The sequence below is a fragment of the Canis lupus genome, chromosome 3 (genome assembly GCF_011100685.1).
Source record: "Canis lupus familiaris isolate Mischka breed German Shepherd chromosome 3, alternate assembly UU_Cfam_GSD_1.0, whole genome shotgun sequence".
In the NCBI taxonomy this organism is placed as follows: domain Eukaryota; kingdom Metazoa; phylum Chordata; class Mammalia; order Carnivora; family Canidae; genus Canis; species Canis lupus.
In genome coordinates, this window is record NC_049224.1 from 24088054 (window position 1) to 24209949 (window position 121896).

The 121896-nt window shown below is 39.0% G+C and overlaps 1 protein-coding gene and 1 long non-coding RNA gene across 4 annotated transcripts; one reads left to right on the top strand and one right to left on the bottom strand.

Annotated features, from left to right (window-relative positions):
- Nucleotides 1-27835: 27835 nt before the first annotated feature.
- Nucleotides 27836-104301, top strand: HAPLN1 (hyaluronan and proteoglycan link protein 1). Of its 3 annotated transcripts, XM_038532404.1 has the most exons (6): nucleotides 27836-27982; nucleotides 28407-28603; nucleotides 71304-71429; nucleotides 91733-92104; nucleotides 100072-100374; nucleotides 102426-104301. In XM_038532404.1, exons 3-6 carry the CDS (start codon nucleotides 71330-71332, stop codon nucleotides 102713-102715), a joined length of 1065 nt encoding a protein of 354 aa, XP_038388332.1. In that variant the 5' UTR covers nucleotides 27836-27982; nucleotides 28407-28603; nucleotides 71304-71329; the 3' UTR covers nucleotides 102716-104301. The 3 variants fall into 3 exon arrangements, with proteins under 3 accessions (XP_038388332.1, XP_038388333.1, XP_038388334.1); XM_038532405.1 differs by lacking the exon at nucleotides 27836-27982 and having other exon boundaries at nucleotides 28310-28603; XM_038532406.1 differs by lacking the exons at nucleotides 27836-27982; nucleotides 28407-28603 and adding an exon at nucleotides 60883-61060.
- LOC119871155 lies at nucleotides 30143-117197 on the bottom strand. Its single transcript, XR_005356784.1, has 4 exons — nucleotides 115185-117197; nucleotides 65960-66098; nucleotides 48374-48507; nucleotides 30143-30466 (listed from the first exon to the last, which is right to left on the bottom strand). It is a non-coding gene; the product is annotated as an uncharacterized LOC119871155 (long non-coding RNA).
- Nucleotides 117198-121896: the final 4699 nt, after the last annotated feature.

The window sequence follows — 121896 nt, forward strand, 5'->3', positions numbered from 1 at the left end:
TTCCTAGTGCCAAAATATCATTCAGAAAGGTTATAACAAATTCTAACTTCACCAGCAGCCTATAACAACAGTACCCTTTTGCCAACACATGCCCTTGACAAAATTGAGTATTATCATTTCCTCAATTATTTGACAGGTGAAAACGTTTTCTGGTCATTTTAATTTGTATTTCTTTGGTCATAAGCGACCTTGAACAACTTTTGTGAATACTAACCACTCACGCTTATTCTCTTGCAAATTGTCCTGATACCATCGTCATTTGTTTGAGGCTGGATTGAGAAAATTGTAGGAGAACACTTTACATATTCTAAGATGCTCTATAAATATGAGAGGCTTTTAGAGTCTGGTTAATAGTAAGAATGTCTTCCCTTTCTTCTTTTGGGATTATTGTTCAGATCAAGAAAAATATTACATGTCACAATGCTTAAAGCATTTACACGTAGAATACGCTTGGATACACTCAATAGTTCCTTAGCTTGTTGATCAACTGGCACAGATGGAAGGTGCAGGAAAGGAATGTGTGCCATTTTTCCCATGGGCATCACTTTACTCATGACCTATCTGTACAGTGATATGAAAAAAAAGTATGTTTTCCAGTAGATTCCCTTCCAAAATCAGCATTAACAGGAGAGAAGTCAGATTTGGGGAGGGGGAGAAAAGCACTAAAATTTGAAAAAGAAATGAGACTACTTTCCAGACTTCTAAGAAGGAATTATCACTATGGGTTTGAAACTGACCACACCTTTCTTTTAAGAGCAAATAGAAGCAGGAATGATACAGGAATTACCTTAAAATCCCTCCCCTCTAGTTAAGTTACCAAAATCTACACCCATCATTGTTTGCTTGCCTTAGGATCAGAGATGCTCCTCTACACATTCTCCACACAAACTCATTTATGGCCAAGGCTGCAAATAATCTGTATATTTTTGTCTCTCAAATAGAAACTTCCAGCTAAGTCTCTCTCACCACCAGCCAGCTAACCCACATTCACTTCAAACAAAAACTAAATTCATCAATATATTTTTGCATTCTGTGTCCCTAAGCAAACACATTACTAACACTTTGCCAAATTCAAAACATCTTTTCTATGCATGACAATAAACATTTCAAATGCATATAATTTATGTTAATAGGATATGCAGATCTGGGACACAAAGAATAGCAGTGATGGCAATATTATCTTTCTCTACCTTATTTATAAGTTTTTATATATTCTGATTATGCTGCTTATTTCAAGGCAGTAGATGATTTTATCAGAATTTATTCAACTTATGCTATTATTTTTATGCGTGTTTTACTTTTTTGTATTACTTGTCATGGTTGGCAGTTATTTTGAGGGTTTGGTAAGATACTAATGCAAAAAAATTAGAGGAAAAAAAAGATATTTTTTAAATAATCCCAATACTAAATATGCTTCACAGGAAATAAGATGAAGGTTTCCAAAAATGAATATTCTTAAATAAATCATCATTATTTTTCTGGAAAAGAGTCAAACATAACTATGCCCTGGCTACTGAAAATCATGTCTCCGTCAAGGAGCAACGAAGTGTTTCCTGAATGGCAAAGTATTGTAACTGCGTGAAAGATGGCTCTTTATGCAGTTGGGGAAAATGAGCATAAAGATTCAAGTGCCATCTATAGGAAATGTTAAAATATGGTAAGAAAGCTTGCAGAGTTGATTGATAGGTAACCTTTAGATAATAAATCTCTTATGCAAAATAAGTTAAGCCTGTAGGCCTTAATTCTGAAATGATTAAAACTTTCTCATGCAAGGCAAGCTCTGGACTTCAGTTTTGACCTCTCCTGCTATTAGTGTTGGCTTTGTCTCGATTGTCTCCACTCTGGGTCTATCTCAGTGACTGAGTGTGGCTCAATGTCTGATGCATCAGTTGCAATCTTTTCACGCTGAGGATGGGTTATGAGTGCTGCCGTTAACAGCTGTGATTGTTGTTTGTAATTATCTCTATTTTCCTCATAGGTGGTCTCTTGCTGCGACAGCTCCTAGGCAATCATCTGCAGTGCTGACTTCTCAAAGCTGTGCTACTCAGGACATAACTGCATCCCACTTTACACATCCCCATTAGAAAAAAAAAAAACCCAAATGCTTAATGACTACAAATGTCAAATGTGTATTGCCTGAAGCTGCTGCCATGCACTCTGTGAAATGGGGACTTTCGGTTATTACCTAGAAATTTATTATTTATTTATTTATTTATTTATTTATTTATTTATTACCTAGAAATTTAAATAAAACCAATGTTTGATATTAAACTAATATTGGAAGACTAGCATGACAAATTTTATTGACTGAAAATGTTGGGTAGGGACTGACCCTGCTGCTGAAGAATATGACTCTGTATCTAACCCTAGCAGAAAACTGTTACTTATTAGTAGTGTCTGCCTTCTGTGCATGGGTGGTGATTCCAATCTATTCATTTGAGAGAAGGGATTCCAGACTAGTCTGACTGTCATCAAGAGTTATTTTGGGGCACCGAGGTGTCTCAGTGGTTGAGTGGGGCTGCCTTTGGCTTTAGGAGGTCATGATCCCAGGGTCCAGGGATGGAGTCCTGCATCAGGCTCCCTACAGGGAGCCTGCTTCTTTCTCTGCCTACATCTCTGTCTTTCATGAATAATTAAGTAGAATCTTAAAAAAAAAAATTGTTATCTGTGCAGAAAATTGCTTTTAAAACTCCATCAGTAAGTAGGTATTGTAGGCAGGTATAGGTTAGCTTTAATACTCAAGACAGGGGCATTCAGTTAGCATCTGAAATAGATTAAAGAGGCATCCACACTCAGGAAGCACACTTAAGCACTTCAGATATCTTATCAAAATCTTTATAAGTTTGACTAATCGCAAAGAAATCTTAGCAGTAAATTTTCATTGCTACAATGAATGGTTCCTGAAATATATGACAGGCTAGAGAATATATGAGACTAAAGGAAGACGTCATAAAACTTGTACAAACCCAAATTGGGAATCATTTGAGATCCAAGACACTGAAGTCCAGGCTCACTCCATTTCAGGGACAGCTCTGTCATTTGACCCCAGTAAGTATTGGCTGACACTGTCATCAAAATATTCTTACAAAGGCCTCAGGTTAAATCTTTCATGTAAGCTACCTGTCAAAGTAGCTGAACACAGAGAGATGAATGTTCCAGAGGAAACAAGAACAGATTTTATGACTGTTTGTTCCCATTGAGTAATAAGTGTTTGTACATTAGGCAGAAATGGGGGGGGGGGTTAAGCTAAGGCTTGCTTTCATCATAAAATATCACCCAGTAACATGAAGGTAGCCTCCCACATATCTTTATTTGACACGACATTGCTTACTAGCCAGATTAGTTTAGATTAGTTCACAAACGTGGTTACTCTTTGAGCCAGTTATCCCAGCTCCCTGCTTTTCTTCATTCCTTTTTCTCAGATACATTTTATGTGTAATGTTTTGTTGAAAATTATCTTCTCTTCCACCATCCATTTCCATACTTATTCCTTGTTACTTTTTATCCATTGCATTTAATGAGGCATTTCGGTAGAATATAAATTTCAAATGGAATAACAAATTCTCTCACAAGTTTAAACTCACAGAATTTGCAGTTATCAAAGTCTGCGTAAGTATCTCCATACTCTAATGGCATAGCCATTCTTTTTTTGCAGGCTGAAAGACCAGTCATCTTCTATTTGTTGCGTATCTAAGCCACTTAAAGAAGCACCAAACACAACCCGGGTTCTAGAGCAAGGTTTTGCAAGACCCATTTCGAGCCACTACCAACTCCAGAACACCACCGGTCACAGCAATGAAATGGCAGTCTTCCTTGAGTTTCGCTAGCAAGTCAAGAGCATTTCAAACCTTTTCCTTTTTCAGCATGACCCAAAATACGTATGAATTCTGCACTTAAATCTTCCACCTTTGCCTATGAAAGATGACATTATTTGCTGTTGGGTAATTTTCTGTGATGACTATTTGCTCAGCCTTCTCCTTATAGTTATCAAGAGCTTCGAGTCCAAAAGGTCCCGTTCAAGTAATAAAAAAAGAAGTTGGTATCAGACTATCCCTCTCACATAAACCGATTAAAACTTTGAACAAATCATTAAAAAACAACTTCTCCAAAGCAATGGAAGAGAATCAAAAACAGGCAGAAACTGAAGAAAGGAATTGCACTGAGAGATATCGGTATTTACATGGCTTTCTCTCTAAAGGAGAGTCTCACCAGCATGTGACAACCAAGTAGAACCCAAGAAGAAAGCTGCAGACTTTTGAGGATGAAGTGACACAGGACAGTGTTCAATTAAAGTTACCCTATCTGGTGTCATTAATAAGAAAATTGAGGGGATCCTCAATTTGGGAGGCTCAGTGGTTTAGTGCCTGCCTTTGGCCCGGGGTGTGATCCTGGAGACCCGGGATCGAGTCCCACATTGGACTCCCTGCATGGAGCCTACTTCTTCCTCTGCCTGTGCCTGTGCCTCTCTTTATGTCTCTCATGAATGAATAAATAAAATCTTAAAAAAAAAAAATTGAAGGTATTTATAGGTGTGTCATATTTGTTAGAAATATTTATACTATGGAGAAAGATGATTTTTTTTACTTGGGACATACCTTTCCTTCTGGACAATTGAAATGTTTAAGAAGAATATTGAACATAGAGTATTTAATCTATAAATTCAGCTATGTATATTTGAAGGTGTTAATTAACAAGTTTGAAATGGTGCAAAATATTATTCCAAAAACATTTTTAAATGATGATTGAAAGTTACTTGACTTAAAAATTATACTAGTAAGATTTGTAAGCTAAATATAAAAACTCACTCTTAAGTACTGTTAGAACTCATAACTTTAATGAATTTGGAATTCTAATTAGTGGAAGCAAAAGTTATCCTCTAGGTAGTTATTTAGGAAAAAAGAAGAATCCTCAAAATCCTGAAGATATTACAGTCAGAGACAGGAGCAGAACTACTACAGGAAGGTGCCAATGGAGGTTCAAAGTTCAAGCAAACGGGCAACACAGAGGATCTAAAGGAGCTGTGGAGCCAGAGGGAAGAATGCAGGAAGACACCAAATATAGCAAAAACAGGAAGGCTCTTGATGAATACCGAAGTCACCCTTTGTTTTAGCCAGGAAACGTGTGTGTATGTATTAGATAGAGATACTTAAAAAAAAAAAAAAAAAAAAAAAAATCCTGGCCAGCCCTTTCTTCCTTTTTATGAAGCCACAACATGTGGGATACTGCAATCACCCGGCAGTAGGGGCACATTAAGGGCCACAAGGAAAAGCTGCATCCGAGGAAATGGATGAACCCTCCAGATCCATCATTATTTATTCTTAGAAGTCAACTATTTCTGCTCTACAGCACAATGTTAAGCAGAGTTTGGACAATAAAATGTACTGCAAGGTGATAAAGTGAGTTATACCATCAAGGAGATCTGTGCAAGCTATTAGATCATATTTGCCTTAAAACACCAAGACTCAAAAAAAAAAAAAAAAAAAAAAAAAACACACCAAGACTCCCAGAGCCAATTCAACATGCACTTGTACAGACCATCTTATCCCTGATGAGAACAGCTCCTTTTCCTTTACCATGCGATTTCTGGCTTCATTTTTTATCCTTAATGCTCCCACACACAGGAATATACACAAGAACCTATCATAGTTATGGACCCGTTTTAATGCCCACCTTAAATTATTTTGGTGAGAGTAAAATTTCTTTTTTAAAATAAAATACTACAACAGAGTCCTGCCTTAAACTATTCCCTGCTCAACTTTGAAATATAGTTTCTTCATATTAACATTTTTTTTTCCTCCAAGGCATATTAGGCTTTTCTCACCAAGTATGATGGAAACTCAATGAAAACAGATTTTCATTTACTTTTGCTGATTTGCTCACACGTGTAGGTACTTTGGATATCCAAAAACATTGCTGTTGTTAAAGGAATTATGTTTGTGCATATTCTACTGCATGTGTCATCAAGTAAGCAGAACTTCTGGGCTAGAGATTCATTCAGGCCCAACATTATCAAGAAAAAAAATCTAATGATCTTAACCAGTGGTTCTCAGATGTTTTCCTCCCTGCACTCCCGGGATATGTGAGACATCCCTATCACAGTAGCAGAGGCTCGCTGTGGCTACACTAAGGGTAGAGGTCAAGAGGGATGAATTTTTTATTTATTTTTATTTTTTATTTTTTATTTTAGGATGAATTTTTTAAAAAGCCTAGATGAATTTTTAATATCACCCTTCACCCGCATTCCCCTGGGAACAATTTGTAAAAAGAGTAGCTTTGTTGTCAAAGCGTCATGCATTTAGGAAAATAAAACTTTAAAGGAACACAAAATTATCCTATTTCACATATTGTTCTCATAACATAATGAGGAAGATCTTGGCCTCTTGAGTCAGAAGGATGGGTTCAAAGACCCTTCCACTAACTTGCTCAGTAGCACTGAGCAAATTCCTAAAACTCTTGTGCCTCCATTTCCTCATTTTGCAACACAGGACAAACTGGAATGGGATTACCACCTTAATAGCCCTGAGAATTAAATGGGTTGATACTAGCAGAGAAACAGAGGAGACCATGCCTAAAAAAAAAAAAAAGATGAAGCAGCAGCAGCAGCAGCTGCCTCTAAGTGGAGGCTGTTACTGTTTTGATAATGGTGGAAAAAAAAAAAACATTTGGCCTGTTTTTAATTATTTTATGTGCCTAAAAGTACTAAAATGCATCATTTTATAATATACAAATATTAATCTGCTCAGGCTGCCCTAACACCTCAAATTGGGTGGCTTAACCAACAGGAATTTATTGTCTCACAGTTCTGGCATTGCCAAGTCCAAGATCAAGGCATGATAAACTGGGCTCTGGTGAGGACTCTTGGAGCTTTCTTCTGTGCACACAGCAGGATGGGGGGCGAGGGCGGGGGGAGGTGGATATCCTCTTCTAAGGAAACCAGTTCCATTCATTGGGGGCCCTTCCTTATGACCTCATTTAACCTTGATTACCACCTTCAAGGCCCTAGTCTCCAATACAGGCACACAGGGGGTTAAGGCTTCAAGTGGTAATGAGGAGGGAAACACAATTCAGTCCTTAACATATAATCTAGATATTTCCCATTTTTAACCAATCTCACCAAAATATTCCTCCCTACTAATTAGCCCACATTAGTTTAGCTGAATTACTCAGTAGAAGAACGATTTAATGATGCTTTGTAAAATTAAATTCCCAGTTCCTAACTTCCCCTAAAAATAGCATTTTCAGGTAGAACTGAATTAATCATAACTCGAATCCAGTATTTGCCTATGTCGTACCTAAATACTTCCTAAAGGAGGGGGGATTGAGCAGAGAAATGGGGAGCAGCCCACAGATGGTATTATAATAGTTAAGTCAGAATTATCTTGTGGAACTTCCTCAAAATATACCTGTCTTTCTCACTAGCCTCTCCAACTCTAGAAGGTTTTATGTGGCTATCTTTAGATACTGGTATAAGATCTCCCCAGATTTCTCCCATGCCTTTCCTCTCTTTAGAAAATTATACAACAAATACTTCCCTGCCAGACCCATTGGCTGCCAGAGCACATCTGCCTCCACTTCTCAGTGAATATCAAGCACAGTTATTTAGAGTTTTCTAGCAATTGAGCCAGATACCTCTTATCCTCCAAGTCTATGAACCAAATTATTTTTCAAAAAAGAAATTTTTCAAAAGGAATCAGATGGTATCTGATATATTGATGCCATTTAGTTTTACAGATACTTTTAAAAAATAAGTTTAACTTCCTCTAGTAGTCATTGTTAGTTTTTCATCATTATTGTAAAGTCTCTTTGTTCCTTTTCAAAGCACATTGAAGATGTAGAATTATAGAAAAGCAATTTAAATGAAAAGTGTACTTGGCTGTGTTAACTTATCAAAATCATAATGATACAAAAAGAGCAGCAAAAGGGGGGAAAATGCATGGGTCTATGTATATGTGCTGCCGAAGTGAGCACACAAAAAAAATGCGTGGGTATATGAATGTTGGCCGGGACGCAGAGAAGAAACTACATACTGTCCAATATAATAAAAGAAGTTACAAGGTTAACTTTGAAATTACAGTTATAAATATAGTAATTTACATATAAAATCAGTGGAATGGCTAATATTGGTTCATAAGAACTTAGGACTTAATAAACTTTTAGGAACTTTGCTAGAGGTTATTGATTCTTTGATAACTTGAAAGTGATGGACATGCAGGACTCCTGGGTGGCTCAGCAATTGAGCCTCTGCCTTTGGCTCAGGGCATGATCCCGGGGTCCAGGGATCAAGTCCCACATTGGGCTCCCTCCCGGGAGCCTGCATTTCCCTCTGCCTGTGTCCCTGCCTCTTTCTGTGTGTCTCTCATGAATGAATAAATAAATAAAACCTTAAAAAAATTGATGAACATGCAAGTATTTACGCCAAAAAAGTCAGCAAATTCTACAAATCAGGACTTTTTCCCCAAAAAGCTAGTGGTTCTACATTTATAGCATACCACCATAATATTCAGTACAATTTATTTATGTACATTTATCACTTTAATTATGGGCAGGCTACTACATAAATATCAGTTTGTTTTCCCCTTCTTTCTCATCTACTCTTATCCTGAAATAGCAATATATTTCTGTAGTCTTCTCATAATGAGTTATCTGCTTACCATGAATATCTACATCTTAAAGTCTATATCCGGGGGATCCCTGGGTGGCTCAGTGATTTAGCGCCTGCCTTTGGCCCAGGGCGCGATCCTGGAGTCCCGGCATCAAGTCCCACTTCGGGCTCCCTGCATGGAGCCTGCTTCTCCCTCCTCCTGTGTCTCTGCCTCTCTCTCTAGGTCTATCACAAATTAATTAATTAATTAATTAATTAATTAAAAAGTCTATATCTGTAGCTTCTTTGTGAAGACAGATCCTAAGTGTTCTCTCAGTACAATGCAGAGTACACAGTATCTTTAAGCCAATGATTTCTTAAGTGCTAATAGACCTGGGGATTACTTGGGGTCATTACAAGAATAGTCAGATTCTCCAGTTTCACTCCCAGAGATACCAAAGCTGTAAATCTGGGGTAGGATCTAGTAACAAGACATTTTACAGAACCCCAGGCATGCAGCCCATTGTGCTACAAGTGGCCTGTACCCATGAAGCACTGCCGTTAGGTGGTGTAGAGGGTGGTAGGAGAGGGTCTGCAGGATTTTGGTCACATGCCAAAAATTACTTTGAACCGGCCTACTCTAAGAGGCAATATTTGTTCAATCTCTCTAGGTCATTCTTATAGGTCAATAACCACCTCTTCCAGGAGACTTGATCAAACTATCTCATCCTCCAATTTGTCCAGATAATTCTATCCGAGCACATTTCTTCTCTGAAATGTATATCTTACTTGCCAATTGATTGCTGCTGAACAGCTACTGCTGGGTTTCTTGGCTAAGGATCAGACTTTTGTGTCCAACTTTTGAGTTAAAAAAGACTTTGCTGGGTTGGGACTTCCCAAAGATCACACAACTCCTTTTCAAAGTCATGCTTCCCAGCTTGCAACCTTTTCCTTGGAGCTCCTTAGAGATACCTAGTAAGAAATTTAAAGGCTCCAACTCAGGATCCCGAGATCAAAATTCACATGCTCTACTGACTGAGTCAGCCAGGTGCCCCAAAGGTTTTGAATACTCTTAAGGCCCCTCTTGACTCATTCAAGGAGTAGAACAGCAATTTAAACTACTATCAATCCTTTATTATCTATGGGGTTAATATTTGCCTAACAACTTCAAAGATTAAGCCTGACCAAGCTTATCTCTTTGCTGATTGTAGTTCTGATATTCTCTGGCACACTGTTCCTTACGAGTACTTTAGACCGATTTCTCAGAGACTCAGTTTAATTGAATGAAGAGTTCAGATAGAACAGGTGACTCTATGGACTGGCCACCATCCTAAGGATTTCCAAAACGTTATTTTGTAAGTGATTTCCAGCATACACAAACATGGTAATAGAGTATTTCCAAATTTTAACCTGTTTTTCCCTATATCCACATCTTCTCTGAACTTTTCCAGTTGTTTCCCCTGAAGACCTCTTCCCTGCTGCATCAGGTCAGGTAGAAGTGAATTACCCATTGAAGAAACCTCAACAAAGCCTGAGAACAAAGGAAGACAGAGCAATGCCACAGGAAGTTTTCTACTGGCAGTCTCTAAAGCAACCCAATGGGAGGAAGGCATGCACCACGTAGAAAGGAGAAGAAAGTGGGAAAGCCACGAGTCCCTGGAAGCTAACTGTTCTGGAAACTAACTGTGCAGCTGTTACCTTTTGAGAACCACTCCCTCGAGTGGTCAGCCAGTTGCCTACGTTTCCTTCAGTTGGTACTGACTTTGATCTAGACCACAGAGAGACAGCCCAGACTGCAGACCTACCCTCTCCATCCACTTCTCAATCTGCTAGCCCTTGGCCACCCACAGGCAGAAGGCTCAGGATACTTGGAAGCTTCCAGAAAACAGAGTAAGGGATGTTAGATGCTTGGACAACATGTTAGAGAGGATATGAAGAGAAGCCCCTTGCCCTCTGATCAACAGTGCAAGGCTAAAAGGACAGTCCCATTATAAATTGCATAATTTATAGGAATAGTTTGTATAAATGTGTAAGAGCCCTTTCTAAGTGAATAAATACAAGAAGGAACCATTCTCAATAGCTAGCTCACAGAAAGGTGCCTCCTCTAGGTCGATGAATTCCAGAACACTCTAAGAGAGCAAGTCTGAACATCACAGGCTAGACTTAAACACAAGCCTGCACAACTGCACTCACCATACCATCCACGGTGGTACTTGATCAAACCAGGCTGAAATTACTCCCTTGTCCCAGCTGCAAGGACCACCCTCTAGGACTAGCTTTTATCTTGAAAAAAGGAGTTCCAGCACTACCATACCTTTCCAGACAGGGTCAATCCTTAAAATAATTTGTAGTGTTTCTGCCTAAATACTAATTTCAAACAATTGTATTGAGAGGACCTGTCTATGGTCCGTTTCTCCCTCTCAACTATAAACTCATCAGAGATGGAAACCACACAACATTGATCTTGGGGCCTCTGGCAACTAGTGTAGTGCTCGCGACGTAGTAGGATCTTAAGACATGTTTAATGGTCTATCCTTGGCAAAGTCGTAGCATATTTACAATAGCATTTGCCTCTCTGTTGAACACTTCTAAACAGAAGAGGAAAGCTAATGGTGCAGAGACTTTAGTAACACAGACACTCCACTCCACTCGACAGATTCAGTGAAGAGCTTTTTTTAATTAGGCAAGTATAAACGGTAGCATTTTGAATTATTAATGCACTTGGTCTCTCCTTTAACCTAAGCACATATTCAGGTAGATTCTTAAAAATAAACTCCTCTAACCTTAACCCATTCTGTGAAGTCATGTGTTTCAGTATAATTCTTGGAAATATTATGAAAGGTACCAATTAGCTAAAAATGATTTTAATGTCTATATTTATATTATACATGCAGAGCCTCTGACAAGTTTTTTTTTTTTTAATCAGGTACACAAAATGCCATCACTATAATGGGTGGGATTGTACTACGATTACAGGAACAAAATGTGCATATTAAATTTTCAGGTTTATAATTTATAATACAATAGTCAGTAAACGAAATATTTGAAAAAGTCATTACCAGGTACTGTTTCAAAAAGGTATGTGTTAGGAATTCCTAATAATAGCATACTTTGAAACCTCACGATCTGCTAGAGTCTATGAAGCCAGGGATGTGTAGAACCCAGGACTGTTCTGACATTTTCATAGTGTTTTTGGTTTTTGTAAGTAGTCATTTACGTCAAAAAGTAATAAAGCACAAAAGCAGTACTGTGGTGGCAGTGGTTTCATAAACCTGCCTCAACAATGAAATTAGTAATATACTGCACTGTTTGATAGCATATCTTTTTCAGATTTTATCTAAATGCTACTTTCAAAACCCTGGGGTAAAAGGCATTTACATTTTAATTTTATGGGTGAACTATGGCAGGTTTAGTATATGTTAATTGAAATTCCTGTATGCTTGGTCAACATGATAGCCAATGATTACCCAGACTTCGATTTTTAACTTTATGAAGAAAGAAACAAAAGCTAGAAGAAGGATGAAAAAAATTATGTGAGCAAAATTTTCTAAGAGTAATCAGAATATTGCTTATCTAAGAAAAATAGAAGATACCATACATGTCCTACGATAGGACATAGGTTATATCAGTTGTGGTACAGCAATGGAATATATTATGCTTCTGTAGAACAAATGCAAAAAAATATTTATTATCTTAAAAGGATGTAGATATTATATTGCTCAGTTTAAAAGGCCAGTTTAAGAATGTGTATACTATAGACTCTGAATATGTTAAAAGTAGGAATATCAGCAGCCTGACAAAAGTCAGAAGTTGTTTGATAAGAAGTAGCAAAATGTGTGTGCAATTGATTTCCTAATGGTTTACAGCAGGTATTTAATTGATCCTGTCTAAAGGTAACATTTTCTGAATGCCATTGTTTAAAAGATACTCACTTTTATTTTGGAAGCCATGGGCAAAATTAATGCAATAGCAAACCGCACAAAAGTCCCTTTTATAAATCCCTCTTTGAAATAGTGTCTATTTTTATACTCAAACCTTTTAAAATTGTATTTTTTTGATGTTTTCAACATTGCACTGATATGCTAATACAGAGGCCTTGCCAAAGCTTTGGTCATAATGCAATCAAACAGACCAAAGATCACGTAGTTAAATAAATTGATTGCAATCACGTGCAAAAATTGACTGAGCTTCAAACTGGGCATGAAGGAGATTAAAAGGAAATGGGGGAATCTGCGGTCCTGAAAAGGTATAGGATTAATACAGAGACAGGTTTGAAGGCTGTATAAATAAGGGGTAGGGGACTCAAACAGTTCTGCTAGCAGGGACCAAATTCTTTCACTTTTCACTCAAGTAAGTGTAATGTCTTGATTCATTGATTCTGCTGTGGTTTGGGAAGGGGGGGGTGGAATACTCAGCAGGGTACCAGTGAGAGAGCAGAGATAAAGCACAAGCAAATCCACAAAATAAACATAAATAGCTGAAAAAAATCTCCACTCCTAGGCAATCCAAGGACAATAGAATGAAACAGGTTGGCTGGAGACAAACATTAATGTCAGAGTATAGAGAGGACTATAAATGGAAACATGAATTGAGATACAAACACGAAAGGCAATGAGAGATAAGCAGAATAGTTTTTAACAAGTATGAATAATAATAACTTCTGGTTTTTAAGTTAGACTTTGGGAAGATTTAAATAGTTAAAATGAACTAGAACTACAAAAGAGGGGGGAGAGAAACAACCTCTCAACACCCTACTGCAGTCTAGGCACAGCGGTCAGTAACTTCTCTTTTAGTACCTCCAACAACCCGATGAGGCTTAGGTTACAGTTTTCACATTACAGATGGGAAATTAGGGCTCACTGATGTTAAATAACATGCTTGTTCAAGGTTGGGAAGAAAGGAGACTATTAAGATATTGTTTAGGAGCTAGATTTCTTGAACGGTGGGTTAAGGATCTCCTCCGTAAAAGTAATGGAAACACTGACAAAACCAATGTAATCAGAACTCAGAAAATTAACTAATGCTTGCTAGTATCCAAGGAGAGTTTATTCAAGAGAAATAGGGAAGTTTTGGTATGGACAGTGAGCTTTGTGGCTAATTACACAGAACATTTAAAGAAGAATCAATACCCATTCTTCTCAAACTATTCCAAAAAATAGAAAAGGAAAGAAAACTTCCAAATTCGTTCTATGACGCCAGCATTATCCTGATACCAAAACCAGATAAAGACACCACTAAAAAAAGAGAATAGGCCAATATTCCTGATGAACATGTAAGCAAAAGTCTTCAATAAAATACTAGTAAACCGAATTTAACAATACATTAAAAAAAATCATTCACCACAATCAAGTGGGATATATTCCTGGTTTTCAAGAGTGGTTCAATATTTGCAAATCAATTAGTGTGCTAAACCACATTAACAACAACAAAAAAAGGATAAGAGCCATATGATCCTCTCGATAGATGCAGAAAGAGCATTTGACACAGTCCAACATCTATTCATGATTGAAAAAAACCCTGAACAAAGTAGATTCAGTTTACCTTTTCTATTTGTTGCTTTCTCTTCATTAAAGGTGATAACGTCTTCTGCAGTGGCTACCAGCAAAATAGAAAAGGAAAAGGGAAAGTAACAGATTATTCCCAAAATAAATATTCAGCCTCCTGAATCATAATGATTTTGAGTCAATGTTTACTTGTTTTCTTCAGCCAAATTTTTTCTCCACTGAATAAATGAATGATATACCTGTAGAGGAGAAGCCAAAGAATGAACTAACCAGAGTGTATAGATTCTACTTATATTCAAATCTGAGCATGCCCTCTCCCTGGCAGTCCTCCCAACAGGTTATTTAACTTTTGTAAATAGATGGGAATTAAGGAACACACGTGTTGTGATGAGCGCCAGGTGTTGTATTTAAGTGTTGAATCACTATATTGTACACCTGAAACTAGTATTACACTGCCTGTTACCTAAATGTATTTTAAGTAAAATCTAAACACTCAGTAATGAACAGCAGAAAGAGAAATTAAAGAATGCATCCTATTTGCAATGGCACCAAAAACACAAAGATGCCTAGGAATAAACCTAACCAAAAAGGTGAAAAACCTGTAATCTGAAAACTATAAAACAGTGTTGAAAAACATTGAAGGTGACACATAGAAATGGAAAACACATTCTATGTTCATGGATTGGAAGAACAAATATTACTACTACCCAAAGCAATCTACACACTTAATGCAATCCCTATCAAATACCAACAGCATTTTTCACAGAGCTAGAACAAGCAATCCTAAAATGTGTATGAAACCGCGAAAGGCCCCAAGTAGCCAAAGCAATCTTAAAAAAGAAAAGCAAAGCCAAAGGTGTCGCAATTCCAGATTTCAAGTTACAGAGCTGTAGAGATCAAGACGGTACAATACTGGCACAAATATAGACACATAGATCAATGTGGATAGAAATGCAACAGATTTCCATATGTTGACTTTATATCCTGAGACTTTGCTGAATTCATGTATCAGTTCTATCGATTTTTTTGGTGGAGTCTTCTAGGTTTTCTATATTGAATATCATGCCATCTGCAAATAGTGAGATTTGACCTCTCCCTTGTCAATTTCGATGCCTGTTATTTCTTTTTGTTGTTTCTGATTGCTGTGGCTAGGACTTCCAGTGCTACGTTAAATAGTAATGGGGAGAGTAGACATCCCTGTCTTGTTCCTGATGGTACAGAGGAAAACAAACAAACAAAGGGTAAACTCAAAACAAGGAAGTCGGTAAATAGGAAAACCTCAGTTCAGTCTATGGGTGGAAGGAAAAACCCAGTCCTTCCTGTTTCCTTTGTTCTCACATTGCTACCAGACGCATACAGTGCACTTCACTCCTAGCCACCCAATGTGTGAAGGTTTTCCCCATACCACCAAATAGCACTCAATTCCAATATGGGGGGTGGGGGCTGAGGTTCCCCCCAAAGCACCAAGCAATGCTCAGGAGACCAACTGACTGTCCTTCAATTGAACTCGATTCTGACATTTTCTACCTGGGGAGAGCATTCGATCTCACAGGCTTAAGAGTTCACCAATGGCCCCCTGTTTAACCCCCAACTTCAGACAAGAGTCAAGTGTAGGTTGGTGCCTGTGCTCTGACCAACTGTACCAACCATCTACAAATCAGAGGGTCTCCCATTTCCCTCCTTGGGTTTGATTAATTTTCTAGAGCAGCTCACAGAATTGAGAAAGTTTACTTAACTGATCACCTGCTTCTTTTAAATTTGGGGGGTGGTGGTATTTGAATTCCAATTAACATATAGTATGTTATTAGTTTCCAGTGTACCATATAGTGATTCACACTTCTAGACAACACCTGGTTCACATCACAGCACGCGCCCTCCTTAATCCCCATCACCTATTTCTTTTTTTAAGATTTTATTTATTTATTCATGAGAGACAGAGAGGCAGAGACACAGGCAGAGGGAGAAGCAGACCCCATGCAGGGAGCCCTATGTGGGACTCGATCCCTGGTCTCCAGGATCATGCCCTGGGCTGAAGGCGGCACTAAACCGCTGAGCCACCCGGGCTGCCCCCCATCACCTATTTCAACTATCTTCCCACCACCTTCTCTCTGGTAACCAGCAGTTTTGTTTTCTATAGGTAAGAGTCTGTAGCTTGATTTGCCTCCCTCTCTTTTTTCTCCTGTTTGTTTCTTAAATTCCACATATGCAGGAAATCATACAATATTTGTCTTTCTCTGACTTATTTCACTTAGTAGTATCCTCTCTAGTTCCAACCACATCACTGAAAATGGCAAGATTTCATGGCCCTGTCATCCTGCTCATCCCAGAAGCCAAATACATGAATAATACATTGAATTTCCACATTTCAAGGTCCTTCCATACCTCAAGACTATTCTCAGTGGTTTTTTTTTTCTAAAATTTTGCATTAATAATCCTGTACCCAATATTGTTTAATCTCTTATCCGTTTACCCTCCTTAGAGGAATACCTTCTAAGCCTTCCCTGAAGCTTACCAGGTCATTTTAGAGGTTTTGGGTTTGTTTGTTTGTTTGTTTGTTTGTTTTTTCCAAATTTTCAGGTGAAAAATCTCTGTGTATTCAGCAAAACGATAGCACATATGATGTCATTTTACTGATCAAAAAGCTACCTTTCCAAATAAAGGAGGTAGTATGTCCTTCTGTTTGCACAATAAGCAGAATAAGTAAGTTTAAAATGGGCTGAGTGGAGACACTTTAACGACAACAACACACAACTCCAATGATGGAGATTCCAAATACTGTGGTAGCCAGGTGGGGGCTATTTTTAAACAGACAGACCGTTTGCTGTCCCTCAAATTATACCACTGGCATTGCCTCCCACTCTGTTTATAAGTGGGATCACCCTAGCTCCAATGATTTCAATACTGTTTCTTATTAATAGATCTGGAAAAAGATTTGTAATGAGGAACAAGTAAATTAGAGTAGGAAAACATTTTTCTCTCAACTGTCAATGTCATTCAAAGATTCAGTTGAGGACACTCTGGACATGAAATCTAATTTTAGTTATGGAGTTTTAGTCTTTTTTTTATTTTTTGCTTTTAAAATAAACTTCATTTTTAAAACATTTGTCAAATATTTGTCAATAACTTGCCACATGCTGGTCACTGAAGATAAAGTGGTGAACAAAATGCACTTAGTTGCTGCCCTAGGGTAGCTCAAACCAAGGAAGATAAATATCAAATAAGCCATAAAATTATGCTGTAAAGGGGTTCAGGAAGCTAAGGAAGTCTATGACAGGGAAGCTGAAACTATCCTGCTTTGTGTGTGTGTGTATGCATGTGTGTGTTTTGGTTCCAAAATTTATTGGTATCCACTGCATCACAGTGTCCCATTCAAATGAAAGTTATCTAAGCCACTATATCTACAGAAATATTAATAAGCATTATAATTCTAGATAGTGAAGCTATAATTTTTTTAAAGATTTTTATTTATCTATTCATGAGAGTCACACAGAGAGAGTCAGAGACACAGGCAGAGGGAGAAGCAGGCTCCACGCAGGGAGCCCAATGCAGGACTCCATCCCAGGACCCTGGGATCATGACCTGAGCCAAAGGCAGACGCTCAGCCACTGAGCCACCCAGGTGCCCCTGAAGCTATAATTCTTAAGAAGAAAAATCAAGATATCATTTACTTCCAAATCTATTACAGTTTCCATAGTTTATCTTTCCTCATGTGAAAAATACCGTAAGAAAATAAATGAGAGCAAAACAGAACTTAATTGAGGTCCTTTTTGGATTCCCATTCCTATATAACTGCTCTCTAAATTTCTAAATATGGTTAGAACTTGGTAGGTAGTGAGCTTATATATTCTAACTACAACAATTTAATGCAGTTTAAAGCAAAATTTTACAGAGATTGAAATTCAAAGAGAGCAGAAGCAGAAGTCTTCCAGTTTTCTGACACATCGAGTGGGTGGTTTTTCCCAAAAGCTATTCCTCAAGTACAAATAAAAATAGAAGTGATTACAGTCCTTTCTACCAATGTGCCTGTAAACAGAAAAATCATACAATGTCTCCGAGAAAAACCAACAGAAATTTATCTGGCAAGGCATTGGGGTTCTAAAATTATGGCTCATTACAACTTTTCCAGACATCAAATATTCACAGGTAAAAACCCTTCCTTGACCGAACATGTGTTCTGTTGCATAGGTGAACACAAAGGCTTCCATAGAGAATGATTTTACCAATATACAAAGTAGAAGTCCCCTCTAGGCATGTGGCCTCAAAACTATATGAAGGTACTGTAACACTCACTTGTCTGACATACATATATTTATATGTATTTTATTCTACAAATTATTGTTTTCATTGTATGAATAATCCAAACAGCCTCAACAATTGCTGATGAATATTTTGACACAAGAACACAAGCTAGATGACTCAATGCATAAAGAACAGATCATAGTCATTTTATTTTATTGATCAGTCAATTAAGGTCATCGACCAATCCACGGTTTGGAGTAAAAATCTGTTTCCACTTCAGAATGAAAACAACAAAAATCTTTTTTTTTTTTTTTAAGATTTTATTTATTTATTCACGAGAGATACAGAGAGAGAGAGGCAGAGACACAGGCAGAGGGAGAATCAGGCTGCCCAGGAGGAGCTCAATGAGGGACTTGATCCCAGGTCCCCAGAATCATGACCTGAGCCAAAGGCAGACACAACCCCTGAGCCACCCAGGCACCCCAAAAACACAAAAATCTTGACCACAAAAATCTTGCAATAGTCACTGCATCAAAACAACAAAGATGGATTGTATCAAATAACCCCCTTTTTAGAAATCAAGTAAAGCATAGAAATTACAGCCGTGGGTCTATTGTTTTTCTTATTATTTGATAATACCAGAATACATAATATCAGAAAGATTATAGGCATTAAATTTAAGTGTTTTATTATTTAAGAGTCATCTTTTTTCTCTAAACCCTAAGGAAAAAAAGATATCTTCTGACAGCCAGAACTTTGAAGAATCAGTGAGACAAAATATGCTTCAAATTCAATTATTTTGAAAAATGGTAGAAAGAAATCATTTTCACAGTTAACTTTTAAAAGAGTAGTCACAAAATGACATGCATATCTTGCATTGAAATGAAAATAAGGCTATGAACTTTTATTTTACTTTCAATTATGTGGTTGATAAAAAATAATTCATGATTTTTTAAATTCATGATTTTTAATAGTAAAATTATAAAACAGAAAATAATACCGCCATGAATAAAGAGTCAAAGGTTAATTATTGAATTAATTATCAGGAGTAGTGAAGCAAACTTCATGACAACCCACCAGGTAGAAAGAAACTTTACTCTTATTAAAGGGTCAGGAATATACTCGTACTGCCTGTTTTTACCTAAAAGCTTTTATTTACCCTCTCCTATATAGAAGCGGGGCAATAGTAGGATGTATTTTGAAATAAATACCATGTATTTTAAGCTCCCAAATTTGTTCTTTATTGTACTTTCTAAGTAGTTGGTAGGACTATACATTTTAATTCAGGATGGGATCTCATGGAAGCTCACTGTTAGCTCCTTCAATTATCTGGGAGCATCAAAAATGGAAACTCAGTCAGTGACTGCCAGGGGTTAGGTGGAAGGTGGGATGAATAAGTGGACCACAGAGGATTTTTAAGGCAGTGAAAATATTTTGTATGATACTGTACTAGTGGATACATGTCATTGTACTTTGATCCAAACCCACAGAACATACACCAGCAACAGTGACTGAAGACTTTGGAGGATAAGTATGTGCCAACGTAGTTAAGTTCATCATTTGTAATAAATGAATCACTCCAGTGGGGTGTTGATAATGGGAGAGGCTATGCATGTGTGTGGGAAAGGAGTATTTGGCGAATCTCTACAATCTTCCTCTTAATTTTTCTGTGAACCTAAAACTGCTCTAAAAAAGTTACTATTATTATTTTTTAAATAGAGACTCATTAAGGTAATATAGTTTTGCTTTTACTTCTTACAGATATTCCATTTGAGGGTAGTAGCTTCTGGACTCCCTGCACACACAATTCTAATAGTGGGACTCAAGTAATAAGTAATACTCAAATAGCTCAAGCCTATCAAGTCACAAGAAATTCCACAAAGGGATCAAACCATAATATAAAATGATCAAGTCTTTTTGGTTTACAATTTTTCTTGATTGTTTTGAGTATAGTGACTATCTATGAAATTGGAGTACAAAATTCTGTTCAGCAGTGACCTATTTGTTTAAGTTTCATGTATGGTAATTTAGATAATCAAAAACTATATTTGGAGTTGCCAGAGTCTGATGAACAATTACATTTACTAGACTTTATCCAAAGATAGTTCCTACATCCTCCAAACAACTTAATTAATTCAAAGAGTAAAGAATGCCACACTCAGGCCAAGTATAGTAAAGCAACATAGATTTTAACATCTAGGTCGCAAAATCAAATATGCATTTCAGGTTTTCAGAGTTTAATTATCCAGGAGGCTTTGTCAAAAAGGTTTTGATGAAGGAAGTGCTATAGTCAGAGCTATGAGAGAAGGAAATAGTGTTATGGACATGTAGAAATGGGCTCCTGAAGAGAACTAAGAGTCAGGGAGGCAACCAAGATGCTACTACAAGAGTGGGGTTCAAATAAGAAAGGGATATTCAAAATGAAAAAGAGGTGACAGGTGTGGGAAACACTTCAGACCTCCTCGGAGGGGCAACAGAATCCTGACTTGGTAATTTTCAACTTGTAAGAATGATCAAACGTTGGTGTGGCAAGGCACTCAGATGCCACAGGGAGAAACTAAGAGGGACAAGGCCAACAAATAAGCCGGGTTGAATCCCAAATCAAACCATATTGTTATTTTTTTATAGAAAATAAACCTAAAAGTTCAAGCAGAAATCACTTTCCAATTTCTTCCTGCTAACATACTTCCTCTGTGCCTTTGATGTGACTCAATCCAGCAAACTTTTCTTTATCCCTACATGGACAAGGCATTGTGCTTGGGATGGGTTCCCAGATAACACTGAAAGATTTAAAAATAAATTTGACATAAACAGTCCACGTGCTAATAGTAGAGAGACATAGGTTTATGCCTAACTAATGCGTTGAACTATGCAAAATTCTGTAATAGAGATTTAAGGTAAGGAACGGAGAGGAAGAAATAATTAATTCCTAGCTCCGTTCTAGAAGAAATACATTAATTACAACCGTATTCTAAGTACTTGGATTTACAGAAATAGGTGGCTGGCAATATTCAAGATTACTGGGGTGATTTGGGGACAAATCTTTAATCTCAGGAGATTTGGTTTACATATCCAGAAAGCAAAGGTTTGAGTTAAATCATTTTCACTTACTTTTAATTATAAAACTTTCTACTTCTATTTAAGTGTTACTGGAGCGGGGGGTGGGGGATAAGGCAGGCTTATAGTAAAGGAAAAACGTTCTAGAGATCACCAGATTCTTCAGTTACTAATAAGCCTTTCCATGTACAAGCTGAGAGATAGTCACCTCACCTTTGCCGATGTTCAAAGTTTTCATGTTCCCAAATTACCTGCCTTTAAGCTCAGAAGAGATCTGACCCTGGGTATTTGCACCAGCAAGCATTTTCTAGTTGACATTTAGGGCAGGATTACTGAAGAATTACGGCATATTCGGCAACAAGGCTAGTAAGCAATTAGACACAAAATGGAAAAATACTTCCTCTTTTTCTTTTCTTCATTTACTCATAGGGTCTTTCTTCCAGTTTAACCTTTTCTGCCTTAATTGAACCATATGCTGGAACAACTAGATTATGCTTAAGAAAGAAGCTCAGATTTCCTATTTACAGTAGAATGAAGTCACTGAGCTAGTGTGTGAAAGGAAATATTGAAGATAAATGCATGTAAAGCTAGTTCTACTTGCACTGTTCAAAGGCTCCTTCTAAAATCCTTTTACCTCCTCAGTGCTGAAAATAAACCACAAAGTGAGCTTTCTAATGACCTAATGCAAAAAAAGTATATATACACATATATGTGTGTATGTGTGTGTGTGTGTGTGTGTGTGTGTGTATGTATATATGTTAAGTCTTAGCTCTTCTTTTAAACACTGCCTAGTGCCTGCCTCAAACTTGAATGTTAGGAGAGAATTGATTCTGTGTTTCTGGTGATATTAGAAAAAAAAATTAGATTTTACCTATCAAAGTCAGCATACACTTATACATAAAATTTCAAAACATTTCGATGTTTATTCCAAACCAAGCTTAACTCAAAATTTACTAAGAGGTGTGTGGTTCTAAGGACTCATGCTAATATTCTCTTCTAGCCTTCTGGTGGAAATATCCCTAAACTTAGAATTTGACTAATCTCTCTTTTTGAAATTGTTCATAGGCTTTTGATACAATATAATTCTTTCTTTCCTTCTTTATGACAACTGTAGACCATTTCCTTCACTTTCAAATCAACAAAACCCCACAATTCAGTCTCTCTTGAGCAGTTTTCTCTATACCAACCTTGGTGCATGAGCTAATTCACCCATTTTACCCTAAGAATCACCACCCTGATTAGACTTGAAGGTAATAAGAAGAAAATAGAATGAAGACTACATTTACTGGTACTTACAATTGGTTCAAATTTAAAATAGCTATGTAAATGCAAGGGAAGAAATCAATATTCAAGGGGCTGATATTGTCATTCTAAGACAATAACCTTATTTGTCACTAACCTTAACCTAGTTTCTTGAACGAGTTAAGATAGTTTATTTATTATCGTTTATACAATCACTCATCAGCCAGGCATGGAAGAAAAATACGTATTATATTTCTTTCAATTTCTTGAGATCAACAACAATGACACAAATTATTAATCAACCTTTGGTGATTTATTATTTATGCCGTTGGCTACTAGACACAAAATACTCTGAATTAGCTTGCTCAATAACTAGCTCCCCTCATTTGTTTTTACTTTCTCTCCTGAATATAGAGAATCTCCTCATTATCTTCAACAATAGCAATAAACATTCTTTGATCAGCTTCTAACAGCAAGGCTGTATGCTAGAAACTGAACATGCAAAGATATAATATTGTCTCTCAGGAAGTTTACAATATAGCTGATTAAAAAAAAAACTGTATGAAAATACAAATAAAACACAAGGCAGCATAAAAGTGGCATGTGGGTGCTCTTAACAGTAATGTGGGATTTGAAGGAGGAAGAAGTCTCTGATGCTAGGGCAATCAAAGACAACATGACAAAGGTCATGGGATCGAATCTGGTTAATGATGACATAGACAGCAATTTATTGTAAAAAATGACGGTAAGGTTTGGGCATCCTGGACAAAAGAAACACACTGAGAGAACAATAGGTCACAAAAAAGTGCTATGAAACCAAAACCAGACCAATAGGCAAGCAGGGGAACATGTAGGCGCTAACTTCTCAAGATATTTATCACTTGATATGATATTCATATGGGCTCACTAGCTTCTGGAACAGCTCTGCTCTTAACATTTGAACAATTTATTGCCTAATTATTTCGTTTGCCCTTTTGAAGAGTCTCTCTGCAGGACACTTTCTGAGAGTGAGAGCACAAAAAGTGGGCCCTTGGAAAGTTATCCTCCCCCCATTGCATTAAAAGCAAAATAACCTTTTATCAAATGCTTTGTGACCATTTCGAATATTGAATTTGTATTTTAATCATGGAGTTCAACAGGAATATAGCCAGTGGGAAGGACTTAATTACAAATGATGTCTTTCTCATGGTTATGCCCGCAATCCCAAGGGATGCTTTAATGAAGTTCTGAGCCCTCAGACAGGAAAGGTCAAATGGCTTTCCTCCCCGGGTACCTCAAAGTGCATATTAGCTGCACCTTTATCCTCACAGATGTTCAACCAGGTATAATGTTGGCCTGAGGCGAAAATTCCTGGAAACATGAACTCACAGGGTAGGAGGTCTTTGGAATTCAGTGGATAATAGAGCAGCCTCTTTAAGAGTCTGAAGAGCAGATGAATTCAGATAATCACTGCTTGACTATAAATGCATATTTCATCGGAGGTGTAATATGCCAGGAGGCATACCATTGGCTCGCAAATGTATCACATATTAAAGATTCATGATATTTTAGATTGATATTTTTTAAATGTTGAGAATGTTTCTGCTGTGTTTATACTATGCACATATTGAAGTTTGTATTAGGTTAAGCCGGATGAAATTGCCTCTGTGGGTAGGTCAGAAATGGTTGAGTATTCCATTTTACCTGGTTCAACCCGACTACTCACGTTTTCTTACAATTAGCAAAAGGACGGAAAGTTCTATTTTATAACACCATCCTGACCTGATTTTCATTAAGAAATATTTTTGCATTATGCCAAACAAAGATCTTTTCAAAATGTGCTGATATGTATATATCTATACGTAGCTATAGAGACACCCATTCGCTCTAAATTTGTGTTCATTTTTCCTTGCACTGGTCTTGATTTTCAACTTTGATTTTTAGATTTTGTATCACTAGCACTTAGCAACGTAACTGGCTAAGGTAGAACTTGCCGTACATTTTAAGCACAGAAGTTGTTTTAAAAACTAATGTTGAAGAAAATATTTGTTTTTTCTGAAAACTTAAAAAAGCTGGTTGCCCTGCCTTCCCCAAAACAAAACCAAAAATACCTCATATGCCATGAAAGACCTGAGCGTCCATGTGCATTACCATATTAAGAATTGGAATCTTCATATACAAAATATAGATATTTGGGTCTTCTAATTTTTTTTTTTTACAAATGTACACATTTGTAAAATATTTGGTCATGAAATAGGTTTGTATTTATTTAGTGACTTGATTTTTTTAACCAAAGCTTATTAATATGACTTTGCCCTGATAGATAATTGTAATAACCCATCAAAGTCACATCTATCTCTATAAAGCATTATTTAGGTGAACGTTAATTAATTTAGACAAAACAAAAAAATATTAAGACTCTTGAAGGGATTCCAATGTAAACTTTAAATAATTACTAAAAGATGTGAAACTAAAACTGACAGTTTGGAAATGTATATATATAATGTCAATTAAATTATTCCGAATGACACTTAAAGCACACACTATTGGTAGGTTAAGTACTTTTGATTAAAAATACTAGATATCTTTTTTTTTTTTCAAACTAGATATCTTTTGATAGAAACTAGTAACTTTTTGATAGAAACTAGTAACTAGGTACCTGGGAAAGGGAGCTAGGAAATAGGGGTAGGAAAGGACTGACCAGATAACTCTTGTCTGGAATGGCAGTGGTAAGTAGCTGCCATTATTTCTGGAAGTTTATCTCCATTGCTAGGGTTATACCTGAAATTGAAACAAACAAAAATCCGAGAGTAACTCATCGTGGTCCGAAAAAATTGCAAAACAGATGGTCTTGTGTAGCTAACAATTTCTGAAGAGAACCCAGTACATTGTCCTAATGCTCCGCTGGAATAAAATGTATGGAGCAGAGCACAAAATACAGGCAACAAGTGCCATCCATGGGCCTATTGATCCGACTACTCCCCAGGCAGCTCCCAGAAATTAGGTTTTTAAGCTGCAAGAACGAGATTAGCGTTTAACCTATCTTTTTATGATTTCATAACCAACAGACACCACCAGCCTCACCATCTTTATGAAGCTTTGATATAAAAATTGTAGTATATTTGTTTTTAAGCCTAATTCCTTTATGCTCCTCCAAACACATACCATCCTCAACGTTTACAAGAAATAGCAAAAACACCCCTCATAGCCGAAAAGCAGAGATGTATCTTCTTTTTATTGGCAGTTACTGCGGGGGCCTACGGTACAACAGCTGCCTCAATAGCCATTAAATTAACGGCATAACATTGCGAAAGCTTTAGCTGCCTGTTTTCTGCGGGGAGAAATAGAAAAAATGACTAACGAGGCGTCCTGCCCAGGTTTCGGGATGACTGCACGACAAAGGTGTTGAGCTGTTGGGGGATTCGCTTCTAAGTGCTGCCGTTTGAATAGAACTGTCTTCATTTAGTGAGGATTTGTGGGTGTCTGCTGTGTCTTCCTAACAACAGCTTTCCAAGAGGCACGTGACCATTCACCCACCCCCGGGATGGCAGGGACCGGGGGTCTGGGGCAAGAGCCGGTGAAATGCGTCAAGGAAAAGCTAGGAAGGAGGGTTTTTTTTGTTGTTGTTGTTTTGTTTTGTTTTGTTTTGTTTTTTTTTAAATTTATTTTAAGATTCCTTTCCCGCCTCTCGCGGAAGGAGAAGCCACCCCCGGGCGCAGGCTTAGGCTCCATCCCTAGGACAATAGCGCCTCTCGCCGCCCGCCCGTCCCCGCCTGCTGCCTCCTGGCCGCGGCCCCCGTCCCCACCCACGGCACCGCCGCGCGGGTCCCCGGGACACCTGCGCCTCCGCTCCCCTGACGCCACTGCTCACCCGCTCGCCCGCCCGCGGTCCCCGCTCTGCGCATCAGCCCCCGCCCCGGGGGACCCGCCCCAGCCCATCAGCCCCCGCCCCGGGGGACCCCTGCCCCAGCCCGTCAGCCCCCTGCCCCGGGGGTCCCCTGCCGCAGCCCATCAGTCCCCGCTCTGCCCATCAGCCCCCTGCCCCGGGGCCCCCCTGCCCCAGCCCATCCCATTAGCCCCCTGACCCGGGGTCCCCCTGCCCCAGCCCATCAGCCCCCTGCCCCGGGGTCCCACTGCCCCAGCCCATCAGCCCCCTGACTCGGGGTCCCCCCGCCCCAGCCCATCAGCCCCCTGCCCCGGGGCCCCCCTGCCCCAGCCCATCCCATTAGCCCCCTGACCCGGGGTCCCCCTGCCCCAGCCCATCAGCCCCCTGCCCCGGGGCCCCCCAGCCCCAGCCCATCAGCTCCTTGCCCCGGGGTCCCACTGCCCCAGCCCATCAGCTCCCCGACCCGGGGTCCCCCTGCCCCAGCCCATCAGCCCCCTGCCCCGGGGCCCCCCTGCCCCAGCCCATCCCATTAGCCCCCTGACCCGGGGTCCCCCTGCCCCAGCCCATCAGCTCCTTGCCCCGGGGTCCCCCTGCCCCAGCCCATCAGCCCCCTGCTCCGGGGGCTCCCCTGCCCCGGGGCCTCCCCTGTCCCGGGGTCCCCCCGCCCCAGCAGCGCCCCCGCGGAGCCCGCAGTCCCGCCTGCCCCCCACCGCGACCCCCAGGCCTCGGGGGCCCACGGGAGCGCTGCCGCGAGCCCCTGGACGCCGCCCAGCGCCCCGCGCCCCCGGCGCCCGGCACCCCGGCTCCCAGGCCGCCCAGCCCGCGCTCGCCTCCTCCTGGCTCGGCGCCCCGGGGCTTGTTTGCTTGTCCTCGCCCCGGGCCGGCCCCGCTCCCTCCCGGCCGCCCCAACAGCCGTTCGCTTCCTGCGGTGTGTTTCTTTTTTCCCCTCCTGGGCTCCATCAAAGGTGGCTCTGTTATTGAAATATGAAGCCGTTTCCTCTCCAAAACCCTTGGTTACTCAAGGCGGGAATCAATGGGCCCGTATACTCTCCCAGGAGTTATAAATACACGTCTGTTTGTTCAGGAGGCGTTTTCCCGCGCGTCCCAGCATCTCCCCGGGGGTTATTTTCGTGTGCGTGTGTGTGCGTGTGTGCATGTGCGCGCGCGCGCGTGCATGTGTGTGCGTGTGTGCATGTGTGTGTGCGCGCGCGTGTGCATGTGTGCGCGCGTGCGTGTGCATGCGTGCGCGTGTGCATGCGTGTGTGCATGCGTGTGCATGCGTGTGCGTGTGTGTGCGCCCCGCGCCCATCTGGTTCTCATCCCGGGTCGGGATCCAGAAGCCAACCCCACCCACCTCGGCTGCCCCGCGCATTCCTCGCTCTATAAATAACTCCAGGGTCTTGGGGCTCCGCACCCTGGGACACAACAGCAGCGCAGATTCAAACCCAATCCCGGCACCGGGTCCAGTACACAAGAAAGCACACGCCTCGCAAGGTGGGTGGAAGGGCGCCTCCAGCTCAGGGAGCTTTGCCCCAATTGCCTCTCCCCCCAGTCACCCTGGGTCGACTGGGGGAGGGACCCGGGGAAGCTAGGACATCTCCCACCTTTGGACCTTCCCCGGCAGAGGCTAGCAGGCGACCGTCCCGCCCGGGAGCGAGGGCGAGGGCGAGGGCGAGGGCGCAGGGCCCGGCTCCTGCTCCCCGCGCCCCGGACGGATGCCCGCGCCCTGCGCATTGGGGGAGTCATCTGAGGAGCCGCTGTTTCCCCAGATCTGGGCACAGAGCGGCCCCTCCCTTCCTCCCTGAAGTTTGCATGAAGTGCACGTTGGGCTGTAATTAGGGGATCTGGGAGGAGAACTTTCCTGGTGACGCTTTGCTTTTCTTCTGCTCTTGGTGAGAAAGTGCCTCCTTCTTCCCAGGACCAGGACCTCTGCCATCCAGCGCCACAAAGAGACATTCTGCACACACACTCACACACACTCACACACGCACACACACACACACTTGCCCAGAGACAAACTTAAGGTGAGGAGAGAGAGCGCTCGCTTCACTTGATCTCCAGGCTCCAACCTCAGCAGCACTTGAGAGCATCTGAACTTCTGGATTTCAGGACAAGGTAAAACTTCCCTACATTTTTCACTCTTCCTCTCAAACCTTAGGGCCTTTAAGATCTCATACATATTATGATGTATATATCTATACATGAAAACACATTTTCTTATTTTCTTTAATTTTCCTCTGAGTTTAACAAGACATCTCAACTTTTTTTTTTTTTTTTTTTAAGAGTCATATTGTCAGATAAAATACTAGATTGGGGTAAGGATTAACCCTAGTAGCCTGGCTTTTGCTAGTGCTGCTGTAAATCTGGTAGGCGCGTGGTTTCCAAGTGGTGGCTTTTCCATCTGTATTTCAACAAGTATTTTTATAGCACCTGAGATGGAAAAAAAAAAGATTGTATACGTTGAAGGAAATGCTGAGAAATGGGAATGTCCATTCCAGATTTATGAGTTTTATTCTCGGGAATATATAGGTTTGTGTGGAAAAGAAAGTCGCTGTAATCATAGGTAATGCCTGTGAGATTGATAGTCTTGAAGATGTTACCAAGTTTGGTCCCAGCTCCGCCAGTTAATTGTGAAATTAAGATCATAGAATTATGATGTGTTTCATACACTGAATGATGTTGATGGATAATTAATTTTAAGGTAATGAAAAATATTTTATAGTCGCAGTTGTTAAGATTACTGTTAAAAGTTGCTTAAAGGATTTACGTGTTCACACTGTTGACCACTCTAAGCAGATCTGAGCATTTGGACTCAAATGAAGTTGTTTTCTTCCACTGAATTTGACTGTTGTGTTCAAAATGAGATGGCTTATTATTTTGAAAATAAGTTATTTTATTTTCATTTATCACTGGAAAAATACACAGAGTGACCGGTACATTTGGGAATTTTTAGGATGGAAAGTGTTCCTGTACATGTTCCAGCGTGATGTCATAAAATCAAACATTCTGGCTGGCTTCTGGAAGCTAACGGTTCTTAAGAAATAAAGCCTGTGAATTAATTCCTAAGTGAAATGTAGTATCTATTCATTACAAATGTAGTTTCTGGTAATCATTCTATTTGATCATTTCAGTGTACTAAATTCGCGGTAATTTTATACATACTTCCAAGACCTCGATATTTTAATGGGATCATAAAATGGGAATACTGTTCTACCAAAAATACATCCTAGTAGTTCTCTTTGGGTAACTTTTAATTCTTACATCTGTGTTTAACTTCAGTTCTATTTATTTCCACTACTAAAGAAGTTTTCGATTCCATTCAGGAAAACAGAATGCATGCCAGAGGTCTATTGAGCATTCACGAGTCTTTAGTCATTTAGGGGCTGTCCGTTCTCAATAATTTAATTGTTTAAGCTGAGACAATGATGTTACATTTCTGGTAACCTCTTCACAAAGTTGGAAATGGCTTTTAAAATGGAAAAACTAGATAAGTAGCAGTCATTTTCCTTAAACTTAATTAAATGAGCCAGAGAAAACCAACAGCCTCAAAAGATCACCGGGCTCCAGGGGAGAATGTACCCAGAGGCCAATATTCCAGAAGTGTCCTGCGGATCTGGGCTTTCTATGAGAAATAAGACAGCGGAGACCATCATGTTCTTATAAAGTGAACCACTTATTTATTGTCAGCAGGCCCTGTCTCTCAGAGGAATGACTGACACTGTAATTTAGAAGTGCTGAAGAGACTTTCACAGAGAAGAATCAATTCATTATATCCCTAGTGGTTTCACTTCCCCTTCCTTCCTTTGGGAGCAAGTAACACATCCAGGATAAATACTTTTGGCAGTATTCGCAGAAAGATACTTTATGAGTAGATGGTTTACCAAAGTCCTGCTTTTTAACATCTGCGCTGTAGAACACTGGTATTTTCTGAAGAGTGGAAGAAGTCTTTAAATCTTAAGGTAGCACTGTCCTTCGTTTCTGGAAAAAGGAACACGAATCCCTTTCAGAAAATAATTCCCTTTTCCAGAAAACACTGGTGCTGGTTTTCTTTTCATTTCCTTTTACTTGTTTCCCATGCATATTTTATTTTCCAGACTACTTTTTTTTTTTAAGAAAAATGGTATTCCACCAATTAAAATTCCAACAAAATGCACTGCAAATTTGCAAATGATTTTTACAATCACAGTCTTCTGTTGCCTTTCATTAACTTTCCAACATCCTGGATTCACTGTTAGTAACCGTGATACTTGGTCTGTGTTAGTTAAATGTACTTTGTTATTTAAAAGTAACAAAATATTGTTGGAGGAAAATGGGGAGGGATGAAACCTGAACATACTTAGGATTTTAATCAATAGTGTTTAAGGAGAATTAGAGGAAACAGCTGGTTAAACAAATATTAGGTGTAGAGTGGCCGAGATGGCATAAATTAATAATGCAGCTCTTTACACCGAGAAAGGTAGGGTCTGGGCTGGGTCCGCGTGTCAAGTACGGTCCCTGGGTGCCACCTAGTGGTTGAGTCAAAGAAGGCTTTTGCACCAGCCTCTCTAAAAACTTGAGACTTCTGCTGAAGTTGAACACTAACAGTGTGCCAGGTGTCGGGGTAGGTGCTCACAGTAGAAATACAGCGAGAAAAAAGAGAAAAGAAAAAAAGGAGAAGAGGAGAGGAGAGGAGAGGAGAGGAGAGGAGAGGAGAGGAGAGGAGAGGAGAGGAGAGGAGAGGAGAGGAGAGGAGAGGAGAGGAAAAAGAAAGGAAAGAAAGCTCCCATCCCCCCCCTCTGAGGAAAAAACAACGCCCCCTCCCCTCCTCCTCCCCCCCTCCCCCTCCCTCCCCTCACCCCCCTCCCCCTCCCCTCCCCTCCCCCTCCCCTCCCCTCCCCTCCCTCCCCCCCAAAAAGAAAATACAGCAGTGACTTTTATATAATTTAAAAATCAAGGCACCACTTAACTGTTGATTCAATTCCTGGTAGTTGCATTTAAAATCAGTTTACTCTTTACTGGGTAATTTACCATCAACTTTCTACCTCCATGAGGATATAGTTTAATAACCGTAACTCGCTTCTAATAGAGGATGTGTTTTTTTTTTTTACAGTGATGTCATGACCTAGCTCAAGAAAGGATGGGGAGACTTTGAATCTTGAACCACTGTTTCTCAAATGGAAATACATTTCTGTAAAGTTCAGTGTTGTCGAGTTTAAATGGGGAAATAGTTACTAGCTTAAAAGGGAGGCTGTTACACAGATACCAGCACATATTACATATTCTCTAGATATTTTTTTTACTAAATGTGAAAGGATAGTAGCAAAATTTGTCTGGGGGCCCTAGAGGTATATTGCACAGAGTATTGCCCTCAAACACTAATAATTAGCAGGTATAACAGCTTCTTCAATAAATGTCATTCATAATGCAGTTTTGAAGCAGGAACACTGCTTTTATTAAAATGACATAACAGGAAAAAAAAATCCTAGGAAACAACTATTCCAAGGAAAGCCACTGTTTGAAAGAAGTGTCAGGATGTCATGGATTAATCCATCAGAATATTACTTTGAGAATTTTGAAAAACTTTTCTCCAGGAAGTATGTGAATTATTATTCTGAGTGGCTTTTTGCAAGATCTATGACTTAATGGCAACAGTGTTCAGCACATCAGCATTAATCAAGACAAGTTCTGAAATTCATATTAGAAGGTAAAATGCCTAGGTCAGAAAAAAAAAAGATTAATTCGTTACTTGCTGAGTGAGCTCTAGAGCTCCACAAATTGAGTTAGGCCTGCTGGTGTGGAATGGAAGCTTCCTACTACTTAGGGGACTTGGGTTTTGTGTATGGCAGTAAGACCTACACTGCGAGACATGGAGAGCCTCTCATTAAGTCCTTTTTCATTAATGCCACAAAATTATAGCCTGAGTTGAACAGAGGTGGTGGCTGGAAACACTATCAATCATGTAAAATAAAACATATTATCTTAATTCTTATTTCCAATAAGTTGTTATCCACCAGAAACAAACCATTCTGTTAACAGTTTCATCTGACCATCCTCGTGATTTAGAATGAATCCCATACTTGTAGTTGGAGTACCTAAAAGCCAGAGGCCTTGAAAAAGCAGGACTTCAGACGTGGATTAGAAATTTGTCATTAATGATTTCAGATGGCTCAATGATACCAGACAAGAACAAGTTTGTGAGAGAACCAGCCAAGCTCTCTGAAATGGTCTGTTGCTAAGTGGGTTCTCGGTTATGTTGTACATAGTAGGTGCACAGGTTGGCTTCTCCCGGTGGTGGAGACCTGGAGGTGAAGAGTTCTTAGCCACAGTCAGAGAGAGCCAGGATTTGTTGAAAATAGCAAAGGGAGCTGGACTATTGTGAGCCCATATTCATTGTTTTACAGTGTAACAGGGGGGTGAGAGGAACACCTGAGGTGGGGGGATTGCCAGAAGCCAGGAGGCTATTTGCAAAACAAGGCAAGACAAAAACAAACAAAACAAACTCACAAAATAAAAGTCACAGAAAACCAACTACAGTTCAGGGACCGGTTCTCAGACTTGTAAGGGCAACAGAAATTTCCCTTTTCTTCAACCTTGCTTAACCCAAAGAGAACACAAATCATTTGATTTGTTACTAAACTCCAATTACTATACTCCAGTTACATTTACTGTATTAAATAAAATCCAACGAAATTAAGAAAAAATTCAAATTATTTTTATGGTAAATCTGGATTTTCCCAAACTTACCGTAAAGTTTCATAAATAGTATCTTGGATCAGTCTCCTCCACTTATACTGTGTGAATTTTTCTCTTGTTGGCTCTCTTATTTTGAATTGGGGATCACCTCTCTTGATCATTCATGCATTCATCTGCTCATTCAACAAAAAATTAAATACTTGCTATTTGCCAGGCACCACGCTAGCACTAGCACAATGTGCTGGGACCCTCACTTTATGCCATGAAAATTCATTCTAAAAAAATCATAAAGTCAGGGCTCCTGGGTGACTCAGTGGGTTGAGCATCTGCCTTTGACTCAGGTCATGATCCCCGGGTCCTGAGATGGATCCCTGGGTCAGGCTCTCTGCTCAGCGGGGAGCCTGCGTCTCCCTTTTCCTCCGCTGCTCCCCTGCTTGACAGAGGGCTCTCTGTGTCAAACGAATGAATAAATAAAATTAAAAAAGAAAAAATCAGAAAGTCGAAGTTGATTGATATGAATGTAAAATGCTGCAAGACCCTGAGGTACACAGAGTAACAGAAACACACAAAAAGTTCTAGCCTCCTGGTTTCTGTATTAAGAGAATTTTGAGCATGCATCTTTAAAATCATTTTCCTTGTTTGGTCTCTAGCTGAGTGGATAAGAGCTTTGGGTTTTGGTTGTGTGGGCACAGATGGGCCTGGGAGGGCAGCTCTGACACTGCAGAACTCCAGGAGGGTGAGGCTTCCAATAATCTGTCTGCTTGGATGGACAGGAAAAGCAAAAATTCATTTGCACACAGTTGCTGTCTGCCAGTTTGCATCTAAAATTCAGATTGAACACAGAATGATTTAGTGCCTACCATTTGCACCAGGCACCATGCTAGGTGTTGCAGAGTAATTGGCTCAAGGAGTTCACAAGCTGATGGAGAAGACAGATGGATGCACATCGTGAATCACTAGTCAAATTTGCCACGTAGGTGAAGTTTGCCTTCATAGTCTCCTGGGGCTCTTTGCTTTGCCTTTATTCAAACCTTCCACCCTGCCTCTATCTCATAAAGTGAGGCTCCTGCGCTCTACCCCCCACCCTGGAGGATCTGATACTTCTCTGGTTTATTGATTTCTTGACTGACTGATTACACTTCAGTGTGAATGAGTTTCACTCATGCATTTACATTTCAAGCCTTTTATGTCTCTAAAGTAAATGTTTTGTTTTCTGTAAAAAGAATTTCAAACATTTGGGGGCCTTCCTATCCTTCCACCAAAGGGTGTAATTAAGCTGATTGAGTCCTCCAAGGTCTTCAATCTCTCAGTTACCCCACTCCATATGTGAGGCTGGAAGGACTCCCTCGAGGCTCATTTCTAGAAACTCAAAGGACCTTGGGTCCTATTAATGAGTGGCTCCTTTCAGCTGAGCCTGATCAACCTGTCCTTTCACCCTCTCCCCGGAGCTTTTGCCTGAACCAAGTTTCCTCCCTCCCACCAGGAGGGGCATCCAAAGCCCATCCTTTTGAACTCATCCATTTACTTTGCCAAAACTTGCTCTCAGTCCTCTCAGCCCTTCGTTGCCATGCTTGGGTTGCTGCCCCTGGACAGGTGTAACGCCCAGAGCTCCTTAGGTCCTACCGTTTGATCCCTTAGGCCACCCTCAATGTCCAGGTCTAGAGGGAGGAAGCAACAGAAATGCACATATTTAGTCCAAGGACTCCTCTACATGAAGAGGCTGAGGGAAGAAGATGACATCTGCATAGGGCAAGTGTAGGAATGAGCCATCATGTTGCAAATATGAGTCAAAGTCAACATCTTTTAAAATAAATGCTCAGATAGTTCACTACAATTAGTTATAGAGCAATTTTGACATTGATATTGATTATAGGTTCTGGTAAAGTAACTGCAGGGGCAAAAAGTGAAGCTTTGCCTTGCCTTTATACAAGGAATGCTAATCAGAGTCCTTTATGTAAATTCCTTCCCATTTTATGCTTAATTAACGGTATAATGATAGCCACATTTTATTAGTAGTTTCAGATTTATGTTCTCATTGATTACATCCCCTTGATTGTACCACCACAGTCTAGTACTCCAGTAAGATACTGATCTGTTCTTATATAAAGATGTTCTCACCACCTTTCAAATTGCCAGGACTGATAACCCAGATTTAGATACTTTCCTTCCGCTTCTTTCCTGGTACCAGGAGGAGAAGGATCATGGGTCTGCATTATTCACCTAGCAAGGATATCAAGATGCTAGACACTCAGTTGGTGCCCTACAAATGCTTACTGTTGTTGTCAGTGCCCAGTACAGGGTAGAATGTGGGGCTTTCTGGGTCTCCTGGCCTTTTATCCCCAGTGCCTATATTCCAGATGTCTGAACACTTTCCAACCTCAGGCCATTCCCTCACTCAGCCTTTGTTTCCTGTTTAGTCTTCTGATTTTTCAGTGTTGCTAAATGCATGAAATCTTCCCAGACTTAAATAATAATAATTGGTGAAAAAAATGAATAATGTAAATAGAATTGATAATTTCAATAAATCTTTACGTTTAAGGAAAAGAAGACTAGAGGCTGGACATGACTTGAGAGAGGCTTGGAACACTGTAGGCATCATCTAATAAGGACACATTTATTGGATGAAAGAGAGAAGTCAAGAATAGTGTGAGTGTTTCAAGGATAGACAATAACACAAAGAGAGATGTGACTCTAAGACTGAAATGAAGGAAAAATAAAAGTTTCTGGGTAAATATAGTGAATCTAATTTAGGAAGGACCGATGGGACAGTCAAGGACCCATGTGAGTTGAATGCATATAATCTTCAGCACAGGGGAGAAGTCGTGGATAAAAAGAGACATTCGGAAGTCTTTGCTATTAAAATGGTTGTTGAAAATCATATGGAAGAGGGAAATCATCCCAGGAAAGAACAAAGGGGAAAACAGCTGACCATGAACTGAAATCCAGGAAAAAAAATCGATAAAAATGAGTTTTGCCATTGTTTGTACTTGATCTTTACTTTTATTTTATCAACTATAAATGTCCACTGAGTTGGATAACACCAGTGTGTTATTAATCTTTCTATCGCAGTCGTAGTCCTCTGCATATAGAAGGTGCCAGACATGTTTGTTGAATTAAATGAAATTAAAGTGGCATTTCCGAGCCTTGATACTCTAATGACAGATTTTCATAATGATAACTCTGAACCTGGGTAAGACCCCAAAATGTCTGAATTGTAGTTATTTATTCAATTTTGTCCAATACCAAGCCAGCTTTAAATATATGTTGTTGCATTTTGTTGTTTAAAAATCAGTAATCAATGTGTGGTGTAGATGGTAATTCACCAGAGTACTTGATTAACCTGAGCCCACGTTGTTTAGCTTAGCATACAAATGAGTTCGCCACAGAATGCAGCCTAGTTCAGGTCCACTTATAATTCTTTTCCTAGTGCCTTGATCTTGAAGACCTCTAAACCTTAGAGCAGATTTGGAGTCCAAAATCCTGGGTTTCTCTGGTTTTCCCAGCAACTTCCTTTTTCTCCCCAGTTCTCCTCTCTACCCTCCATACTATGATTGCCATATAAAATCCAAAGGATAATTGAATAATATTTACTACAAGTATATCTCAGATACTTCATGGTACATACTTACGCTAATGAGATTATTTGTTATTCACCCGAAGTTTAGCTGGGTGTCCTGTAATTTTTATTGGCTAAGCTGGATAACCCTAGCCTACACTAAAATTACTTTTACTAGAATATGGCAAACAAGAATTTCTCCATGAGACTTCTGAACATTCGCCTTCAAAAAGTCAACAAATGAAGTTACTGAATCCATCTTCACTAGTTAAATGTATTAAAAAGATAATCGAAATAAAACTATCTACAATACACCAATCGATGCAATTTACAAAACATTTGTAACTATGGTGTTTTATATATATATATCACCTATACACTAATGACCATATTAGGAATGCCGTAAATGTATATTAGTGATCCTGTGTTTTAGTCTATCTAAAATGTTTTAAAATAACGTACATGTTAAAAAATAAAACTTTTTAATTTTCACTTTTTCAAGTGGGCAATAATAAAAAAGAAGCAATTATTTTTAAATTAAAAAAGCCTATATTCATGCATACATGTACAATGGGTATAAATTCCCAAATATTCTGACTGCAGAAATATCTGAAAGGAAGCTTTTCCCTTAATTATGTCGTATTGTAGTTGTGCTGCCACCTTGTGATGTTTTGAGGTATGATTCAACTTAACTAGTCCATTGACATGTTTTCCCAGATTGACCATTTGCTCAATGTTAAAATTATTCCTCAGGTGATTAATATTTTTCATTCTATCAAAGAATGGCCATATAATTTATACTTAGAAAGGGCTCTTGAGTATTTAATGTGAACATTTTCTAAAAGTTTAATGTATTGTCTGCAAATTAGTAAATGATTCCTAAGATGGTAAATTATAAGTCATTTGGTACTGTTTTATGTTTTATGACTGAATTTAGGTTGTATCTGCATGTGTCTGTTAAGTTTACTTGACCTTTCAACCTGAATTTCCCATAAACTACTCGAACTTAACATGTCCACAGTTGAACTCATCATCTTTCTTCTATCAAGCCTGGTCCATGCCATCTCCATATAGATACCAAGGCCATATAATTTATTAGCTAAACCAGAACACTTTGAAAGTTAAATGGGACACCCTACTAATTATTCCAGCAAAGTGGTATAAACCAAGACTCTCTTAAGCAAACTGGTTGTCTTATATAAGTTAAAAATCATCATAATCCCAGTCATCCAAACTAGAATACTTGGACTTATGGAGTCCATCAAATGACCATCAAAATGACCTGGAAACAGGCACCTGGGTGGCTCAGTGGTTGAGCATCTGCCTTTGGCTCAGGGTGTGATCCCGGGGTCCTGGGATCGTGTCCTGCATTGGGCTCCCCCGCAGGGAGCCTGCTTCTCCCTCTGCCTGTGTCTCTGCCTCTTTCTGTGTGTCTCTCATGAAGAAATAAATAAAATCTTTAAAAAAAAATGACCTGGGGATCCCTGGGTAGCTCATCAGTTTGGCCCCTGCCTTCCACCCAGGGCATGATTCTGGAGTCCTGGGATCGAGTTCCAATTGGGCTCCCTGCATGGAGCCTGCTTCTCCCTCTGCCTGTGTCTCTGCCTCTCTCTCTCTCTCTCTCTCTCTCTCTCTGTGTGTGTGTGTCTCATGAATAAATAAATAAAATCTTAAAAAAAATGACCTGGAACCTCCGTCCCTGATGTCCTCTCATCCTTCTACCTCTCATCCTTCTACCTTTTATTTTACTTTCTCCTCCAGGGTCCATCAGCTTGCCAATGTTCTCACTCTTTGTCCTGTTTTCTGCAGAGAGCCCCACCAGCCATCCCACCAGCCAAAAATCCTTTTTCAGGAAAACCTAACTGCCCCACTACTTCTTCCACACTTGCTCTCAATTGCTGGGAACTGCAAGGAACAACTCGTAACACCCTGCAGAATGGGGCCACTGTATAAATTCATCATATCTGACTGCAGCTAGATCTTTGGTGCTGTGTGGCAGTTCTACCCAAATTCTTAAAAGTTTTTAGTTTCTTGAGTCCCCTGTAGCAGATGTCCAAGCCTCCCTATCTCATACTGAAAACAGAAGCCACTTACAAAGAATTCAGTCACCATCCTGCCACCAAAATGAGTCCTTGACCACCAGCACCCCCATATTTTCTTTTTTTTTTCCTATTAGGAGAAAAAAGTATCCTTTAGCTCTGAGAGTCTAAGGCCGACACTGCACGCCGAGCTTCAGGTGCCATGTCCTCCAGAGTCTTCTCAGGGATAGTCCTGAGAAGGACTAATAAAGCTTTTTCTCTCATATCTTCAGCCTCTCCCGCTCTGGTTATTTCTTCCTAATGGTATTTAATCATGGTCAGAGTCTTTTGTCTTAAAGATATATAACTCTCCCTAGTTTCACATACAATCTGTCAGTCTTTCTCCTTCCCATCAGAGCCAAACTTCATGAATTACCTGTGCTCACTCTCTACCTCTTCACCCCATCCACTCCTCAACTCACGGCAATGTGCTTTCTCCCTCAACTCAACTACTCCAATGGAACGCTGCTCATTGGGGTCACCAATGATTTGTTCTCAATATGTTCTCTTTCTCCTGAACTTGAACTGCTCCCAATTTCATCTAGTGTGGTAAATGATACCATTTTTCTCCACTCTTTCCAAAATATGAAAGACAGGAGTCACTGTGTTGATTGATTGTATCCCATATGTATCTCTTAAATGTATATATTCTTTTCTATTTCTCTTGGCATCTATGAGCATCCTGTCTTGCCCAAATTCCTGCAGATGTTACCTACTGGTTTCTCCCACTCCCTGCATTCTAATGCATTCCCCACATTGAGGCTAGAGTAATGCTTCTCAAGTACAAATCTGAAAACGGTTGCCTTCTTAAGCCCTGCAACACCTTTCTATTGCTGTGAAAATTAAGTCCAAATTATTTAATTTCATTTTCAAGGTTCTCAGTGACCAGCTGCAGCTTACCTTTCCAGCTTCACTCTCCTCAACTAAAATTAGCCAGCATACCAGCTGACAGGACCAAAGGACCCAAAGAAACACACAAACGAACAAAAAAAACAAAAACAAAAAAAAAATCAAGATAATGAAACAGAAAATAGAAACAGATCAGTAGGAGATCTAAGTATCAGAGTTACCAGATACAGATTTCATGGGAGTAATATGTTTAAGAAATTAGACTCTAAGAGAATTTTACCAAAGAACTGGAAACTACCAAAAAAAAAAAAAAAAAGGATTCAAATGGAAATTCTAAAGGTAAGAAACTGTAATAACTAAAACTAAGAACTCGATACATGAGTTTATAAAAAGTCAAGACACTTGAAGAGATCATTAGTAAATGGAAAATAGGTCTGAAAAGCAACAACAACAGCAACAAGAAAAATCAGAGTGAAACCTAAGAGAAAAAGGGAGGAAGGTACTGAGGTGCGGGGTGCAGGGTGCACGGGGAGAGGGGGTAAAAGATCTATGGGATATGGACATCAGAATCTCAGAAGGAGAAACTGCAAATGGGGCAGAAGCAATTTTTTAGAAATAATAGCTTGTGACTGTCCAGGTCACAGCTTCAAACACTACAAAGCCACAACAGGGTAAATGCCAAAATAAAAAGAAAATACCTACACCCAGGCATGGCACAGAAAAACTGCTGATGAAAGCAAAGAGAGACTACTAAGAGCTTCTGGAAACAAAGGTCTTCAGGTAGACGAACAGATAGCAAAATTAGCCAGCTCGAAATTTTGCTTTTCCTTCCACATGAGAAAATGCCCCAAGTCAGCAGGTGAGCCGGACCGTATTCTGGGTAGCTCTTATCTGGTTGGCCTACTTTCTCTGAGAGAGCCCAGTCTTCCAGCCCTCAGGGATGTCAGTGTCCCTGGTTCCCAGAAGGAGCTGGATTGACACATTTTAGTGCTGGCTCAGTTCCTGCGCTCGGTTTTCAGATGTTGTGTGGTCCTACTGCTGTCTAGGGAAAATTCTGGACAACAGTTTGGGAGGTTCAGAGCCATCTGTATCACTATCTAATGTTCTCGATGTATTTATTTTCATTATCTGGGATGCCCCGCTGTTGAAGAAGTGGACAGTGCAGATATCAGTTACCCAGAAAAAATTCTCGAGAGAATAACTGAAAGATGGACCTCAATAAATAGAGTGATGTTAAAAACAAATGGCCACATGCATTTTACAGTTACTTGAACTGAAGCACAGGCCCAGTGAATCTTGTGAGCAAACTCAAACTAAGTATGGGACTTTAAACATTACTTTTATTTTATTTTTTTTTCCTTGTGAGGGAAGAAGCTTCCTAACTTTGTAATTTATCACTATCGAATGTCATTTTAAACTACAAAGAAGAAATCAATGTGATGATTGCAAAGTTTATGATTTATACAGGATTTTTACAATGTCATGACTCTTTGAGGCACCAAAATTCAGGTCTTGGTAAGTAAAGTAAATGCAAATATATCACAAAGATGATGATAATTAAAGTCTTCAGAATATCACTTGTCTCTTCCAAACATTTACACAGTTCTACTCTAATTTTTTGCTCATTTGTGGCATCCCTTACATTTGATCCCTCCCACCTGCACTACGGCTCCTGCCAGGATCATTAATAGAAAACGCTTCCTCTGGAGAACCTTGCATTGTACTGCTCACCAAAATAAGTCACTTTTTGCGAGGTCCACCATTAGTGTTTTCTTTGCACCATCGTTATTCCCCTTAGCACACTTTTTTTATGCTGTAATTCATTGATATGTCTTACACTAATTTAGAGCCCCCTTGTTAGTAGATCATTTTATCCACCTGATGTTCATAAGAGTTTTGACCTCACAGTTTAGATTTGAATCAGAGTCCAGGAGACCTGATCTGTTCCAATGTTCCACCCACTGCAGGAATCCCATGTGTGTTATAACTCGTTGATCTACTTCAACACCTGCAGTGGCAGAAAGTGCTTTGTCTTTTGCAGGGCAACTCATCACCCTATTAGAGGACTTACCAGAAAGTTCTCCCTGACGCTGTGCAAAATGGACTTCATTCACTGTCATCCATTTGTTCTAGTTCTGTCCTGTGAGGCTACCTTGAATAAGTTTACTGTCTTCCTACATCATATTTGGGCAATTTACTTCTAAATGCAAAATAGTATGTTTTGTTCTATGAAAGTTTGTTATTTGGGGCACATCTTTCCAAAATCTGCAGATCGTTTTCTTTCTTCTAGCTTCCAAGTCACATTGCAATTACTCTCTGGCATTAGCTTTCCAGCTCATGTATAGGCTTTGAGTCTTGAAACTCTTATGACTAAAAGGAAAAACCTAATTTATATTAACATGACTTGAAAGCAAACCTCCTGATTGATAGTGCTCACAGAATTATAGAAATGAATAAGATAATGTCCTTGTCACTGGAAAGGTCTCCTTTTATTAAACAAATAGCTGGTGTACCAGAGAAATGGAAAATAAATGTCAGTGCAGAGTTGAAAACCTTTATTTTCAAAATAGAAGCCATTGATCATCTGCACTCCTTTATTGTGACTTTATCTCATTACATATTGTTACTATTTCAAATTAATCTTGAGATAGCAGAATGAGAAGAGCAATGCATCATCATTTAAATATGTGCATCTGTGAAATGTTAGGCCATATCAAAAATTAAAACCTAGCTTGGTATAATAGTTACCATTAGTGGTAATGTATTAATTGCCCAAAGGTAAACCAAAATAGTTCAAAGAGTTTGAGATCTAAACTTAAAAGGAAAATACTGATTTACTATAATTGGTATAAAGCGAAATGTGATCTTCATTTGCATTACACATTCTGTGGGAAAACAAAAACAAAAACAAAAACAAAAAAAAACAGTGCCTCCCCTCATTCCTCTTTGCCTGCACCAGCAGGGAAATATCCATACTATGGATAAGAAGTAGACAATCTATGACTCCTACATACCAATTATTCCATGCTCTAGGCTAGCAACTGCCACTTCAAACTGATAAGAGAGGAGGTCATTCAAAGTTGAGACATCTGCAGTACCTAGAATGCCAAGGTTCCCAATTTTTAAAACTCCTCATCTCTATGCAGTATAACAGTAGATCAGTATGGTTTTATTTTATTTTCTTATTTTTAAAAAAAAAATTTTTGAGAAGAAGAGAGAGAGGAGGGCAGTTGGGGAGGGAGAAAGAATCTTAGACAGGCTTCACCCCCAGTGTGGAGCCCTACATGGACTTTATCTCAAGACCCTGAGATCATGACCTGAGCCAAAATCAAGAGTCAGATGCCAAGTCAGTAGGCCACCCAGGCACCTCAATAACTATAGTTTTAAATAAAGTATGTTTGTAACCTACCAACGGAAGGGATTCCGGTGTTCTGCTCTTAATGTTAAAGTAGACGTGTAGATTGAATTATGCTCCTGTTATTATCAACATTTTAACTGGATGTTAATTAAGCCTATTATCCTAAATTATTGAACAGGACTGATTTCCTATTAAATATATCAAGAATCAGTTCTTTCTTTGTTTACACATTTCATTTATGTATCATGAATTGCAAATCCAAATTTTTGGTACATGGGTGAACACTATAGGAAATTCAAGTTTGAATGGACTATCTGTGCCCTGATACACAATTGAAAATTATTTAAGCATACACAAAATGTCTTACAGTGTATTGACTGCCAGTGAAGTTGAGATTTTGATAATTGCAATTGTGCTCTGTGTAATGCTTACAATCCTTTGATTAATGATGACTGTTCTGGACCAGAGCAACTTTCTACACGAGAAGCCCATAGGATTTCTCTTGAAGTAAAACAAAGGCATCCTGGACCTTGATAATTTACAATTTGAACTATAGATTTGCTCCTTAAGGACAACCAGAGGAGTCTCATTTAGCATGACTAGGCTCTACATATGTTACCCTAATGACCGTAATCATCATATAGAGTCACCTAAAATATTTTGGACACATTTGATAAAGAATAATCTCCTTCAAGATTCTCTGCTCTTGGCAGATTGCTAACTGGTTAAATACCAAATTGCTAACTGGTTAAATGGGAAGGGACTTAAAAACAAACTATATCTTCATTTATAAGACCAGATCTTTATGTTTGGATGCTGTAAAGCCTTTGCTTGTTGACTGAGATAAAAAGTGTAACAGGGATCGGAAGCTTATTTTAAGGGGCAGGATGGAAGGAAATAAGAAGAGAGGAATAATTCTACCCAAAACCCCCCAACCCCAAAAACAAACAAAAAACTCTTTCAGTAGTTTCTTGATGGTTAGCTACATCACACTGAGTGTTTTACATTTGTTTAGTTACTTCATGGTTCTTTCTACACAGCCCATAGGATTTCCCTTTGAAGTAAAAAAAGGCGTCCTGGGCCTTGATAACTTACTACTTGAACTATTTCAAAACCTCAACTTTATTTTATATATTCTGACAAAGTTTATATTTTATTGACTTACCATTCTAATTTTTAATCATTAATGATAATTTATACACAACAGTGAATTTGATTTTTCTTATCCAACATATTACATGGGAATTAATTTAATGTGTTTTTAAAAATTGAAATACCATATTCTGTACTAAAGTATTTTCATTTAATCAAAAGATTCTGATCCTTGAATAAAATTTAACATCGTGGATTAGAAAAGTTAGAATAGTTTTGGGGAAACTTATATATCCATGCTGATGAAGTTCAAATTTAAGTTATTTCAGTTATTTTGGAACTTGTACTATGGATTCAGGTAGACCTGGATTTAAATCCCAACTCACATTTTACTATGTACCAGCTGCTGCATGCCTTGTGCAAATTACACAAGTCTTGAGCTTCATTATCCATTTTAAAATAGAATGATTAATAGTATTTGCCTCACAGTGTTTGTAGTTTTGAGAATCCACCAAGAAAATATATATAAAGTACCATATAAAATAATAAAAGGTTGATGACTTTTTATATTATTTTCATAAACTACTGCTGGGGGACATGTAAGTAAATATTTGTCCAATACTGGTAGAAAGAAATCATTGAGGAAAATACTTAGTTAACATGAATGTTTATAATTCTGTTCATAAAAAAATACTAAAAATCAAAATGAAGGCAAATGTTTTCAATATGCACTGAAGACAAAAAGAGCAGTACCTTAATATGCAGAAAGTTTTGAAAAATCAATAGCATAGTTAAAACAAGACTGCCAAGAGAATTCAATGGAGAAAGTATACTCTTTTCAACAAATGATGCTGGGACAACTAAACAGCCACAGACAGAAGAATTAAATTGGACCTCTACCTCAAACCATCAAATACCTAAATTTAAGAGCTAAAATTCATAGAAAACAACAGAGGAATGGATATTCATGACTTTGGATTAGGCAATAGTTTTTGAGATATGACAGTAAAAGCAAAGCAACCAAAGAAAAAAATAAATAAATTAGGCTTCATCAAAATTAAAATCTTTGTGCTCCAAAGGACAATGTCAAGAAAATGAAAAGACAACACGTACATTGGAAAAATTTTTTGCAAATCATATATCTATTAAGTGTCTAGTATCTAGAATGTATAAAGAACACTTACCACTCAACAATAAAAAGACAACTTAATTAAAAAATGGGAAATGAACTAGAATAGATATTTCTCCCAAGAAGATATACAACTGAGCAATAAACACATGAAAAGTTGGTCAACGTCATTAATCACTGGGAAAATGCAAATAAAAACCAAAATGAGGGGCACCTGGTGTCTCAGTCAGTTGGGCAGCCAGCTCTTGGTTTCAGCTCAGGTCATGATCTCAGGGTCAAACTCCATGTCCCAGAGGGCTCAGTGTGGAGTCTGCTTGGGATTCTTTCCATCTTCCTCTCCCTCTTCCTCTCCCTAATTCCTCTACCCCTCCCCTATGCACATGCTGTCTCTCAAATAAATAAATAAAATCTTTAAAAACAAAAACAAAATGAGATGCCAGACAGACAATAATTTGTTTGATTAAAACATGTCCTGGTGAGGACAGGGAGAAGTTGAACCCTCATGCATTGTTTGTAGGAACATAAAGTGGATGAAGAGCCATTCCACTACTAGTTCACATCAGCATTATTCATCAGAGGCAAAAAGTAAAAAAAAATAACCTTAATATCTATCAACTTCTAAATGGATAAGCAAAATGTGATATATTCATGAAAAATATTATTAAAAAGAATGAAGTACTTACACATGTTACAGAATGGATGAACCTTGAAAACATGATGCTAAATGAAGGAAGCCAGTCATAAAAGGACCACCTGCTATATTATTCCATTTATATGAAATGTCTAGAATAGGTAATTCATACAGACAGAAAATAGATTTGTGGTTGTCAGAGAATGGAGAGTGATCATCATGGATATAAGGTTCCTTTTAGGAGTAATGAAATGTTCCAGAATTAGATAGTGGTAATGATGGTACAACTTTGTAGATGTATATCTTTAATTTAGTAATCTCACATTGTAGAATCGAGAAAATAAGTTTAGATTGCTAAAAATTGTTTTATAGTTCTGTTATTGCAATGTTTTATGAGAAAAACAATAAAGATACACTTAAATATCCAAAAATAGGTTATCGCTTAAAATATTTTTGGCATATACATTTTATACACATAAATTTTGGCATCCATGTAAAAGAAGATTTAATGAAATGGAAAGATGCCCATAATATATTCAATTTTAAAAATCACTTTCTGAAGCACCATATAATTTGGTTTTATTTCAGTAAAAATAAAAAGAGCATTTGTATTTGGCTAAAACCTTTGGATAGGTATTCAACAAATAACTTGTCTATTGTAAATAATGCTGCAATACATAGTGCTACATACATCGTTTTGAGTTAGTATTATTGTTTTCTTTGGGTAAATACCCACTACTGGAATTACTGGATCATACAGTGGTTTTATTTTTAACTTTTGGAGGAGTCTCCATACTATTTTCCATAGTGGATGCACCAATTTACTTTACCACCAACAGTGCACAAGGGTTCCCTTTTCTCTACATCCTTGGGGAAACTTATTTCTAGTCTTTCTGAGACTGGCCATCCTGAGGTGGTATCGCAATGTGGTTTTGGTTTGCATTTCCCTGATGGTGTGTGATGCTGAGCACCTGTATGTCTCCTTTGGAAAAATGTCTATTCAGATCATCTCCCATTTTTTTAATCATATGATTTGGGGTTTTGGTGTTGTATTGTAGAAGTTCTTTATTTGTTTTAGATATTAACCCCTTATCAGACATATCATTTGCAAATATCTCTGCCCATTCAGTAGGTTACCTTTTCAATTTGTTGGTGATTTCTTTTGCTGCAAAAGCTTTTAATTTTGATGCAGTCCCAATAATTTGTTTTTGCTATTGTTTCCCTTCACTGAGGAGATATATTCATAAATATGTTGCTAAGGGCAATGTCCAAGAGATTGCTGCCTATACTCTCTTTTCGGAATTTTATGTTTTCAGGTCTAACAGGTCATTAATTCATTTTGAATGAATTTATTCAAATTTTTGTGTGTAGTGTCAGAAAGTGATCCAGTTTGTTTGTTTCTTTCTTTTATCCTTTCTTTGCATGTAGCTGTCCAGTTTTCCCAATAGCTTTAATTGAAAAGAATGTCTTTTCTCCATTATATATTCTTGCCTCATTTGTTGTAGATTAATTAACTGTAAAAGTTAAGGTTTATTTCTGGGCTCTCTATCCTGTTCTATTGATCTATGTATCTAACTATTATTTGCCATTGATTTCTAACTTAATTCTGCTATGGTCATAGAGTATATTTACATGAGTTGGATCTTTCTACATTCACTAAGGATTATTTTATGGCCTAGAATGTAATACCTTGTAGAATCCTGGTAGACGCCTGGTCTACACCCGAAAGGAATGTATATTCTGCTGTTCTTGAAAGAATGTTGTATACATAGCAATGAGATCAGATTGATTTAGGGTGTCCCAGTCTTCTACATATTTACTGATTTTTCTAACTACTTATTCTATAAATTTTTGATAAAGAGATATTCTAATCTCTCCTTACAGTTGTATCAGGTTAAAATCTTCATGTATTTTGAAACTCTTATTAGGGGCCTACATTTTTCAGACAGTAATATCTTACTAATGATTTTAATACGTTATCATTTTGAGATTATCCTCTTTTCTTCGCTGATACTTTTTGTTCTGAAAGCTACTTTGTTTGATTTTAATTTAGTTTCCCCAGGTTCCTTTTTATCAGCATTAGCATGTTATATAACTTTTCCATACTCTAATTTTTAATATATTTTGTTTTTTTCATTTAAATGAGTACCTTTTAGGCAATATATGGTTAAATCTCTCTTTTAAATTCTTTCAATAGACAATCTCTGCCTTTTAATAGTTTTTCTTGGGTCATTTACACTTAACATAAATATTGATGTGATTGGTTATGAACCTATCAGTTTGCTAATTTTTCTATTTGCTTCTTCCATTTTTCATTTCCTCTCCTGCCCCTTTTTTCCTTTTTTGGATCAATTTTAACAACAAAAAAGTTTTCAGTGTGCCTGGATGATTTAGTCGGTAGAGCATGTGACTCTTGATCTAGGGGTTGGAGTTTAAGCCCTGGGTTGGGTATAGAGATTACTTAAATTCTTTCTTTGAGCCACTCTTCTCCTCGCTCCTCCCTTCCTCCCTTCTTCTTACCTCTTCTTTCCTCTTCTCTCCTCTCCATACTTCTGACCTGTGATCTCTGGCTTCCTTGGATTTCTAGAACACTGGGCTCCATCTGCTCAACTCAAGCTTTCCAATGGCATAGGTGTAGATTCCATTATCCTGCACTGAAGCATAGAAACTTCCTTTAGGCAATAACATGAGACAATCACACAGCTCACCTCAATACTTTGAGTGCTGGGTTTTTGTTTTTGTTTTTTTTTTTTTGATGTTTTGTCCATTTTCCTTTTACTTATTTTAGACAAGAGAGTAAATCTTGTCCCTCTTACTCCATCTTAATCAGAAGAAGAAATTCTATATGGTTTTATTTTCACATTTTTGCTCTTCTTCATTATTGTAGTTCTTCTAAACTAATACATATATACATAGAAATTTGTAATAATAAAAATATGTGACTTACTTTAATAAACTAGATAGGATAGTACTAAAGTTAAAATTTATTTGGTAATTAATCACATTAACATGCTTGAATAGCTAACAAATAATGATATAGTTTTCAACTTTTTTACCAACATCCAAATTATATCAGATACATTTTCCCAGAGACAAGATAATCAAAGGCACACAAATATCATCATTTAAGAGAGAAAAATGGGGAAAAAAGTCTTTAAAAAAAGATATGTGGCTCTTTAGATATATAAAACTCATATTTAAAAACCCTAAAATGCTACAATAGTGCTTGAGAAAATAATATTAACTTGTCTCTAAATATAAATTATTCAACATTTTTCTTATTCTAGGTTCCAACGTGTTCTCTCACTATTTTTTCATAAAACCTTTTAGTTCCCATTTACAGATGTTTCTCTCATGACCAAACAGCTAATGAGAATTCCACGGCCTAAATAACTCTACTTTGAATAACATCTTGCACTTTCCCCAAACTCAGATTCATCACACTACTGAAAACCTGTTTCTACATCTGTGACTTTGGCTTTTATGATCTCCTTGGGTGGCTCGTTTATTCCTGGCATTTCTAAACCTCAAATTATGAAACAATTTCTCTGAAAAAAAGTATCAGAGATTCTTAACTCTGCTTTGAGTTTTTAAGGGTAAAAAGAAAAGACCAATGCATTTTCAACATGATTGTCCTTTGCATTATATCCAAATAGATATACAGAGAACTAGTGCCAGGAATGTGTCCCATGCAGTCTTTCTTTTTAAGTAAGCTGAAGATTGCCTCTTCAATTAGTTCAAACTACTGGGTGGTCTTTAAAAAAAAAAAAAAAAGCTCTTTGAAGAAAATAGCAAACTAATACTACTTTATATTTAAAGTAGTATTAGTTCTTTAACTTTGAAGCAGAGGAAGAATAAATTGCAATTTTGTGGGTTTTGTTTATTAATATAGAATTTCATATCTCTAACTTTTAAGAGGGGAAAATTCTTCAAAACTCCAATGGAAGAAAAACAACTTTTTTAAAGATGTGTATATATTTGGGCTTAGAATTAGTCGAGTTTAATTAATTGTGTATGTGTTTGTGTAAAATATTTATGACAGCAATTCACGAAAACTTGGTCTTTTCACCAGAGAGAAAGCAGACTTTCCATCTTATGTCAGTGTACTTTTAAAATCCATTCATTTTCAAACTTAGCCCATTCTGTCCATACATAAAATATCTTTCAAAAGATTTCCCTTCACAAACCTTCTACAACTTTCCTTTGTATTCAGAGTTTGTACCAACCCACTTTTCTCCAAACAACCAGTCTCATTTAGGACAAAATTATTTTCTTTTACCTTCAATAAAAATGTATCTCCATTCCTTAGATCTTTCTAAGATACAGACTTGCTTCCCTTATTTCCATCCATCTTAATCACATTTAGCAAAATCTTTTACTCATAGAAACCTTAGTCACCAGTGAAGACTAAATAGTAACCAATTGTGAACTACTACACCAGAACTCTTTAGATGGCAAATTTATGAATCAGTGAAGTACAAAGCATGTTTACCAAGAGACCCAAATAGCCTTAGTTTCTTTGCAAAAGGAAAATAAAAAAAACACAAACCTCTGTCCAGTAATCAATGCCTTAGCACTTTACCCTACTTGGAAAAGACCTAGATGTCCAAAGAATTTAATCCCATTTATTATCCAAGCAAACTTTAAAGTTTCAGGTTACCAAAGACTTTGAAAGCTATCTTAACAATTCCTCATGAAAACTTTGAGACAGACAAGAATAGCCATCATTTTAAGTCATCTTTTTGCTAACAATTTGCAACAGAGGTAACACAAGTTTATTTGACCTTCAACAAACCTAGATAGAATAAAAACTTCATATTTAATGCTGATAACCCTGAAAACATGTCTATTTTTATTAAACCAATGAACTTAAATGACTTTAAATACTGAATTCTGTTTTACCTGGGGTCACTTAAAAGTCAATCAATTTGGGGGCACCTGGGTGACACAGTCAGGTAAGTGTCTGCCTTGGCTCAGGTCATGATCTCAGAGTCCTGGGATCAAGCCCTGTGGTGGCTTGGAAGCAGGAAGTCTGCTTCTCCTTCTCCCTCTGCCTCTGTCCCCGCTGGTGCTCTCTCTCTTGCTTACTCTCTCTCAAATAAATAACATCTTTAAAAAAAAAAAAAAAAAAACTCAATCAAGTTGTCAATTGTAAATTTTTACCTGGGCCACCAGTGGGGAAATCAGAAGTGGGTGATGTATGCAGGCCGCATCACACCCAAGATGGTGCAAAACAGGAGGGGAAGCAGGGGGAGGCAGGAGGCAGATTGCTGCCTGGTGGCAGAGGAAGAAGTTTCCTGGTTCTAAACCTGTCAGCTGAGACAGATGAGCAGATGCCATGCTTGTTTCCACCAATGTGGAAATATGCAGTCCGTGTCAGGCTGGAGATGACAGGGAACGTCCCCAGAACAAAGGGAATGTCGTCAGCTGCTTGGGAATATTCCTTGAAGTCCCAGTCCCGAGGTAGACTAACCACAGTTGGCTCCAAATATAACCATTAACATGGGAAATGAGGGAGAAGTCCCCACGTCTATCAGGAGGAAGAACAGTGAGAGAGAGTCCGTGTTCCCTTCATTTCAGATGACCGGTGTTTCTTCCAACCTTCGTTCTATCGGGAGGAGGCCTATTGAGATCATTATCATCCAGTATATCAGGAGGGAGTTGACTAATCTGGTTACTGACCAAACATTTTCTTCCCTGTTTCCTGAAGCAGAGATCAAACTGACAGATCCCACTGAGGCCGTGCAGTGTTAGAGGAGATCAGTCATTTCCTAAAGTTTGCAATTTGAATTGTTTCCAGTGATTAAAAGGCATCCCCAGGGAGAGTCCTTGGGGACTGAAGAAGCCTACTGAAGCCATACTCCTAGAAAAGTAGAGAAAGTCCATTACCAAAAATCCCCACCCCTGACTCCTGGGTGTCATCGCACACAGGATATGTCAGAGATTCCAGGTGTCAAAAGCGATCGGAGGCATCCCTGTAGCAAAAATCGCTATTGATCACCATCCTGCCTTACCATGAAGGCATTCCTGCCATTAAAGGCCCTGTAGAAGGGATGTTAGTCTGCCCCCACTTCTCCATTGCATCCTAGGCTACAGATGGGTGCTTAGGAAATATAACACTGTGCACCCCATGCCTTAAAGGGCGTGCTATTGCCCTGCCCTGTGAGTCGTGCCTTATTTGAGCTTGCCTGCCATTTTTAACTCATAGAGAATACTAGAAAAGTTTTACAAGGGGAAATTACCAATTTTGTAGCTTAAGGAGTTAGTAGAGGACACTGATGAAAAACAGTAAAGATAGAAGTCCGTCATGATCTAAGAGATATTTCAACACATGTAGTCTTTACAGCCATCTTCTCCAGGAAATGTCCCTGGTTGACTTTTAATTCAATTGAGGTACTGGTTTCTGCCAGCTTGGAGCAGAGTCTGGTGGTCAGAAGCAGTTAGGCCAGGGAGGTGAAGGGGATCATATGGGACCAATGAGGTCTCATGGGAGTGTTATGATTGGCAGCTGCTTGGTGACTTAGGTGGTCATCCTGTGCCCAAGACAGACAGCTTTGTATAAGAACAGGAAAAAAAAATATGGCAGCAAGCTTCTGGATCTAATACTGTTCCTGCTGTGGTACTAACTTCTAGCCAAAAGGCAAGCTTTCTCTGCCTCATAAAGTAGCCTTGGGTTAGAGGACTGTAGCCTGAGTAATCGACATGAAAGTGTTCCAATAAAACAATATACTCCTTGCAAAGCCCCTGAAATGAAAGTAAAGGAAGAGAAGAGAAAGTACTCACCAAATCTGCACCAAAGCTCACAATCCAGAGGAGAAGACTATCCCTTTGTGGCTGCCAAATGATGTAGTGAAGATAATTGGGGTTCAGAGCCGACAGCCAAGAAAGAATTCTTGAGATGTCTTTGGGGCAAAATGGTAGTTTTATTAAAGCATGGGGACAGGACCTATGGGCAGAAAGGGCTGCACTGGGGTTCATGAAGGTGGCCATTATATACTTTCAAGTTGGGAGAGGGTTAGGGATAGAGTAAGTCTCTAAGGAATTCTGGAAGCAAGATTTCCAAGACCTTGAGGGGGCTAGCTATTGGTGGGAAAAGTCATTTATTATCATCTAATAAAACCTTAGTCATGAGACCTTTAAGATCTATACTGGTGGGCCATATACTTGGGGGATGATTGCCAACATATACCTTGGGGTGTAGAGATAAAGTAAGTCTCCAAAGGAATTTGTATATGTTAAAGTAGATTTACAGGATCCTGGGGGTCAGGCTAAGGTTGCTTTTTGCCCTTAGCAAACTATTAAGATTTGAGGAATGTCACTCTGCCTGTTTCAAGGACCTTTCAGTGGGCTGTAGGTAATAAGCAAATTTAATTATTCTTTTGCCTTTGTTTCCCACATCACCTGGTTTGCTTATTTTTAAATGTAAATAGATTCCTATACACATACTACATTCTGTATTAAAATCAGTATATGATAAATTAAAATAAGGACTTGTAGTAAATAAAGAATTCCCTCCACTTCTGAAAAATCGTTCATCATTTGGTCTTAGTCTGCATATTTATTCCAATTTCAAGACTGAAATCACCCCTGTGTGCTCTCAGATATCTCCCACCCCCCAACCCCCGCCAGCTACAGTCTGCCTTAGGCAAAATACTAAAGTATTGAAGTTGTTTTTCTCAGCACTCCATTCTTCCAAAGATTCCTTTCTCCTTTTTACACTTCTTGGCTGGTCAGTGAAAAACAATTGTATTTCAGTTGGAAAGCCATTTATTGCTTGGAAAAATAACCATTTAGGCATCTATCCCTTCCAGAGAAACATAGGACAGGCTGATATTATTAGTAATCTTCACTACTCAAATACCCATAACTGTGGTTTTCATTACTACGCTGGCTGTGTCTACCTAAGAGGTAGACAATGAAAACAGTCACCATTTAAGCTCAGAATGTTCAGTTTGGGCCTTGGCTAAATCCAGTGACTACAAACCCTCCTCACCATCCCCCTCAAACAGGAAGGATGGTCAAATTAATTTTGTCATGAAAAGGGAAAGTCTTCTACAAACAGGGGTCTAATAGTTGGGATAATTGGCTAATGGACTGAGAAAATTCAAATAAAGTAGACCATGTAGCCATTGTAGACTTTGCAAATCCTCCAGGCAAGCTCATTCCAAATGGCATTTTTGGCTTTACTAATGCAATATCTGTACGAAGAATTGTGCATAAGCCTGAATAAGTTCCCCATGGCGCTGCTGAGCTTCATCAGCTATTGGCCAAATGGGCATTGGTTGGCAAATGAATATGGCCACGGCCTTCAGCTTGGTTTTCCTGGTCTATGGCTTTATTAGTGGAATTGTTAGTAACTATTTCTCACTGTACATAAGCAGAAAGTGATAGAAGTTTTCTGCCTCTGTCCACCATACTCTGAATGCATCATTTTCCAGTGTTATTATCTCCCCAATCTATATTAATGCGTCCCATTTAAATAAGCTTTCCTCAAATACCCATTATCCACAGTTTAAAAAAAAAGACTCAAAGCTGCCTGCATTTGGCAAATACTATCCCAGGAAATTATCCACAATCGTGGGCGCCCACAAAAGAGGTCAACAACCATTTGCTTTTCATGTGCATTTAATTATTGGAGAGAATTTGATTTGCCAATTATGGTAGTATTTTGAAGCAACTTCATTTTACAATTGAGAATGAAGGCTTCCTAAAGTGGGGATTATGCCAGTGATTTCATGCCAGATCCATTGTGGATACTGAAAAGTTTAACTTGGAAAGAGAACCAAATAAAGAATGGCAGGAACTACTCCGCCACATGGAGATAAACGTAGCCTGTGCCTCAGAACAGGCAGCCAAGGTGGATAGTGTAATTTAGTGGTCACTGGGATGATTTCTTGAGCAAAATATGTCTCCCACTGCCTAAAATGTTCACTATGGAAGAGAAAAATCAAAGGTATTGTTAGAGAAGCAAAAGACCAACAGAAGACTGAAAAAGAAATGCTGGATTCAACAGCAGAGAGGGTCAGAAAGGAGCTATTACTTGGGTCAAGACAGCAGGTCTGAAGAGAGAGCCTAGAAATGTAGAACTAGGAGTAGTTAAAGCATCCTAGACATCCTGGTGTCCTAAAAAGAGAAAGAAGAAAAAATGGAAACAAAGGAAAGAACGTAGAGATATGAGAGCAAATTCCCTTCATCCCATTTGACCTACTTTGTGATTTAGAAATTCTTGTCTATCCAGTATTTGTACCTTAATGAAAATCAAGGGGGGTAAAAACAGCTTTTTGATGTGTCAGTTGAAGAGAAGTAACTGGAAATGTTCTCGTAAATGCATTTCCATAATTTAGATATTGTAACAAGAAAGAAAAAAAATAAAAGTTAATCAATTCTCCTGATACTTTCTTTTCCCCCCCATTATCCAGATTAAAGAATAGGATGTTCTAAAATAGGATGTGACAGATAAGTTGCAAAATAGTATGAGGGCATTCTTTCCGCCTGCATGCTGGAGATTCAAGACTGACAACACACGGGGGCAAGGCAGTTGCATTCTACTTGGGAAAATGAGTATTAGTATTAGTAATACTAATGAGTATTAGTATGACACCAAATGCAATCCAATGGCATTTAAAGACCTCATTCCTGGTTTGGATTCCACAATGGTGAGAGATATTTGGAGATGCGGATTGCATTTTATATATTTGCCTCTGAAATATTGTTGAATAAATGCCTTGAATACGATACCAGTAAGTAGGTATTTATTCTGTCTATGCAGATGACTAAACAGAAATTTATGCTTTTGCTGAACGAGTTATTTTGCAAAGACCTGCCTAAACTATCGCTAAAAATGCAAATTGTGGTCAAGGGTTCCTTAACTGAGGGCCATGCTATTCCTCTCACTGGGAGAAACAGCAGATGCATCCTCAGGCCATTCACTACTTACTGAGAAAATATTTGCCAGTTTTACAGTTTTTAAAAATTGATTTTCACTTGACTAGATCATTGAGGTTAATGATTCAATGAGATCATTGTCTTTTCCTCTTTTCCTGTGTTTAAATTTTTTTTAAATAACCAGTTGCCCTTTCTATATAAGTTCTGTTATAGGCCTTTCATTATTTTTAAGTACATTTCCTCTTTTGTGTATATTTTTAAATACCTGTCACCTTAACTTACAAAAAGCCAACTTAACCTAATTTTTTTCCCCAATGGCATTCTTACAGAATGAAATTCTTCCCTTGAAATTCAGGAATGACAGAAAACAACACACCCTTCCAGATGTGGAGAAAATTAGCCTTATCCTGCTTTGAACTTCCTAAAATTTAAATGACCTTCTTTTGTTTTGTGTCACTTTGCACCCCACCTGCTCTACTCTCCTCACACCCTTTGGCCCTGCATTGTAGATACAAAGACTTTCCTAAATTCACTTGCTGAGTCTCTAAAAGGGCTGGGGTAGGGGTGGGAGATAGGGGGTGGGGAACGTGTCTGTGGTGGCACTGGATGTGCTGTATTAACATTTTCAGCCAGCATTAGCAGAATGAAGAGGTGACATGGTTGCCACAAAATTCATTGCTAGAAATTACCACGATATTGAGCCTTTTCATTTCATTGCTGCTCTTGACATCATCAACTCGGATAAGAATTAAAGTATGGAGATTTCACTATCTTTGCCTCTCCTACCAGCCAAGGGAGGTTTCTATAAGCTGTGTAGGAAGAGCCAAGCAGAGTTCAGAAAGCCTTGCTAAGAGGATTATATTAGACACTCTTGCCTGGTTCCCTCTCCTACCTTTTCACCATTGGTAGCAGCTGTGTCTTTGTTTTGCCTGTCATGCCTTTCCCTTTTTAAGACTGAGGTCAGATAATCATGCAAGGGCCTGATCCTTGAGTAAAGTTTATTTTATTATTTTTTAAATATTTTATTTTTTCATGAGAGGCACAGAAAGATAGAGAGAGAGGCAGATATGGGACTCGATCCAGGGACCCCAGGATCACGCCCTGAGCCGAAGGCAGATGCTCAACCGCTGAGCCACCCAGGCGTCCCCCTTGAGTAAATTTTAAATTAGCAACTGGTGGAAGGAAATGAGATCAATAATTTGGCCTTAAGTCTTGTTCTTTCCTTTGTCCTCCCCCCACCCCATTTGACTACATTTTACACATCTGATTTTTGTTTGACACTGCCACGGGTGGCAGCAACACTTCAGACAATCTCCAGGGTGAAGAAATAAAATGGTAAATACTGAAGAAGTATCAACTCACTCACGCTAAGGCTTCAGTGGCTTATGCTATTCTCCTTTTCCATCAGCATGAGAATATTCTATCACTGGGATTGGCTAGAGGAGGTGGACAGTTAGCAACAAGAGCCTGTGTAAATGCCTTTTATTCTTTATGCTTATGCTTTATGTTGTCCCACAAATGGACTATGAAAGCATGTGTGGAAATACTTGTGGAAAGGTATAGGCAGATGTATGCCCTTGGCCAACAGCAGTCTTTTTATGTCAGAGGAGATTATGTGTTTTTTTTTTTTAATTTTTATTTATTTATGATAGTCACACAGAGAGAGAGAGGCAGAGACACAGGCAGAGGGAGAAGCAGGCTCCATGCACTGGGAGCCCGACGTGGGATTCGATCCCGGGTCTCCAGGATCGCGCCCTGGGCCAAAGGCAGGCGCCAAACCGCTGTGCCACCCAGGGATCCCCGGAGATTATGTTTTTCAAATCAGCCACAAACGTGCAAGATTTGCCCATGACAGGCTGAGGCTGAGGCAGGCTAGCAAGGGTCACAGCAATTTAGTTAGCTCCGGCTTGCCCTTGCTTCAGCTGTGCTTGGAACCACGGAGATACCCATCTCCTTCATTCATTGTACACTCACTGAAAACTCACTAGATGCTACAAGTATCTTGATAAAATATCACAAACTCATAAAATATGGTTTTTGTCCTCAGGTTTAAACCTTGGGAACATCAGCATGGAATCACTTTCAGTTGCTTCATTAATCATTTAAAAATTAGATGATTGTTTCCTTCATTAGTATGAAATGTGATGATTTGTTCAATAGGTTGTGTGCGTATGTGTGTGGTACGTCTAATATCTAAAGGGCTACAACATAGGGTTGTGCAGGTTGCGTACTACACAACAGTGGGGGTTGCCGTTCATTCTTCAGTGCACAGTGCAGAACCAATGCCCTTGAGGTCCTGGTGGGTCCCAGAGGATATTGCGGTAGTTTCTACCCTTTTGGAGCTTGCATTCCAGCAGGTATGCACCCCTGCTATGGGGCGGATTCTGCTCTTGAATCCCATATAATATTCCTAGAACTACTTTAGTTGACAGTCTTTTGACATAACCCGATATGAAAATGTACTAAATTTTTGGCACGTTCTGTGATTACACTGATACTGAACTTACAGCAATATCTATGTTAATCTGGCATTCCTCAAAAGTAAGTGAAAATCCAACACTAAAAGTTAGCCCGATATACTTTGACCTTCTTACATTGCATTTTTGTAAAACATTGGCAATCTTTTGAAAGTGTGTTATGCACGCATCTTCCTTGGTAAATAGAGTATACGTGACACGATTGAGACACCCCTCCTTGTCATGGGTTCTAACAGTTATATTTTTAGGGTATTATCTTGAGACATGTAAACATAAGGTAAAAGACTCGTGGTGGTGGTGAAGCTTTGTGTAGAAGACCTGCTCGCATCAGAAAAGATGCAAATAAGGGAGATGTGCAAGGCCTTCTGGTCCCTGCCCTGGCTGCCTGTCCAACCCAGCTCCAGCTTCTCCACATCATCATTCTAAGTCTTCTGCTCTGCAGTCCCATGGGGCTGGGTGCAGCCACACGGCAGCCCAAGGCCTCCCCTGACTGGTTTCCTTTGCACATACTATTCTGACGGGTAGCAATGTCCGTTGCCCTCTTTGCCATCTCCTTGTCTTGCAGGTGCAGCTGAGCCATCATCTTCATTGTAGAATCATTCCTGTCCTCTTCCAGGCCAGCGTAGGTGCCTGCCAAGGCTGCTGCACTGCATAGCTCCGGGGGGGACCATTCCCTCTGCCTGCTGGGGAACCCCTCCTCTTTCTCCAGTAGTATCCTGAGTATGCCTCTCTGCCCTTAGCCTTCTGCTCTGTTCCACTCCTTCGCAGCCACCCTGAAGAGTGATTGCTTTGGGATCTGAGGCCTTATTTCCATTGGCATAGAGTGGTGCTCAGTGGATAATTACTCGAATTGTGGCTAAATATGGCACAGGACACAATTTAGGGGCCCTTGAGCTAGAGAAGGCTGGGGTTTCCCTTCCCCCATCTATCTGCTCAGATTGGTAACTTAGGCCTAATCACTTTGTTGTGATTTCTGCCCTTCAAGTCATTTCTCCTGTTTCCAGGAGCTGTGGCTGCCTCTTTCAGGTGTCCATTAGCACAAAGGAACACTGCTCTTTCTCCTCTTCCCAGCTGCTGTTTTTCTTCTCCCTTCTGCTCCCCTTCCTCCTCCACCCCTCCTCCTTTCCCTCTTCTTCCTTCCCTCATCCTTCTCCCCGACTCCCCATTCCCCTCCTGCTCCTCCTCCTCTTTGTTCTCTTGTTCCTTTCTCCTCAAAGTGCTTCTCAGCAGTAGGAGCTTTTGCCCTTTAAACAATTGCTTACAAAAAGCACACTTTTTTAGAAGCCAATCTCTGAACCAGCCACTGACATTTTATTTCCCACTACGTTTGTATCTTTAGGGTTCTCTGGTATTTGCTGCACTGTATGTACTACAAATTATGTTCAGGTGTGCGGTTATGCCCAACGTCTGAATGCAACGTCTGAGAGCTATGTGTGTGTAAGATGGGTATGTGCTGTTCTTGGACAGCAGTTTCTTTTCTGAAGAGTTGTGCAATGTCACCATTTCTCTTGCTTTCTAGGTCCTATACTCTCAGGATTACATTTCATCACCTAGGTATAAATAGGTGCATACCTCCTAAAGTTCACAAGGTGAAAGAGATTATGCAAAGGTCATGAGCACATAAATAGTTCTCAACTGTCATTTGCTCAGCATTGATGAGAATTTGGGTCTTCTATGTTCATGGAAGGACCGTTGCTTTCTATGAAAATTATGGAAGAGAAAAAAGGTAGTTTTTATGGTTGCTCTTTTCCTCTGAATTTTGACAGGACCCAACCAGGAACTGCTATCACTAGCATGGACTTGACACTCTCCTTGAAAATTCACAAAGCCATGGTCACATTTGAAATGGAAAAGATCTTGAGGGACTTAGAGTTGATAACCTAGTGGTGGGAATTTGGAGCCAGGTTGAAAGGAAGAGTGTGTGGGAACAGTGGGGGTGGTAATTTTATGGTGTTCAAGGATTGAAAAACCTTTGAGATTTAGGGCTACATATTTTCCCTACTTCTTGTAAGAATACTGCCCATATTTCTACGTTTTATACTCATAGTTATTTGGTTTTAAGGCAAAGACCAGCTTGATACTTATGTATCTCTAAAGTTTTAAATGACATTGTGATTTGTAAGAGAAAGGGACAAATTATGTAGAAATCTTTGGTGTCTACAGTTGTCAGTTCTAAGTGACCAAGTAAATCAGGGCTTCAGTGCCTATAAAGAAGGTTGGTTAAATGGTTTTCCGTTGTTTTCAGAATGAACAAATTCATCAGCTAAAGGAGATGTAAATGAGGGTTATTTAGTTTTAAAAGCTTATAAAACACTTTCAAAGATCACTATAACTTAAAAACCTACCAACGTGAATTCTCTGGCTGTATCTCCTTCATAAAACCAATTTGGAAACTTAATTTAATGAGCTCAGCTGTTGATATTTGCCAAGTTAATTGGAGAGTATTGTATTCTCCCTTTTTGTGCTGTGTAGACACAGCCTTTTGGGCTGGAACAGGCTTTGTTACTCATAAGTCAATGAACTGAATTCTGATGAGGATCATGCTTTGACGTAGGATGTGAACCAATAGTAAACCTTCTTCGGGGTCTTGGAAGAGACCTTAAAAGTGGCAGCCAAAAGAGGTGGTGACTGCACCAAGCCCAGAGGAAACAGAAGTTTCTGCTGCTAACGAACATTGATGGATTTTTGTTTGTTTGTTTTTATCTTGACTTAGTACAATCAGGTACCTCAGTAAATTTTCATCGATCATAAAACTCTTCCTTGTATTTCATAAACAGATCAGAATTTACATATATTTAAAATCTTCCTACACCTTCTCAGAGTGTGATCACCGTATGAAATATATGTGAGTTGCCGGATTCTTATTGTTTATCAACTAGTTTAGAATTACATGGGGGGTATAGTGGTGAGTTTAGAGTTAGATTTTGCATTATGTAGAAAGTTTGTTGCTGCTGAGTCTGTGATGCCATTAAAGCTGTCTTGTAGATGATTTGCAGTTGTGTGTTTAGATCCAGTGTTGATATAATGTTTGCCTGAGAGCTGTTGAAATTTTGAACTTTTTAAGAAATGCTAAAATTGTAAATGGAGTTTTAGAATACTGTTTTGCTAGCTCAATGAGAAAAGTTTTCGAAAACAGTTAAATTAAAAGTGATGTTATGATCAATTTTCTACCCATAGAAACCCTACTTGTAAATATTTTATTTAAAAACTTTTGTTATATGGGACACCTGGGCAGCTCAGTGGTTGAGCATCTGCCTTTGGCTCAGGATGTGATCCCCGGGTCTGGGATCAAGTCTTGCATTGGGTTCCTTGTGGGGAGCCTGCTTCTCCCTCTGCCTGTGTCTCTGCCTCTCTGCCTCTCTCTCTCTCTCTCTCTCTCTCTCTCTCTCTCTCTCTCTCTGTCTCTTGTGAATAAATAAATAAAATCTTTTTTAAAAAACCCATACTTTTGTTATAAAGTATAAGGCCTTTAGAGGTTTGCATTCATTTAGTTGAATCCATGGGAGCTTGATTATAAACTCATCCTTATGTAACCCACATTTAAAAGCAGTCCTCTCACTTGTCAATTTTATTCATATATGCACATTAAGATATAAGGAAGGGAGTTATTTTCCATGATTTTAAAATGATGGCAATGAGTAATAAAAAATGGAAGTTGTTTTGCTTTTTTGCTATTGTCTGTTTTTGGATTTGTTATTTGTAAGGAAAGAATGAAGTAACAATCTAAGCTCTTAATATTCATATATATATATGAATATATATATTCATTCTTTTATGTGTTTCAGAAAAACTTTGTTACTATACATTTCTGGTTAAAAGAGGCCTTTATTCTCTTTTAAATACCTGTACTTAAGTTCTATACGAAATGTAATTCACTACGGACTATGTCTACCTCTGCAGAGTTCTTAATTTAGTGCCAAATTCCTTACTCAGTGTCCAGAAATTATTTACTATTACTGATAATGACAATAAATCTTTTGATTTTATACATTAAGAAAAGCATTTTGAAGTTTAATTTTATATTATTCAAAATATGCTTTGTTATTGCCACTACTGAGATTTTTGATCACAGAATCAAAGAAGAATGAATTCTAAAATAAGGCCTTTCTTGCACAAGTATGCCTAGCAAGAGTAGTCTTTAGAGTATGCTTATTCACTTTTTAGAGAAAAAAAAATTTTCCAGAAATATGCTAACATATGTACGTGCTTTAATGTTGGTTTGGAGGGAAATTACTCCAGGCCATAAACAAAGAAAATTTTAGTAAAATTTTTATTTTAGTCAAAATTACCTCTAGCATGTGGACTTATTAGTCCCATAATCCAATCATTATTATAACCAACATGCTGTGGTGGTATTTAGCATATTAAAACTATAAAGAAACTCTGAGACTCCTTGAAATTGTCAGCAATGTTAATTCCTATTCTGACAGATTTAATTATCTTTTAAAACCTTTTCATAATGTGATTTTATTTTTTGACCATTTTCTTTATGTGTAATGATAGAAAAATGCATGTTTTCTTCTGTATTCCACGAAGGATGTACTTTTAAGAGCACAGCAATATAATATTCGTATCGATTATAGTCTAATTTTTAATGTCCTATGGTAAAATTATGGTTTCCAGGATAGCAAAGGTAGGATACAGTCTCCAAAGATAAATAGAAAGGAAGAGGTGATTTTCTTTAAATATCACTGTCCTCATCAAAATGTATTTTTGTAATACATTAACTGCATTTATTGACTTCCTCTACTAACAACTATTTGGTTAAAAAACAAACTATTAATTATAGAAAAAATGTTCCCGCCCAGCCCTGAAAACCTAGCAATCTCATGTAACTGAAAAGCTTTTGAGTAGATGGTGAGAAGCCCTGCAGATAGTATGCACACAGAGCTAGCGGAAATATGCCAAAGCTCTTGTAGTAATTTCTACCACACTCTAGAACCTTGAAACCACAAGACTTCTTGTCCACATATTGTACCAGTTTTTTTCTCCAACAAATTTTGAATTATCCTTTAGAGTTAGAATTAGAATATCAGAATATATGGAGAGCAAGTCTGTGATTTCCTCTGAGCGGCCAGAAAGGAGAGTGTTACTGACTGCCCATGTAAACGCACAGGGAAACAGACATTTTTAAGCATGTAATGTCAGAATGACTTGGTGTGTCCGTGTACACATGCCATCCCACCTGTATGATGTGGCTAAACATGCACAAGTCACTAAGAACACACAATGACAAGGAAGTTTCCTTTTACTAGAGTTGTAACTTACATTCTTTCCTTCCTTTCATGCGAGTGAATTTTGATAACTACCTGTCCAGTGGTTTTATCTCATTTAAGGAGATTCCTGGCTAAAGAGGACACACCACAAAATTGGAGAGACCTTCTTTACTCTGCTTACTTTTTTCATAATAGAAAAATGAGTCAAATAAGATGTAAAATAAATATGTAATGCTCTCTTTATTATACGTAGAAATCCACGTCCAACCTAAGTATAAGCTGGGCTAACGAACACAATGCCAAGGGAAGATATTGTATGCAAACAAATTTTGAGTGAAATGTTCACAACTTTTAAGCATCACTTTAAGGTTAGGGTTTAATGTAGTTTATAACCCGGAAGGGTCAGAATCCTGCTGTATGTGCTTCATTCATTTATTCATCTAGCAATGCCAGACTGTTAGTTCCTTGGAAACAAGAAAATATCCCTAGACTTATTAATACGTGTATGCACTGCTTCCCCCACCCCTACCCTACGTATTCAACAAAAGCTTACAGAATTGAACACTGTAAATACCAAATACAATTTGTAATTTTATCCATGTATGCCTTTATTTTTTTTTTTTTCAGTTTGTTTTGGAAAACCCATAAACAAAACCACTGCAGAACCCTTTCATAAAACTGGTTTGGGGGAAGTCTAACTCTTAGCTCAAGAATTATTTAAAGCAGACTCAGATGGGTTAGTGACCAGCTTAAGTAAAGGCACTCTGATTAAGTGAAGGGGTGCTGAGTTTGCCCCAAACTCCATCAATATTCTCTAAGAGAGAGCTGGCAAAGAATAACTGGCCAATAACCAGCCAAATTGAACTGCTATTTAAACAGGCATTACTGATATTATCCCTTTAAGAATCCATATATTTATTTGCTGAGGACGGTCCTAAAATGTAATATAAGTGGAATGGAGGGCCTGAACTCTCTAGTAAGAAAAAATTACATAATAACAATAAGAACTAATGAACTAATGTGCATAAGGGCATTGACATTTGTCATTGACTATTCCAACTGATGGCTAAAAAAACTTGACCCAAAAGCAGCTGAATGACTCTGTCAAGGTCACACAACTGGAAAGTAGTAGAGCCAGGACTAACACTAAGTTCTCCCTTTCCTCCTTTACACTCACACTGCATCTCCCCATCTTCCTAGGAGAGCTCCAATGTACATGCCACTGGCTCTCCATCTAGCTAGAAATAGCTCTCCTCTTCACTCCATGCCCTGGTTTGGATGATAAATCATATGATTGTGTCAGATGTCAAATAATGTGATAAATATAATAAGAGTATAGGAAGAAGAGAATAGTGGAGAGAAGAATATAGAGGTTGGGTAAGATCCGTACACAATGAATGGAGAAATAGAGAGAAGAAAAATGAAAAAAGATAAAACAATGACGGACAATATAGAGGAAAAATGGAAAGGAAGTAGGTGATTTCAAAATACAGAGAAAGAAAAGAAAAAGAAATAACTCATAAATTTTAAGATGCAGCTTATTCTGAGAGTCATGAGGATCCTAGGAAGCAATAGATTGCCCTTGACCAGACTAGAAAGGGACCATGGCCAACCCTCTAATTCAGAGCATCATAAATGCTCTTTAGCTTCTTCAGGCACTTGTGCTTTCATAGAACAATGCAAGATGATAGGGAAAAATACTCTTTCATTTGAAGTTTATATAGACTCACTCCCGGAGGGGAGTTGTATCATTGAACAAAGATTTTTTTCCAGTTTCCAGTTACTTCTCTCTTGAGCGCTGAGTATATTCTAATCAGTTCTGCATTACCCCATGGTGTGCAATAAATCCTGGGGTTTAGGTAAAGAAGCAATTGTCCCTCCACAAACTAACAATGCAAATGCACTGTTAGTCTGAATTCTTTAGCTATCATTTGGGTCAGAGTTCTGGCTTCTGGATTGCACATACCTAGAGAGTCAAAGCAGTAAACAAAGCCAACCGACAACAGCAAAGCAACTGAGAAGCCAGCATAAGGTTGTCATTTTTTTTTAAATCGCTAAACATGAAAAAATATACAATTTGAGAAACCTACAATTTTTAATTCCATGAAATAAAGGCCATTCTAACAGCAAAAAAGATTTAAAAAGAAAAGATTTTTAAAAAGTTATTTCAAAGATACCCAAATTTTAAAAATGTATTCATGTAATCTAATGAAGAAGTACACATCTGCAGTCCCTCTTCTTTCCTTCCTTTCTTTTGTATTTTTGTTTTCATTTCACTGCACTGATGGCCAATTTTTAAGAAACACTGATCATGAACCCTCTTCTGCCTATAACTACATCAGACACAAAAGACACCAACGAGGAAAAAATTGTCTATTTCAAAGTAATTCTGTTAAATGGGATCGAAATTCAGTCTTTAGCAACCTTTACATTGGTCCTTATAATTTTTTAAACTAAATTTCAAGTGTTAAATTGAAACCTGCTTTATTTCATTATGTGGTCCACAGAGGGAAAAAATGAACTCTTACCATCTTCCATATAATGGTACATGGAAGTCTTAAAAGTGCTAAACTCTCCTCGGTCTTGGTTGCTTTCATGTTTGTAGTTGTATCTCCTGGGTCCAGTTTTCCATTCATTCTTCCTCTTGGCACAGGGAAGTCCTGGGTCCTGGGCACACAGTGAGGAAAGACTTTGAGACATTGGAATCAGACGTGTCTTGTGCCACGAGGGCTGTGATAAGCGCTACTCTTGTAACCCAGTGAGGAGGGGATGAGAGACAGCATTCCAACTAGTGTGAACTGTAAGAGACTTGAGGGAACCAGCTAGGACAGCCGATGGCATTCCTCAGGGCCCACGGGACCCCATAGATGGTGACAGCGGCTGCAAACTCTGGGATCAGATCGTCCAGGTTCCCGGCACCTTGCTTTGCATGCTTGGGACTCCACCACTCTGACTCTGCTTCTGGAACTGTGAAATGTGTATAATAGCATACTGCTTCAATGGGTTGTTTCGAGAAATAGTAATTAAATGTGTGAAGCTCCAAGGGCAGTGCCTTGCACGCAGTAGTTGTTCAGGAAATACGTGGCATAGCTCTCAAGGCACAGAAAACAGCATGCAGTGCCTTCCAGTTGGCTCATTTTCCACTATCTAATACAGTAATTTTATTTTTTTATTATTTTTTAAAATTCTGGTTGACAGTGTCACATTAGCTTCAGGTGTACAGTGTTGGGATTTGACAAGTCTATACATCACCTCATGCTCACAAATGTAGCTACCATTCTAACACTCAACATAGTAGGTGTTTAAGGAATAGCAATTGGCCACTTTGGTATTAGATTCAACATAGTAGGTGTTTAAGGAATAACAATTGGCCACTTTGGTATTAGATTCTTGGGATCAGTGTATCTTTATTTCTATCCAACTATTAGACTTTTACAACTATTTGATACTTTCACTGTATCAAACTGTATCTTGCTTCTGAATCATGGTTTAATTATCACCACAGCAGAACTGTAATATTACAGTCCTGTCATAGGTCTTTGTCCAAGAACAAGGACATTTCAACACAAGCTCCTCTAGAAGCTGGCTGTGGCATAACACAGCAAGGCTTCTAGGCTGTAAAAAAAGATCACCCATGTGTGCATTGCAGTTGAACTGTGTGCTTGTTGAAAGCTGATAATCACTGGTCACATTAAAGTCCCCCACATTTCCCAAATTTTACTCATATCAAAAACTAAAATTTTTTACCTAAGGTAGCTGGTTACCCAGAGAAAATGCTGTTACAAAATGCAAATAAGCAGGATTCAATTCACTCACTCATGTGACCCCCTGCTATGCCTGAAGCATCATTCACTGAGGACCAACCAGCACACCTCTGGCCCAGGGCCCATCCCTTTGTCCTCAGGGACCTCCATCCGGGTGTGGCACCTCCTGTGGTATTGCTGTTTGCTTAAACACCTGAAGACGGAGTCCTTGGAAGTTTGTGTTCCTAATTCCACCTCTTTGGGTAAGACAGTTGTTATGCTGCCAAGGTCACAAAGAGAAGTCCCACCCTCTCCTACCTGGACCGCATTGATGCCAGTGTGGGGTGCTTGAAACTATTCCCTGATGTGCTCCTCTGTTCTAATCACAAATCACTGGAAGTGTGCAATATCATTTTTAAATTGAGGATGATGATGATGATGACGATGATGGAGAGTGTGTGTGTGTGTGTGTGTGTGCGCGTGTGCGTGAGCATGCACACGTGAGCCACCAAGGCAGTGTTCATGGCACTAGATGGTATAGTACATAAGTAGAAATGAGGCAGGACACAGTCATGGTAAGAAAGTGCCATCTGAATTCTCACGTGTAAGTCTTGGGGGAAAAAAGTGTATATATTTACATATGACACAAGTTAAGGTTTTAAGATCAGAGTAGGTTCAAATTTAGTCTAAATAAACAAGGCAAGTAAACAAAGAACAAATTAAATTTCACTTTCAGAAAAATAAGTGCAAATTAAAGTAGACGTTGCTTTTGCTTGAAAGCATTTACTGCTCACTAGATAGGTGACCTGCAGCAAGGTACCTATAGCAGAAAAAATGGAAGTTTTTGGCCTCATGGTCTCAAGAAGCATGTGCCATTGTAGGCACATGCTTAGCACAGCACTTGACAAAGAGTAGACATTCAGTTAAAAGGAATTGGGATCCCTGGGTGGCGCAGTGGTTTGGCGCCTGCCTTTGGCCCAGGGCGCGATCCTGGAGACCCGGGATCGAATCCCACATCGGGCTCCCGGTGCATGGAGCCTGCTTCTCCCTCTGCCTATGTCTCTGCCTCTCTGTCTCTGTCTCTGTGACTATCATAAATAAGTAAAAAAAAAAATAATAATAATAATAAAAAAGGAATTGCTGTTAGTATTATTATTTATTTCCCTACCCCACTGGAGATATTTGCATTTAAAAACTGAGTCCTTGGCGGGCACCTGGTAGCTCAGTGGTTGAGCCTCTGCCTTGGGCTCTGGTTGTGATCCCGGGGTCCTGGGATAAGTCCCACATCGGGCTCCCCACAGGGAGCCTGCTTCTCCCTCAGCCTGTCTCTGCCTTTCTCATGAATTAATGTGAACTGGTGCAGCCACTCTGGAAAACTGTGTGGAGGTTCCTCAAAGAGTTAAAAATAGAGCTACCCTACGACCCAGCAATTGCACTGTTGGGGATTTACCCCAAAGATACAGATGCAATGAAACGCCAGGACACCTGCACCCCAATGTTTCCAGCAGCAATGTCCACAATAGCCAAACTGTGGAAGGAGCCTCGGTGTCCATCGAAAGATGAATGGATAAAGAAGCTGTGGTCTATGTATACAATGGAATATTCCTCGGCCATTAGAAACGACAAATACCCACCATTTGCTTCGACATGGATGGAACTGGAGGGTATTATGCTGAGTGAAATAAGTCAATCAGAGAAAGACAAACATTATATGGTCTCATTCATTTGGGGAATATAAAAAATAGTGAAAGGGAATAAAGGGGAAAGGAGAAAAAATGAGTGGGAAATATCAGAAAGGGAGACAGAACATGAGAGACTCCTAACTCTGGGAAATGAACTAGGGGTGGTGGAAGGGGAGGTGGGCAGGGGTTGGGGGTGACTGGGTGACGGACACTGAGGTGGGCACTTGATGGGATGAGCACTGGGTGTTATTCTATATGTTGGCAAATTGAACACCAAAAAAAATAAATTTATAAAAAATAAATAAATTTTAAAAATCTTTAAAAAAAACTGAATCCTTGGACGTTACTATGTTAATTCAATGGGATGAACACTTACTGATAGGATTTTTAATACCGTGGTATGGAATTAAAGGAGATATCTAAATTTGTGCGTAATATATTTTAGGTAAAAGTGAATAAAAATCAGGATGACTGTAGGGGTAGGATGTACAATTCTCACAGTGGGCATATGTGCAAGTGTGTTTATAAATTATGCTGTAAATGACCACACAAATGGCAAAATTAATATAGCAAATTCTCCACCTCTGGTCATCTGATCTCTTAGAATTCTTCCTTTCTTTCAGTGCTGAAATTGCATGCTTTCTTCACAGTCTCTCCCACATTTCCCTCTCCTTTGATTCCTGGGGCAAGCAGAGAGCCCACCGTACCTCTTGAGCTGGTTTGCCCATTGTTTTACGTTTGTGTATCTAATTGCTTCAATTACATTCCAAATCCCAAAAGATCACCTCTGTCATGTTTATTTACCCACAGTGCAATTCTGGGCTGAAAACTGGTAATATTTGTTAGTAATAGTTTTATGGACAAAAGTCAGTAGTTTTTAAAAAAAAAATCAACATTTCCCCCCCAAACCCTCAGAGGAACAAGCAAGTGCACTTCAGAGAATAGGATTAGCAAATCAAGTAGAATTTTGAAGGTGACCCTCTCAGCTTCCTGGAAAACTAAGTTTCTTAATTTGCTCATCTACCGTCTTTCTGTGACATAAGGAAGAGAAGGAAAAGGAGTAACACTAACAAGAAAGATTGAAGCCACAGGCATCCCAGCGATGCCAAGCTCTGGGAGGGAGAACGGGGAGGCGGCTCTGTCCCAGGAGAGGCGAGGGATGCCCGTGACTCCTGTCCTCATCAGGCTCGGGAGTCAAGGCTGGCCCGCAAGCACCTCCAGGAACAGACTCGGGGCTCTTTAATAAGTATTCCAGGGAGTCAGGCTTTCCTGGAAAAAACAAATTAGTGTGAGGAGCCAGTACTGTGCAATTTCAGTTTTAAAAATAGCCAAGTGTTGTTAAGGTTGCTCTGTGCATGGGAGAAAAAGAAAGCCCTTGTTAATATGTGCCTCAGCTTTCACATTAAAACAGAGAAGCTACCCTGAAATGCTTGCCTGGCAGGTACTGCCAAGGTCCTAAGGTTCGCATCACTAGAGTCACTTTTCAGTCCTTCAGATGACAAAGTTGGGGGGGGGAAGAGTGTCCCCTTTTATCAAATTGGTCTTGCAAGGACGGCCAGCCAGGTGATGGCTCTGCCTCTCTCACTTAGGACCAGAGCTGTGCTTTCCTGTCCAGTTCAGCTCTTTGTCGGCCTAACCGGCCGAGGAGGCTGCAGGGACGTCCCTTGCAGCTGTCTCTCTGCTGACTGCAGAGCCCCTACCTGGTACTCCAAGTTGGTGCGTCAGCATTTTAGGTAGAAATGAATGAAAAATCAATCAGGATGACTGCAGTGGTAGCAGGCACAACTCTAACCCAGTTTGTCCACAATTTTCAACTATTCACCATTGACCCAAGCAGTGTTTAAGATGGTAAGTGAATCTGTAAATAAATGTGCTGCTTTGGCTTAGCCAGGATTTTTTTTTTTTTTTGTCTTCTTTTTTATCCAGAACAAGCAAATCTAACTTGCTTAGGAAGCCACATGTAAACTGAATGATGATGTCAACTTTCATTGTGAATATTCTTCATTTGCCCTGGTTTAAGATTCAGTTCCTAAGGAGACCGGGTGTTCCTCATATACAGATATATCAAATTGTTGCTTTGTTAAATAATACTTCAAATTCAGGGATTTAAATATTTGTAAAGTCTTTTGATATCATTGCCACATCTTTTTGTAACTAACCGTAACTCTTTATATCAAAACTATACTGATGTGAATTTCTGGATTTACAATTCTGCAAAGATAGAGTTAAACACTATTTGGACTCTGGCTACATGAGGGAAACTGGAATTGTTCAAAGCTGCAGTCATCAGCTCCCAAAGACAGCTACTACAGTAACTTTCTGAACAGATTGGGTTAAATATTTTTACAGACCCATTCTATGATGATAAGGCGGTAATAAGTAGTGCAGTGCAACACTCCAAAGGGTTCCAAATCTCACAAGCCTCTTTGTATGTGATGCTCTCACAGTGAAGAAGATTCTCTGGGTTATAAAGATGAAGAGTCTACTTCTTCTGGTGCTGATTTCAATCTGCTGGGCTGATCATCATTCCGACAACTATACTCTAAATTATGACAGAGTTATTCACATCCAAGGTAAGAAACCCCAGTTTCTTTTATGAAAGTCAAATTAATTTCAAGTTACTTGGAGTTGGGATGCTTTGGTTGGTGTTTCTGAATTTTAGCTCTGCTGCATTGACTTTTTCTTTTCCTTTCTGTTAATTGGTGAACATGCTCTCTGGCTTTTGAATGCTATTGCATCGGGTAGAGTTAAGAATTGAGGACAATTAAAGCGGAATGGCTTAAGAATGTCCAACTGCAGGGGGGTGATTGGCATTGTTCAAGGCTTTTTAGGACAGTTGCTATCTTCGAAGTAGGATGGAGGGCATAAAGTTCATTTAAATGCAAGCGAAAGGGGAGAGGCATAGGAAGTAAAACTTCATGATATAAGGTCATTCTGTTAGACTAATCATTAGGAAAAACAATGTGAAAATGAAAGTCGGACAAGCTAAGGTTCAGGAGAGAGTAACTCACCTTAAGACAATCTCCTCTGGTAAAGCTTTAGTTCCCATAGACCAATATATTGCTCCTGCATATTTCTTTTCAGCTCAGCTGAATCCTAAGCCTGAGAGCTGTGGAAGATTTGAGGCTGCAGTACAATGCAGCTGTTTCCTCAGTCCCAGCTTCAGATGAGGGACATCCTGCATTAAGAAAGCTAAGAGACTTATGCAATAAGAAAAAGAGAGTTTTAAAGGAGCTGTAGCATCTCTCTTTGCCCTTGAATGCTGAATAATTAAAATAAGAATTATAGACTTTAATGGCTTAAACATATGATGATATTAATTTTAGATGAACTCAGTCCAGGGACCAGAGGCATTATAAGTTTGCCATGAGATGTAAAACATTAAGTTACATCTTCAAGGTCAAAAGCATAGACTCAGAAAACTGCATCCACTGTTGGAAAGTATGGTTTATGAAGGTCAAATGATAGTGTAAGTCTGGCTAGAAGTATTTTCCTGCATATATTAAGTCTACACAAACAGAATTCTGAATTTGACAATGTCTGGCTATTTTAGACATCTCTGTTTCAGTTCTCTTTGCTTCCCACAGCTTTATGTTTTCCAATGTTGGACTGTGAAAAGGAATTATATAATCATAAATTTTACTATGCAAGTTGCTGACTCAGCTGTTTCTTTAAATGTGTATAGTAGACTCAGCGCTGTCTCCCAAAGACTACAGCATTTACACAGAAAGATTTCTTGATGAGGGATAACATCTTTTCACATGCAATCACAGAACTCCATTCAGCCAAAATAGTAATATCTAGTCATTAACAATAGTAGTTTTAAATCCTATGTAAAATGAATTTTAGCTGTGGTTTCAAGTAATTATTAAATTCCTGTTACATTATTAACTATGTACAAAGCATTTAGTCTAAATTGGACCCAGAGTATGAAAATACTGTTTTTAAAATAATCCTGGGGAGTCTATCAGTCAGGCTCAAGTTCTCTCAGTGAGGAGAACTTCTGTTGCTCCAGCCTTTCCAACCCTATATACTCTGCTGAGATTTAGTGCAAAGGAATTTCTGACACAAGTGATCAGAATCATCCAGGTCATGTGCATACACTACCCAATTTTTTTTTTAAGTGACGTGATAGTCCACTTCATTTTAATTGTAAATCCATATTCTTAGAAAGTTACTCACAGCTTTCAAGTAATAAAACTACAAGGCCCTTGCTTGGGGAAGTTGATACTGAAATGTGATTTGGGACAGGATTATAATGCTCTGTCCAATAATTTCAGGTTGGAATTTATTTGAAAATTGTTCTAAATATCCATTATCGTTATTTTTATTCAATAAAAAGTTTTCTTTTTTCTTTATGATTGTATTCAGATTGAGCTTTCAAATTCTTCAGTCATTCAGAGAAACACTTCCAAGGGGTCTGCCATACTTTCAGTTGTCTTTTACAACAGAAAAATGAACCATAGTGCATAGTAGATAATCATTAAAGCAGATATAATCTTTACTACTTACTGAAATACTATATTATTTTCTCACATTTAAAACTGTTATTTATCAAACTCGGCCTGGAAGGAATTTAAAGGAGCTGAAATCCTCATAAAATTGTATATTAATTTTCGTCAGAAGATTAAATTAGTAATCTAAATCTCAAATTCCTAAATTGGACTGATGAGCAGTATGAGCTTCTCTCAGCAATAAAAAAATTGTTCAAAATTCGTGTTACTACCAAAACACCTTTTCTGTCTCCCATTTTTCATTAAATTTCTATTTCTGCACTCTAAGTTCTCCAGGCCTAAATGATACCAGAGGAATAATGCACATCATCCTTGAATTCTCCTTGGCTGCCATGGTAAAGACACTCAATGCTTTAATACATACTTGAGTCTCATGCATAAGAGTTACCTAGTTATTTTTCTGAAGGTTTCCTCCCAGTTTTGTTGTGGAAGCTTCCAAGCTTCCATAGAGATATAGGCACCAAAAAACAATGTGGGTTTAAAAAAAAAAAGTCAGATTACCATGGAAAAAAAATAGCAAGTGCAGACCCCCGTGCAAAGTGTCTCCAGTGAAAGGTATTTTCTCAGGATGGAAACTCTCCCAACTTCCCATGGGGAGAAACACAGCTTTAAATAAAATTGCACAATTCATTCCCTTTAATTTTTTTTGTTGAATCAGTTTGGTTACATGAGAAAGCAAATTCCACTTTCCATGAAGTCTGCTGAAAATGCATAGTCAAGATATTCATTTGTATATCATATACTGTCCTCAATGAAAGGGAGGGTAATTTCCTCAATTCTATGGGAAGAAATAGCTTTTGTTAATGCCTTCTCCATAACACTCTTAACTAATGGACCATATTCCTCATTTCATAAGATGCCTAAACAACTTCAAAATCCTTTGAAACTTGAGATCATTAGGAAGAATTTTGTGTGGGATACCAAATCACACAGAAGCACAATTTTAAAAATATTTGGATTAGGTCCAAAAACTCTCTGTGTAGACTTTCAATTACTTCAATTACTTTCAATAGAAGTTCAGAATGATGAATATACTTTTAAAAATACAAGTCTTAAGACAGCTGAGAAATGTTATGACCACTTGCCCATTAACAAATGTGAAAAGCAAAGTAGCTACAGTTACACTGAAGATGTAAGTGCTTAACCTAATCCAGGTCAGAGAGCCAGCACTTTCTATAACCTGATGTTCAAGAAAGGTCTTCCGATGACAAGTTCAAGAGTTTTAGCCCTACTGGCTTTAGACCTTGGACAATTTACTTAATCTCTTCAAGTCTCAGTTACCACATCTAGAAAACTGGCCATAATCACAGATTCTATAGAGCTTTGAGAATTAAATTAGATAATACATGGAAAATGTCTGGTACTGAGCCTGGCACACAATAAACTCCCAATAGATAATAGTTGCTATTATCATGGTTATTACCTCCTAACCTTCATGGGAAGTTAATTTTATGGACTTGGTGGGGGGCGGGGGTGAAATGGGTGATGGGGATTTAGGAGGGCACTTGTGGTGAGTACCAGGTGTTATATGAATTTCACAATTTAAGATTTCCTCAGTAGTATTAAACATCATCTGATCATTTTTACTCTCTTTGTGGAAACTGAAGCTTTCCAAACTTAAGTAATATTTAAGCTGAACACAGATAAGCTACTCTAAATTTTTTGAAAGAATAATAAGAGGAAAAAAAAATAATGTCTAGCTGGAACCCCTGCGGGAAGTGGACACTCCCACTCAGTGAGGCTGGCCCCTCCATCTGGTGTGTGTCCCAAACAACTGCTCTGTTCCAGGTTAACATGTGTTCCTTTCTGCTAACATGCCTCCCTTGCCTCATCACATTGTGAGCTTTGGAACACCTCAACTGTAGAGTAGTGCTTGGCACATAGTAGGTGCTTAATGTGTTGGCTGAAAAATAAATGAGTGTAATGAGATGCTTCCAAATTACTACTATCATAATGAGAATTCCTGAAATCCTGTGGCATCCTCAGCATTCAGCAACACATGACACATTGTGTGGGCTTAATGAACATTAACTATATGACTGCTTCCATTCTTTAATGTTGGCATAAGTTAAATCACAGTGTATGGAATTTAAAAACTTAAAAGAACTAGTGTAGATCATCTAGATCAATATCTCATTGTACAAATGAGGAAATCAAGACTCACAGCTTTTATTTTGCTTGTCCCAGGTTGCATGGCGGATGAGGGGAAGTTTCCCTTAGCTAATCCCCTCCCCTTCTTCAAATCTGGGATCATTTCCCAATTTCTTGATGAACTTTCCCTGTCAACTGCATTCTGGGCCTCCTCTGGCACCCTGAACTCTCTCATAGCTTCCTTTCCTTTTCTCTATAGCACTAGTTGTCTACTTATTTTTATGTAATTGCATCCATCTCTGCCACACATGTCCATCAGCTCCATGAAGGTAGGTAGGGATTTTTGTGTGATGTATCCCAGTCAACTAAACCACTACCTGGCACCTAGTAGGTAATCAATACATGTTTGTTGAATAAATCCAGGACCAAAATCCAGATACTTTTCCTAATCAGTCCTAGTTAGTCTTTCCAAAGCTCAGAGATGTCTTTTTAGTTCATGGAATGACAGGTATCAGATGAGGAAGAGGATTATGAGTTTGGTAGCAAATTTGATTTGGTCTTGCATGCATGGCTCCCACATTGCACACAGCATCTTACGCTCCATGAGAGTCTACCCAGGGCAGGAGGCGGCAATCTTCCTAATGTGTGCGTGGAGCTTTGCAAAGTATTGGATTTACAATTGGCCACTGCGATGCTATCCTGTTCCTTATGTAATATCTGCAGAGTTGTGATCTGGTGGTGCAGAGTGGATCAAAGAGGATGGAATGAATTTAATAATGTATGATCGCAAACCATCCACAGAGCCAAAGTTTCATGTGAGAACTAGATAAGTGTTACTCCAGCTTAATTTTCTCTCTTCCACTTAAAACTCATTTGGACTCTGAGTCTATTTTGAAAAGTTAAATTAATTTTTGTATTTCTGAGGCAGAGTAATGCTACTTGTCACAAATGCAAAATTCACAAATATCAATTATATTTTCCAATTGCATTAGATAAACATATACATTAATAATAATTCTATCTAGAAATTATTGGCTATAAAATATCAGCTAATTTAATCATAAAATTATAAAAATTAGCAGCGTCATGAGTATTAGATGACCTTTCTAAAATCTACTAGTTTATGACAGGCCATAAAGCTAAATATGATAATAAGAACTAAATACATTAAACACAGGCTTATCATTTGATCAAACTAAGAATATCACCATAAGAATATAATAAATGAGTCCTCCCAAAAAGGAAATGTATATATAGGCATATAAATACGTGCATAAAAATACTCATATACTACACCCATACATATATACACTTATTTGGGCTGCTATAATACAGTACCATAGGGCAGCCCGGGTGGCTCAGCGGTTTAGCGCCTGCCTTCAGCCCAGGACGTGATCCCGGAGACCCGGGATCAAGTCCCACATCGGGCTCCCTGCGTGGAGCCTGCTTCTCCCTCTGTCTGTGTCTCTGCCTCTCTCTCTCTCTCCCTCTCTCTGGGTCTCTCATGAATAAGTAAATAAATAAATAATTTTTAAAAATACAGTACCATAGACTGGGATGGCTTATAAACAACACAAATTTATTTCTCACAGTTCTGGAGGCTAAGAAGTTCAGAATCAGAGCACTGACAGATTTGGTGTGTGATGAGAGCTAGCTTCCTGGCTCACAGATGGCTGGCTGTCTTTTCTCTGTGAACTCACATAATGGAAAAGAACAAGGGACCCCTCCTGAGTCCATTTTATAAGGGCACTAATCCCATTCACAAGGGCTCCACCCTCATGATGTAATCACATACCAACAGCTCTACCTCTAAAAACCGTTACATGGAGATCACTATTCAACATAGGAATTTTCAAGGGATACAAACATTCAGTCCATAGCAAACATCTACTCCATTAGGCACTGGGGATGGAATGATGAACAAAACACATGGTCTTTGTCTTCATGCAGCTTTTAATCTAGTGAGAGACAGACATTACTATGAATATGGAACTACAGACTATGATAACTGATGGAAAACCATGGAATGCTACAGAGAGAAGACAGAGTTATCTGTCATGTTATTTAAACAGAAGCATTCAAAAAAGTAGTTTCTTTAAACTAAGGATAGAAGTCAAACATGTCAGTACCCTTCTTCAACTACATAGTTGCTACACTAGACACACACCCATGTATAGTTAAACACATATACATGCATACACAATGGTTATAAATAGAAAAGGCAAGGAATGAAATGATTATAAATTAATATATAATTTCCATAAATTATTTGATCTGGATTCAGAAATATGTATATATTTTCTTACCAACCTGTATCTGCTAGCCCTGTTCTAGTCTTCTCTGCATTTGTGTGTCCTTTTGAGAAAATTGGCAGTCACTTAATAAACATTAGCCTCTTTCATGCAAAGTACTGAGTTATTTTCTGAGGAAGGACAGATCATCTCCTCAGTGAGCTTACTAACAAGGGTTTCAGGTCAACAAAAGGTGACAAGAAGGAATAAAATAAGTATTATTAAACAGTAGTGGAAATACAGAGAAAAGAGTAATTAGCTATTTTTAAAAAACTCTTACTATTTTGAACTTTGTATCCATATTCACTGATGTTTTTTATCACTTAATATATAAACTCATAAAATGCATCTTAAGAATATTTCTAGACTTGTTACTGAGTAACCTAGAATGCTGATTCTATGCTATTCTAATGAAGCATATTAAAGCAATACATTTTAGGGTATTTCCAGGTATAAAAATCTACATTTCATAATTTCTTCAGGTTAACAACAAATTCATACTACCAGCCATTGCTATCTCTGTTCCATTCTGGGTGCTGAAATGCATAAATCACACAAGAAGCCAATAATTATTTGGAAACTTTCCCAAGTACCCAGAAAATCCATTAAATAGAGAAGCCTTCCCTTCTGGTTGCAACTTTGCAAGAACCAATGTTGACTCAGCTAAAGCACTGACTTACAGCTTAATGGCTTAGTGTTAAAGTAATTTCAACGTGCTGTGTTTCTCTGACTTTACTAGATATCAAGGAAAAAAATAGATTAAGATTTCTTTATTGCTTGGGCTCCTTTTTTAAACATAAAGTGGAAAATTACTGTGTTAGGAAACTCTTTTGGAATAGAAAAATCTACCAAAGTGCTAAGACGTTAAAAAAAATATTCAACTAAGAGATTAGCAAGGTGATAATAACTAGGGGGGATAAATCTTAGTTACAGAAATATTTTATTTCAAAACGAAGACATCAAAAGCATAAGAAATCTAAAAGTTCAATAAAATTTCTTCAAAAACAGTTTGTGTATGTTGTAGCAGCACTAAACATGTGTGCCTCAAAAATGATTATCAAGTAGTCAATATAAATACTAGCCATTTTCATCTTGTTTTAATTACACAAGTTGGTTACTTCAGTGCTCACTCAGATTACCGCATTTCACTTAGGAGCAATATGTTTTCACACACTTACTGATCATTCTGTGAAGTGTATTGAACAACTTTTAAACAAGAATTATCCCTATCTTTTCCAAACACTGTCCACTCTAAACGGACAGGGACACTACAGATAAAAACGCAGAAAGTCCATAGTCCATCACATAAGAAATCAACAAGGGATGTTAGAACAGGGAGCCTTTACTAGAGTCAAATGTGTCAATTAGGTGAAGAAGGTGGAAAAAATAGAGTCTTGTTTCTAATAGGAATTCTAAATTAAAAATAAGAAAACCATTGAAAACATATTCTTTTTAAAAATTTTTTGTTTACCTATTTGTGTGAGTGTGTATGTGTGTGTGTGTGTGTGAGAGAGAGAGAGAGAGAGAGAGAGAATGCGCGAGCGAGCGCATGAGCATGGTAGGGGCAGAGAGCCTAATGCAGTACTCAATCCCAGGACTCCGGGATCATGACCTGAGCCGAAGGCAGACACTTAACTGATTGAGCCACTCAGGCCTCCAAAAACATGTTCTTGAAGTGAGGAGATTCCCAGAGTTCTAGATGATTCTATTTGTAATGGTGCTTGCTTTGGCTTGTTCCTAGAAAGCATTGGGAATGATGTTTGTGTATTTGGCTCAGAGTTACTGAGTGGTAGTGAAAGCACAGGTGAACAAGAGATGTGGCAGTTAAAGACAGGTAGGCTTCTTTGTAAGTCACAATAGGCATTACGTAAATTTCTTATGTTCTTAGTTACATATTTTTCACTATGGATTTATGGTTATCTGTGGCTAATAATGTTGCTAGGAAAAAATAATATTTTCACACAAGGGTCTTTTTTTGTTTTTGTTTTTGTTTTTGTTTTTGCTTTCTTTAAGAGTAGAGAGGTAAATTTTAAAGTTTTCTAGTGTACTGTGGGTTATGAGTAATTCTTACTTTCTCTTGAAAAGTGTCATAAATTATGCTGACAGGCTTTAAATCTCCAAAATCTGCAGATGATTATTTCAATGCTTTGTCTTTTATCACACAATCATTAACAAAGGGTCTTATATAGCTGAAAATACTGAAAACGCTGATTAGCTGGTTAATACTGTACTTCACTGAGTTTGTTTTCATGTAAACAGAATATCTTATTTTTATAGACTCCCCACAATATATTAAGATCAACACTGCTTCAAAACAAGCTTCTTAAACTTTAGCCTCTTTTCTTCTATGTATTTAATATTGGTCTGCCTATGTAATTAAATAAGTGAAAAACAAATGAACTCATCGACAATATATCCCATGGGCCTGTGGGATGAATCGCTTTAGAGGGGAGTCAGGAGGGGTTCTGTGAGTTGAGATCTAAATAGTAAGCAGGAACCAGTCGCATCAAAAGCCAGGGACAGAGCTCTCCAGGTAGAAAGAGTGAGCAATGTAAATTCTCTGGGAGTAAACATGGTGTTTTCAAGCTGGAAAGAAGCTGGAGGGACTGCAGCCTCACAGTGAAGAGAGTAGTTTAAGATGATTGGAAGAGTAGGCAGGAGCGAGACCATAGCACTTTATATTCCGTCTAGGGTACGGAGGTCAGATTTTATTCTAAAAGCATTTAAAAAATGGTTAAAGGTTTTGAGCAGGAGAGTGATGTAATATGATTTACAAATACTAGATTATGGTGTGCCAAGTAAAGGTGAGTTCGTTAGGAGGGTGTTGAGGTAGCGTAGGTGAGAAATCATAGTGGTGCAAACCAGGATGCTGGCAGTGGAGATGGGTGGTAGAGATAGACGGAGATGAACCAATTGGGGGGCGGGAAGGAGGTAGAGAGGCAACACTTAATGATAGATTAGATATAGAGATTAAGAGAAAGAGAATTATCAAGCACACCTTCTAGATTTTGCCTTAAACAAACAAATGAATAGACAGTTGAGGCATAAATAAATTGAGGAAGGACAGGTTTGGGCAGGGAAAGGGGGACTCATGTTGCGTCTTCGGCATCCGATATATGCCCAGCAGGTAGTTGTATGTACTTACTTGGTGCTCAGGGAAAAGTACACTGCTAGAAAGTTATGGAATCATCAGCACAAAGTGCTATTTTTATCATGGACCAGCTGAGAACACCTGGAGATGGAGGAAATGCAGGTAGAGATAAGGAGCTGGCCGGGTCTGCGTTAGAGACCCTCAGCACCAACATGTAAGGTGAAAAGAGGATGCAGAGGCCACATGCTTATTTTTTCTCATGTATTTTTTTAATCTAAATTAATTGCAAGCATTTAAAAATACAAGACATTTGCATGAAAATCTGCATTTCTGGTATCTTTTGAGAAGTCCAAAGGCCTACTGGTTTTCAACCTGCATTCTCATTGGACAACATCAGCGGGAACCAGTACCTCGCTCCCCTTCAGAGTGGAGCATGTGTGCACAGCAAGGCATGGTCTGTTCCACTCCTGTTGTTCTCAGCACCGTGGTGCTCCCATCACTTCCCTCAGCCTTGCCCACCTGGGTATTTGTGTTCCATTTACCTTTCATTTGTTTCACCACTCAATTTAATACTTGACACATAGGTTATCAATTTACGTCGTTTATTAAGTAAAGAAGCAAAAGATCCCCTTTGCTTCCAGGATTGACTTTGTGACAGTATTATCTCGATGCCTTGTATACTAAGCAAAGACACTAAGCATACCAGTGTATAAAGCCAACAATGTCTTTTCTGCAAATTATGGATAACTTGACCTTACATCCCACCACAGAGTGGAAGTGGTCTGAGTGGAGACAAGTAGATTTGAGCTCTAGCCCTTGACCACATAAAGACACATTTCCAATAATTAAAGAGTATGTGGTTAATTACAGCCAAATGAAGAAGAATGATTCATGCTAATGTCTTGGTTTCCCCGTACCCTTTGAAAGAAATCTGTATTACAATTAAAATCTTAGAAAGTGTGTTTATATTAAGAATGCCATCTGCCATATTAGTGAAATATTCAGTTTATTTTTCATTTTATTTTCCTATAATGTACCTCTTAATCTCTCTATTACTGGGATAACCCAATTTGGTTTTTCAGCCTAAAATGATAGGAATTAAATATTATTTCTTTATGGATAAATCTATGATAACACAGAGAAGTTCAAATTCTGAAAAGAATTAACCAGAGCAGATAAGCCTGAGTTGACAAAAATAAGATTGTGTCCAGTTCTGGGTGAGTTATGTTGGACTTAACAATGGCAATTATATTGATAATATTAACATTTAAAACCACTATGTGGGGGAAGCCTGGGTGGCTCAGTGGTTGAGCGTTTGCCTTCGGCTCAGGGCGTGATCCCAGAGTCCCGGGATCGAGTCCCACATCGGGCTCCCTGCATGGAGCCTGCTCTCCCTCTGCCTATGTCTCTGCTTCTCTCTCTGCATGTGTCTCTCATCAATAAATAAATAAAATCTTTAAAAAACAAGCAAACAAACAAACAAACCACCATGTGTGATGCACAAGAGGAAATGCACTACCTGGGTCATCTCCTTCAGTCCCCACTGCAGCCCTGTATGAAGGTGGTTATCCCCACTGAAGTTGAGAGAGGTTCAAAGCTTGTCCCTAGTTATATGTGGAAAGTCACAAGTGGAAAGCTGAGGTACAGACTCAGGAAGGCTGATTCTCATGTTCCTACACCAAACAGGAACCACATAGCTTCCATCTAAGCCTTTTCTTAGAGACTGTTGAGTCAATCTGTAGGCAAAGATGGCTCTCATTTTATTCCATTCAATTGATATAACTTGTCTCAGAAGAAACCAAATCACTGTGAAAGAAAGTTTGGTCTTGGAGCATGAAGAAACCATTCTTATGAGAATTACGAGAGAGCAATTGTGAGCACACAAGCCATGGGCGAAGGGGCAGAGGGAGACAGAGTGGCAGACTCCTCGCTGAGCAGGGAGCCTGATGTGGGACTTGGGCCCCGGACCGGAGATCACGACCTGAGCCCAAGGCAGACACTTAACTGACTGAGCCACCCAGGTGCCCCTAAGTTCTGCTGTCTTTTAGCGCTCTACACAGTGCCTTTCTTGTGCTACTTTGTGAGTGGTTTGTCTTAAAAATCAAGTGAGGCAGTTTGCCTGGTTTTTGTGTCACGTGTGAAGATACATGGCTGAAGGCAGATGCCTAACCGACCGAGGCAGCCAAGTGACCCCAGAACTGTTCTATTTCTTGGAGAAACCTGGCCACCATGGTGGTTCTTAAGGAGTCAGAGGAGGAAGGCAGGGCAACATCCACAAATGAATACATGCCACCCCTACCCCCAGATGAAGGCTGTCCAGAACCTCCAGGGAAATTGAGGAGACAGGGAAAAGTTGGGTTATATATGGATTTGGGGAGATTTTTGGAAAAGCTTCAAGGTGGTGGCCCTGAATGCACTCCTGTTAAGAACTAGTAACTGATTAGAAGAATCATCGAAAGTTGACGAGATGTGAATTTCCCAGGAACCAATGCTTTCTAGGAAGTATCTTCTGAAAGAGCACAGGAAAGAAGCCAATGTCGAAGATAGAAGAAGCCAGTTTGCACACCTGGCACACTTTGGACCTCAGTAAATGTTGGTCAGTAAGAGCCGGGGCGCTCACGGTGTGCCAGGCACGAAGCTAAGTTCTCAATAAATTATCTCACTTAACTCCATTTTACTCATGAGGAAACTGAGTCACAGAAAGGTTAAATAACACAGTATGAGAGTCCATAAGCTTAACCAATAAATCATGACTATCCAAAAAACGGATGAAAAAATCATGAATGTGGGAAAACAAAGCCCGCAAAGGACTTGGTCAGTGGACACAGCTAAACACCCTCATCGCACTTTACTTTTTCCGACTAGAAAAAAAGGTGAAGAGATAGAGTAGTGTTCAGGATATTAGCATAGCTCCTTCAGGTTTACCTCTGAGAACAAAGATTTTTAAAGTGTTCAATGGATTCCTACAGCTACCTGGAGGTTCTTTTTTTTTTTTTTTTTAGATTTTATTCGTTTATTCATGAGAGACACAGAGAGAGAGAGGCAGAGACACAGGCAGAGGGAGAAGCAGGTTCCCTGCAGGGAGCCCGACGTGGGACTCAATCCTGGGACTCCAGGATCATGCCCCAGGTCAAAGGCAGGCACTAAACTGCTGAGCCACCCAAAGATCCCCAACCTGGAGGTTCTTGACGCCCATTTCAAGCATAGAAGTTCACCTTTTATCAGATCTATGTGGAAAAGTTATGTGTAAGATATCCTGCAGGGAGAAAAAGTTCCACTGTCTCAAAAAAAAAAAAAAAAAATCTTTTTTTTTTTTTCAATAGTACCTCTAAGCTCTAAAACAATGATAACATTGACCCTTATTATTTACTATGAAACTTGGATAAGACAATAAGATGATACACATTCCTGATAAGCATCCCTCAAAACAATACTCTATTTGGGGTTAGGCTGTTTCCCATTATAGAATCAATTTAGCTCTAAGACAAGAAAGGAACACGGGCGATGGTCAGTATCTAAGCGAAGGCCCCATAGCACATCACATCAGATAATGCAGGTCTTGACAGAAAGGACACGTGCCATTTAAGGGCCACAGTTCCAGGCAATTTGGTTCAGCTGCAGATTGAGAGAAGCTAGCAGGGCACAGATTATACAATAGTTAGAGAGAAGGTGACCCCTGGCAGGGGGTTGGGGGCGGTACAGGGAGGAGTGAGTCCAAAAGGCAGGGTCACAGATGGTGAGGAACAGCAGCCATTGCTTTGCAGCGAAGAGCAGTTTTCACTTACCATATTTTTAGCACTGGATTCTTCCTTTATAGTCAAAGCTAGACAACAATCAGCACTTTGGTCAACGGTTTTTTAAAAGACTAGGGAAAATGAAGTAAAACTTGCATGCTTTGAAGACATGTTTGAAGATAACATGTTTATTGACAGAGCCATAGGTCTGCAAAAATATAATCCTGCGATCACCACAATCTACTATGGTTGAGGCTACCCGCTTCCAGAGATACTTTTGTCAAAGCTTTGAGTTTATTTATTTGTCAATTAAATTCCCTCAACTATTTTATGCACTGTGAGTGTAGGTGATATACTTGCACAGTTCAAAAGGCCTTAAACATGTAAGCGTACACAATGAAAATCTCTCAAGATTCCTCCTCCAGATATCCACCTCACCTTCCCACAGGCTACCGAAGTTATTAGTTTCTTGTGTTTCTCGTTAAATCCTTTCTTCCAGAGTTTAGGCAAATGTAATTATTTATTTTGAATTTATACAAATGGTAAGAGGCACACACGCCCTTATGTGTCTTCAGCTCTGACTTTAAACTCCAGATGAGAGCAAAGGTGGGCCACAGACAAATCCAAGGAGGTCTCAAACCCAAATCAGTGGGTCTTACTGAAAGGACACATGGGAAAGGGGCAAAATTAAAGGCAACCAGACCTCCAAAAGGACACTGAAGGCTGGGTGGGGCGAAGTGGGGACAGCTAGGACAGTGGAAAGAGCCCTCACAGAAGTTTCTGACTGGACACAACAGAATCATGTCTAAACAATGAGACCTTTGGAGCCCTGATGAGCAGCGTCAGGCCCAAACCAGATTCATTCCAGTCTGAAGGAAACAAAATAACTATTCAAAGTTAAAGGCGCAGGCCAACTGGGTGGCTCAGTGGTTGAGTGTCTTCCTTGGGCTCAGGGCGTGATCCTTGGGTCCTGGGATCGAGTCCCGTATCAGGCTCCCTGCATGGAGCCTGCTTCTCTCTCTGCCTGTGTCTCTGCCTCTCCCTCTGTGTCTCATGAATAAATAAATCTTTTTTTTTTTTAAAGTTAAAGGTGAATGAATAAGATGCTCCTTAATTTCTCCCTAAGTTATGTATTCTACTCAAGCATGAGGCATAAGGTACAGTGAGAAACACATTAAATTATGTGTCTGCTTACTGTGTTTTTAATATGTATATACAACTGTTTCTATGAAATGTTTTCATCTTAGAGCTACATTATGATAGAAAGTGAATGCAGCCGCACCCATGTCTCCTCCCATAGCTAGCTCAGGCTCCAAGCGACACCAGCCCACGTCACTCACAGACACTCGTGGCATTGCCAGCCACTACACTGACGCTGGAGGAACAATGTTAACAAGGCATGGCCCAGAGCCATCGTTTTCAGAAGATTCGGGTAAGCAAAGCCATAAGGATATACACTCATCTAGGTCATTCATCCTCCAGCAGGTTTGGCTCATATCCAGTATTTTCATCATGAGTGTCTTCACCAGAAGCATTTTTTGCTGCATTTTCATGGCATAACTGGCAGTAAGGCAATTGTGCCACAAAAGATAAAATCACAAAAAATTTTTAAAAAGAAACATTCATTTGGGGACACCCTGGTGGCTCAGTCAGTTAAATGTCTGCCTTTGGCTCAGGTCATCGGGCTCCCTACTCAGTGCGGAGTCTGCTTCTCCCTCTCCCTCTGCTTGTGTTTGCTCACTCGCTCACTCTTTCTCTGTGTCAGATAAATAAATCTTTTAAAAAGGGACATTCATTTAGAAGGACATAATGAAACATGAAATATGAATGACAAAATTAAAAAGACTTTATTATAAAATACAAAATAATTGAGTATATTTAGAATGTGCATAGACTCTTTGCAAATCTAAGCAAAGAACTGATTTTATTTTCTGGATTACACCTAAGCATTTGTCTTCAAAGTCTTTCATTCATAGTATTAAGCCTTTGTGTGTGGGGGGGGGGGAGGGGTTGGTTTATATTTTTTATTTATTTTTATTTTTTGGTGTTGGTTCATCTCCTTGTTCAGCATCTTTTTCTTCCTTTGATAAAATTTCTTCCTTCATTAAGAGACTTACCAGTTTCCAAATACTAGGATGTATATTTGTAAGGGAGCTTTTTAAAAAATATATATATTTTTTACATATACAGAGATAGTACACGAGCAGACTCCCTGCTGAGCAGGGAACCCCATAAGACGCTCAGTCTCAGGCCCCTGGGATCATGACCGGGGTCAAAATCAAGAGTCGGCTGCTTAACCAACTGAGCCACCCAGGTGCCCCTGTAATTGAGTTTTGTATGGCATTGTAAAAACCTGCCACATGGTTGTTTGTTCTTGGCATATTGTCACGTATCCCTTGACAGACATTCCAAAGTTCTATGGGGAACATGTATTCAAATTCTGTGCCACTGAATGAAGGTTAAGATCCATATACCATAAAATGATAGTATTGCAGGAGTGGAGAAATGAAACCCAACTGTCCCCCCACTGATGAAACCAACAAACTATCACACCAAATGGGCAACCGGTTGTTTTATTGCATTTTGTCTTATCTTTTATGGCAAAATTGCCTTATGGCCAATTATTTATGCAGCTTAAGATTTGCAGCAAAAATGTCTGTGGCCCCCCAGGCCCCGGTGAAACTCCCAAGCACCAGTCTGTCTACCCGCAGGAACCTAACACCTTCCACAGTGTGAGTCTTACACATCCAAACTTGCCAGGTGACAACAAATACCACAAAAATAAGGACTCATTTTTAAGTCCTTGTGCAGTTTTCTCAAATGACTCATCATGGAGCTGACAAGTAAGTCTCTGCCTACTAGTTTGGAATGTCAGAAGGAATTCACTTTTTCTTTAGAGTGATGAAAACGTTTTGGAAATTGCAGGGGGTAGTGATGGTGGTTGCACAACACGGTGAAAGAAATTAATATCACGGAATTGTATATGTAAAAATGGTTAAAATGTCAAATTTTATGTTATGTACATTTCACCACAATAAAAAGAACTCAAATGATATTGGGAGAGGAGTACTTTTAATGTCCTTGTTTAGCCATCTTAAATATATTCCCCAGTTGTTATTTAAAAGATTTCTTTATTCATGAGAGACAGAGAGAGAGGCAGAGACACAGGCAGAGGGAGACGCAGGCCCCACGCAGGGAGCCCAATGCGGGACTCGATCCCAGGACCCCCGGATCACGCCCTGGGCCAAAGGCAGCACTAAACCACTGAGCCACCCAGGCGTCCCCCAGTTTTTTGTGTTTTACATTTTATGTCTAGGAAATTCTAAAGTCTGGAGCTACTTCTTCTATACCCCAATGAGAAGGTAACCAACGCTAAGACTGGTTCTTTGGCACCATCCACAATTCACTGTAAAAAGACAAACTTCGATCTGTGACACCTTCTCTTTTTTTCTGTCATGTGTATTTCTTTGGCAACGAATTGCCATTAAAAAATGATTATACTTTTAAAAGAACTAAGAACAACAGGTAATAATCCAATGCCATACTTCTAAGTTGTTTCTCTGCGACTAATTGCTTTTGTCCTATTGTTTGAAAGGCTTCATCGAAATTACACAGCAATACAAAGATCAGGTGTTTGGTCATGCCACTGCCTTCATAATTTGGTGAAATTGAATGACGTCCTCTGGATTTCACAGCAGAATTTGTAAAATAATAATGAGGCCCTGCTGTTTCCCCTGGAGACAACTGTGGTCTTTGAAGGGCATCAAATCTTTCAAGTCGCTCGCTGTCATTGACACTCACTAATAGAAATATGAAATTTCTGTGACTTACAAATTAAACTTTTAAAAACTTCAATCCTTCCAAAATGAGCATATGTCTGCTGCCTAGTTTATCCTTTCATACTTTTTATTAAAGAAGAAAACAAAAAGGAAAACAAGCAATGCTCATTTTGATGATCGAGGTTTAGGTTTACCTTTTACATTTTATTTGCTTTGCAAATCCTATTGATCAAACAGGTTGATTTAAACATTAATTTTGCACCGCTTACATTCTTGCATCCAATGATGAGATTCAACACTTCGAGGCAAGACAGGCACAGATTTTGCCATCCATTTGCTTCTCTCATCTGCTCATAGTCCCTGCCCTCTCCAGCTGATGTGTTTCCTGGCTTATCCCTATCATGATTACCTGCCATGGGGAGCCTGACAAAAATCTTAAACTCAATGTTTTCACGAGGCAGGCCAGCTGGTCAAACACCCAGCGTTCCTGACTCCCTGGCCAGTGCTCCTTCCTGTATCGCATTTGTTCCACAACAGGCCACTCTCGGCAACAATGCTCAGTGCTGTATAATCTGCAGTGCCAAACTTCTAAAAACAAGCAAACCGACAAAAAATATTGTTCTCAACGTCATGCTGGGGGTTTAGACTAATGAACACTGATAGCCCTAGTCACCCAATGTGTCACACATTACACATCTTTCTTAGAGTTTCAGCCATGGACTTCTAGACTGATTACTTCAACACTGCAGCCTCCCCACCCACCACCACAAAAAAAAAAAAAAAAAAAAAAAAAGAACGGTAGAATTTTATACATTTTGGCAGACTTGTTAGAAAAATTATTTTGTGGGAAATCAGTGAATCTTTGGTATCTGCTCTATTCTCAATATTATACCACATAAATCACCATCTACTCACAGTGTTGGATTAGAAGCAAATAGTACCTAAAGAGAAATCAGAAGCCTACACTTTTAAAATACTGCAAGATGATGTACAGTTAACCACAGAAAAAAATTAGAAGTCTCAGCCCCCTGTACAAGAGTTTTGATCTTTGCTTTAACTCTTTAATTTATGAAGCACTCAGACCCTGTAGTCATTCTGGAACACCTTATGATTATGTGAAACCACAGAATAATTTCTATGTCTCCTTTGTAACACAGGTGGCATTTTATGTATTTTTTTACCCACTGGGTTCAAAATTTTCTAAGTAGATAGTTAATAATATGCCAAAATCATGCTATGAGGTAGTATCATATTTAAGAAAGACTGTGCAAAAATATCTATGCAGTAGGAAGAGTTAGCAGTGAGTCCATACTTATTTTTGATCAGACATGGTTCTAAGTGCCTTATGTGTCAATTAGATCAGCTATGTATGACAGATATGCTATCCCTAATTCATTTATAAAGAAATTAGAACTTAGAGACTGCACAACTTGCTCAAGGCTCCAGAGCTAGTAAATGGAGGTGGTGAGATTATAACAAGGTATCACATTGCAACCTTTGTTCCTAATTACTATAATACCACTTATCCCTTATGAATTTGGACAAATTAGTTTTGATTTTATGGTAAAAATCTTGCAAGAGTCATGAAAATGCAACCTCCTGTAGCTCTGTCAGGTCTCAGTTCATGCCTTGGCATGGAAAGCTCACCTCCCAAGCACCCTTCACTACAGCAACTTTCCTCTGCCTGGAAAGAGGATACTTGGATGCAGTCATTAGGGGTATTGTAGAGGGAAGATTACAGGTAGGATAGAGTTGGACAGATTTGTCTTGAATCCCTTATGATTCTATGATCCCAAATAAAAAGGTAAAGAATAAAATCTAAAGGAAATGCTTAATGAACTGGATTTATGATTCATTTTAATGAAGCCATTATCCTCTTATTTTATTATCTATTCCAAGTGGGAGCATTAATGGCTTTGTTAAACTTTTCAGTTTTTAAGGATTGAAGCCGACATAAATTGGGGCCATTTTGAAATACTCATTCTGATCATTGTAGGTGAAAAATAAAACCACGGTATCTATTTTTGGATATTCTTTATTTTAAAATCTGAATCCTGTGTATGCCATTAAATAAGTAACTTATGGGATCTGTCTGGAGGTAAGTGGGTGCTCTTCATGACCTGTTTATCCTCAATGATTCGTGGTCAAGAGTCACTCAGTACCTACCTACCTCAGGCTGGAAGGGCTGCAGAGCTCCACGAAAGGCAGCTTTTGGCAAATTTGGAAACCGTGTATAGATGAGAAGGGGTGTGTGTGTGTGTGTGTGTGTGTGTGTGTGTCCAGGAGTTTTTATATTGCTTTTTCATGTTTAAATCTTGCATGTCCTCAAGAGACCTTGTCAAGGTCAAAAGCATAATAAGCTAACCAGGGGAAGCCCCAGAGAAAGCCAAGAACAGCTGGCTCCCTGGAGAACGCAGCCCTACTGACTTGGCAGTCTTGGGCTATTGCGGTGCTCTCTGGAAGGCCATCTCGTTTTTGGAGGAGGCAGGGAGGAAACCAAAGGGCAAGGTAAAGAGAAGTGGGAGCCATAAGATATACTATAAAACAAGATGCAGCAGAAAGCAAAGACAAGGAGTAGGAGATTTATGGGAACAAAGAAACAAATAATTATTTGGTTAATCAGGAAATAAATATAACTGGATATGTTTTCAGCAATTAGGTTTTGAGGAATAGATTTCAGAACCTGGAGTTTTTTTTTTTTTTTTTTTTTTTTTTTTAGCACTAAAAATACCTTTCTGATGTCTAGTCTTTGTGTGAAAATAAAACACACACACACTGCTTGAAATGCTCCAGAATGGCAAATCACAGGTGTATATCTGAATGGAAACCATGAATGTGAGGATATTCTAAGTCCTTTGACTAGAATAGTACGAGGAAAATTGATCACGTTGCTTTATAATCTCACTGCAAATAAAACAGAGATTTACTGTATTAGAAAGCTCAGGTGGGAAAAGAAATTTGCCTACCTTGAAATTTTTTAGTCTGTACTGATGAAATGAGTCATAAAACTCTGTCATTTTGCTTGGTCTTGTTTCTATATTTTTGATATTTAAATGTAGGAAAAAATAGAATGTTGTTAAATTATCAGACTTCAATGACTGTGGAGTTTTATGTTCAATAATTTTCAATTATCGTAATTAACAAACTTCTTTTTTTTTCAGCGGTTTAAGAGATATGACTGCCTTGTAGGTGCCCTCTAGCTATTAGAGGTACCTTTATATGTGGTTCAAAAAAGATTACTGTCCAAGAACGCAGAGAAGCTCATCACCCGATGATACTCTTTGTCAGATGCCCTGTATAGGTAGCCTATCTCATTTTATTTAAAAAACAAAGCCTAAAAGCATATTAATGGCTCTTTTTCTTTTTTTAATTATAGCAGAAAATGGCCCTCGTCTACTCGTGGAAGCAGAACAAGCCAAGGTGTTCTCACACAGAGGTGGCAATGTTACACTGCCATGTAAATTTTATCGAGACCCTACAGCATTTGGCTCAGGAACCCACAAGATCCGAATTAAGTGGACCAAGCTAACTTCAGATTACCTCAAGGAAGTGGACGTTTTTGTTTCCATGGGATATCACAGGAAAGCCTATGGAGGCTACCAGGGTAGAGTGTTTCTGAAGGGAGGCAGTGAAAATGATGCTTCTCTGGTGATTGCAGACCTCACCCTGGAGGATTATGGGAAATATAAGTGTGAGGTGATTGAAGGATTAGAAGATGATACTGCAGTGGTAGCATTAGAGTTACAAGGTAGGTATCTCTAAATCATGTTAAACTCGGAAATGATAATCATTTTTCATGATGAGTAATATCTACTGGTTACCATAGTGATAATGCAAGAAATCAAAAGTCCATGCGTAGCCTGTTTCTTTTCTTTTGTATTTTGCAGTCTGTCAGTGGTTCCAGCTTTCATATTTGAAATGTACACACAATGGTTATACACAAAATTGAAGCTATTTGCAAGTAGGAGAAACGTGCAGTGGAACTGAATTAATATTTGGAAACTGCCTTATGCTTTTCAAAATTTAAATCTCATGACATGGTTACTGAGAAATTCAGATTGAATGCATTTTTATTATGCTTCTAAAATTATCTCAGTTTCAAAATAATGGCAACTTTTGTGAAGGACATCTGCTAACTAAAATACATGTAATTGTATTCTAGAAAGTAACTGTGAAATCTTAATTTAACAAAAAAGTGCCCTCCAGATTTATTTAAATAAGTAAAGAAGTAAACTTTTTTAATGGTCCAAAGTCTTTTAGACACCAAATACCAAACATTTTAGGCATTCTGGGAGAATTTGATTTCTTAAGTATGTAATCTCAATAGGTTCCAAAGCCAAAATGTAGAGAACGCTAAACAATAAAAAGTGTCCTCACTGCCCAAAGCCCACCCTCTATATGTCCCACCAGTAGGGAAATTCTTCTTTATTTCTCATGTATCTCAAAACATCTCATATTCATGAATTTCAGTGTTTCTTTATACTGAAGGATGAGTTATGGCTGTGGTGATGGAATACTTTCCTTCCTTATGCACATAGACTTTAGTTGGGTATTTGCTAGAAGATCCTTTCACATCCTAGAATAAAATTGTGCCTTTGGAAAAGAATCTGTTTGGTCCACTAGCCTATCACTGAAAAATTGACCTTTTGACTCCCACAGAATCCTATCACATAGAGATTTATTAGCTTTATGTATCTAATAAATTGCAGTATCAAAGTACATTCTTGTGGCTTTCTCTTGTCTCTCTTTTTTCTCTTGTCTCTCTTAGTTGTAGTTCTTGGCTCCTGATTACATGTCACCTTGTACTTACAGTTTTTATTGACTCACATTAATATCTACAAACACTGGCATTATTCAAGATGAAAAAAGTAATTGGCTTAGAGAAAAGAGTTAATCATCAAATGTTAATGACAGCCCACTTTCTTTATCGAAGGGGCATCAGGCAGTGGACAAAGCCTCGAGCCAGTAGTACCAACCAAGACTCTTAGGTTAGTCCCAACTCTGCCAGTATGAGTTTCATAACTGGGGCAAGTTACTTACCTTGTTGCACCTGGCTTCCTCACAACTATGAATAACAAGTTGAACTATATTATCTGTTCGGTTAGTTTTTCTTCTAAAATTCTGTTTACAGACTATGTATTTCCTAAACCTATGTAGTACACCTGCCATATTTCCTATCTCTCTATGTTTATTTTAAAAGAAAACTTCAAGCGAATTGACCAGTATAATTTGCAGAAGTAGGAGGAAACCATAAAAATATATATACAATGAATATAAGATACTTCCATATTCCATCTGGATACCTGCTTGCTAATAGCTTTGGCATAAAGCCTCCTGTAGCTTTGTTTGAAAAGGAGATTTACAATATGTCAGAGGAGGATGCACTCTAAGACTGTACTGAAGACATAATTAGAGATGTTGAAGTAGAAACTCTAAAAAGGGTAACTTTTCCTGCCTAGGCCCCGCACCATCCCAAAGCACTACGTTTTCCCCGCTATTGGAACGCTTCCTGACCATATGACCCATTAGCACATGAGCCAAGTAAATGTGTCCAAGAAAGCAATTTAACTGATAAATATTTTTATAAGTGCCTTTTTGGTGCCGGGAGATGTGAAGATTTCCAAATCTTGGTTGCTGTAATCATGTGTGCTGTGTGTTTCGCTCACTTTCAGTAATGCCCCTTGACAGATGAGTCTTAGGAAGAACTCCTTTTCTAAGGTAACATGGCGAGTGGTCAGAGCTAAAACTGGAATTTGATACCAAGAACATTGGACGAACACTGGATATGTTTTTATCCACTATGATCAAGGGGTTTACAGGAAGGGGAAATTCTCTGATGGGGAGAAGACCAGAGGCTTCAAAAAGGCAGCAGTCTTTGGCAGCTTCTGGCTTCAGGAGATTCTTAGAGGCTCCAAAGTTATTTGGGTGATAACCTACAGACTGTCTTTTGTTCCCACTGCATTAACTGAGGTACTCATGGGAACTGTTAAATTCCTGTCCCTGCAGATAGTGTTTCTCCATCTTTCTTATGTGCTGCAGCAAGGGTGGGAACAGTCATTAACCAGAGGCCATGCCTTGCAAGAGCTAACATCTTAACAGTGAGCATTATACACAGGAAACCATTTCTGAACAACTGAAAAAAATATAAATCTTCAAAGAATAAGGTCAGAGTTCTACCCCGTGTCTTCTCTTCCACTCCGCAGCAGTGACATTCTCACGCACCTTACACATTATAGCTCTAATCACACTTTGTTTTGTAAAGATTGCCTGTCTCCACCTGTTAACCACTATCTGCTTGAGGGCAGTCAAGTGCCAAGAACGCAGTTAGTGCTCAGTAAATAGTTTACAAGTGATTGAATGTTAGACACAATGGGTTTAAACTATTCAAATACTAAAACAAAATGTGCATGCCATGGAGAAGCCATGGGAAGTACTGCAAAGGAAGCAACATTTGATTTGGACCCCGAAAGGTGAACCTGGTCCTTCCAAAGGGTAGAGAGCATGAAAAAGCAAGGGAGAGGATCTTTCCCCAAAGGGAAAACTGAAAAACAGATGCCATAGACAGTCTGCATCCACATGGACTGGTTTAAGGCTCCCAGCTTTGGCAATAGGGTGAGATAAAAGTCTTTATCATAGCTAATTTCAAACATTTGGAAAAATAGAAAGAGTAGTATATTGAATCCCTATATGCCATTGTCCAGCTTCAAAAATTATCATGATAAAGACACCTTATTTTATTTTATATAATCTCACTTCCACTGAATAATTTTCAAGAAAACCTCAGATAGCATATTATTTTGTCTACATATGCTGCAATATACAATAAGGACTCCTATTGTAAAATGAAATTACAAAAAATATTTAAGATAGTCATTGTAGAATAAAATTTGAAGAAGCTTAGTTGCTAACCTGAGGATACACATGAAAAGTGACTTGATAATTTCCACATAGTCTGGGATAGATGAGCAAGGTGCAGCGATTATATACCTAAGAGTTTAAGGGCTATGTGGCAAAAGAGATCTTGTGGTTATTCCTTATTAGCTCAAACCCAGTTTTTGACTTTTTTCATTATGAGTTACATTCTTATATATGACCATCAGGCCTCGTCAATCTTACGACATACATAAATAAGGCCAGGGAAGCATATCATTTTAAATGTCATGATTATGCTGCCTTTTCAACTGTAATTGTACAATATTTTAAATTATATTAGTCATTTAATATATACCAAATGCTGTGTGCTCCAAAGAATTTTTCCAATTAGAAAGAAATCATTCTTCTTTAAGATGTCCAAATTATATGGCTTGTATTTATATATTACAAGATTTTATTCTGTCTTGGATTCAAGACAGAATATATGTATATATATTTTTTTGTATTATGTATATATAAAATGCATATCAAACCATGGGCACTTTGAAGGAACAGACCATTCCCCAAACCTGTATTCTAGAGGACTGAGCCCAGTGCCTTGCTCTTAGCTGTGACTTAAGAATTGCTTTATGAATAATATTGATAAAAAAATTATAAGCTTTTTTGAAAGACTAAACTACATGTGAGCTGGAGTTAGCTGTGGATAATTTTTTCATATAAAAGCTTTGATTGGGTAATACCTTCTGATTTCTACCAATTACCCACATTGCCAGGAACAGCACCCAGCAAGACTAGCCTTATGTAAATATAACGGAGAGATTCCACTCACTAGAAATTAATGAGTAACTTGGTCTATACAGTTCATCTCAGCAATCAATAAATAAAAAATATGAAAAACAATACTTTTTCTTCCAATCTCCCATTGTGTTGGTTTTCTGCTGTGGAAAATGGGGCCAGATACACAAAAATATAGTCTGAGAGCTATTAGAAATTGAAAAATAATTTCAGATATGTGTAGTACTGATAGGCCCTGTAAGGAGTACTGAGGAAGGCAAAATTATACTCCAGGGTTTCTGTCCTTCTATTATTAAAGTTACTGAAATTTATATTAGCTCTCATATGGGCCATGGTATGAACATGTTTCAGATGTCTAACAAATTGATATTTGCCCACAACTAGGATGAATTGGACTGTGCAATTATAAATATTAAATAATGTGTTTTCAAAACATATTTCTACTGACTAAACTACTCACATTCTTTTCCATACAATAGATCATCCTTATTAATTCCCTTTGTTGTGATGCATACCAGCCCTTCATGGGAAAAGAAACAACTTTTGATTACATTTTGACAGATGAGTATAAAATAATCATACTTGGAAAATAATCACACGCCCTTCGTTTTCACCGAAGGAAGTTTAGCTTGTATTTTTGTAATGCTGGATGAAAGCAATAACCATTCTCCCCATAATTCAGCTGCAGGAAGTACACATTTTTCCACAGAGACAGGTTTCTGCAATTACAGCCTTAGATGTTGAAATCTTAACATGCTGGAAGTAAAATAAGTAAATAAATAAAATACTAACAAACATGTAGTTCCAGAAATGCCCCTGCTGGTAAGAAACATTTAATTATTGAAATATGTACACCAAATGTGCACAGTACAGTGAAACTTTTACAACCTTGGCTAAGACTCAGAAATAGATCTTGATTTACTAGGAATGTAGTGTTTCCGTGATCATCAAACATTAATTAAAATTCAAGTAAATGTTTTGAATTAATTTAACAATAAGTTGACCACTTTTCCTACAACTGAAAAATAATGAAGTTTCAATATCGGGTCTCGTTATGACTTTAAGAAATGTTTGCATGAAGTTATGTTAAATTTGAAAGGAACTTAAATAAAAATACATTACACTGAATTTGGAACTGAGTCAACCATGGTTCAGGAACGTTCAATGCTTAATCAAGAACAAATGACTCAGGAAAATTTTTTCCTAATGCTCATGAGAGTCCACCAAATAACACCACAGTGAATTTAAGCCAGAAAGGTTGTCTAGGTCTTGAAAATTATTGTAAATTAAAATATCCTACATTCCCCACTGTTCCCTTTTTGAGACGTTTGGGAAACAGGATCCTACCCAAATGGCTTCTCTCTCCAAACTTTGAGAATTTTCTTTCACTTGGGGTCTAGCTGCCAAAGAAATCTCTTCCGGATAAATTAAATATGTTTCTTTTCATTGGCATTGCTGGGGTTCTGAGGAATGAGGATGAAAGGCATGAGAGGACAGTGAGAGCTCTAGCAGCTCCTTCCCAGCGCTAACTGGGTTCTTAGCTGGATGCCTGGAAATAGCTCTTCTTAGATAGAACCATCTCGGGCTCCCCTCCACCCCCACCACTGCAGGGGGCAGTGACAACTGAGAGAGTCTTTTCCTCCTTCCTTTTGGCTCTGATTCAACTTACAGATCCTTCAGCCAAGAACCTGAGAAGGCAGGATGAAATCAGGAAGCCTTCCTGGATCCCTGCCTCTAGTGAATGGTGCCAGCTGGACTGCCCTGGAGGGACAAACGTGTCCTGCAGAGTCCTTGGGTGGACATGACTTGATTTAGGCTATTGAAATTTCTTCTTGTAGAGTCTTCCAGGACAATTTATAAAAGGAAAACATTTCCTGTGTCCTGGTTACACTATTAGTGAATTGTACATTCATCTTGCATAGGGTCTGCAGTCTCATAAAATAGCACTTGTGATATAACCCACCAAATTACTGTGTCAGTGGGACAACTTTTATATTCCAAGTATTCTTTTAAAGATTTCATTTATTTTATTTATTTATTTATTTATTTATTTATTTATTTATTTATTTATTTATTATTGAGAGAGAGAGAGAGAAAGAACGAGCAAGGGTGGGGCAGAGGGAGAGAAAAAAAGAAGCAGGGAGCCCAATGCAGGGCTTCACCCCAGGATCATGACCTGAGTCAAAGGCAGATGCTTAACTGACTGAGCCACCCAGGTGCCTCTCCACATGCTAAAGTATTAAATATTACTAATTACAATAAAATAATCCAAGGCAGGACCTTAAATACCACTCTGAATTAACTGTCTTTTCTGGGGAGATGTTTTGAGGCAGTGGTCCCTGTTAAAGTCCGGCAAATGATACAACATTGCTTTCTTATGACATAATTCTCATCCTTTAAGGGAAATGCACAGAAAGTCAGGAGATGGCTCAATCACCTCCAGGGATTATTTGACCAAAAAGAATGCTTTAGAGAAGCCATTGCATCTTCCCAGGCAAAGTCAAGCGCCAAGGCACAATGTTCACATCAGTTAAGGGTTTTTGCCCTCTCGCATACTTAACTTAATTCTTTGGCATTAACTAAGTCAATGTTTATTCTGTATCTACCTTGCACAGGACAAGCTTTGGGAAGGTTGTTTTTTGTTATTTTTTCTATTTGCAATAGAAATGTTTTCAAAAGCTAGTTTCAATTTGCAACATATGAATATGGAAGCTGAAAAGTTATTTTTAAATGAAAGTTCTCATTTCAGTTGTGCTGTTCAAGAACAGAAAAAAAATAAGAAGAAGGGCCACCACGCTAGAAGTTGAAATAGATTAACAGAGTACTCTTTATGGAGTATGGAGTGAGGTATGCCTCACTGTAAACAATTCTTATTAATATGAACTAAAGCTGCTTAACTAGGTTTCTGTTACTTAGATAAACTCACTTTAGAGTTTCTCCAAATAGGAAGCCTCCTGAGTGAAAAGTCCTTAGATCAGTTTTTAGAAGCATATGTAAAAGGAAGTATATAGCTACACTTGATTCATTTGTTACCACATTTGTTTATACATTTAAAAGGCTATAGGAAGCCAGGCACCTAGGTGCCTCAGTTGGTTAAGTATTTGACTCTTGATTTTGGCTGAGGTCATGATCTCAGGAACGTGGAATCAAGCCCTTGAGTCTGTTCTGCGCTCAGCACGGGCGGAGTCTGCTGGAGATTCTCTCTCCCTCTCGCTCTCCCCCTCTCCTCCCTCCCCTGCTCAGGGGCACTCAATAAATAAATAAATAAATAAATAAATAAATAAATAAATAAATAAATAAAATCTTTTAAAAAATGAAATATAAATCCTAAGCTAATTACTAATTATATTAGAATACTTACTAATAAACACATGGAGAATTTTGATAAATAACTTCTCTCTGGGCATGATTTCTATATCCGCTGCCGCCTTTAGTATTCAATATTGACTTTTTCCTCACTGAAAAGGACTCAGTAGTAATCCATTTTAGGGTTAATAACAGAAGTAGCAGAAGGGGGATCCCTGGGTGGCGCAGCGGTTTGGTGCCTGCCTTTGGCCCAGGGCGCGATCCTGGAGACCCGGGATCGAATCCCACGTCGGGCTCCCGATGCATGGAGCCTGCTTCTCCCTCTGCCTATGTCTCTGCCCCTCTCTCTCTCTCTCTCTCTCTCTCTCTCTGTGACTATCATAAATAAATAAAAATTTAAAAAAAATTAAAAAAAAAAGTAGCAGAAGGGAGATTCTCAAGGAAGCTCTTTGAAAAAGATAACCTGTGGATGAATCATTCCAGAAAGGAGAGTTGTTAAGGCTTGAACTGAGCTCTTGGCAAAAGGACCAATCACTGAGATAAACCCCATAGCTAATTGTGAGATGCTTGGAGCTGAGAGGCTGTTCATAGGCGAAAGGGACCATGAGAAACCATCGTAAGGTGACCATAAACTCTAACTTGACCTGATGGAGATTTTATTGCCTTTTCACCAGTCAAGTGGCATTTGCTCCTGGTCCTTACTGACTGCACCACTAACCCCTTGGCCTCTCCTTTGGACAGGTGTGGTGTTCCCCTACTTCCCACGACTGGGGCGCTACAATCTCAATTTTCACGAGGCGCAGCAGGCTTGCCTGGACCAGGATGCTGTGATCGCCTCCTTTGACCAGCTGTACGAGGCCTGGCGGGGCGGGCTGGACTGGTGCAATGCCGGCTGGCTGAGTGACGGCTCCGTGCAGTACCCCATCACCAAGCCCAGAGAGCCGTGCGGGGGCCAGAACACGGTGCCCGGCGTCCGGAACTACGGGTTTTGGGATAAAGACAAGAGCAGATACGATGTTTTCTGTTTTACATCTAACTTCAATGGTAAGCCACTAACTGCACTGCCTTCTTTCCTGTCCAGGGGATCAATACGTATTGTAACGAAACACTCAATTTTTAATCCTACCTGCTTAAGGAAGAAAGAACAGAACGTGGCCTTGACATGTTGCCTTCAGTTTGAAAAGATGCAAAGTTCTGTAACATTCATAATTTTTTAAAAATCCCCCTAAGCAAAAATGCGTATTTCCACTACTCCTAGGTTCGTGGCATCCGATTGTAATTATAAAACAGTTTAAATTGCAAACTTGTTACGGGGTCTCTTTCTTATTGACAAACACCTTGCCGCCACTGCGTGTGATAGACACGTAGGCCCTGGGCTACAGATTTCTCAACTAAAGTGAGACCAGCCTCTATGTCACGCTCTCTTGCTCTAAATTACAAAGTCAAATATGTTCATAGTTGATCAACCAAACGCACAATAAAGAGAGAGCTCAGAGTAAAGAGAACTTTGCAAAAAATAAATAAGTAGCAATAGGACTGGAGGCGAAAGTGGAAGAAGAGAGATCCAGGTGGCCCCCGTGTTGATGACTTGATCTGTCACCTTCACCATAACTCCCAACCTTGTCTTGCTCTGTCCAGAATCAGCTGCGTAATTTGTGAGGCTCAGTGCAGAATGAAGATGTGGGTTCCATGATCAAAAATCAAGGATTTTAAGATGGTGACAGCAGCATATTAAATAAGCGTGGGGCCCCATGTAACTGCACAGGTCACACACTCCTAAAGCAAACCCTGGCCCTGTCGTTTTATATTCTAGTTCCCTGGGGACATGCTTTGGGAAAAATAGCAAGGGATAGGGGATGGCCGAACTTTCTGTAAAGGGCCAGGTGATAAATATTTTTGGCTTTGTGGGCCACACAGTCTTTGTTGCAACTACTCAATGTAGCTCCGTACCCTGTCATGCAAAACAGCCACACGCAGTATTAAAGCGATGGCTGTGGCTGTGTTCCAACAAAACTTCTGTTGACTCCTGTGCTGTAGACTTTGTGGACCTCCCTGTGGTACGGATGATAGAGCCGACCTCTAACTAGTGTTCCAGGGGCCTCGGCCTTTCCTTCAAATCACATTGTCTTAGTCTAGAAAGACTTGGCAAGCTCGAATGTATACTTCCATAACCCGTATGTGATGGAGGGCAAAGAGGCAGCCCATAACAATGTGTGATCAGATAAGAGAGTCTGATTACACTCCACATGAGCCTCAAAGTCTGGGAAAATCTTCAATCAGTGTAGCACGTCAGCCAATGGATGTCGCACTTTATACGTTGTAGGCATATTTAATATACATTAAAGGCATTTCAGTAATTAACTTTATTCAGTGAGTGGTTAAGACTAACACGCTCTTCCTTGTGAAATCAAGAAATGGTTAGGTGTCAGGGCTCCCACGGAGCAAAGCTGAAAAAAAAAATAAATAAATGCACCCTTCTTTGCTAGGAACTGAACAGACTGGGGTTCACATTCTGAGTCTGCATTATTTATGGCAAGTGACTTCCTGTATTTTTTGCATTTTCATACTGTAGTCTTTGAATCAGAATAATGTCTTATTGATACCTGTAGTGAAAAGGACTTGAGGGCTTTTGATTTTTTTTTAAATGGACTTTTATGTCAGGAATGTGTTTTGATCTTTTCACATTCAAATTTTGCCTCTCCAGAAACTTGTGCGAGGGTTCAGTCTTGCTACAGCTAGAATTTAAATAGCTCTTGCTTTTAACGTGGAATTTTGTCTTCTCTAGTGCTACAGAAGGGCCCTTTTAGTCCCTAATTAGCTAACAGAAACTGCATCTGTCATTTCCCTTCTCTGTTTCAAAGCTGTAAAAGGGCATGTCTGAACGCATAGCAAGGGGCAAGGAAAAAACTCATCTAGCAGAGAATGACTGAGGGGTGCTACGTTTAATGGACAACCCCATGGTCCCAAACCTTGACAGCCATTGCTCTATCTCCCCCCCCGCCCTTCGTGGAAAAGCACTTGGGTTTGGGCTCCTTCCATGTCTGTGGGGCTCAGCTGCAGACAGGCCCATTGACTCTCTCCCCTTCTCTCCACAGGCCGGTTTTACTACCTTATCCACCCCACCAAGCTGACCTATGATGAAGCAGTGCAGGCTTGTCTCAACGATGGTGCTCAGATCGCCAAAGTGGGCCAGATATTCGCTGCCTGGAAACTTCTGGGATATGACCGCTGCGATGCGGGCTGGTTGGCAGATGGCAGCGTCCGCTACCCCATCTCTAGGCCAAGAAGGCGCTGCAGTCCTACAGAGGCTGCAGTGCGCTTCGTGGGTTTCCCAGATAAAAAGCATAAGCTGTATGGTGTCTACTGCTTCAGAGCATATAACTGAGCGTGCCCCTAGAGCACATCAGTTTTAAAGTCATTAAGAACATGTGAAAGGTTGTTGTTTTTTTTTTTTCAATATGAACTCATGCAAGTTACCAAAACTGTGATAACCCTTTTTTACTTACTGTAAAGAGTCATTTTCATAAAGACCAATTCATTGATTTGTTTTGTAAAGCTATCATTCAATATATATTATAAATTAATATAATTTTAAGGGAAGCGCTATATTAAGGAGGCTTTAGAGCCCAACTGTTTAGGCTACATCATCCCAGTGAAGTATCCTTTCATGAACCGGGCATGCAATAGCTTGAGGTTTGCTAAGATTAAATTGAGGAAAGTACAGCTACTCGGAGCAGCAGCTTCCACAAGCACAAATTTTACACATTTGTACAATTTTGAAATGCACTACAATATACAAATTAGAGCAACAGATTTGAAATACAGGCTTCTTTACATAAACTGAGATTCCGAGAGGTTGCACAAAACTCAGTTTCACAAGGGAACAAGCTACACTTTTCTAAAAGATAATATTTCAAGTCTCCAATAAACAGAATCTTTTAGTCTTTAAAATCCTGCCTTTTTGACCGAAAAAAAAAAATTCATATGGACTCCAATGCATAATAACAAGCACAGTTAAAACTCCTTAATAACCCCATTTATATGAAGTATGAAACGTAAATAAGCAGATAATATTTAACCAATGAGAGACTCCTATCTTCTTTTAATTAAAATGACATGTACCTGAGAAAAATTGTTAAATCTTTTGAGTAGCTTTACTGAGTTATATTTAAATTCTAAAGGCCGTCTGCTAAGCAGCCATTAGCATCTACTCAGGGCAGTTATATAGATAAACTGCTGGACAGAAAAATTGTAAAATTTAGCAGCTTGATTTTATGTTAGCCTATGAAATATATTGTCCTATAAAAATAACTTTAAACTATTTAATATTTCCTTCTTTACCTTACATGAAAAAAGTTTAAATCACAAAAGGAATGAGTAACTATACACTTGCCTAACCAAGAAATATAGACCCAACTTTCAAAATTTCTATTATTCTACTTTGTATATATACTAGAAAGCCCAACCGGTGCCTGTGAGGGGGGGGAAACAAGTGAACAAAGTAGTTCTAAACCTTCCTCCATATAGAAAATGTGGTCAGTGATGTCACTTTCCTTGCTGGTCATCATTAGGCTTAAATGAAATGCAGAAGCTCCCATCAAAGAGTTTACACTAAAATCTTCAGGGCTTTAAATGAAAGGGTAAGGCCAGTTTCAGAAAAACAACTTTAGACATTAGCAGCTCCAATATTAAATAAAGCTCTGTTTTCCTATATTTTTATGACTGTTGAGACCCCGCAGGGACCAATATTTGTATTCAATTTACATTTCATGGTTTCCCATTGTTTCACAATGAGTTCTAATAAATGGGATTTAGTATAATAATCCAAGTATGACATAGCTGGTATGCTTTCATGAATGTTTTTATGTAGATTTTCCTCCCATGAACATGAGTAAATAAATCTGTTTCCTGAATTGATTGTGGTTGCATTTAAAGCTCTGTAATAATTCTAATAAATTTACTCTATAAATATAGAGTTAACATGTGTAGAAGGTATAGAACAATTGGAAGCCCATGAAACCATAATTATATCCATATATTATCTAGACAAAATATTGTAAATAAGAGTTGATCATTTCTTTTATTGAAGCATATCTGGGAAATTTCAGATGCTTTAATATTGAAAGAGGACAATGTATGCATGCACATTTTTACATTAGGCTGGATATGCAAATTGTACAAAAATATAAATCCAAAGAGATTGTAAAGTTTAACTCAGACACTGCTGATACAACTAGAACTCAAACTACTAACCTAAAAATACCTGAATGGTCTAGGATAAGATGAATATATTATTTAAAGAGGGGACTATCTCCAAAATAGCAACTTTAACACCTCAGATATGGGGGTTAGCATGTTGGAGGAAGCCCATACTTGAGTGATTATGCCCCACATTATAAGAATTGTATCGGAAATGCAAGTGGGAACACATTTCTATTGAAGCAGATATGTAAATTTCAGTTATTGCTGCAGAACTCTACCTTTATAATATTTTAAGCATCGTAGCATTTCTTAACTTTTGAATACTTACTAGTATTGGAATTGGTGCTGTTCAAAATCTCTGGAGTGACTGTTAGCTAATTAAAACCTATACTGATTGCATGCCATTTTTCCATGCTTGTAAAAGAAAAAAAAACACACACACACACACAAAAATTAACAGAATGAATACTGCTGGGCAGAATTTTTATCTTCTGATAAAAACTTCCCCCAAAGGATCAGAACCCCCTTGCCCCTTTGGACTCCTATCCGAGTAAGGGTATTTTTAATGTTCTTATTTTGCCATTTTTCCACCAATATCTATTTTCCTACTTCATTTTCCAACATATCTCACTGAGTATTTCTAAAAAAGAGAAGCTATCCCAATACACACAATTCCTAAAAGAAACTCAGTACAACACTATCGAATTCAGAAAGTGCTCCTCAGACTTGGGTTCCAAGAGCATCAGAGGGATGAGATGGGAGTCTGGGTTAGGAAATTTTGTTTTAATCATTTTCTCCATAACTAACAACTGAGGCCCACTTAAGGAACAAAGTTGACTTGCAAATTTCACTGAGATACCAACATCTGAGAACACAGACAAAAAAGAAATGATTCACATGAAAAGGAGGAATAGGAATGAAAAGAAGTCATATTAACACTGGAAACCATCTTTAAATGACTGCTGCCATATTTTATCACGGTAAATTTTAGTCAAATATGGTATTTGTAAATTTAAACTTTCTGTCATAGGAAGGGGGCCGGTACCTGTTTAAGCTTTATTTTATGCAATAATATAATCGCTTATTATTTTGGCAATTAGAAGTAGTCTCAAAGGAGATTCCAATTTGGTTGCTGGCAGCCATACTGGGTTTCTTGATTTCAGTGCTCAGAATAGGGTGGTCTCATGGAATAGCTGACCACTAAGGAGGGGAGGAGTAAAAGGGAATTGCCTATCAGTTTTCAGCGTAGAATGCATCAAGAACAATCAATGGATAACTGATATAGTTTTGTTTAGAAGTGAACTGTATCATAGCTCACTACTGCCAGAGAGGCAACGATGTACAACAAAGGAAATGAAAAATTCAAAAGTCATTCAACCACCTGATTAAAAGAAAAACCAATATTTAATACCTACTGAGTACAAACCTGAGGAGAACCAATCTGTATTACCAAAAAAAAAAAAAATGTTTTCATTTTCTGTAAGATACAATGAACTGGTAAACAAACATTAAAAGTCAATTTTGTGTTACCGCAGTATCTTGATTCGTCTGAGTTGTAGAATCTTAGCTATTATTCTTTGGTCAAACTCTACAAATACATTATTTCAAGAAAAGACATTTAACCCATCCTTTTTGATACATTTCAGTTCAAACTGCAAACAACATAACAAAATTTCCATTTCCTATTAGTTTTGCAAAGTTAAGGGAGAAAAAGGTGCATGTCTTTGGTAATGCTAAATCAGTAATAGTATATTGCAAAATCTATTGGCTTTTTTCCTTTTTATATGCTTCAAATCTTAATTTATTTTGCTCAGCAGGTTAGTAATCCCAGAAATCTGTGGTGGTGTTGATCAAATTAATATGCTTGACATGCTTTATGACTTCAATTATTAGCACTGAACTAAAAGAAAGATGCTTATTTTCAGAGTAAAGTCCCTATACCCCCCAAAACAAGGAATATACCTTCCCTGAATTTTCCACATGGAGAATGTTTTCTGAAGATCACTGGCATATAGAAAGTGATTCTTAGGTTACAAGAGTCAATGCTGGTATAATGACTTGAATGCAAACACACTCAAAACAGTTTGAGTCATTGACATTCAAACAGAAAAGTGCACTTTAAAATTTTCCCAGGACTCCTGGGTGGCTCAGCAGTTGAGCATCTGCCTTTGGCTCAGGGCGTGATCGTGGGGTCCTGGGATCGATTCCCGCATCGGGCTCCCTGCATGGAGCCTGCTTCTCCCTCTGCCTGTGTCTCTGCCCCTCTCTGTGTGTCTCTCATGAATAAATAAAATCTTTAAAAAATAAAAATAATAAATAATAAAATTTTTTCCCATACTTATTTGGAATACAGTACACAACCTTGGAGAAGAAAGCTGTAGAGTAAATACGAAACTAAATAATCTCTAAAATAATCAGCGTTTAAGTTCTGACAGAGATGAAGAATACCATCTTCGGCTTTGCCAGCAAATTTTACATGTGACTATTGCCCGACCAAATACAAAGCCTGTTTGGTACAACTATCAAAGGGTCCTATGGAATTTCAAAATGGTTAAGTAAAAATAAGTTAAACAGTTTGCACGTAATGCCCTTAGTTCCCTACCAAGTGATAATACCTAATATTGAGACCATTCTTGAGTAGAATGGCCCCCGTCCGGGATGGCCAGATATGCAAGGAAACTAGAAATAGTCAAGGATTATAAGGTAGTAGGAGGAAATTAAGTATGGACTAAGAAGGAGAGGATATCAAAAGTGTAAGAAAAGGATATTTCCTTTTGTGTCTTGATTTCTTGAGCTCTCTATTTAGAATTCTCGAGAGGCACAGCTTAAGATGGCTCTGTAGCCTTTACTTCTCTGGAGGTGGTATTTTAGGAAACTGTCAGCAGGCTACACACCCCAATCTTAAGGAGGAAATTCATGACACACATTTTTTTTTTCCACTAAGAAGCAAACAAAGCTTACTTTTTTTTCTCTTTATTTCTTTTTGGCCAATAAAGATTGTCACCTCCATAGCCACTCATCATCTGAAACAACTTGGGTCATCCCAGAGGGTGATTCCGTGTCTTTCTTGAAATCAACCAATTTTCCTTCTCAGCTCTTCTCTGTCCACTGGGGTTGTGGAGCATCACATGCTTCAGCTATTAAAATATGGCTCTTTATTTATTTGGTATCTGACTACAGGCTGAGCTCTGTTTATTTAGGGGAATACTTACAAGGTGGAGAGAAAGCTCAGATTCTCCATTACCTAACAATGAAAACCTATTGGCTTTAATAACAAACGTAAGATTCTTGGATGGCAAAAGGATTCTAAGAGTATTTTATTCTCATTCTTTTCTTGCTAAGGAAAGGGCCCAATCATCAGCTCTTTATCCTGCTTGAAATATCTGGGTTTTAAAATTTTGCTTTAAAATGTTTCTCCTTTTGATTTTGGTCAATGAAAATTCGGCCTGCCAAAACTCATGTATGTAGAGAGCAGAGAAAGATAAAAAGCAATTGAGTTTGAGGTTTTAGAGTCTCTGAAAGGCTCTTCTTTGAAGATGCTGAGAATCTTGCATGTGAATCTAAAATGAAGCTTCCAGAACCACTCATTTATTATTCTGATAAATAAACACATTCATGTGTGATGATTGCCGTGAGCCCAGAGAAAAGACAAAGTCCTTTATGGTTCTTCCTGTGTTTGAGTTCCACCAAAAGGAAGATCCTTATTCCATGGGAAGATACTTAATCTTCTGATGAGAGCCAAATTTCAAGTGACTGAGAAGCAAACTCTGTCATTCTGATAGAAATCATGTTTTTAGGGGCGCCTGGGTGGCTCAGTTGGTTAAGTGTCTGACTTTGGCTCAGGTCATGATCTCAGTGTCTTGGGATCAAGTCCTGAGTGGAGCTCTACACTCTGCTTGTCCCAGGAGTCTGCTTGTCCCTCGAGTCTGCTTGTCCCTCTGCCTCTCCCCCTGCTTGTGCTCTCATTCTCTCTTTCTCTCTCTCTCAAATAAAGAAATAAAATCTGCTAAAAATTTTTTAAATGTCAAAAATTTTTTTTAAAAGCCAACCTTTAAGTTCAATGTACATGAAAGTTTAGTAATCTGTTAAGGGAACTGTATTCGGCATATTGCAATCAACTGGGGAACTTTAGAAAAACACTGAGCTCTGTCCCCAGCAGATTATGGTGGCAGGTGCAATATGGACTTTGGGAATTTTTAAACCACTCTCTCAACCCCAGTCAATGCTAATATGCAGCCCAGGTTGAGAACCACCAGCCCTTTCTTTTCTTTTAAAGATTTATTTATTTATTTATTTGAGAAAGGAAGAGAGAGAAATGTGGGAGGTGGGGCAGAGAGGAGGAGAGGGAGTCCCAAGCAGACCCCGGCACCAAACACAGAGCCCAATGCCTGCCCAATCCCATGACCTGAGCTGAAACAAAGAGACAAGACACCCAACCAACTCACCCACCCAGGTGCTCCTGATAACCTGCCTTAAGAGATTTAAGATGAAAAACTGAAGCCATTCAATCAACGCATGATTCATTTGATATTTATAGCTCACAATTAAAATTAATTTTAAGCCAATATAATTCATTTTAATGTATTAACCTTACAATATTCTTCAAATATAAATATTTAATTCATTTGATTTGCTTTTTCTTCTAGTGATGGTCCCTATCATGTCAGCATATGTGTATCTAATAGGCTATTTTTCCACCTGCCTGACCTATTATTGTCACTCCTTCTATAAAAATTACTTGAAGCCATTTATATGTACTCCTGAAATTAAACTCTATCCTATCTAAAGTACTGATATTCAAGGATTACAACAGTAACTGTGGAGAACATTTTGGGGACAAGAAACTACATGTTGAAGTCAATGGCTTCTGAGATTCCAGTCATAGCTCAGAAAAAAAGTCCTATTCCTATGTCCACCATGAGCTTTACTTTACAAACATGGACATGCAGACCAAAAAAAAACAAAAATGCCAACACATTGCCAGTAAGAAAGATAAGAGGATTGGGGGTACAGAGATGGAGGGGATACAAAGAATAAGAGAAAAAGGAAATGAAGAGAAGAGAAAGAATTCTATCCCTGCCCTGAGTAAGGACATAATGGTTCACTTAACATAGAATACCAGAGACGACTGTCCACTTTTCAAACTTCTAAGAGTATCCATTAAAATCTAGAAATACTGCCATTTTCCAAAAGCATGCTTATTCCATGGCATGGAATATCACTAATTCACTCACCAAATGAAAGATAATGGTCTATTTATAGTCTAAAGACAGAGATCCATACAGTAGGTAAGAGCACTGATACCGGAGGCACGTTACTGCAGTTTGACCCTAGCTCTGCCATAGATGTTTCTGGGGAAATCATATAATATTTCTTGGCCTTGGTTTCCTCCCATCTAAAAGTAGAGATATTAATATTAATGATTTCATCAAGCCCTGCCTCATAGGGTTATAGAATTTGATTAATATATTTTGGTACTAGCTAACACAGTATACCATATTATATTGGAAGTACTTTACATATACCATTTGTTTACATATACAATTTGTTTAATTATTACCTACATTTTTACAAGAAGAAAAAGGTCCAGAGAGGTTAAATGACTTGCCAACATCACAAAGCTTCTTAGAAGTAGCAAAATAAAGATTTAAATAAAGCAGATGGTTCAAAGAGCTGCCCTTGTAACCACGGCACCGTATTTAACCTCATGGAAAATGATGAAACAGCTCCTGGCACATAGTAAGCACCCTAAGTATTAGCTCTTCTTGTATTAGAGTCTATACGTAGTCTCACAACTCAAGCAGAGAAACAGGCCTTCGTTTCCTCATCTGAAAAAAGGAATCACGATTCCAACATTACAACTTTATTTTTCTCGTAATTAAATGAGATTACTTAAAGGCATAAAGTTCATCATCACTCATCATTACATACTACCTTGAAATATCTTTATTGTTCACGTTGTTACTATGTAAATCTTTAATACATAACTATTTAAATTTTTATCTGCATAATCTCTTGGTCAATATGCTAAATTATACGTTTCCAAAAGCACAGATGATATTATTTTAATAATACTTCACCTCAAAGTCTAACATGGTGCTACAGATGCAAAGTGAAAAGTAATGCTTTTATCATAAACTAATACATATTTGTAGTAAAAACACCAGAAAATACAGACAAGCACTCAAAAAGTGAAACTCGCTCATAACCTAACTACTCTGAGAAGGTGGAATCACTGTTAAATTTTGTTTTATCATATCATATTTTCTATTATAGATCTGCATAGGTCAAATTTCTAACTAAAAATTAGATTATAGGGGCAGCCCAGGTGGCTCACGGTTTAGCACCACCTTCAGCCCAGGGCCTGATCCTGCAGTCCTGGGTTTGAGTCCCACGTCCGGCTCCCTGCATGGAGCCTGCTTCTCCCTCTGCTTGTATCTCTGCACCCCTCCCCTCTCACTGTGTGGCTCATGAATAAATAAATAAAGTCTTTAAAAAAATTAGATTATAGATTTTATTTAAATGCTTAATACACTAATTCATTAATTCTACAAATTATAAAATGTAAAAGCTATGCTATTAATAAAACTACACGTATGGGATCCCTGGGTGGCGCAGCGGTTTAGCGCCTGCCTTTGGCCCATGGCGCGATCCTGGAGAGCCGGGATCGAATCCCACGTCAGGCTCCCTGCATGGAGCCTGCTTCTCCCTCTGCCTATGTCTCTGCCTCTCTCTCTCTCTCTGTCTCTCTCTGTGACTATCATAAATAAATAAAATTAAATAAAATTAAATTTTAAAAAAGGACAATAAATAAATAAATAAATAAAACTACATGTGATTTCCTAATTGGCTTATGGGTCTGGTATAGCTACTTGAAGCCAGCGGCCAGGTATTGACGAAAGGGATAAAGGCCTACCCCTTCCATCCTTAACTTTAGACAAAACAAAGGAAAGATTAGGGGCTAAAGACATAAAGACTTCCTATCAGAATACTTCCTATGCAAAAGAAAGTTCTATTTTGCATCCTCTCTAGTGGAAATACTAATTCTAAATTTTAAAAAAGAATGATAACCAGTTGGCTGGCTGGATTAAAAAGAATAAGCATTCATTAGAAAGGTGCACTAACCATGTAACTGCAGTTACTTCATACCAAAAAAAGACACAGGAAGTCACCGAAGTATGACAAATCATTGAGAACTGACTCCACATTAAAGCCTCTGTAGAGGAAAGTCGAGGTATCAGAGTTCAGAGGGTTTGGTGCGAGAACACTATTTAGGATGTACTTTGGAAACAGAAATACTGAGCCAGTAAACTGCTTAAGAGTGTCTAGAGACTGCGGCCTATATTTTATAGAGTCCATGGAAGAAAGCTCTCAGGTGACAAGTAGTCTAGAGAAATGCCTGCATCTTACTGGCTAAAGCTTTATTGCACCAGTCAGTTTTGACACGTAATGTAAATAAATTCCCTCCAATCTTGTTTGAACTGATACAATGATAAATAAAACACAGCAAATATGATTAAATCTTACTCTTATCTGAAATGTAAATATTTAATGACTCTTCACATACAGAAGCCTTAAAAAAACTCCAACATTTACAAGCATACGGTATTGATCTGAGGCTACGAAAGTTCTTCACTTCTATGCAAATTATCAAAAACGTCAATTTTAAAAAGTCTGTTGTCTTGATGATCTCAACTATCTGTGATCAATCAGTTCACAGGCCTAGTAAAACTACTTCTCGAGTCTCCACAGCAAAGGTATATTACACAAAGGTTATTTAACAAAGCAATGTGTCACAATGTTACTGCATTGGAGCTTCACAATTTCCAAAAAAAAAAAAAAAAATGTAATAAACATTTCATATTTAATTCTAAACACTCCTCCTCACCCCAGCCCCCATGTCATCCTCTACGCCAGTTTTGCCACTATCAAGCCACCTTTGATATTTCTTGTTGAGGACCCGAATTACCTCCAATGTTGCTCAAGAAGTGTCATGGGCATTTCAGATAAAGTAATTCTTTACTGTGTGGGATTATCTCACCTCTCAGGACACTTAACATCCCTCACCCTTCAAGACACTCATTGCTAGAGATTACTTACTCCCTTCCAATCATCATAACAACTCAAAACACATCACACATTTCCCTACATCCCCAACATAGTCAGTAGTGGCTTTTTCGAGAATTGCCTGACTTTTTTTTATTACAAGGTGGAAGATCTGAGTAGAAGGGGAAGGAAAGGTTCCCCAGTGGACCTTCATTATTTCTGCTAGATGGCCGCAACCAAGTTCCTACCTTAACATCCACCAGAGCTGGATGGGGATGCTCCTCCCTAAGCCAGCCACCACCATGGGCCTCAGTCAAGAAGTCCCTGGATATTTTACCCAACCCTAATCTTTTATCTGTTGCAGTCTTTTTCAGAGTGCCTTCAATTATGAAAGAAATAAACTCATCTCAGCATTTATCCCATTGGATAAGATTATTTGTTAATTAAACCAATTCATGTGGGTAAGTGCTTCTAAGTGTTCAATAAATGCTATACTCTGGCATTACTAAGTGATCAAAAAATGCTATATTCATCATCAATAAAATCACAATCATCATTTGTGATTTCTTTTGCAAGCTCAGTCTATCAAATAGCAATTTTGTCCAAAGGCCCAAGCCTAAAGCGTATAATGGTTACCCTTTAGTCTACTATACACCATGCTCTGTACGAAGCAAGTCATTCCTTCTCTAGTCTGGTGATGATTAGCTTAAGGCTTAAACAGTTCTTGCCTCACAGTCAAAATTTGAGCCCTGTAAGTTGTACCCATATTTCTAATAGACACAATGATTTTTGTCCTTGACAATGTATTTTTCAAAAAAGATTACCAAAATTCTTAACAAATATGTTTTTACAAACAATTATTGAATCGTAAAGTCAAATACAATGTAAAATGTATGCATCCATGTGCTCTGCAAATTTTCTCATGGGCTGAAATGACTGAAGTTCCGCAAAATATAAGATGAGCGACACCCAAACCAAAAATATTTTTTTTCCTGGCTTAGCAAAGCCTCCTGTAGCAAGGGAAGCTTTTTTCTCATTGACCAAAGATCCTCCCTCTGGCGTTTAGAATTAGAGCCAACTGTCTCAAAACTGTTCACTGTCAGTTATATGCATGAAAGGTCTGCGATATCATTAAATGACAATCCTGAGACACCTTGTTGTCTGGGCCTGTGTGGGGAAAGGCTCAGTCCCTCAGTGGAGATAAGTGCAGTTTGGTTAGTGAACGGATTAATTCAAAATCTATTTTGCAGGTACGGTTTAATTTTAGGCAACGAGCTTTTAACTCAATATTCACAAGTGTTTGCAATCCTTTTAGTTCCTTCTGAAGAAAAAAACAACATCATGGAGCATAAGGCTCAAAATAGATGTATTCATTAGTCCTTGCTAAGTATCTGTGTACAGTCTTGGTTGCCACATTTTATGTCCCAATTTAAAAGTCGTTCAAGTTCAAATTCTTTTCCGTTGCAAATATGTTCAGGATCCCCAGGGTGTTTGTGACTGAACCAGATGGCTGGCAAATATACAGAGTTCCAGCTAATCGAACTTTTTATCTAAAAATAATTGAGTTTCTCCTCTTCGCGTAGCCCTTAATGAAAAGCAAATCATATAAGGGGAAAAAAGTTATTGATGCTTGTCCAGGTTCTGCTGGGTGATTTAATGTGAATTAATCTTGGTAATGATGGGGAGAAATTAGGGTCCTAAAATAAATTTCTAAGTCTGCAAGATGCCCCTGAGCTTGGCAAATGAATGAGTGGACATGTATGTAACTTGTCCCAGTGGAACATAGAAGAGCCCACAAGTCTTAAAAGCAGACCAACTTTTTGACTTGACTGAAACATTTCCTGATCGGTCTGGTCAATGCAACACATTTCAGCCGTTCTCCAACTATCTCTGTCACCTCACATGCCACGAACAACACACAGTTTTGTGCCCCGGTGCAGTAATATTTTGAAGTAACAGTTTCCGTCCTTCCTTCCAAGTACTGAGTTTGTTCACTTGCATCCCGAGGCCTTCTCCCCCCACCCCCAAGTGTTCAGAGGCAGACACAGGTCACCTACGCAGAGCCAAAAAAGAGATCCATGATACCCAACTCTTCAACAACACTCCGGCCTAAAGGAGCTGAGAGCCTCAGATGAATGCCTGCAGAGGTGTTTGCAGCTCCCCTGGGTCAGAAGAAATGATGCAGGAGAGGGGGTCAAGAAAACCAGGAGGACTGGTCTGGGCCTGGGCCGGGCAGAACTGATGCCACCCATCTCCAGGGTTCAGCCCACTGCCTCGAATCGACCGTCCCTGGGGTTTGCACCCCAAGACCCTGCCCGCCCACCCACCCCTGAGCAGATGTGTACAGCTTGCGGCAGACGGAAGGCCCGGCCCTGCCACGCTCTCTCTCAGGATGCACATGTGGTGAGATAAAGCCAACGGCAACAGAAATGGCCTATTAACCACCTACTAATAAGGGCGGCTCAGAATGTGACAGATAGAGGCACTGCCGGTGAATGACACCCACCTGGAATCGTAGGATACAGGACAAGCTTTGTCTTTCTTTACAAATTCAATCAAGCCAGTGTTTTCTGCTCTTAAATGCTATGCCCATCGGACACACTCACCTCAAGCTTGTATTTCCTCTTTTCCCTTCATTTGTCTCAGCTGCTCTCACATTCCTGCTGCCCTTGGCGTGGGCCATTACTTTTTCCAAGCTTCTAAGAACCACCTTCAGACTCCCAGGTGCTTGTCAGAGTCACTCCTGTGCCACATAGTGAAAAACTACCTCTTCCCCTACTTTGCATTCTATTCCCCTGATCCAGCACCCTCAGAATCTGGTCCAATCCATGGACTCCCAGCCTCTGGTGGCACGTGTTGGCCAAGTCCCACAGCTTCTTCAAAGTACAGTGGCTTTCCTCCCTTAGGGGGCCTGGCACTTTCTGGCCGGGTTATATTGTGAGTCAGCCCTACCGACACAGCTGCTTGCCGGTAGCAGAGGTGGGTTGTGTCCTAAATGGGGTGCTGGTGGCCTCCCAGGGCAGAGGCCTGCGCGTCACCTTTAGAACGAGGGCCGAGCACTGGCCCGTTACGGGGAGGAGCGGGTCCTTTCTGCAGACTCAGAGGGTTCACAGATCCAAGGTGCCTCAGCGCACCGAACACCAGTGCCAGGGTCCCATACTTTCCCCGCGGCAGCCCACACCCTGAGACAGAGACTTGCTGGGGGTGGGATTTCCACGTTGCTTCTCCGCAGCTTAGCTACTCTTCCAGTTAAGTCCTGAGCCCGATCCTTAGCTTTCCCTGCCTCACAGGAACAGAAGGTTGAGTTGCTTCACATGCATCCGAGACCACCTGCGGACTCAACACTTTGCCTTCAGGTGGTGATTAATCACCCCCAGCTTCTCTTGGTCTTACGCTAATGTACCAGGGCCACTAGCAGGAGTTACCCCTGTTCCACAGCCTTGATGATGATTATTTCTCCCTGGATCTCTGGAACTTTTGAGATATTGTACGCACGAGTGCATTTCCTTCACCAAAATCCGTAGCAATTCACCCCTGGGGAGTCTTCACAATTGCAATACCCCCATCAGCCAGGGGCTCTCCAATCTCTCCCTGTGAGCGGAGAGGTGGGGTTTTACCCCCAGCCAGCAGCCCAGCATTCAGGGCCAATATTTCATTTTCGAGTCCGTTTCTGTGGCTTAGTGCTGGCAGCAACTGTCTCAGGTCTACTTCTAGAACCATCCAGATTCTAAGGGGCAGATCTGCACGCAGGAAGTTGGGAGAGAGGTGCTCTCAGAATCACAAAGCGAGGGATCCCTGGGTGGCGCAGTGGTTTGGCGCCTGCCTTTGGCCCAGGGCACGATCCTGGAGACCCGGGATCGAATCCCACATCAGGCTCCTGGTGCATGGAGCCTGCTTCTCCCTCTGCCTGTGTCTCTGCCTCTCTCTCTCTCTCTGTGACTATCATAAATAAATAAATAAAAAAGGAGAATTATTAAAAAAAAAAAAAGAATCACAAAGCGAGGGGGTGCCCCAGGAGCAGAGCCAGCAGAGGGAACTGCCCCACTGTGAGGCCTGTGCTCAGAGGCCTTGGCCCACCCCCAGGCACTCACTAGCTAGCATGCACTTCCTTGAGTTAACACTGGTCCTGAACTAAGAAAGGGGCAAGGTCCCTGTGTCCTTGAACTGGCCAGGCCTTGGGTGAAGGCTGCTCCAAGGAGCCCCCAGCAGGGACCAACTCCAAGGGAAGGCCTCAGATGGGAGTTTTCCACAGTCAATGTGCCCAGCCCCTGGGAGCACGAGAGCCTCTCCAAATCGGGTTCTGTCCACCCTGCCTGCAACCATTAGTATCATTTGTCTCCAATGGCATGCTGGGGCCCACGACTTAAGAGGCAGCGTCACCTTTGCAGGTTTCCATGTGAGGCAGAACCAGCTTCCCAGACATGGAAGGGGGGTCACTGTGCAAGGAGGCCCTGTGGGACCATGCTCAGCGTCATTCAAACTGTACAAATGCTCCCTTCCCAGTCCTCCTCATGGTTTCCTCCTCCCCAACCACAGACAAGAGATCCAGGCAGGCTTCAAGTTCAACTTCCTCCATCATTGGCAAGTCTCTGGTCTTCTTTCAACCCTGACAACCCTGTAGTAACAAAAGATAAATTATTCTAAAATAATCCTGATCCTCTGACCATGCTTTGAGCCAAAATTTTAAAATTCCAGCTCTTTTTTTTTTTTTCCTTTGTAGCCTTGCAGAGCACTTGGGAGCAGCCAGGCTGCAGCAGCACTCCCGCTAGAAGGGACTCTGGGTCGGTGCCGCAGTATGGAGGGGGCACGTCTGCACCATCGCTGTTTACCAGAAACAATCTGTCCAAAAGAGGCCTTCTGTGGCTTCCATAGCTAATTTACCTTCATATGTCATCTGATAGGTCAAATGACTGCTTTTCAAGATTCTGATGTACATTGGCCATGTCAATAAATGTTTATGTTTTTAACAGCTCTTTTTTTTTGCATTCTGTTCCAATAAAAATCTAAAGCTATGGAAGTGCACAAATAACATCATAGAATGATAATTATGGAAATAAGCATTTTACGCAGTTTCCCTATAGACATTAAAAAGGAACTTACTTTTTTTTTTCACATATAGACCTTTTTTTTTAAGTGTCGAGAGCAGGGAAACTTTGTGAATGCAAAGCGAATTTTAAACTAATATTGGTGACAACCTCATGATAGTATAGGACTACTGCTGAGCCAAAGGCTGGAGAAATGGGATTAAGGTTGGCAGAGATACAAAGCAAACATGTTCAAGCAATTCAAGCCTGGACTTAGAAAGAAAAGAGAATTAAAATCATATATATATATATATATATATATATATATATACACACACACACACACACCAAGATGCATTGATTTAATTTCATTTTAAAAATTACTATTTGGATTATTTGTATCTGTTAGCTCATGTCATGTTTAAAAAGTGTTCAGGCATCCCATGCCACACACCAAATGCTAATTAACATCCTTTTGAACTAGCATTGACAGCATTTCTGGCTTTAGAGGAAAGTTTTCTAAATAAGCAACTAGGGTTCTTCTAACATACAGGGCAATACACTGCTGATACTAAGTTTGTTAGGAAAAGGTGGTAATATTTTGAACTATATAATATCCTATAATTTTATGTGACTAAGTTTCTCCACAATTTAAAATAACTCTGTTTTTAGATAAATAGTGCCTAAATACAACTTTAAGTTGTGATTTCATACTTAAGAGAAACCTTTGGGAAGAATTAAATTGCTGATTGGTAACATTTCTGGACAAAATATTTTTAGCTAACAATATATATGCAAAGGATATGTAAGGCTTTAGAAATCATAGTAGAGTACCAGCATCCAAAATGATTTGGTTATGACAACTTGACAAATTGAAATAAGAAATTGCTTTCTAAATAATAACGGTCATAACTTGCCATATAAGAAGTAGGATAAAAAAAAAGAAGTAAGAGAAAGATACTTTAAACCCCCAGGTAAAATTACTTTTCGAAGAATCTAGACACAATTTCAAATGAGTTATCAAAAAATGAAAACAAATAGAAAAGCACAGTTGCAAATAACTTCTGACTATTGTTTAATTCTGCAAAGGTCCTAAACACAATACGTATATTAACATTCTGATTAACATTTTAACATCTTAAAACTGTGTTTAAAGGGGTGAAGAACAGAAGTCAAACACTTGCACATATTTTTATTCTTCTATTATTTGCATATGGCTCCGATGGCCAAAAAAAGAGCTGTCTTAGCAACTACACAAAGCCTTGGAGGTACCCAGCTGACTACCTCAACTGTCTTCGTGAGCAAGGATGAGATGTGCAGCACGCAACATAACATTTTAAACTGAGCATCAGGAGTACCTAAATTGAACAGTTGTTTGGTATGTGCACGCTTCAACCACGTCTCTGTGCATTATTCCCAACGCACAACCACTCTGCATCTCTTCATTTGCCTCCATGCTCTCATCTCTAACCCTAGAGATTACCCAAAGCATTGCACAAATGCTTTCCCTACATAAAGACACTTCTCCCTTTAACAGAAATTCCACTGTGGGTGGTTAAGATCTTTTTCTCAACCCACTACCCAAGCAAGTATCTACAGCCCATAGATAGATCTACCTAAGTGAGGTTCAAACAAGTGCACTTCTAGCAAATTCTCTGTTCTGTGACTGTACCTGTAATATGTGATTATGCATCCTCCCGCCTGCAAATCCCTAGTGTTTCTTGATTTAAACCTTTACATTGCAGCATGCCTAGCCAAAATCATCAATGGTAACAATGGGAAGAAAGAAGGCCTGTGTCACTAAGAAAGATAGAGGGTAGATATTAGTTGGTGGGGAAAACAAAACAAAACAAAAACAAAACAAAACAAAACAACAGCATAAACATTTTCTTTTCTTTCCTTTTTTTCCTCATGGAAAAAAGGGCCTTTGGGCAGCCCGGGGTGGCTCAGTGGTTTAGCGTCACCTTCAGCCCAGGGTGTGATCCTGGAGACCCGGGATCAAGTCCCAAGTCGGGCTCCCTGCGTGGAGCCTGATTCTCCCTCTGCCTGTGTCTCTGCCAATCTCTCTCTCTCCTCTCTCTCTCTCTCTCTGCGTCTCTTGTGAATAAATAAATAAAATCTTAAAAAAAAAAAGAAAAGAGAAAAGGGGCCTAAGTCCTTTTATCTGATTTAAAGCCATTTTCAGAGCAAAAATCTTTCCCATAGTTACTCTGCCTACCATATTTAATTCAAATATATTATCTCAGCACCTCCTTAAAAATACTGAAGTTCTGCAAACTAAAACAAGGAATCAAATGTGGCCCTTTAACCTGAAACAGCCAAATGTAGCCTCTTCCACAAGCCGATTCTCAGATACTTGCAACATTATCCTCAGGTTCTGATATATACAGTAAATTAAAAGCCCATTTAGTGACTTTATTTGACATCTGAACTGTCTCTAAGCCGCCTTAGGCAAAGGATACAAATGTCTGGTTCTTTCAAGGAGAGCCATAACTTACAAACAACTTCACAATGTTTAGTCTTACATTCTTTGGTCTATAGGCCCTGCCATCAGTAATGTGTTTATCAGTGAAAATACTGGGTAGGCCTGTTTGCCAAGGCACTAAAGATGTGCTCAGAATAAAGTGTCCACGAACGTGCTATTAAAATGCAAAAGAATTATGTGAAAGTCACCTTTTCAAAAATAGTCATTTTGCTTCTGACCTTTACAAGGGAATAATAGAGTTTCATTTGGAACATAATTGCATGACCTAAACCATGTGCAGTCTGCACAATGCGCCTCACAAAACCCAAGATGCCTCTTGATAAAATAAGCTGGAAGTTTCCAGTTTAAATAAGCAAACTGAGAAGCGTTTAAGGGTCTATATTCATGGATGCCTTTTAAAGTGCTCATAGTATTAAATAGTGTTCACAGCAGCTTTGTCTCCCTTCCCTTTTGACAGATTTGGATCCTTTTTCATGGCTCAGGGACCTGTCCCCTAGCTCTTCCTCAGACCTGAGCCTTTCTAGGGCTCAGATGCTGGATCACTCAGTTCCCAAATGGTCTTTGTCCTCATTCTCTGCCTCCTCATCTCCCACACCCTGGAAGTTCTTGGCACTGAGCAGAGGTCCATTTTCTTTAGATGCGCGTACGTATAAGGACACACACATGCAGGAGTCTACCTGAAATCCCGAGTCATTCACCTGGAATGGTTCACCTAACTTACCAGCCACAGATCCCACACCTGCTAATTCACCTCAGGCCTCAGATATACCCAAACTAACCATGCTCCTATTCCTGCCAAAAAAGCTCATTCCCACTTGTTCTGTCTGTAAAAATTCCCCAAAGCCTTTCAAGATACATTTTTTAAAAAAGATTTTATCTTTAAGTAATCTCTACACCCAATGTGAGGCTTGAACTTACAATCCCAAGATCGAGTTGCCTGCCCTACTGAGCCAGCCAGGCATCCCTCAAGATGCATTTGAACATCACCTATTTCAACAGATCTATCCTCACTCTCCCAGAAAGATACAGAAACATCCAGAAAACAAAAACAAAAACTTCTGTTTTTTTTTTCCTTCCTAACTCCTCATATATCCATATATAATGATTCTGCATTGTTGTGATGGTGGTGTTGTGGTGCTTCTTCTTCTTCTTTTCTTTTTTAAATATACATCTTCCTTTCTGTTATATTAGAAAGTCCTGGAGAGCAAGAGTCCAAATTCTCTTTTGTGTCACCATGCATCCTTATTGTTTGAAACCATCATTTTAATTGAAATGTCTATGCTTAGGCCTAAACAGGGAGCTAATCTTCTCAATTGATAGTGAATAAGGAAGAAATATTTCTGCTTGGATATCTGCAATGCCTGGAAAGAGTTATTAGTGTATAAAAATAATATAAGTGCAATGAGAGAAGTAGGAACAAAACTGAAATAAATGGAATTAAGTATTTAAATAAACCATTAAAGTCCTATATATTCTGACTAATTTTGGATGGATATTTGGGATTTTACTAATACACATGATCCTTTTCCAACAAAGTGCACATGAACACATAAATACAAACAGGTAAATGGACAGATAGACACACACACCTTTAAGATAGTTTTAAAAAATATTTTATTTTTATTTATTTTAGAGAGAGTGTGCATGCACAAGGAGGGGCAGAGGAGGAGGGAGGGGGAGAGAGAATCTGCAGGCCGACTGACTCCCACTGAGTGCAGAGCCTGGGTCAGGGCTCCATCTAACTACCTGAGATTGTGACCTGGGCCAAAACCTAGTGTTGGATGCTTAACTGACTGAGCCACCAGGAGC

What these genes read in the sequence shown, in the direction of transcription:
- HAPLN1 (XM_038532404.1), top strand. Translation starts at nt 71,330, where the DNA reads ATGAAGAGTCTACTTCTTCTGGTGCTGATTTCAATCTGCTGGGCTGAT. An exon ending in CAGAGTTATTCACATCCAAG is followed by an intron (nt 71,430 to 91,732) that starts GTAAGAAACCCC and finishes TTTTAATTATAG; the next exon opens with CAGAAAATGGCCCTCGTCTA. An exon ending in GGTAGCATTAGAGTTACAAG is followed by an intron (nt 92,105 to 100,071) that starts GTAGGTATCTCT and finishes TCCTTTGGACAG; the next exon opens with GTGTGGTGTTCCCCTACTTC.